Source organism: Cucumis sativus, chromosome 3 (assembly GCF_000004075.3).
Source record: "Cucumis sativus cultivar 9930 chromosome 3, Cucumber_9930_V3, whole genome shotgun sequence".
Lineage (NCBI taxonomy): Eukaryota > Viridiplantae > Streptophyta > Magnoliopsida > Cucurbitales > Cucurbitaceae > Cucumis > Cucumis sativus.
The window spans coordinates 12,690,990-12,801,703 of record NC_026657.2 but is presented as its reverse complement, the minus strand read 5'-3'; the positions used below and the strand labels follow the sequence as shown (position 1 = coordinate 12,801,703).

Genomic DNA, 110,714 nt, shown 5'->3' with positions numbered 1-110,714 from the left:
ATATGAATTATAATAATGACATTTTCTTTATTATTTCTATGTTTCGTGAATTTTTCAATTTTTTTAATGATATAATAGAAATATTGATCAACATGCACATGCAGTTTAAAGTGTACTAATTATCTTTTTTTTTTCAGTTTTTATAACATCAAAATAATATCTACCTTTACATTGTAATAAGCTTTGAATTGAACTATATATATTATCACGTGTACTCAGATTAGCCAACAAAAATTCAAAGTTGGGAAACAAAGTATCAAATGTATGATTTAAATTTATTTTTAAAATTTATTGAGTGCTAATATTTACACAAACAAATTGATGGCAAAAAGGCCAAAATATCAAAATGAAGTAAGAAAAAGTAATAATAACAATAATAAGAAAATTTTCTTCTTCATTATTGAACAATTGGACCATTATTTTTAAAGAAACTTCTCTCCCATTTTTCGACTTGTTTAATAGAATCTTCTTTGCTTCTAATCAAAAGCTGAAGAGATTGAGGATCGTATGGTGGCTGCAGGGCGCAAGGGCCGGATTCTGCAGGGCTGGTCACCACCGACTCCATCATCGACTTTCTGATAGACCCTTTTGCAGCCGATGCCAAGGACTCCGACAAGAGCTCCGTCGCATTGGGCGGTACAGTCGGTTTGAACGTTAAGAGCTTGGAATATTGGTTTAGAAGATGAAACATGTAATCGTAGATGTACTCCATTTTCAGCTCCTCTTCAATCAACTTGCTTGCTGCTTTCCCAATGGCCATTGCCTGACAAATATAACCGCCCATTGTTTTATTTGGGTAAGTTGAAACTCAAATCAATTCCAAGTGCTTTCCAACATTACAAAAACATCTCTAACTATTTCGATTTGTATTGAAATGATAAACATAAACGAATTTGGTTTGATTCGGTATTTTGCACATATTTTTTTCTAAAACTTCATTTAATAATCATCACCAAGTCGACCATTTTCACCACTAAAGATTGTATATATAGACACACATATGGTTTTGAAATTGAAACTAAACTAAACCGAAGAAATTCAGTTAAAAATTTCTTTTGAATCGAATTGAAAAACTACATTTTTTTTGTTTCATTTTCAGTTAAGTTCGATTCAATTTTTACCGTTTGATTAACCACTCCTAGTCGTCAATAGTTGATATCTCTTATATCAACAACTTATATATCATTTAATCTAAAACGACAGAAAAGGAAAATACCTCTTGACTATGAGTGTTGCCCCAATGAACAGCAAACTTAATAGAAGAACACTTGCGGTTAGAGCTAATGGGCCAATAATGTTTCATTGGAATCAAACTCCTTGTGAAGAAATCATAATAACGAGGCCTCACAATTAGACTTACTGAATCACATGCTAGAATGTATTTTTCACTTACTGACCATGCCTTTCCTTCAATATATATTTTATACCTACATTCATCATCACCAATAATATTCATATATATATTTCAACTAATTAAGAAAATATACAATGAAAATTGTTGTCAATTTTTTTAATTTACCTATAATCACATTGGTTGGCCAAGTTTGAGTCTTTAAACCCTGCTTTAGACTCTTTATCCCAATTCTACATAAAAAAAAAAGTAATTAATTATATATTAATTGATTGAGTTATATTATAGTTGAAAAACTAATTGATTATATTTGTGTATATATACCTGTCTATATAAACGAGCGCTCCAATCTTGTTTTTGGGTGACATTACATTTAAGAAGATCTCTTCTTGTGTAAGCCACAGCTGGATTTCCCTTCCAATAAGCATATGGTTGTCTCTTCATCCATCCCATTTTCTTGTTACCCTCTTTTATATCCTTTAACATGCTTTCCCATGCCTTTATGTTGATCTCTGGCCTACCCCCCAACATTTTCATCTTATTACTTCCACACATTCATTTAATATTTGATAATCAACACAGGAAAAGCAATCAAAGAAGTACACTAGTTAACAATATAATTAAATTTGTTAGGTTTAATATTTAACTTACCATCCCCAAAAGGACCAATCAGGAAACACGATGTCCCACGTGGCATCATCTCCGCTGTATCGAAACAGAGGAGGTGGGCTCGGCTTCTCGGCCCCGCTGTAATCCTTTTGATAGATCTCTGGCCGGTCATCACAACTAAACATCAGATCGAGATCGGGGAGTTTCCCTGGATACCTACGTAGCAACTGTACAACTCCCCACACCGTAAGGTTATCTCTGCTTTGATATGCCTTTCCATACGCCTCCACGTAAGCCTTTCCCTCCACCACCACCACCCTGAAATGGGCCTTCTTTTGGGCCTCTTCCAACATCGACTTCGTTATTCCTCTTCCGGCCCACGGTTTTAGGTCCTCGTGAATCCAACGGAAGTACTCTGGACACGTTGCCACCATTGGACCATCAGGATCTTGTTTCCTCTGTCCTTGTGGTTCTTGACTCATAACATTGGATTTTAATCCCTATAATGTTAATGAAAAAATAATAATAAAAATAAATTTCTTCTATGATGTCGATTATAATATTTAAATCTTTTTGCCACATTTTATTCAAAACACATTCATCTGATTCATGACATTATTATTGTTGACTTAAATTATTCAATTTAGTAGTTAAGTATTAATCGTCTAGCTATTAACACTATTAAATCAAATTAATAAAATATAAATTTCATGGAATGTTCTCTAAATGTTAAAGTATAACTCCAAAAATCAAAACAGTCAAATACATAACTTTAAATTTTGGGGCAAATGTGTAATTTCAACATGCTTTGGAAATTTTCCAAAGTGGATGGCCGGAAATCACTACATTTTTCAAAAATGATTACTCAACTATATGTAAATTATATTATTGACCAATTAATCCTTGCATCTTACATCATTTATTTATAACTTGAGAGTACTACACCTACTGAATTTTGAATTTTTTTGAAAATATGGAACAAGACTAGTAAAAAGAGGTTTTGGTTCGAATTCTTAGCACTTCTACTATTTCATATAACTTTTAAGAGGAATTGATAGATTTTCACCAAAACATAGTTGAATTGTAGAAAGGAAAGTAGAACAAAAGGGGGGGGGGGGGGGAATTGAATTGCGTGGCTTAATATGAACTTACAAGTAAGAGGCCGAGGAGTCGGCTGGAGAGAAACATGCTGAGGAGGATCACAGCGGCAAAAAAGATGATAACAGAAGATCGAGGCGAGGCATTGGAGAAGGATAGCAGTTTCTCAGCGGAGAAGTGCTGCTTAGGAAACTTGGGGCGGCGAGAATCATTCATTGCTATGTATGAAGTGTATGGTATGGATCAGTTGAAATATTAAATAAGAGAACTGCGGGTGAAGGTTGTAGCTAAGGCTGCAGAGTTGAATTGGAAACGAAGAGATTGAAATTTGTGAAGATATCCATTTGGTCAATCAACTTATTTTCTTCTTTCAATTATATATATTTTACTTAGTTAAGAAAAATCAAAATGGGTGTCTTGTCATTGTCGTTGATTAAAAATATAAAATTTTAGATGTAACCGATCTTGATAATGCTTTAGTAATCTAATTAATTTTATGGGCAAAATTCAAATTTTGGAGAGATAGTTGTAAATTTAACGATTAAACATATAATAACACTTTAAGCTTCAAACCTGTTAATAGACCAAACCAAATCGATAGCCTATTGGCTTGACTGGTTTGGTATAGTAATTTCAAATGGAAGAAACAATGTTTATTTAAATTAGTTTGAGCAATTTTTTCAATTTTCAATTTTAATATACAATGGAGAAATATTCAAGTACTCTCTCGAAGTTGCATATGTGCAATTTAGGTTGTCTATGCAGGTTTTTCTTTAATAATTATTTTTAATTTTTTTCGTAGGTGGAGCTTAAGTTAATCTAATCATTGTTGGCTTGAACATTATTATCATTTAAAGAGTAAACATTTTTTAATCCATTACTAGATCAGTTGTAATTTGATTTATATTATATTATCGTATATAAAATAAGCTCATAAAATACGAGCTTAATTATGTTCGAATAAAATATATTTTAAAGTATATATAGTGAAAATGTTATCATTCATTCCAGGTATATAATTAGTTTGTACATTATTATGGTCTATTATAAATAAATAACTATCAACGCCTTTTACAAATAAACAACAAAAAAATATTTGTAGGTGGGGGCATTCTCCATTCTTGTTGGTGTGGGAAATTTTCATCTTCGACTTTGTTTCATTTTCCATTTTCCATTTAGGAGAGTGGGGGTCAGAGAATTAGCATTCAAGAATTGGGGCTTGACAGAAAAAAAAAATCTTCGTTTTCTTTTTAAGTAAAATAATTAAAATTTGACATTTGAACTAATAATAAAAAAACATTTTAGCACTCGTTAATGGTAAACTTAATTAAACGTGGTTAGATTAATTTAATTATTAAATGAAATTACATAAATAAAAAAAGTTAAATAAATTAACAAAATCAATTGTTTTAAATCTACTAATACACACATACATATTAAAAAGTAACAAAAGCATATTCGTAGTGAGATTGGAGACGGGCCTCCAGTCTTCGTCTCCACCCTATCTCCAATTTGATCTCATCTTCGATCAAAATTATGATTCTCCGACATTCAGAAAAATATTTACTAACCTTTACAATTACTCATTATTTTTGTTTATTAAAAGACTACAACGAATCAAAATTCAAACTAAGAACTCCAATAATTATATACTTTCAAAGGTATAAAGGTACAAGTGAATGGAACTAAAATTTTGAAATAGAAATTGTCAATTCTTTTTTATTGTTATCCTGAAAATGACAAATGAAATACATTTTAAATCCCTAAAAATTAAAGTCTACTATTTTCAATATATTTTTGTGACATGAACATTAATTTGAAAGAAAAAAAAATATTTCAAAAGTAACAAAATGATTTTTGTTTAATTGTATCAAATTTTACAATAGTGTAGACAACAATTACTTGGAAACAGTAATAATAACTTGATTTGTACATTACATATAAGCCTCGTACACAATTATGTACTTTCCAAATAAACATATATTTTACCATTTCTTATAATATCTATACTATTTATTATTGTCAAATTTCAAAAGTAACTCCAACTCGAATATATAATAACAATAATACAATAAATAAACTAGCTAATTTCAAAAACTAATTCCATAGCTAATTTCAAAAACTAATTCCCTATAAAATTTACTTTAAATAAATATAAGTTTAAACTAAAAAACAAAGTTAAATTTCATATAAATATCACTAAGCCACACCCTGTCAATGATACAACAATTAACAAAATTTAATTAATTCAAGCTCGAACCAAACTATACAGTTGTATATGCATACCAAATACGTTGAATATAATCAATATTTTAGGTATAATTTTGTTGTATCTATATTTGTGCAGTCAACTATAACCACACAACAAAAAAAATCTAAAGTAATTTGAAAAGGTTTAACATATTAAAACTAAAATTAAATAACTAAGCGAGCTTCACAAATTAGATAGATGTAGTACTGTACATCTACGTATTTTTCGAGAATTTAACTTATGGTACATTTGATATTTGAGGTTGGAAAAGAGGGAATGTTAGTACATTAAATATGTAAATCTAAAATGTGTCATTTAACTTACCATCCTTGAAAATTTGTACAGGTGGCCTATAATAAGAATCCCAAATGAAAAAATGAATACTTTTTTCTAAAGAAAAATAAATGACAGATGACTTTTTGCTCATGTGATGGATGTGTAAGATAATCACTTTAATCTTAAATACAATGTGTTATAGAAGGCCAACCATAAAAATGATTGTAAGGATATTGCAATTGTCGAACATACATTAATCTCCAAGTCTAATTGAGTAGATTATTTAATTGTGAGGTTATTTTCCAAAACAGTACTGACTGCCCCCCTCCTTGTATAAATTTGAAAAAGATAAATTGAGTATTGAAAGAAATAGAGAGAAGAGTTTGGGTACAATTCTTGGGTTTTTATCATTTAAAATAAATGGGTAGCATCGTTCATAGAAACCCAATACCTAAACCCTATTTCCCCTATTTTTTCTTCTACGTTTTGCTCTTTGTTGTTGGCTATTTCATAATCTCTTCACAAATATCCGTAAGTTTTTTTTCTCTCTCTCTCTCTTTTTTACTTTTCAAAATCTGCATTTTATGGATTAGAAAATTTATAATCTCTTTTTAATATATATATATTTGTTTTAAAATTACGACGATTATTGAAACGATGTGTCGGATGATATAAATATTTTTGTTGTCACTTTTGGCGAAGCCGATGGGGGCGAGGAGAGAAAGGGAATTACAAAATTACCCTCAGAAGGAAGTCGAATTTTCTCCCATTAATTGTACGGCATATTCACGGAGCGAGAAATGGGATAGTGGGATCGGTCCCACCACAATAGAGGAAGAGGAAGAAGATGGAGACGGGAAAAATGAAAACACGTGTCCGGAATACTTCCGTTGGATCCACGAGGATCTAAAGCCGTGGGCTGAGACAGGGATCACGAGGGAGATGGTGGAGAGAGGGCGGGAGAATGCTACCTTCAGGCTGGTGATCGTCGGCGGTAGGGCTTACGTGGAGAAGTATTCAGAAGTGTTTCAAAGGAGGGATGTTTTTACGCTGTGGGGGATCCTACAATTGTTACGGTGGTACCCAGATCAAATTCCTGATTTGGACCTCATGTTTGCTTGTGAAGACCAGCCCACTGTTTTTATTGGTAATTATAGTGGGCCTGGGCCCAATTCAACGGCCCCACCTCCTTTGTTCCGGTACTGTGGAGACGATGACACCTTTGACATCGTTTTTCCTGATTGGTCCTTCTGGGGATGGTAAATATTTCTTCCCTTCTCCAACCCATTCAAATATTTGCTATTTCTTTTTAATTATTTTAAATGACAAAAATATACAAATAATAAACTATTATCTTTTTTATAGTAATAAATAATAATCTATTTTTATTTATTTTGAAAACAATATTTGAATAAATCTATACTTATGTTTAAATGTTTAAATGTTAAGAGGTCTATTACTATAGATTTTTAAGGTATAGAAGTTTATTGTTTTAACTGATGGATGGATTTTAGACAGGCACCACATCAATATATTTCTCTTCTTTTATTTTTATTTGTAAATATATGTGATGATTATTTATTGAATTATTGAATTATTGAATTATACAAGGCCAGAGATTAATTTAAAGCCATGGGAAACAGAGATGAAAGAACTAAAGGAAGCAAACCAAAGGAAAAAATGGATAGACAGAGAAAACTATGCTTTTTGGAAGGGAAATACTTTTATTTCTATGCCCAGATATCAACTTTTAAAATGCAGTCGCTCTACTCAATCCAAACTTCGTGTCTACATGCAGGTACATGTTATTATATTTCTTAATTATTTACTTATCATTCACCTCTAATACTATATTTTTCTTTTTTAGTCGAACCATTACTTCAATTTAATCCAACACCCTATAATAACACTACTACTACTCCCATTATTCTTAGGAGGGTTGTCAAATATAGTAAACTTTCAAATTCTATCAAAAATCTATCAAGGTTTATCAGTATCGATTAGAAATTTTGTTTTATTTATAAATATTTAGGCATTATTATTATTATACCTAGAATTTCATCGATAATAATGGTTATGCAGGATTGGCAAGAAGAAGGTAAACAAGGATTCAAAAACTCAAATCTTGCTGATCAATGTTTTTCTAGGTATTTCTTTTTTACACTTATTAACTTTTTTGTTATGTTTTTTCTTTGGGTTAAAGTTTGCCCGAGTTTTAATATATCTTTAAAATTTTTAAATATATATAGTTATTAATGTCACGTGCTATATAGGACTTTAAACTTTGGATTGTGTCTAATATGTCACACACATATTTAACATTTATTTAAAAACAATAAATTCTTTAATATAAAATTGAATAGTTTGTTTAATAGAAAATTATGAAGGTTTTTAAAATGATATAGAATAATTTAAGATACAAAATTGAAGATTATAAGAATGTATTAGACATTTGCTTGTAATGTTTAAAATCCTATTAAACATTTTAGTTTAATCACTTATTAGACGTTGATTTGATTCTCTTTTTTATAACTTTTGTGGAGCTATTTGATGCAAAATATATAATTGAAGTATTTCTTTTGTTGTTTGAGTGAATATATCAATGATATGAAAACTATTTTGTAGGTATAAAGTTTACATCGAGGGGATTGGTTGGTCAGTGAGTCTCAAATATATTCTTGCTTGTGATTCTATGACATTAATGGTAAAACCTCATTTCTATGATTTCTTCACAAGAAGTCTAGTGCCAATGCATCACTATTGGCCAATCAAAGATGATGATGATATGTGCAAATCTATCAAATTTGCTGTTGAGTGGGGGACTACCCACAAACAAAAGGTGCTTAATTTCATTATATCTAACAATTTAGTTTTAAATAATAATATCTATCGTCTCCTTGAAAAGATATATAGACACAACAATGTGATTGATTAATCACATTAACACTATTAGATTGTGTGAGAAAAACTATGAAAACCTTGATTGGCTAAAATTTATGTTTCTTAAATGTCCTTGTTAGGCACAAGCAATTGGGAAGGCAGCAAGTAAGTTCATGGAAGAGCAACTAAACATGGACAAGGTGTATGATTACATGTTTCATACTCTAAATGAATACTCCAAGCTCTTAACTTTCAAACCAACCATCCCACCAAATGCTACTGAAATTTCTTTGAACGATTTGGCTTGCCCTACCGAAGGCTTAGCTGCCAAGTCCATGATGGATACCCTCATAAAACGACCTTCCTTCTCGAGCCCTTGCTTCTTGCTTCCTCCTTTTAGCCCGTTTGCTCTCGACTACATTCGAACCAGAAAAGATATTCCAATCAAACAAATTGATATGTGGGAGAAAAATATGCCCTTTTAGAAGACCAATTCAAGGCTTGTCATTCGGTTTCTTTTTCAAATCTAAAATCATAGCTTAATAACCATTTTGCTTTCATAAATAATACTACTATCAAAAGATGCAGGTAGATTTTAATTTGTTTCTACCAAATTAGTCTTAGAAAAATGATAAGTATAGTTTGTAGAGAAGATAATCTTCTTTCAATTCAAATGTAACTTTAAAATCATTCGTTGAATAAAAAACTTAAACAAATGGGTGAAATAAATTTAATATTATATCGTAAAACATCTTCTGTTACTTGTCGGAACCTAACAGAATTTTACTCTTGCGCTCGAGTTAGTTTGAATACATAAAATTTTAAGTTGATGGATGATGTACATCAAAATTAATATATGATATCATGTAATAAACATATTTCTTGCCAATTTAATTTTGGGAAAGAGCAAAGGATTAATTTACCACAATTGATCACAAGTTGCAAAGCCATCAGAAATGTGTCCCTCAAAATCAAGGTCCCAATTGAGCATCTCAAAACCATAGCCCTCTCTACTTGTTCTTCTTCTTCCCTCACCATCAAAACTTCCTTCCATGGAGCTCCCGCCATTAACATCAGACACAGAAAGCCATTCTGCAAACAAGACCCTCGGTTGGCTTTCAATCCGCTCATTTCCCGAACTTCCCATCTCCTCCAACGGCGGATCTCGATTCGAAAAAACTCCACTTTTGAAATCTTGGAAATTCAAGACCACTTTCTTCTTCAGATGAGAATTCCAATAGTTCTTTATCTCGTTGTCTGTTCTTCCTGCTAAATGCTGTGCTATTTGAGACCACCTAATTGAAATCATCATCCTAATCCATCAATAATTTTAACATGGTACCCGAACTAGTTAAAGATATTAGATTTACCTGTTGCCTAACAAGCGATGAAGGGTCAAGATTTTCTCATCTTCTTGCTGGCTAAACATTCCTCTTTTCAACCCTGGCCTCAAGTAATTGAACCATCTCAATCTGCAGCTCTTTGAGTTTCTTAATAATCCTGCACTTGTAATTACCAAAAAGGGTTCAAAATTTTAATGTTTGTAATGATTGATTGGGGGAGCCAAAGGAAGAAAGCATGCTTCACCAGCTTTAATGGGGACAGAAGTCCAACAGCCATGCCCATTCTTGAGGATGAAGCTTCTTAACTTTTCATCTTCCTCAGGTGATCATAATCCTTTCTTCTTTACTTTTTCTTTCTCTGTTTCTCTACATCCCATCTCTGTTTCTCTTCCTTGATTTTCCACCAAGTTTTTATTGTTTAAGCTCTTTTCATTTTGTCTTCCCCTTTTATACTCCGTTTTTCCTATTTTTATGTCTTCTCATTATTTCTTCATTTCAACCATAGTAAAAAAGCCTTTAAAATATGACAATAGAACTCCACATATCACATTATATCATTAAGTTTAGATAGAATTCTCCCAATTTTGCTTTTCAAACTATTTTGGTTTTTTATATATGATTGACAAGAATGTTTATGATTGATGACTCGTCTCTTTTCAAAAGTTATGATTTATAATATTTTGCTTATGTCGTAACTTAATTTCTCTAACATGATACGTTGTTAAATGTATGTTGAATTTTTTTCTCCCACTTTATTAAATTATTTTTATAAAGATGGAGATAGCAATAGGGATGATTTCATTGTGTCTACGATATAACAAAATTAGACAATAGATTATGACATGAGCAAAATGTTATAAATGTAAGAGTGTAACATTAATCACAAATACCCATGTGAGAGGGATCAAAACCCCAAACTATTAAAAATACTTATCCCTTACTAATTATATACAGCAAGAAATGTTTTAGGTGAAATCGTGTATAAAAAAACACTATCCAAGAACAAAATTGTATATTAAGAAAATGATGAAAAGGTTGCTATTATAATAGTAAGGTAGAAAGTAAAATAAGTAATTGATGAAATATAAGATAGTAACTAAATAAATATGAACTAAAATCGTGTAATTGTGGTTGTTTTTAAAAATGGAAAATGGATGTAAAGCAGTGAAGATTGTTGATGATGAAATTGAAAAAAAGGAGTGTAACCGACAGTTTTGGAATGGAAGAGGAAGAAGTAGAAGAATGATCAAAATAATTCTCCAACATAATTCCTTCACTTTTTACGTTTTTATTTTTAAGAATCTGAATGGGACCATAAAATAATGAGAATAATTAATTAAGCTAAGCTTTCCGTTCTGTGGCCATATTTTGTTTCGTTAATTATAAGTTTAGTTCTCCACCTTTTATCATTTTCCTTTACGTCCTTTTCTGTATTCTAAAATCTCCCTTTTTCCTTTTTTTTTTTTTTCTTTTTTACTTTCACTTTTTAAGTTCAATAATGTTATAAATTTTAACGTAATTTTGTGGTTAATAGATATCTAAATCCTCCATTTGGTATTTTCTTTTTTTGTTTTTTTGCCAAAATCTATGAATTTAGATATAAATATTTAAAATTTAATAATTGTGATTTAAAAGCATTAAAAGTTTAAAAAGATCGACACCAACCTATAAATTTAATTTGTGATAAAAAATCTGGAAATTGGTTGTGTTTCAAGGGTTTTAATTGTGTTTTTTATTTGAAGTGATTCATTAAGAAAACATAATTGGGATTAGAAATTCCTTAACGTCATTGTTTACTTTCTTTGATCGAAAAATAATTTTATCAATAATATTCTACAAAATTTTGGAATGTATTAATAGCAGATATTTAAAGAAAATATTATTATATTTTGTAAATATTTTGATTTATTTTAAAAACAGTCTTTTTCATCCACATTTATATTTTAAAAATCAATATTTACATGTATAAAATTTATCTTCCAAATTTTTAGGTGATGAAGGTAGTGGATCGCATATATTATTTGGTTTACATTAAACTTAATGTCCAATTATTTCTATTTTCATAAAAAAAATTGTAGCATCTTAGAAAAATCATAAAAAAAAGTTGGAATATATATATATACACATATAGTAGTTTTGGTATAGTTACCATATCTAAAATATAACAATATTGTATATTTATTGAACACTATGAACGACTTATTAAAGTTTAAAATTGAAATTGAAATTTATCCAACACCAATTTCTTTAATATTGAGTTCACTATTTTGGAGTTGTTCCGCCACTGACCATAACTTAGCCACCGACAGAATTGAAAATCTAGAAATTAAAAAACTTAAATGCTCCCACTTTCACTTTCCCCATTTTCAATTTCTATTAAACAATTGACTCACAATTTCATATATATATATATAGATATATATCAATTACCTTGAAAGAATATTAAATATACCATAATTTCAATAGTTTTAAACATAAATAAAATTTATATCAATTTTCACTGTCTATTACTATTATCAATAATAATAATAATAATATATTAGGTTGTCTTTGCTTCCACAAAATAATAATAACAAATTGTTGTGTATGTTATGGGTTGTCAATTTATAATAATTAATTTTATAAGCATATATTTGGTCTTCACTTGTTTGTCTCTATTGTGAGCTTAAAGATTCCTTTTCTCCTCTCAATTTATAAGATAGTTTCTTTCAAACTTGAGTTTTAAGACAAAATGACTATGAATATGTAAATGAGCATTGGAAAATTACAAAAAGTAGGATAAAATGAAAGGGAATTGAAGAAATTTGGGTTGAGTTATAAATTTAAACTCATTTAGGATAAATGAATAGATAAAATATCAAAATTCCCCCTTACAACAAGAAGCCCTAATTCTATTGGGAAATTACAAAAAAATAAGCTTTTTTCCTTTTCTTTTCATATGTTTTCTCTCGTCTTTCTCTGACTTCTTTTCTCTCAAACTTTTTATTCACTCTTCAACAAACTCTTCTATTTGTTCAAACTTTAAATATATAATTTAAAATCAATTTTATAATTGTTTTATGGGATTTAGAGTTGTTTGATGCATATTTAGCAAAAAAAAATTTGTTATTTTTTTATATCACAAGCTTTCAACGTCTAAATGTCTAATTTCAAATCAATTATATACTTGTTTTTATGTGATTTAAAAATTTTCTACACGTGTTATAGAAAATTTTTAGCTACTGTTCTAATCTCGCAAATATGCAATTTTGTAATACCTAACCTCAAATTTATAGTGTTGTGACAATTAAGTTAGGCTCATTTTGATATTAATTATTTGAATTGGATTGTTTGAATGAAACATCCAAAATCTAAAAAAACTGAATTATGGGTTGATCAGTTTTCGATTGTTGCTCCCCACTTCTCTCTTCTCGTTTCTCGTAGCGTTTCACGTGCTGTCTTCCTCCTCTCAGCCCCACCTTTATTTTTCTTGGTACACAGCTTTGTACTGATCATCACTACTAGTGACTTACATTGTGTGTGCGAAGATGAGAAAGAAAAAAAAAAGGTGAAGAAGACAAAAAGTTCTCGAGAGCAATGGAGGTTCAAAAAGATTAAGGAAAGACGTCGAAGGAGCGGGAGCTCGAACTAGATGACATTGGAAGGAAAGTGGATGTGGAAGACTGCAATTTTGGAACGAAGAAGAGCGAGCAATGAAAGCAAGGAGCATGAACAAGCACCATCGATTTTAATTCATTGGTTGTTTTTGGAAATTTTACATGTAGATGATGTAATTGGAAGAAGAGAAAAACTTCTGTTTTCAAAAAACCATGTCAAATTTCATTTTGGACAACTGGAACAAAAATTTTGTTTGATTGGAAGTTTTGTATGATAAAAAGCATTGAACTGTTTTATTTTATAAAATCTTTATGAAAGACACTGAAAGTTTATTATGCGTTTTGGTTTTATCTAAAAACTATTAAAAAGTTAATGGAACTCTTTAGTTTTTAAAAGCTTGTATGATTGAAAATTTTTCATCTCTCAAGTACCATTTAAAATGAATTTCAAAGCTTGATATGTAGGACGAAGTTCAATCTGAATTATGAAATGTGTAATAAGTTGTTATAAATGATGATGAATTTGGAGCCCAAAATTTCAGAGCTATTACCGAGATGCAACTTTCCGCAGCTCAAACAAATCCACGCTCTTCTCTTAACCACTTCCATTCACCAAAACATCCATATTTCCTCCAGCTTTCTTCGACGAACCACCGAATTCAGGATCATGGATTACGCAAGTCTCGTCTTTTCTCATCTCAGTCCCAGTTTTAAAACCGAAATTCAATTCTGGAACGCAATGATCAGGGGTTACGCTTTCAATGGCCCTGCTCACCAATCTGTGTCCTTGTATGGCGATTTGCTTCAAAGAGGACTCAAACCCCATAGTTTCACCTACCCATTTGTTCTAAAGTCGTGTGCTGATTTGGGTTGGTTCTGGGATGGAAAGAAAGTGCATTGTCGAATTCTCAAAACTGGGTTTTCATTGAATTCTTCAGTTTCTGATGCTCTTTTTCATTTATATGTCAATTTTTCAAAATTTACTGGACCTAAGGATGCTGCTGATGGGATGGCTTCTGATGCTCGCAAGGTGTTCGATGAAATGTGTGTCAGATCTGTTGAAGTATGGAACAGAATGATCTTAAGGTATACGAGTACTGGGGATGTTAGTGGTGCACAGAAGTTGTTTAATACAATGGAAGATCGAGATACCGTCTCGTGGAATACAATGATTTCCGGTTATATAAAGGTAGGAGAGGTAATGAAAGCAAGAGAGTTATTTGAAAAAATGCCAGAGAAGAATGTTGTGTCTTGGACTTCTATGATTAGTGCTTATGCCAAAGCTGGAGATCTTGCTACAGCCAGAATGTTCTTTAATAAAATGCCTCAAAGAAATGTGGTGTCTTGGAATTCCATGATTTCTAGCTATGTTCAACATGGGGATTTTCAGGAAGCATTGGATCTCTTTAACCAAATGTTATCAGAAGGCATAACTCCTGATGGGTATACTTTTGTATCTGTTTTCTCAGCTTGTTCTCATTTGGGCAATTTAATGCTTGGCACAAAGATACATTACGCGATTGATGATTTCTCTCAACTTGGAGTTATTGCTGCAACTGCTCTGATTGAAATGTATGCCAAATGTGGAGACATCAACAGAGCTTTTAATCTTTTCATCAAAATAGGAAAGAAAGATGTGTTTTTTTGGAACGTTATGCTGAAATCACTTGCTCTTCATGGACAAGCTCAAGATGCTCTTAAACTATTCTCTTTGATGCAGAAACAAGGCCTGAAGCCAAATGACTTCACTTTTTTAGGAGCTTTGTTTGCCTGCAGCCATGGAGGGATGGTTGAAGAAGGTCAAACCATATTTGATATGATGGAGAAGGAATATAAAATTAGACCTAGAATCGAACATTTCGGTTGTATCGTTGATTTGCTGAGTCGAAACGGGAGGCTAGAGGAAGCATTGGATGTAGTAGACAAGATGCCATTTGAGGCTGATGTTGCAATATGGGGAGCTTTGTTGGGTGGTTGTAAGTTAAGAGGTGATTTCAAGAGAGCGGGGGAAATAGTTGAAAGGGCGAGGAAATTGAGATCAAAAGAAGGTGGAATCCATGTGAGCTTTTCGAATATGTATGCATCAGTCGAGCAGTGGGCAGAGGCTGTAAATGCAAGGGAAAAAATGGAAAATGAGAATATTTTGAAGAAGACTGGACAGAGTAGTGTTATTTATGCACCCAATGGAAGATCTTATCTTTTATAAGATATTTTGAATAGGAAGAACAACTATTAACATTTATTCCTATTTTTTATTAGAGGTCAAAAAGTTAGGATTTCTCACTCTCACTCTACTATTCTGCCTTTTGAGTGTGAGTTAAGAATTTAGTAAATATTTAAATTTCAAACATGAGGTTGATAATATGAACTCTCCAATTCTTTTTAACAATGTGTGGGAGAAGAATCAAGCTTTTAACACAAGTAATTAAACTATGTTTATTTTTTTGACAATCCTATTTGATTTAGAATTTAATTTTGTGGAAATTAAACACATAAAAATTTATGAGAAAATCAAATCATTCTTACAATATTTTGTTTTTACAAAATTGACTTACAATTAGAGCAAATGCGTAAACAGATTTAGAAAGAAATTCAAGAGTTTATATTGAATCATTTACGAAAATTTAAAAGCACAAACTTCTTCCGGACGCACGTAAGTATAAAAGTCTATAAAAACTCTATAGTGTTATTACTAATTGTGAATAGAATGAAAAAGCGCGCCAAAGCAATGGCCAATGTGTATGTGTAAATGGCAATGCCTTCCTGAATCGTGAGTAAAAGAAGAAGCAACAACGGATTTCTTTCTGAAAATTTCATGGGGAAACAGAAGCAACAAGTGATCTCTCGATTCTTTGCTCCAAAACCCAAGTCCCCTTCTCTTTCTTCTTCTTCTTCTTCTTCTTCTTCTTCCTCCTCTGCCACCGCCGCCGACATAACTCCGCCGACCCAACCGTTTTCACCTGCTAAGGTATCGGCTACAGTCACTTTCTCCCCTTCCAAACGCCTCATTTCTTCTGCCATCGCCTCTCAGTTAACACCGCCCAAATCCTCTAAACGCCCAAAACTCTCGCCTCACACCCACAACCCTCTACCTTCCATCCCCAATCCCTCACTTCACCAAAGATTTCTCGACAAGCTCCTTGAACCCACGGATGACTCTTTCCAACCTTCTAATCAAAACCCCAGAACCTCAAATGGTGCTGATCCCAAATACAAATACACACCTTTGGAACAACAGGTTGTGGACCTTAAGAAGAGGTACCCTGATGTTCTTCTCATGGTGGAGGTTGGTTATAGGTACAGATTTTTTGGCCAAGATGCTGTAATAGCGGCTCGTGTTTTGGGTATTTATGCTCATTTGGATCATAATTTTATGACTGCGAGTATACCCACCTTTAGATTGAATGTGCACGTGAGAAGGCTGGTTAGTGCAGGGTATAAGGTGGGTGTTGTCAAGCAAACTGAAACTGCTGCGATTAAGGCTCATGGGTCGAATAAGTTGGGCCCGTTTTGTAGGGGATTATCGGCTTTGTATACTAAAGCAACATTGGAGGCAGCACAGGATTTAGGGGGAGCTGAAGAGGGATGTGCTGGGGAGAGTAATTACTTGTTCTGTTTGGTTGAAAATAGTATGTCGGTGCAAAATGTGGACTGTAGAATCGAAAATGGGGTTGATGTGAAAATTGGGATGGTTGCCATGGAGATATCAACTGGGGATGTTATTTATGGGGAATATGACGATAACTTTATGAGAAATGGACTTGAGGCAATGCTCTTGAGCCTGTCTCCTGCTGAGTTACTTCTTGGAGATCCCATATCAAAGCCAACAGAGAAGGTGTAAATTATTTATTGTAGCTAAAATATAACGTTGTGTCAAGGAAGAAATGAGAAAACAGCTTTTTGCACATTCTTCCTTCCTTTTTGTCTGTTCTGTTTAACTTAATGGGCAATTGTACGTTTTGATTGTGCCTGCCTAGTTTTAGATTGAGTAGGAAGCCTTGCTTTTACTGCCTGCTTGGACTTTGTTGCTTGCTGTATTGATCATGTAGGTTGTATGCCTCTTGATTGTGTGATAGGGTAGTTGAAGTTTCTGTTAGGATGGATGTCAGATTATAAGATGAAAAAGATAATATAAATATCTGATGGCTACAGCTTGAACTATCCTTTGAACATAAAATTTCTTCAACTTTGACATGTACAACCCGCTTTTGTATCATCATCTTGACAACAACCCAATTATGCTCATCAATGCCAGCAGTGTTCTTCAACCATCGGGGTAGAAGAATGCCGATTGTGCAAATATGGTTCTTGGACATCTTCACTTGGATTTTTATTTGATTCGTTTATATTTGGCCCAACTTTTTCAGGTGTTTTGTTTAATTGTTATCTTGGCCTTGGAATAGCATTATGGGGTACATGTAGATGGAGGAAGGCAGTGGATATTTTCTAGGAAAATGTTGGGTGTGTGGTTTGATAGCCCTAATCAGAGATTGCTTCGATGCTATTTCGAGGAGGATTTTTCCAAGGAGAGGAGAGATCCAGGAGCCGGGGTAGGAATAGTTCTAGGCTTTCCTCCAACTTGGTCAGTGCACATGCACCTGTTTGGTTTTGGATGGTATGCCTTTCAAGAGATGGACTCAAACAGAATAGGCCTGGAAATCGTGCTCTCATGCTTGGTGCTATGTTTTAAATTGCACTTTCTTCTATCAACTGCAACTTTTAGTCATCCATACTACAACACCGTGTAGTTGCTAAAACCTTACTTGTTCCTATAGCTATTTAAAAAAATTTACATAATCAAATTGATGGTCTCATTATAAAGCATGCTTTCCTATGACTTGTGTATTTCCCCCTCTTTCTTGGTTGTTGGTTTCTGTTCCTTTATAGCTGTAACTTACCATTATTTTCTGATGGGGATTGTTTGTGACTAGTTATTGCTAGGTTATGCTGGACCTGCTTTGAATGTCCGTGTGGAGCGTGTATCGGGAGATTGCTTTAAAGATGGCAGTGCACTTGCTGAAGTGATGTCTTTGTATGAAAACATTGACCAAAATAACTTCACTGAAGATAACAACCCTGAAAAAGTGTTGGTTGGACAAAAAAGTAACCGCTCAGCAATTAAGGTACAGCTTGTTAGGGATTTTCTGCTTTTAACTTTTTGTAGGTCTGTTTCAGGACCTTGTTATAGACATATAGTTTCCTAGATATGGTCATGACCGCCCTTTTTTGTTATTTATTTATGCATTATTTCTTCTTTTATGTTTCTCATTTTACTAAAATGTATTTTCTTCTTCTGAGACTATTTTATGCTGAATTTGAAGGAAATAGTGAACATGCCAAATTTAGCTCTTCAAGCATTGGCCTTAACCATTCGTCACTTGAAGCAATTTGGTTTAGAAAGGATTGTGTCTTTGGCATCTTCTTTTAGGCCATTCTCATGCAAAATGGAGATGACCCTCTCAGGCAATACGCTTACACAACTCGAGGTAATTTCATATGTAAATATACTAAAAAAACAAACTCATGGACATTTGTTTAAGCCAATATTTTAATCTTTTGAACTGTTTTTTCCTTTATTTTTTCCTTTTTTGGAGATTTAGACTTCATTTCTAAGGTCCTTAGTTTTCAAAACATACACTTTTTATCTTTGAACTTTCGATTTGGTTCTGGAGGTTCAAATTTCACTTGGTTAATCCTAAAATGTAAATTTGGTTTCTTATTAGTTTTTTTCAGTTTGACAGTGATTGCTAATTGTTCCATGAGTATAAAAAAGTTATTAAGAACTCCAACTCATTTAAAGAATACATATGTGCCAAGTTTAATCTGTATAGTTTAACTGACACGTCATTATTGTTGTATCAACTAGCAGTCAACCCTGCTTGGGGACTATTTAGAAACTAATTTTAAACTTCAGGGATCAATTAAGACTCAAATTCAAACCTCAAGGATCAAACATTTAACTTTTGAAACCTTAAAATGAAATAGAAACTGAATTTAAATATCAAGGATTCAAAATGTCAGTTTTGAACAAGCTAGAGTCTAAATAGAAATTAAAACCTAGAGGCTCAATGGAAAATATTTGACCCTTTCTTCAAAAATATTTTAACCTTTCTTCTATCTTTAGTTAATTTCTTTGTATGCCATATCTTTACATGTTCAAGTGCTTCACTTGTTTTTCTTACTGTCTTTATGTCCTATGATTTAGGTTTTGAAGAATAATGATGACGGTTCTGAAACTGGATCTTTATTACATTGCATGAATCATACTCTTACAATATTTGGCTCAAGGCTTCTTCGCCAATGGGTATGTATCATATTATGTTGTCTTTCATGTTATTAGGTCGATCATTTTTCCACTTCTAAAATTTACAATTTATGGTACAGATAACACATCCTTTATGTGATAGAAACATGATAATTGCTCGTCAAGAGGCTGTTTCTGAGATTGCTGCATCTATGGTATCTTCAAAAGTATCTCCAAATAACAGAGCGTTGGATGAAGAATATTCTGATGTCATTGTCATTGAACCAGAATTGAATTACATACTTTCTTCTGTGTTGACAACCTTGGGAAGGGCACCAGATATTCAGCGTGGAATAACAAGAATCTTTCACCGAACAGCAGCCCCATCAGAGGTACTAAAAGTTACTTTTATCCTTGTAGCGACAGGAATAGGGGTGTATTTTCTTGAGCATCAGTGATAATTTTTATTTTTATTTTCACTTCATATACCTGCAATACGAGCTAATTTACATTCAAATGTAATGGCATTGTGAAACAGCTTATGAACATTGTGCATTGTGCATTGTGCTCAACTGATTATATGGTAGTTCAGTTAATGGCATTTCTACATACCGTGTAGGTATATCTATTGCCATCATTTTTCCCTCTTGCAGTGCAGGAGTGGGGGATTTGTCATCTGTGGGGTTGGTGGATTCGTAAAAAATTGGACCTTTTCGTATATTTTGGTTTCTTTAAAAAGTTGATGGTTCCGATACCTGCCATTACTGCACTGGTCCTTTTTTAGTTTATGATTTACTCTTATTACTTCTAATAGACTTCCTATTGATTTTGCGTTTTCTATATTGCACGGTGACATTTCCAAATAATGTATGATGCAGTTCATTGCAGTTATTCAAGCTATTTTATTTGCGGGAAAACAGCTTCAGCAGTTTCACATTGATGAAGAAGATGACAATTGTTCCAGTGAAAGTATTATTGGCTCCAAGCTCCTAAGAAAGCTGATTTTATCTGCTTCTTCCTCTGGTTTAATAAACATTGCTGCAAAGCTTTTGTCAACGATCAGCAAAGAAGCTGCAGATCAAGGGGACTTTCCAAACCTAATGATCATCTACAGTGACCAATTTCCAAAGGTGTATATGTTTTTTACTAGAAATGTCCTTGTCTACAGTCATTTTCTTAAGTATTTGCTGTACTGCTCCATACATTCTGCTTTCATTATCGTTTTTAACACTAGTTTTTTTTCAGGTTGCTAGAGCTCGGAAGGAGGCTCAATCTGCAAGAGAGAAATTGGATGCTCTGATCACCTTCTACCGCAAGCAGCTTGGAATGCGGAAGTTGGAGTTCACTAGTGTGTCTGGAACTACACATTTGATTGAGGTTGTTCATTTCAAACTACCATGTAAAATAATGTCATGGAAACCTTTCAGATACTAAAGTCTAAAATTAGGACTGGAAGGGATGCATAAAATGATTTTCTTTAATTTCATGCTTAATGTCTTGTGTACAGCTAGCCATAGATGTAAAGGTGCCTTCACAGTGGGTTAAGATCAATAGTACCAAGAAAACTGTAAGGTATCACCCACCTGAAGTATTGGCTGCATTAGATGAGCTATCACTGGCAAATGAAGAGCTCATGGTTGCGTCTCGTGATGCTTGGGATGACTTTCTGAGAGGATTCAGCAGATATTATGCAGAGTTTCAAGCTGCTGTTCAAGCATTGGCTTCCATAGACTGTCTGTATTCGTTAGCAATCCTCTCAAGAAATAAGGTCATATAGAAAAGCTGCTTCAATTTTCATTATATGATATCAAAATGTTATTCTTTCTAACTTGAATTTCATACAGAACTATGCTCGCCCAGAGTTTGTACCTGATGATGAACCTGCCCAGATACATTTATGTTCTGGACGCCATCCGGTACAATTACTTACCAATGTTCACTATTCATTCAACTAAATTACTTTCTAGTGTCTTTTTTCCCCATATTTTTGGGATGAGGCATTGGATAGTACCAAAAGCAATTGAAACAGTTTGGTTTTGCATTTCATCCCATAGTTGGGATCTACTTTTCATTGAAATCAACTGGGATAGCTCTTTACAATTGTCAGATATTTATCACTATAGATGTTGGAATTTCCATTTTTCTGTCACGAAGCTAAATATATAGAGAACATAGGCGACTTTCTTGTTGTGGCTTTTAGATATGTTTACCATGTACGATGAGGCAGGTTTTGGAAGGTACATTACAAGGCAATTTTGTCCCAAACGACACAAATTTGGACGCGAATGGAGAGCATTGTCAAATTGTAACAGGACCGAACATGGGTGGAAAAAGTTGCTACATTCGACAAGTTGCTCTCATTGCTCTAATGTCTCAGGTAAACCAAACCCTATTTGTAACTGTGTCACGCACACACATATTTATAATAAACAAAATTATTTAAACCAAAAAAGAAGGGGAAAACAAAAAACTGCTCACAATTCACAAATGTAACAATATGCTTGGTATGTGAATGATCTGTTGTGTTTTTTATTTTCACTTCCACCTTCCCGCCTTCATCATCTTCCAAGTCTCAATACATTAGATTATTCTATCATTAGACATGCTTTCTTTTCTTTTCTATTCCTCAATCACATTTCTTCAAGTTTACCACACAAATATTTTTTCTCATCCATGTAGGTGGGTTCCTTTGTACCAGCATTCTCTGCGAAACTTCATGTCCTGGACGGTATATACACTCGAATGGGTGCTTCTGACAGTATTCAACAAGGTAGAAGCACCTTCTTAGAAGAAATGACTGAGACTTCACATATACTCCGTCATTCCTCATCACGTTCCTTGGTCATAATTGATGAACTTGGGAGAGGTACAAGCACCCACGATGGTGTGGCCATTGCATACGCAGCTCTGCATAGTCTACTCCAGCAGAAGAAATGTTTGGTTCTCTTTGTCACCCACTATCCCAAAGTTGCTGAGATTGCAAAGGAATTCCCAGCATCTGCGGGGGTATACCATGTTTCATATCTTACATCACACAAAAGTCCAAGCTTGTCAGGCCCAAAATCAACTGAGGATGTGACTTACTTGTATAAGCTCATTTCTGGTGTTGCGGAGAGTAGTTTTGGTTTCAAAGTAGCACAACTTGCACAGGTAACTTCATTTATCCTGCTGTCCTGCCCTCTGTTTGAAATTTTATGAAGCATCCTCCCTTGAAAAACCTGTGTGAATGCTGTTTACCTGTTGTGACCCAAGTTCTTTTTGCCTTTGTTATGTTTTTAGATACCTTTATCGTGTATTGCACGGGCCACAGAAATGGGGGTCTGGTTGGAAGAAATAGTAACAAGAAGAGCACAGCGCAAATCCACAGAACAACATTTGGCAGAAGCATCAGTTAAGGGATTGGAATGGCAAAGCTTCCAGTCCTTCCTCGAGAGAATTGATGGTTATGAGGAATTCTTTCTATTCTTGAAAGCTACAGTACGTTCTGCTGATGTGGGAACATGGTGCCATCAAATTTACCAAGCTAGAAGCATGGCCATGGACTTGTTAGGAAGGTAAAACACAGTATTTTGACCTTAATTACTTTATCTATTGTACTGCTGTCATGCTTTAGTCATTTCTTTTATTTTAATGTATGAAATGACAGGTGATAGAACTCACTCATCTTGGAGTGGATAATCAATGAGTTTTTTTGGGCGAGCAGTGAGGAGACCCCTTGCAGAGTGTACAAAGGGCATTAGTTCAGTCTGATTTTCAAATATATATTATTAGTGGCTTTCTTTCTTTCTTTTCTTTTTTGAAATGGCCTTTGCGTACAGAAATCCATCTTGTTGAGGAATAGAGGAATTGGATTCATTCGTGTAAACAAAATTCCAAATTATATATCTTCTGTCAGCAATGGTCTCATTGCAACAGATATGCAACTTCTATTGCAATATACATTGGTACGTTACTGTCCTTAAGAAGAAGTCATTTACCCTTTAATGAAGCTAAGAAAGATCTCAACTCTCTTGCCTTTCTCTCATGTTCTGGTGACTGATCAATTTCTGTATCACTCAAATCAATTACATCAATCTTTTGACTAGTTTTCTGTTGAAATTTTGAAACATTACGGGTTTGAATTGCAGGTGAAGGGCTTAAGAGATCGATGACCTCAATCCTCTTTGTGCTACAGCTACGAGCATGATCAACAATGATTGGTTCAATGTTGAGAAAAACCTCTTGGTTCAGTTCATGAACACCAGTACCAGAAGTCTTTGAATCAATGGGAACGTGGGAGATATTATGAACTACCCTGCTTTCGGATTCAATTTCGAGCAACAGCGTTTTAAGTCTTTTATCAATTTCAGCCATAACAGCCGCCGACTTCTTTGTTTTAGTTTTGCCCTTGTTTTGCTTTTTTCCATCGGCTCTTTTCTCTTCAAATTCTATAATCATCTCGGGACAGGCCCTGTAAAACATATGAAAAGAAAAGGTTAGAAATAATAGTCTCACCTTAGAAGTACTTCAATGTTACGGAAGAAACTGAGATGCAAAAATAAACAGTATACTTGTAAATAACAGAATCATTTAAAGAAATTCAATACCTTTGCAAGAGATCTGCTGAGACAACAGATAAATTAAGTCCAATATTTTTCCAAGAAACCTCATAACACTCATTGCCCTGGACTTTTCGATGCTTGACAATTCCAGAAATAGGACAGCTAACTGGTATCTGTTAAAAAAAAAAGTAACCGAACAGATACAGTATAATGACTGTTCAACAGGTTTCCATGGCTATTACCTCTTGAAGTGGAATATTGAAACCAAGTTCTGATGTTCTAGACCGAATGTTTGCAAATCGCCGTAGATCTCTTTCTGCTATCTTTGGGAGAATGTTCTCATCTAAACCACAAGTGGATGATGGATGTATTCACAAACTAAACCAAATAATTTTATCTACTTAGCAAAGATGAGAGAAAAGAGAACCTGTTTTCTCAGGAGACCATTCAAAAAATTCGGCACATATCTGCTGAAGTTTGACATGTTGAAAAGGGTGCTGATCAAGAACCCTGTAGAGGAAGAAAATGGAAGCATTGAATTATCACCAGATATACCATAATAATGAGTCAATGACTGCATAAATGTGTAATATACTCTAAGAGTTACTTCACTTTCGAACAAAAATGTACTGGGAAAGGTTCTTCAAATAACCGGAAGAAACCAACAAACAACCAGCTTTGACGAGAGGGCTAGGCTCTTCACAAGAATTCCCATGCTACAAATATCAAGATATTACCTCTATCTAAAACAAAAGTATTAGGCCTAGTTCAAAATCATTTCATCTTCTGTTTTTTGTTTCTAAAAATTAAGCCTATTTCCTTTCATATTCTTACAAGAGTATGCATTACTTTTAAGTAAAAGAGTTGAAATCTTAGTTGAATTCCAGTTTTGAAATCTTAGTTGAATTCCAGTTTTGAAATCTTAGTTGAATTCCAGTTTTCAAAATTTGACTTGATTTTTGAGAGCACAAGTAAACAAATAAAGTACAAAACAAAACAAATTAGAGATAAAAGAACTGTTTATTGACATTATTTTTCAAAAATTAAAAACCAGAAACCAAACAACTACCAAACAAGGAGAGTATTAAGTGAAAAAATAGATTACAAAAAAAGAAATTTAGAAGAATTGTTTATAGACTTAATTTTTCAAAAACTAAAAATAAAAAACCAAATAGCTACCAAGGCCATAAACAACATTCCTGGCAACCGTGCACTTCCAACCCCACTGCCAGCTACTCTCCTGTCTTGGGTGAACTGCCTTTCTTACCCCTCTTATAAGCATTCTTAATTGGCGGTGTAACATATACATAAACATATCTTATAAGGAAATTTAGGTGCAGAGTTGAGGTAGAAGAAGTGGATATATTGCTGCACCACAGCCAAAAAAAAAAACTAAAACAAAATTTATATTGTAATTCCAAAGGTTCAACAAACTCACCTAGTCACAGCTTCAGAATCCGCTGAGTGGCATTTGGGTTTCAAATAGGCATCAATGACTTCTGAAAACTCATCACATTTAAGCATATAATGCCCATGCCCTATGCAACCAAAATCATCCAAATCAAAATTTAAACTTGATTGACCTATATCATATCAGATTATTCTCAAGTCTACAATGTTTAAGATCCTAAGTCTTCTCTTGATGGCTCAATTGGCAAAAACTGGTTGCCGTTCAGTTTCTAATTTCTATACAAGGTTTAAATTTCTCTATCCCACTTATTTTAGTGTTTCGAAAAGAGAAATGCATTTCATAGTAGTAGGGTAACCAGATTTAGGAAGTCCTTGCTTCTTGGAATTTTCCCCCTTCTTCGCGAGAGCCAGTCCCTCAGATGTAATTTTTTGAAGAACAGCACCATCACCTACTGCTTTAACAAGCTGACAAGCTGATTCCTACAAAGGGTATAATGACAGCATAGACACAGTTAAACACTGCAATGTTAAACACTGCGAAGGGGTTGTACTTATAAACAGCAATCCAACCGAGCAAAAAGGAAATTTAAACTTACACGTCCCATGCCATAAACGCCTTGCGAGTAGTCACTACCGAGAAGTAGAGCAAACGTAATCTGCAAACCATTTCGAAATGATTCGTGGATGTTGGTTAAATATTTGGTCATACGAAAGAAAACTTATCTTATAAGTGAAACTTCCCACCCTGCTAAAAACTACATTGCTCGAACTGTAGAGGCAGAGCAACAAAAAAAAAAAAGTTTACCATTGAGTTCCTTCCGAATCCTAACCGTGTTTCGATGTCATCCATTTCATAACAAACCACATGACCAGAATCTCCTAATTTAACAATTAATGGCATAATGAGTACATTATTTCAAAATCTAAATCAACTGGATAGAAAATGAGTATGCACTAGTATGGCACTCACCAAGGCAGATATCCCTATATACTGTCCTAGCACCAAAAAGGAAAGCATCTGAATCTGAAGTAAAGCATCCATCCTGATCATGAAATGAGACTTAATAATAGTAATGATGTTCAAGACTACAGAAGCAATAATCATCCAGCACACTGAAATATACCTACTAAGATCTCGTTTGGTAATCATTTTGTTTTTTGTTTTTGATTTTTTTAAATTAAGCCTATTTTCTCTTATTTCATACAATAGTTTTCATTTTTCTTAAGTATAAGAGTTGAATTCAAAAATGAAATTCCAAAAACAACAATAAATTTTCTAAAAGCTACAAAGTAGATAAAAAAACAAGAAATTTAAGTGGAATAGATGTTTATAAGCTTAGTTTTCAAGAACTATCATCCAAAAACCAAATGATTACTAGACAAGGTCTAAGCCTATACTTACGCATAATAATTCTGAATTCAGCAATGCACATTGTGCCTCAGCTTCCTCTACCCTATATTTAGAAGAATATGTTACAAGGTTGAAGAGCTCAGTTAGAAAACAGAGTGAAAACCACAAGATATCCAAACCTTGATTAAATTACACCCGTTACCAAGCCTTGATTCTCATCAAACTTAACTTTTAAATATAGTTCTGATTAAAATCTAATGACCCTTCTAAATTGTAGTATTTAGCTAAATACTAAATAAAAACTTAAAATTTGCTTTGCTGACAGCAAATGCAGTGATAAACTTTCTTTTACTGTTTAACAACTTAGAGACATCACGAGATTTTTTAAAGAAGAAAGGAACTTACGCATCTAGACAAGGGATACCAAGCGCCAGTCCTAAGGCTTGTGCCTCTTTTATCATTAAAGAGAACTCAGAACCCTTGTTTCTTTTCAGTGAGCAAATCTGCTGAGGATTTGCATCAGTTTGAGCAACCTGTTTTTGTTGCAGTTTTGGTAAGTAAGACTCAAGTGGAAAGGGGTAAAGAAAAAACGAATGTGGGTTATGAGAATCCTCACCTCATTTCCATTGTTCAAGCGGCGTCTATAAGTTGACAGTTTAATCCCAGGAATCGAACCATCTATAGGCCATAAGTGCTCATTAAACACAAAAATAAGTACCCATTACCAAATTATACGAGAAGATAAAAAGAAAGAAAGAAAGAAGATGATGAAAAGGAGCATGCCTGTCACGAAAATGAGGCTGCAATTCAAGGCAATGAGAGTTCGAAGGCGGTAAAAGAGCCCCTTTAGGTAAAACTTACTGTTCGAATGACAATGGGATTTGCTTACACTGGAAAGCTCAACTATCCAACATGAGAGATCGATGCATAACCTCTTATTCCTGAACCCCAAATTTAAAATGGCAAAAACTCAAACAGGGCAACTGAAAGATGAATAAAAATGAAACCCCCTGTTTAGTTTTCAAGAAAATGATAGAAAGAAAAGAACTTACTGAAGACGGTGAAGTGGGAGAGTTTTCTTGCACGATTCTAAGATATCCCACAAGTTCTTCACTCCCATTTCTTCAGTGAAGAGGTTTTGGCTTGGCTTTCCCTTGGGCGGGTCTTTGCTTTTACAAAAACAAAAGCGTAAAAAGAGGAGCTTTTATGTGTTTATTATTTATTATTTTGTTTGCAAATCCCTATATTTCTCTCTATGTGTGTGTGTATATATATATAAAGATGGATGTTGAGAAACTTTTCACATTCAAGGTAGAGTTGCATAACTTTTCAATCTCCATGTTAAAACAAACGTTTTAATTCTATACGTTTTAATACTATCAATGTCCTATGTTATTAGGGTCATAATGTAACATTTTCATATTACATAACGTCATCTTTATAGTTGATATTATATAATTCTATATTTTATTACACAACCAATAACATTTCCATCTTTCACTTTACTTGGATGTTCATAGATGGTTAAGGTTGCAATGTGTAAGGTCAAGATTTTGAATATGTCAAGCCAGCAAAGCTTAATTTTATAACATTGAACCTTAGCCTTTTTTGCATAAATAATTCATGAGATATAACATAAAACATAGAATCTTTAAAATCTTTGTTTTCGTAAATTCTTTCTACCTTTAAATAACTATTTATATCTTTAAATAGATCTTTTGATTTCTACAAATATATGCTTGCTCATTTATGTTAATTCTATATCCTGAAAACTCGGTCACAATAGTAACTAACTTAACCTACTGTGCCTGATAACTCAGTCATGACTATATCATGCATGACATCGATGAAGATAGCATAGCTTTGTACATGACTATAACATGTACAAGTACTTACAACCTACAACTAAATGTAGTAATAAATACTATTTCATAAGTTTATTTGCTAAAGTATTTATTATCATTAGCTCATCCTCTAGTTTCTTCTTTGCTACACTGTTTATCATTTTGTTTCAACAAGTTTCAATCGAACTTTGTTTTTTCATCATTTTCACATTTTACGACTTCATTTTTGTTTCACTCTCAATTTGACATGCATTCCAAAGATCCTAGGACTTCCACTAATGTTGATTACATTCTAGATTTCCAAAGACTTCTAAGTATTATAACCCACTGAACAGTTTTTGTAGTTTTTTAAGAAAACGAGCCATTGTCATTAACCATAAAATATTAAAAAAGAAAAGGAAAAAAAAGAGAGAGCAGAGAGCAGAGAGCAGAGAGCAGAAGTAATTCAAACTCAAAAAAGATGTATAATTAGTTTGAAGTTGAAAGCCCAAAAACAAATTATGCATTCTCTTTGACTTTTTGAAAGAAAGAAAAGAAAAGAAAAGAAAAAGTATTTACTTTTATAGTTACTTAGCACATAGCACTTAGCAGACATCCAAACAACCCGCTCTTTTTTCAAATCTCAGATTCTCAACTTAGAATTCGCACCTCAACTGTTAAGATTAATTTAAGCTTCGATATTCCCCATAAAAAAGGTAATAACATTTGGTACATTGAAACAGCATCTCTTTACTCCCCCGTTACAGTAGACGTTACCGGAACCTCTAGCGCTTTCAATCCTCTGCTTTACTTCCAATTACTTAACATACTCCTCCACCTTAACCGTTGGTAACATTTGAATTCACCTCCTTTTTCGGGTCCAAAGAACCAATCCAAGATCCTCAAAGATGGGTTGTACAGAATTTTTAAGGGAAGACTTGTAGAGGATAATCCATGGGGTTCCGACACGTTTATATGACTCGCAGGGTATTTCTCAGAACACGTGGTTTTGAAAGAATATTTTGTCGGAATCCTCCATTTCTAACGTCCTCTTCAAGAGATTTGACTCTAAAATCAGAAACTTGGGTGCCTGAAAGAGCGAAAAATAGAGAGGGTTATTGAGATTGACCGGTGGGTGAACGGAAAGTCTGAGTTTTCCGGGTGAATGATGAACCAAAATTCAAAAGACTTGCTACCACCTGGCTGGACTGTGAAAGTCAAAGTGAGGAAGAGTGGCAAAAAGGATAAGGTACTGATTTTTCTTGTCAATGGGTTTTCTTTCCCTTTGATTTCTTTTTACTTGCATTTCGTAGATCTTTAGCTGTTTTGTAAGTTTTATGTTCTACGTTGCTGTTACAACTAGCTCTTGATTTGATTTCACTCTCCTGCTCAACTTGTGTGCTGTTGGTGTATACGGAAAATGTGTTCTTTTTGCCTTGTTAGTTAGTGGTGGGAATGCAACCGAAGTCCCATAGATAAGGCCTAAGGGACGATAATGAGTATATCTTCGTTATTATGAGGAGGCCTTTTGATTTCATTAGTACGAGGCCTTTGGAGTGTTGCTCACCTAGGTGTTAGAAACTATGACTTCTGATGGGAAATTTTGGCTGTGTAGACAGTTAAAAGAAAGGAGATAGGTGACTAATATTTGGGGAGAAAGTGTGTTGTCTTGTGTATGCTTCTGATATTGGACCTATTTGCTAAAACTTTCCTATGACTTTCTGATCTGAGTAAATGACTTGCCTTCTTCAGCTCCTATGGCTATGATTCCCTCATATAATTTTTGGCCAAGTTTTCCCATCAGTTTAAAGTTTCTATTTGCGTTGTGAATGAACTATCTCTTGTTAGGCCCTTTCTGTTTAGGCTTGTGTGAAACAGCAAACTGTAATGTCATTTTTCATTCAAAAGATGCAAGATGCAACTAAAGCTTGCGTTAGTGTAACTTCCATTAACATCTTAACAAAAGAACATGTTTCTTCCTCCTAATGTCTTCTGGTTATTTGCTTTTGGTATTCAAATATGTATTTTTTTTTTTTTTTTTGATAAGAGAAAAAGAAAAAGGTATTCAAATATGTATTTGATAACCATGAATCCTATTATCATGTGGAATGTTAATACGAAAAGGAAGTCTGTATAAAGATCAGATAACTGATGGTGGCCAATAATGTTCTGTTCATTTTAAGATAAATAATTAGTTGGATCTTTGTGACTGATTCTAATGTTGCAGTATTATTTTGAACCCTCAAGTCAAATGAGATTTAATTCTAGGGCAGAGGTGTTTAGATACCTCAAAACTGCAGCTATCTGTCATCCTGAATCTGAAGAGAGCAGAACCGTCAAGGAACCAGGGAACAATGTCTGTCAAAAAAATCTACCCTCTACTCTATTTTTTGTGTTCCAATTCGCTGGTCTTTTGGATTATGAACTTTATTGATTTTTCTTTAAAAACTTCTATTATTCAAGCAATCTAGGTGGAAGTTAAGAAGACTATAGCAAAAGATTTACCTACTGGATGGATCGGAGAAATCAGAGAAACGAAGACTGCTAACAGAATAAGAAGAGATTCAGTAATTTATCATCTATTTCTATTTGTTGTGTCCTTTGGAATTTGGATATACTATCTAACCATGCACTCTGTTTCATTTATATATTTAGTGCCTTAAAGCTAGTGACATGCTAAACAACATGAATGTTAACAAATGAACTTCTGTTTGCAGTCTTACATTGATCCAGTAAATGGAAATGCACTTCGTTCAATAAGGGATGTACATCGGTATCTAACAAGTGGCAAGGTGAGCCGATTAACACATAAATCAAGGAACCAGAGAGACAACAACATTGAGTTTCAACATGATGAAATCTCTGTAAGTGTTCTCGAGGTACTCAAAGTTAAAAATGATTAGGGTCTCAAGAGTTTTCATCAGTTGGTTCAACTATCACTTAATGAAATAAGTGTAGTATTTTGGAGTGATGCCCCTCGTCGGTTCTCTCTCTCCAATGTGGGTCCTTGCTATTCACATAATTCAATATTTATGCCCTCATCGATTCTCTCTATGTATCAACGGCTGAAATTTGGGTGAATTCATCTCATCTAAAATATGTACATAAATTTTGGACTTCAATCAGGGATCTCAAATTGATGGAACCCATAAATAATATTCTAGTAACTACTTGGCAATCAAGGACAATTTGAGAGACTGAAATGTCATCAAGATTACACTGAAATGTTAAAACCAATATTGAATTAGGATCGTAAAACATGATAACAGTGGAGAATAGGGTTGGGGGGTTGGTTTGAAAAGGGTGGGAAGGAAATGTAATAGGGATTACACACCGGGCCCAAAGCCCTCATTCCAAATGCAGGTTTGAAATTACAAACCATTACAAACTCATTATATTTCAGCCTCCCAAACAGACCCTAAGTATGGTTGTATTACAATAGCGCAAGGTTTCTTTCTCTCTCGAGAATTAGACTGTAGAGTTGAGATTGGAAACAACTTGGTTACTTGCTTGTCCCTAAACATGGATAGATAAGTAAATAACATCATTTCCTTCTTAATTATTCTGTTTCTTTGACTAGTTGCACTAAACATTCCTGCTTCTGAAGTATTTTAAACCGGAAGTGCAAAAAGAAAACTGTTTCAAACTTAAGTTGATTATTCTTACCTTAGCACTAAATTTCTTATTTCCTTCTCTATTAGTCACCTGTTGTCTCCAAGAAAGAGGTGCTAACTATTGGCAAAGCAAGGAGACAGATTATATGGAGTGAGAACACATCAGAACCCAGTGAAATGGTGGATGGTGAAGCTATGTTTCCAAATGCTAGTGTTGGAGAAACCGTGCTGTTTCCAATACCTGACCCAAGCCTTGGTATTGTTCTGAACATGCAGCTTTAGTGTGACATACTTAATTTGACAAACACCCCATTCTTTCCTATCTTCATCACTTATCTCTGTGTAAAGTAGAGGTTTGTTTAGAGTGGAAGGTTCATGCTTTTTAAACAATCTAGCTAAAGATTTCAGTTTCTGTTCTAGAAAAGGGTTTTTTCTTCCTTTCCTTAATTTTTCTGAAAAAATTGAAATGAAAATGTTGAGTGCTTCTGCCAATTGAAGATTATATCTAATGTGAATTTTTAAATTACCGCAGGAGGGATAAGTGCTAAGCCACATTGCTCAACTCCAACAGATGCAAAAGGTCTCAAGCAATCAGATGGAAAGAACGATATTTCTGAAATTGTGTTGACACCTAAAGAATTTATCCAACACAAGTGCCCAATCGAAAATGGAGCAACAAAGGGTGAGAGTAGAAAGAGACAAAGGAAAACTAACGACATAAACTTGCCACGCCGTGCTTCAAAACGACTTGCAGGTCTCCAAGCTGAGCCAGTGCTTCAAGTTAAGACAGGTCGCCGAGCACGTTCAGTTGCATGTGAGGAGTCTGATAAGCAAGTAGCCAGCACAACGAAGTTGGTGGCATTTCAATGTCCTGAGAATCCCGATGTAAAGCATAAAACAAACAGCACAGCTGACCCTTCTAAAATTAACACAAGTCCAGATTCAGGTGGAAAAGCACATATTTGTGTCGACTTGTCCATCGTTATGAAGATGAAATCTGCGGATGCATATGAACAGCAACCAAAACCTGAATCCTCTCTGCCTCCAGAGGACGTTCTGGAAAAGCATGTAGGCATGGTGGAAATTGAAGATAAGGCCAATGTTAAAAAACAAGGCCCTCTTCTTAAACTGCCGATGGAGGACTTATTGACTGATCCTTGCATTGCATTCGCAGTTAAAACACTTACTGGGGACGTTTTGGATGCATCCATAAGCTCAGATGCATCACTCACGCCAAACCATGTTGATCCTTTCACTCCCTTTACTCCAAATGAGAGGTGTAACTCAGGACCAGAAAACAAGCTTAATGAGAAAGTGGCATGTCCAGAACTTCCTGTTGCTCGAGTTGGGAAAGTCGAAAATAATGTTGAGAAGCTAAAATCAACTCTGGAGTTGCCAGTTGGTGAAATATTTTCAGACCCTTGTATAGAATTTGCCATTAAAACTCTAACCGGTGAAATCCCACTCGACAACAATCGGGATATTGAGGATTACTTTTACCAATTTAGCACGTCAAAAACAGAAAAAACTAATGAAAATGCCTCAGATCAGCCTGGTTTGGATTATTTCTGCAAGACTAATGTTAGCCAGAAGCAGCAGGCTATCCAAGCACTGGGTGCATCTCCTAAGATTAACTTCCAAACCTGTGGAACAGGTTTGCACCACCAAGAAAGGAACAGAAACGAGTTCCAAAGGCACTAATACCAACTTCATAAAATGTACAGTTTTGGTTGGCAGCATAGAAAAGAAAAAAAAAAAAGTTTTTCTTCTTGTGTACCTTTCCCTTTTTCATGTTATATTTACTAGTTTTTCATGTTATATTTACTAGTTTTGTTAGTTGTGGTCAGGCAACCCTCTTTTGCCCAAGTTTTGTACCTTACCACATGGGCAACTTAATGTGCTGTATGCTACAAACAGGACTTGATTTTGACTTAGTTCTAAGTTACCTTCTGTTAGCTGACCTAGTATGGGTAATTTAATTTGCAGTTCAATCTAGATTAGTGTATCTTTAAGTTGATCCAATCATGATAATAAACACTGTAATACATTGAAATTCAACGTTACTACTGTAACACTAGAAATTAACAACTTACTAGAAATTAACAACTTTATAAAATGGATGACAAAATTCAGATGACTCGTATGAAATAGGGTCAGCCAAGAATGGCTATGAAAAACATTCCCAGGTTCAAACACGTAATTCTGTACTTCAGTGGTGGGAATTCTAAAGCTACCAATTAGCCTTTGAATCAATATTATCTTTACATTTTGTAGTAAAGCTAGATAACAGGAAGCCAGATCGAGTGGATGCTCTCGGACAGGAAGATGTAATTCGAATTAGGGGCCTCTAACACCTGTAAACGAGAAGAACATTCACAATAAGTACCAAAAGTCAAGTGGCAAATATGAAGCGTTTCAGCTTGAACGGTTTAAAAAGAATGTAGAGAGCAAACAGATTTCCTGGGAGAACCTAGATTTCTAAAGCATGTAGGATTTAATATGGAACCTGGTTTGTCCACAAGTTTATGGAAGAAATATAGACCAACTATAATTGTTTCGTATTTGATCTAAGCAGAACGGAGACCAGCCCCACCTGCTCGAGCTCTCAATATTTCGGTTCTTTTACTTCTTTCCATTATATCTACCAACCATTCGACACTATCCTTTATCCCCATCCTGTAACGAAGAGAATGAAGAGTTTCAGTTTTCTAACATGTTATCTGTAGGTGAAAGCTAATTTAATGGATGATAACGGGCATAAAGCAAAGATTAAGATGTCTACCATCGCTGGATCTCCATCCCATAACCCATTAGTTTGCATATAATAAAAACCCAAATGTCAAGTTCTTGAATTTACAAACTGGCTACACACACGTACCCATCATAGCCAGAAACAGCTTCAAACATGTAGACTCTTTCGTCCAACTTTTTAAGATCGAGATAGCGAGAAAGTTCTTCTGCTGATACTGCTTCCGGAAGATCCTACACATTCATGCATTCAAATGATGCCACGACCAAATAAATGTAAGAAAAAAGCAAGATGTGACAACAAATTTGATTTTGTGGAGAAAATATTAGGTATTCATGATTGTCAACAATATAGCTTAATTTCATCAATCCTTCAAATGACCGAATAAATAAATTTCAAATTTATGAACAAATTATTCATCATATTGCAGCAGGGTTCATAGTTTCATGTTATATGAACTTGTCCTTAACCAGGAAAAAGGTTATCAGAAAAGAAAATGTGAAAGAGTTCAGCATATCCCTGGTTCTGACCTGCTTGTTTGCTAGAACCAAAAGTGGAGCTCCTTGCAAATCCTCGTGTCGAAGAACTTTCTCTGGGAAAGAAATCCAAAATAATATCAATGCATCATATTCAAGTTCAGATCATGTAGCCGTAGAACCCTTCTGTTACCAATGCAATTAAGATATGACCATCCTATATTATCACATACCCAGTGCAGATTTGGAATCTTCAAATTTTGAAGGACAAGCAGCATCAATCACATAGATCACAGCATGTGCCTCTTCATAATATTTTTCCCAAATAGAACGAAGGCCAGGCTGCAATAATTTCAAAAGAGAAAAAAGAACTAAGATAAATAAGATATTGAAATCCCCTTTTCTAACCCCCACCCTCAACCCCTCACAAAGATGAAAGAGACAAATTCTGCAGAACTCAAGCAAAAACTTTCAGACTTTACATAATGTATTTTGCATAATGAAAGAAAGGTAGCACCATAAGAATCTGCCGACTTAAATACCACTACAATATATGACCAGCACGGTTAACGTGATGGATTTCAGCTCAAACAAAAACATGCATGTGTTGCATTCAATGATTTCATATAACAAGACATTGGCTCATTGTATATCCATACCTGACCTCCCAGATCCCAGAAGACAAGCTTTGCATTCAACACCTCAAGACGCCCAATATTGAGTCCAACAGTTGGAACAATCCGATCAGGGGAGAGCCCTTCCAAGTTTGAGTATAAGGACTTCAACTTCTCAAGCAAAGTCTATAGGAAAGAGATACAAGTAAATGGAAAGAAGTTAGTAAGTCCAGAAAGGTGCTAAAAACATAAATGGAAAATCTGATGAAATAACTATGCTCAGTTAGTCAAGTAAAGAGGTTTACTGTTTTCCCCGCCTTGTCAATTCCTAGTATGAGAACATGAAACTCTGTCTTACTAAATAGGTACTTCCACAGGCCATAAAATAAAGAAAACATTGTGTCTTTTCAGTTTACTCGGGTATTAGTTTCTCTTAACCCTTGAGGTCAAACGTCATCACTTCAAACCCTTCTTTGGCCTATTTATTCTGCAACTCCAAAAACAAGATAGAAATAACTTCCTTGAATATCGAAGAAATCAAATAAAAATATAGATCATAGCTCCACTAGAAACTACATTCAGACTGTAAATTAGCCCCACACCCCTAACCTTATTGTTCTAGAACCAAAACAGGGGATGCAGAGCAGACAAACGATACAATAGTAGTGACAAATTGTATAAAGAATCTAAGACTGGGTATGAATTTCTCTTCCTTAAAGCATCAAACCATGCAATATTCGCCCTCTTAACCAGAATAGTTACAACTTAACCATTGGGACAATCACAATAAGCGAATTGATTTCAACCTCGTAATTGCTTTTCATTCATTTCTAGGAAGGCGATTTGAGTTTTTAGTCCAGATTAAAATAATAAAATACAATTAAGCTTCAACAAACTCAATGAAAGATTTTGTTTCAGCGCAAGTGTCAACTCTCTAAAACCATCAACCTGCTCCATAACTAACATCCCCCCCCCCCCCCCCCCCCGGTCCATTGGATATCTTCAACTCATCAGTATACCAGACTGTTTTCTCAAACTGTATGTTTGGTTCCATAAGAATTCCAAAATAAAGCTCAAATTTGGAAATTCAAGCAATCTGCGAAAGATTTTGCAAAGTCAATGAAAGCTCAGACATAAAACTGCATTCCAAGCCTGCTTAAAACATTACTGAAATTTAAAAGCAACTACCATTGAAATGTATTGTTGTGGAAAAGGGAAAATACAATACCAAACTCCCTGGCACCATCAAATTTTAATTAATAACACTCTCACAATCTCACTCAAAAATCCATACTTGCATAACAAATCAAATATGGATTCTTAACACTAATTCCAAACATCCCATCTACAAGACGGAGAAGTATTTTTCAGGGGCAACAATCAGCATATAGATTACGGAAATTCAGATCCACGAGCTGAAACTAAAATTACGGAACAAGGTATTCCAAATGACGAACCGTGTGATATGTATCGAAATCAATTTCATATAAGAATTTTTGTTACTCGATACATTAAAATAAAAAAAGATCAATTGAACGCCCGAAACAATTCCAATGGGAGACGGGAGAATTCCATCATGAAAAAGAGTGGAAATGAAAATGGAAAAGTGCCGAGTTGAGATTCGGGGACCGAAAGCTCAAATATGGAAGAAAATGAATCAGATCAGGCAATTTGAATAGATTTTGATTGAAACCCATTAAAAATTCGGATCGATAAATAAGAAAATCGGATTCATACTCTTGGAAAGGAAGGATTACTGAAAGAACTGCTACAAGTGTAGGGCTTTGGCTTCCAGTGCAGCAAATACGAGCTCCCACCGTCTGAAAGTAACCGAAATTCTGTCTCTTCGTCAAATAATTATAGAACCAAATCAAGCTTCTTGTGTTTCGATTTCTCCCGATTGCCGCAATTGCAACACAATGTTCTCTTCTTCTATCAATACCGGTATTACCCCCACCCCTACCAAATTACTAATTGTTTTCCTTTTTTCTTTTTCTTATTTGGGGATGGAGGAGAAGTGGTTAAAATTAAAGAAGTGCATATTAGTTATTAATCATTAATTATCATTCAACCAAGAGTGGTTTAGTGTATCGAGTGATGTTCATAAATTTGGAGTTAATATGTTGATGTTAGTAAATTTATGTTTTGGGTTTAGAGTTGTGATAACATGTAATTTATTGGTAGATGTGGAAAATTAAAGAAAAAAATGAAATTTCTTAATTGGGTTTATCATTGAATTAATTGAGTTATTTTCACCAATTTCTAAGTTTTTGGGTCAAAATGTCCTTAAATTTTGTTGGACAACTTTTCCTCATCTCTTTTAAAACATTAGTCATATTACTAGTTGGAATGATGTACGCAATAATAACTTTATTTTACAACTATTATGGTTGCATTGCATACGTATTTATATCATCATAAAGTATCAAATATTGTGTTTGCTTCATTATTTGGTGAGACTAAAAAAAAATGTTACGGGGATAGACTATTTTACAATGTAAAATGTTTCAAATAAATTCACTTCTTTCTTTTGATGAAAAGCTTTTGGTAGCAAACTATGCTTTGTAACGAGCAATATTTCTATTTGAAATTTGTTTAAAATCAATGCACCTATTTACACTCAATGGCTTTCTTGCTATCTGAATCAGAAGCTATATAAAACTCAAGTTCTTTCATCTTTCATATATAATTGTCATTCAAGGAGGATTTGAAGCTGGGGTAAAAGAGTTAGCACATTAGCAGTGTAATCTATTGTGCCACAGAGCAGCAAAATCGTTGATACCTATCTTACAAGAGCTTGAAGTTCTATTAGTGCTATTGTAGATGAAGTAGTAGATCACAGAGAGCTATCATCTATGACAGATTCTTGCCATAGAACTTTGATGAACAAAAATTGTCCTGAGTGGTGAAGGAATAGGAATTAAAAATACAAATACAAATTATTGTCTAAGCAATAATTGATAAATATAAAGAAAACATTCAAGGTAGTATTGTTTGTAATTGACTCCTCCCCATTGTAAGTCTTTTTTTCAAATTAATATTACCAAGAGTATTTGTGAGATGCACCTTGCATTAAGTCAAACTTGAGATATGTAGTAAAATTGGTTGAGTCAATCCTTACAACTAATTTAGCCGTTCAATAGGGTTGATATTTGTTATTGTTGTTTATACTATGATTTTTCTTGAGACTTAAAAGACTCACTCCTTTAATTTGTACAACTTTGATTGGACAAATATATGTGAATTATCAACAAAACGATAAAACTTATGTATTTCATTATAGATTTGGATACGGAAGTTATGTATAGAGTATAGTTAGATGAGAAGAAAGCATAAACAACCACATGCCAATTTGAAGAAAAACAATAACAATGGACTCTAATTATACGTGGCATGATACCAGAGGACTATTCGAAAAGATTCCACCACAAGGGCATTACATGTAACAAAAACTCCTTGATTTCGCTAGTTTAAACAATATCCGTTGAAACTAACAGAGTCTCGATCAAGCTCTCGAAAATCCCATTTCAATGGCTTCCCAATCACCGGCTTCTCTTGCTTCCCGAATATGCTCCGAAATTGCTTCCATCTTCTCCAAACCCACGCAACCCTACGCGCCGCCGCTCGAAATCTTGGTCTCCGAGCTCTCCTCCGTCGCGGAACGTAAGGCTAGGGTGTTTCTTTATGGCGTCGGCCGTGAGGGCCTAATGCTCAAAGCCCTCTGTATGCGCCTCGCTCATCTCGGCCTCTCCTCGCATCAAGTTTTTGACATGAACGCGCCTCCAATCGCCGGTTCTGACCTACTAATTGCGTCGGCCGGCCCGGGGGGATTCTCGACCGTGGATGCAATTTGCTCCGTGGCCAGATCGAAGGGCGGGAGAGTTTTGGTTCTGACGGCCCAGCCAGAGAATGGGTCGTCTGTGAAGTACGCGGATGTGATTTGCTACGTTCCGGCGCAGACCATGGCGGACGATGAGGAATCGGGGGAGGCGGCGGAATGGCGGCCTCTGCTTCCGATGGGGAGTTTGTATGAAGGAGCTTTGTTTGTTTTGTTTGAGATGGTGGTGTATCGGATAGGTGAGGTGTTGGGAGAGAGCCCTGAGGCCGTCCGATCACGCCACACCAATCTTGAATGAATGGATGAGATTCAGTGTGATCGTGGTTGGATTTTTGTTTTAATTTTAAATAAAGATTTTGTTTTCTTATATACGTATTATTGAATATATTTTTGGGAAGACAAATCTATCCTTCCATTCAAAACAGTTTCAATTATGTATACATCCATTAGCCTCTTCAAAAAAATCTATAATTACTCAATCAACTCCATTTACTCAATCCAAATTGTAAGGATGGATTGAATTAGAAATAGAAAAAAAAAAAAAAAAGAACAAACTCATCAACCCAATTCAAATTTGTTTCGGTTGAGTCTTGCATATTCAACCAATATGATCATTTTTTTTTGTGTCAACTCGAATATTTTAGGTTGTACCATGATTTTCCTTCAACATAATCTATCTATCCTTCTGGTTAACCATGGTTTAATACTATTCAATGTTTGAAATTAAAATCAAATAAATTGATTAATTTGGTTTTAAAAAATTTCCAAATTGGACTAAACGGTTTCATTAAGTTTTCAAATTGATTTGGTTGATTTTTAAAATTGGTTCGAATGTTCACTCCTACTTGAGACGAGCAGTATCCATGAAGATGTGAGTTTTCAACACAATTGATGATATGTATTGAGGTGTTGTCTTTGCTTGAGGATCTCTGTGTGCCTAATAAGTTCGATTATTCTAATTTTTAGGTTGAATCATATTCCTAAGTTTTATTTAATATAATTCATGTCGATGTGTTGATTAACTTTTTACTAGAAATTCTTTTAGAAGAAATTAGATGATGAATGATCAAGACTCGTATAGATGTCATCAAAATGGTAATGGCTCTTGAGGGGTGTGGGTGCGTACAAGACCCACCCATTTGGTCGAGACCCTCGCCTTTGGGTTTATTGTTTCATACTCCTATGATTATTATTTGTCGTTATTTATATTTCAAAAATCATCAAAATTGTTTATACATATTTGCATTTGAACACCTAAATTTAATTTGATATCCAATTCCATTGAATCCAACTCACAAAATTGACATGTGTCTTTTCTTCTAAATTTTTAATATTATAGTCAATCTAAAATTTTTAATCGCCATTAATTAAAACAAAGAAAATATTTATAATCAATTAAAAAATTCATTCAAAATAAAACGTTAATTATTGTATTATTCAAGATATTCATCTAGTGGATAACAAAAGGATTGATAAATGTTTCGAAATTTAGATCGATTTTTAAATGTTCACATACTATTTTGATTCGAAATGATCTTGTATTAATTATAAAAGTGGAAAAGTAAATGGTTTGACTAAAATAAGATTTGGACGTTGGACAGTGGGTTTATTTTTGTGTTTGGATATTGATAACTTAAAAAGAAAAAAAAAAGTTGTCAACAAAGTTTGCTTTATTCAACAATTATGTTTCCGATGAATGCAAGATTCAATTTAACTAAATTGATGCCTAAACTAAAAATAGAATAGTTCTTTACGTCTATCTTTTAATCTCTTAAACCCTATATTTACATATCATCTAATAATCTCTAAAAGATATTTTATTTTTAGTTCAATTTTTCTTTTACATATATTTAAAAACTTGTTTTAAAGTTAATTATAATTACTATTAGGATAGGTTTGGATAACAAATAACTTTGCTTTTGTGTTTACATGTTAAAATATTTGGAATTTAAATGTTGGACTTTTCAAATATTTTAGAAAATTAATTTATGTATTTTGGTATTTAAGATAATTAATATAGGAAAGTTTGTAAATAAAAAAAGTGGAAAAGGGTAAAAATGGTAAAATTGATCAAATATTTAGATTAAATGGTAAAATGTGCGGTGAAGTATTGGGATGAAGGGTAAATATTTCTTTTATTTTTTTTAATTCTTAAAAATAATAAATAAAAAGAATCAAAGGTAAGTTGGCAAGTAATTAATGTAATCATAAATTTAATTTAGAATTATTTATTAAAAAATTTATCGTAAATAACGATAACAAGATTATTGACGATATTTATAAAATATAACAAAATTTCAGATATTTTATGGATGAATAACAAGCTTTTATCAATACCACTAATTGGGTGGATTCACTTATGAAATATAAAGTTTTGTTATATTTTATAAATATTTTAGTACATTTTGTTAAATTTATAATGCACTTATTTATGATATATTTTCTATTAATTAATTATTGAATCACATAAAATAAAAACAAATGAATATTTTTATATTAAACATTGATTTTATTATTTTGTATTGATATTGAATAATTAAGCAATCAAAGTATACTTCTTTTGTTCATGTGAAGGATATAGAAATTACGTCCTAAGATTGGATAGGAATGAAAGGAAAGCAGGTAAGTATATAGGTGAGTGAAAAGATATTTATTGTAATAATTAAGTTATTTTTTGGTTCAGAATTTAGCATGAAATGGAAAAATAGGTCTAAAATGAAGGATAATAAATGATAATATTATGTAAGAAATAAATGGGTGTATTGATGAGGTATAATCACACAAACTCACAGCCCTTCCGTGAGTTGTCCGCTTAAGAAATAATATGTGATTTTAAATTTCTATGTATTTGATGCTTTCAAAAGAAGAAAAGGAGGAAATCGGTAAATATTTATAATAATCATAATATTATAAATCGAGGAAGAAATAACTTATAAAAATGGTGGGACAAAACTTAAAATTTATGAAAATATTATTGATGGGCTGGCTGGGGGTTAATTAATGAATAAGAAAAGAGTAAATAAAAAGGGATAGTTGATGATATGTACCCAAAGTTGGTTTGATTGTAATAAGATATTTTGTTAAACATAATTTAATGAGACGATAAACAATTAAATTAAAGATGATGGAGGGAATAGTAAATAAATATAGTAAAAAAGAGAAAGAAAGAAAGAAAGAAAGAGGAAAATGGTCAGAATCGGCCAACTGGAATAAAAGTGAGTGTGTGTGTGGGACACAAAAACCAGCCTTCAGATCTTTTTCCTTCTCTCTCTGTTCACCTTCTAAAATATCTCTCTTTTCACTATTTAAATCCCCTCTAGATATTTTCACCACCTCCCCCACTACTCTTTTTCTCTCTACTCGCTCTCTCCATCCCCCACCTCTCCCCCTCTCCCCTTACTATTATTATCATTATGCACTTTCCTAATTTTATTCATATATAAAAATACTTCTTTTCTAACTCTAATATACCTCTAACTCAACATCTTAATTCAATTTGCTACTTATTTCTAATTAATCAATCCACTGTACGCATTATTAAATGATCAATAATGCCTATTTGCATTCATGTCATATATGTAGCTTCATCAAACTTATTTTAAATGTATATCACTAATTCTACACGACTTATTTCATATAATATACCTATCATTTTTTTAAACAGGCAATTATAATAGTTAAGATACACAATAGTAATAGTTGTGTGTAGGGTTTCCATGTAATTTAAGTTTCTTCTCACCGTAATTACAATTTACAATTTACAAGTTGTCTCATTCTCAATAACACAAAATGTATGTATATATATAAAGTCAAAGTTCATATTGTTTAAAAATGGTTAGAATTTAGTTTTTAAAATTTTTAAAAATTAAAATTTAATCTATATGATTTAATAATCTTATATATGTCGTAAAAATAAAGAATACGCATATCCAAAAAAATATAATACTATGGTTATAAATAAAATAGAATATATAAATAATATGGATAAATAAATTAAGAAAGTTAAAAGAAAACAAATTCTCTCCACTCACTAACTCCAATTTATTTGAATTTTTAGTCGATATATATCTCACTTATAGGCAAAATGGCAAGTAGGTGGTGACTTAAATGAACACTAATGGTGTGTCATATTGAGATATATGTGAATGGAGTAGTTATGAATTATCACTTGGCATAGACACTTAAAATGAACATCTACTGATATCATAAAATACTTTAATGGTCCACTTGGTGGGCTAATAGATCTACATATATCTTTAAAACTAAGTGGATTTCTCCTTGATTAACTTGAGAAAAATGCATTGTCAATTGTGAATTTTGATTTTCTTAAGGAGTTCCAAAAAAACCTACCACATCCAAGTTTGTTAGACTTGATGGATCAAATATATCATTATCTTGATAGACACAATCAACCTCTACATTTTCCCCATTTTTTCTTCTCTAAGGAGACTTGGTATGGAAATATTATAAGTGTTTCGATTTATAAGACAAACATGCGATCAATGTCTAGTCGTATATATCAATAGTTCTTCATCCATTTTTGTATTCTTATATTTTGTGGAGCCTTCACTTTAATACTCATCATTTCGTGTGGTTTTTTTTAAATTTAATTATTATAGTGACCAACACCGAAAATAATAATTATTTTTTCCTCTACCACAATCTTTATTACTTCGACCACAATCCCTTCTGCGATGAAAATTCACAAGATCACTCGCCTCAAGGAATGGTTTTGTTCCAATTGTTCAGGATTTGTGGTTTTTCATCTACAACCTGTTATTTTGTTCGGTAACAATAAGACGAGATGATTTCAAAATGTTTTGTAAAACTTTTCTCTCGATATTGCTGCTGCCAGATCATATTTAATATATATGAAAATAAAGTAGCAAATATTTTTTTTCAACATGTCTAATTCTAAATAATATATTCAAAATTATAATAACTTATTGATTTAAAATTTTGTACTCTCAAATTTATCCCATCATAACGAGCTTGCGCAAGATGAACTAATTTTAAATGATTAATTATTTTTTTTTCAATTTACTCCACAATGTACGAGGATCTTTTATTGTTAAATATTCTAATTTTAAATCCTTGATGACAAAGGAAAATAATGACTTTTACTGTTTCTTGATTGGTTGTTGTATTTCTTTATTTAATTGTATCTGCGAGATTCATATTCATGGCGCCGAGATACATCTCACATCAAGAACCTATGGTAACTAATTGCTATCGTTGATGTAAAGGTTGTAAATTCTAGTTTTACAAGATCGGACATGGTAACATTATTTTAAAATATTATAATTATATCAGAAATTTAATATACATAAAATATGAAAAATAACATTTTTATAATAAAGTGAGAAAATCCTACCTACTTTCAGTGGAGGAGTAGGCTAGAGTTAGCACTCATAACGTGTAAAAATGAGGCACAACCAAGAAACGCATATAATATATATATATATATATATTATAACAACATATATAAATAGTATAAATGAATTAATTAAGAAAATAAAATCTCTTCACTGACTCCAATTTATTTAGAATTTTAACCTATATGTATCCCTTACATATCCAATATCAAGCCACATAAACAATAAATGAAGTAATTATAAATTGTCACTCAAAACGAATATCTATTATTAATAATAAATAATTTTATAGGTTGATAAAAAAGAATTTAGTCTCTAGAATTTAAAAGATAGAATTGTTTTATAATTATGGGAACCCTTTTGTAATGGTTAAAAAGATATTTTAAATATAAGGAAGGTTGTTTTAACTTTTTTTAATATGGGGGAGGTTATAAAAAGTAGGTGAGGGAGAGAGGGAGAGAGGGTGAAAGGCGAGTAGGGGAAACACATGATTTTAATGTGTAGTCGCGTTTCAGAATTGGGAAAAAGGAAACGCCAAAGTCGCCAACCCTATAGCTTCTCTTCTTTCTTTGTAAAAGCGCTTCTATAAAAACCAACGTAATTAAAACCCCACCAATCCAGTACATTATATTCATATCTCCCAAACCCATCGGAAAAGTGTTTTTTCTTCTCTTTCTTTCTTTCTTTCTTTCTTTCTTTCTTATTTCTTCTTCTTTCAATTCCTCTCCCTTCAATTTTATGTTCTCATACACACCTAATTATTAAACCCATGGAATCGCATGTGCAATTCACCCAAACCGGGCCGCTTTGGACTAATGAGAAGCACATGCACTTCTTGAATTCCGTGGAAGCTTCTTTCGTCCGATCAATGTTCCAAAATCGCGCACATCGCCGCGGTCTACGGCTGGACCGCCTCTTGCCGGACACCGCTGACTCAACCCTAGATTCCCCTCATAACCACACCAAAAACCATCCCACCTCCGGTCAGTTTAATCTTACATTTTTTAAAAAAACTTTGTAATTAAAAAAAATGCTTTATTTATTTATTTATTTATTTATTTTTGTTATTGTTATTATTTTGACTAAAAAGGACCGACCAAACAACGTCTATCAAATAAGATAAAGAAAAAAAAAAGTGAGAATAGTGAATATTCCTTAGGAAGATATTTATGTATGATTTAGATATCACAAAATTATTTCTTAAATAAATAAATAAATAAATAAATCACTTTCCTCTAACTCCAAAAAGATCATTAATATTCTTTGCTTGCATTTTCCTTTTTCTTTTTTTGTTATTTATTATTTTAATTTATTTTGGGTTTGATCCAGGAAGTGCAAGAATCAACGGTAGATCTACGAGGAGATCTAGGAGGATATCATCTCCACCGTACACTTCAACTCAAGATCAGGCTAGTGCAGAAACTATATACTATAAATTTAAACATTACATTTCTTTCTTTCTTTTATCTCTACTAATAATAGAAATGACCTATTTGTTTTTGTCTTTATCTCCTTCTTTTTCCATCGAAATAATTATGCTGCCTTTTTTTTTTTGCGGCTGGTGTGGGTATTTTGGAAATGCCACGTGGATATAGATTATAAAATTAAGAAAAAAGTGATCATATCCGTAATTAAAGCATATAGCTTTGTGCTCCCACATCTAATTGGCTAAACTCTAATTATTAATTTTTTAGTAGTAAAATTGATAATAGAAAAGAGAAGAGAAGAAACTAAAAATATCTGGTTCAATTATTAAACAAAGCTCAGGAATGATGGTTATCTTGTAAAATACACAAAAAGAAGTTATAAAAAATGGTATTAATGAATGAATGAATTATAGAATTGAAATAAAAATGTGGAATGGTTTTGTGTGAAATGACAGGTGGTCCCACAGATGGAAAAGAGAGCAGTTGAGGATGAAGATGAGAGAGACCATCCCATGTCACCTCTCAACTAGCAAATATATTCTTCTTCTTCTTCTTCTTTTAATCTTTATATCTTTTCATTTTAGTTTTTAGATCTTTAATTAATTATTGTCTGAACAAACAAACAAACACAAAGATGGGTCTAATTCAGAAATTAAGTGAATTTCAATTGGCTTACTTCATGTTCAATTTACAAGTCATATTTTACGTATGACATCATGAGGTTGAATTAATTACCATTCACCTTCAGTACTGCTTTACACATATTTTATTTTACTTGTGTTAATTACATGATTTATATTTTCTAAGGTTAGTTTTTAGGTATGTTGTTGTGGTTCATCATCTAAAGTCTAAACAATCATTTATATATGTATTGAATCTTCATCTTTAAGCTCAAACAACAAAGGTCATATCAATACTTGGTATTGTGTTAAACTCATTTTGGTCATGTATTTATTAGGATGAGTAGAGTGTATTGTAATTGTGATCATAGAAGTGAAGCATCACCATTTAATATAATAAAGATGTGTTAGTACAAATGCAACGAACGTTCAAAAAGAACCCCCATGTGTAGGCAGAGGTTTAGATCGATCAATCTTCTCCTTGGGCCCAAAAGCCGAAGTTAGATGGAAGCGTAGCCCAAGGGTTGAGTTATGTGAGTCGATTCAATTATTTCGTAAATTAGATTGGATATACGAACTTATTCTTTAAATATGGGAAACACCGTCTAAACCTTTCCTAAAAATAAATTGGATATACATATATTCTAATTTTCTTTCAATTGGGCCAACACGTTTTACCCATATCTGAATCACCATGTCGGGACGGGTTAAAAGGCCAATTCAATCTCATCTATATGCACACTAATTTATATATATAATATTTTTAAAAATAACGAAAAGATTAAAACTATTTACATAATATAATAAAATTAACTCTCCATACCCTTTTAAAAAAGTTCTTTTTCTTTTTTATTTGATAAGTAGTTTCTTTTATTTTTATATTCTTAACAAATTCTCACTTCATTAAAATTTATTGACACCGGGTTCCAGTTGTAACTTAGAGAAAAAAAAAACTATATAAATAAAATTTGAACTTTGGTTAGAATAGGAGTTGAAAAACATAGTTGCCACTAAACCATCTACAAATATTAAATATTAATTGGTTTTGTTTATACATATTATATAAAGACAATAAAATTGAGGAGGGCTCGACCCCTGAACCTATACTAAATCCACGGGTGTATATAAATCAATAGTAATAATTTAATTTCTTAAAAATTCAATTCAACAACGTAAACAATATATCTTCATCTACACATGCATGAAAATTAAATAAATAAAAAAAGAGATGGTTAAATGTGTAGTAGTAGTATCCATAGGGCCGAGTTGAAAAGTAAAAATTTATCAAAAGATTCACTCTATTCACTTTGAAAATTTTTAACCGATGAGAAAGTTTCATACTCTAATGTAAACAAGTCTTCAACAGCTTACTGCTTTTAAATAAAAACAATTAATCATTTCAAATTCGATCACAATCCAAATAACTAGTCTAAATCTAATTCAGTTTTGATCCCTCCAACAAGAGGTTCGTAGATTGAGCCATTGAGCCATGAACCTATATTTAAAAGGTTGGACCGACTCAAACCTAATCCCAAAATGTTGATGTCAATAGTCGGATTTGAGGTTGGGACAAGCTTGAGATTTTGAGTTGGAATGACTTGTGGAAAGGGAATGAAACTAAGTTTCAGGGTTGACATGAATTTTTAAGATTTAATTATTTAGCTAACTTTTTAATATATTTTCCCTTTCAAACTTGAAGTACATTAAATTGGTTGAAATTGTTGTAGAACACAATCGTTGGGTCAAGATGTTCGATTGAAAGAAGCAATATTTCTGTTTGTATGATCATTAAGTCCATACATATATAAAACATCATAAATCTAATAATTAAGATGTGTTTTTGTGTGTGGGCAAATATATATATATATTTATTTTTTATAGAATACCACCTCTAACAAATTGGGCATTTAAAATTTAAAAGCATATAAATTCACATATATATCTCAATGGTCACAATTGTACAATTTCTTTTTACGGCTTAAACCATTCTTAACCTCTTTTTTCTTATCAACATTCTTTGCTCATATCAATCAATTAATTTTGATAGGATACAATTGCTTGAATGAAAATGTGATTGAGAAGTTGTGTGTGTCAGTTTGACGCATATGGGTATATATATGAAGAAGAATGTAAATCTGAAACATCAGGATTTAACCGTTGAAATGTATTGGTAGAAATACATCCTTTAAAAGAAAGTTGCATCCAATATTTGAAAGTCTCAATTATCACATTATTCACATTTTTTTCAATATTTATATTTTTGTTCTAACTTTTTGAATCACACAATTATTACAAATGGTACACAACTATTCAATTAGAAACTCATTTTCACAAGTGGTGTACTATTTCATAACATATTTTATAGAAAGCAACTCTAAAATTTTAAGTTCACATAATAACGTCTATTTTTTATTAAAAAAATACAATTAATATAATATGGTAAGATATATAATTTAAAGATGATACAAAATGGATACAAAAACTTAGAGAAGACATAGGGTAAGACAATAAAGAAGTCTGGTATTTATAAAATAATGTTCATTTAATCTTAAATTAAGTTCCATTCTAAACTAAAGTTAGGTTGATTGGTATCCCATTAATAACAAATAAAGCAGCTATTCAAATTAAATCTAAGTTTATTTTATCATATGCTTTTATCCCCACTTTTCTTTCTTAGAGAAGATCATAAGAGAGACCATTACCGATTTTGATTGTTATTATATGTATGTATAAGCGAAAAAGCATATATATATATATATATATATATAAAATGTGTAAGTATAGTCAAAGAGAAGATATTTTTTATTTGATTTGGGAATGTGGGTTTGATTTTTATTGTGTGGGGTTGTTCTTTTCCTAAATTTATTTATTGGATGCAATGGAAAGTCATTAAAGTGGATGAGAGTTATGTGGGGATAAGGGAAAGGGATTCATCAATATAAAGTGTGTGTTGCCAAAATCTTATCTTACTCACATTCTTTCGTTAAAATTTAAACAATTTTTTGTATCGGAAATCATTTTCATCAATCCTTTTTATGAGGAAGCATATGCTTAATGTATATCATCAAGAAAGGGTTTAAAAGGAAAATAATAATATGATCTTGTGAAGAGTCCGTTTTCTAGGGTTCCATAAGGTCAATGGTTTTGATTTTTTTTTTTTTTAATGAACCTATCACATCATTAATCTTTCAAGAACATATTCTATCAATAAATAAAATATCTATAGAAGAGAGTATACGAGAAAAAAAGATCTTTATATTATTCTTGTTTTCTTCTCATAACTTTTCATTGTTTTTGTTTAGTTACTTATGACAACTATTTGTCTTTTCATCTTGTTTGAATGTGATGGTGACCATATATATGAAAATTCACTATTTATGAGTAAACAATAGTCACCTCATTTGCCACACAACACAATATTCATATAAATATTTTATATGTGTAGTTCAATCTTCTTCTTTGTGCAATTATTTGAACTCAAAAAATTACAATTAGTTGATTTCTTAAATAATTGAGTTATGTTAATATGATAAATCACTTTCAATTAGTTCAACAGTTATGAGATAGGGTTGAACTTTCAACCTCTAATCAAATGATTTTTATGTTATGGAATTAATTTTGGATAATTATCTATTAAAAGTATCAAATTCTTTACAGATTTGTAAGAATAAAATATTTCAAAAGTAAGTCATGCATATAGACCTCTTTTAAGTCATTGAATCCTGTTGATGATGAAATTTTTCTGAAGATGTTATTATTACAAAATATTAATTCAAACGAGAGTTTGGAAATGAAAGAAGGTAAACAAATAAGGTGTGTGAAGTCATCCTAGATAATAGTTAGGCAATTAGATTTACTAATCTCCACGCACAAACGGTCATCTAGGCGAGATGGCTAAGAGTTTTTTTCTTTTTTTTTTTGCTTTAATCTTGAGGTGGATTGGCTAGACAATATGAGATGTAATAATGATATTAAATCCGTTTCTTTACTACAAATCATTATGATCATTTCGCATCCTAAAAGAATTAAACGTTTTAATTATGTTTTTTTAATTAATTTATAACATTTCCAAAATTAAATTTTTTTATTTAATTACTAAATGTTTTGATTCTCATAATTAAGTTCCAATGTCCTCATTCTCCTCCACTTATAAAGATCTTTCGTTCTTCATTTTTTTAAAAATGAGAAAAACTAGAAAAGCTCTCTTTAAAAACTTTCTTTGAAAGATTTTGAACAAATAGTGTCTATTTGAGTGTTGATCCTCCAATTAGTTTTTAGTGCAAAAGTGAATTGAAGAACACAACTGTTTTATCCTGGAGACGACGAGGCTTTTAAAATCTGATTGTACAAAGAAGTAGAGTCGCAAAACATCTTCAAAAGAGCAAGATCCACGACTCAACCTCCTTTCTATTTTGCAGTAGACATATTGACAAGAGCCGTTTTGATTAGGTAAACTAATCATTTAGACGAACTGATTAGTACGTAATAAATTTCCGTGAGCTGATCCTTAGGCATTCTAATCTCTACACAAGGCGAGACATCGAGTGTCAAAACAATGCGAAATACAAATATTCACCAAATGACATACAAGGTGAAATACTCCTTCTACGTAAATTGCAACAACAAATACTCTAAAGCCTCAAGTTGTGTTTCTAATTATTTTCATAATGAATTTAGTGAATAATGCATTTAACTTCATCTCACAACATCACTCCAATTATATTTAAAGTCAAAACATAGTTGCCTTACCAGAATTATATTTGAGATATTTTTTAACCTAACCGAATTAATTAAATTATTTATGAATATAATAAAATTTTAAAATCTATTAATGGTTGTCTATCATAATCTATCATCAACAAACAATGACATTTTGCTATATCAAATGTGTATGATGATTAATATTTGTGTTTGGATGTGTATGATAGTTAATGTGTAAAGTTAAATATTGTTGTTAAGTTTATTGATCATTACCACGTACAAAATAACATGATAAACCATAACAGAAATGTATATAACAAAGTTTCAAAATTTTACATACATTTGATAGAAATCAATAGAAATTTATTAGTTTGGTATGTATTAGGTTAAATATTGTAAATTTGAAATGAGGGAGATTTATTTGAAGCGCGTATTTTCATCAACCATCGGTATTCCAACCTAACCGTAACTATTACCTAAGAATCTGCACCTTGGGCCGACCCGATTCAAGACCTTCCGTTTTGACACCGCTCAGCACCGCCGTATACAGCGACCGAAACCAAGCCCAATGGTCGAATAGTGTTGAATCCAAACCCAAACCCAAACCCAATACTTTTTCTTCTTTACCAAACCAAGTTGACGACGGACTCGGGGAATCTCCATTCTCAGAGATCTCAAGCTTCAAAGACAGTCTACAAATCCCCCACAAACAACCAAGCAACCACCTCTTCACGCTATGTTGCTACAAATTCTTTCAATATACAGGAATTTGCTTCTTCATGTTGCTCTGTCTCTCTCGCTTTCTGTTTTTATCATCTTCTTCAATATCCCATCCATTTTCCTTCATGGCATATTCACTTACATCCACCCCGATAATACCAACAGCGGCGTCCGAGCCGCAATTAGACGACCTGACAGTTCTAGCTCCGGCACTGGACTAAAGGGGTACCGGAACTTGTCCTCAACTGCTGCCGCTGAGATCAAGAAAAGAACAAAGTCGAAGGACAAGGCTGAGTTTGATGAAAGCAAGGCGCAGATCTTCAGGTTAAAGCTGGATGAGAATCATCTGCAAACGCGGATCTATTTCAAAGAATACAGAGATGCTTTCACCTTTTCATTTGTGGGTATTTCTTGTTTACTGCTGCAAATTTTCGTGGGTGCATCAAAAAATTCTGGGGTTTGGGGAAATGGGATTTTTGTTCCTCTTCTGTTTGTGATCTTTGCTGGGTGTAAGCTATTTGTATCTCTCACAAAGGTTGCTTTTGAGAAATCTGCTTCCAGAACGTTGGATAGGCAATTAAGTTTACTCTTTGGAGTTTTTGGGTTTCTTTTTGGACTTCTAACTTGTTCTGCTTTTAGTCCTCTTATATTAGATTTTGATCTCCGTGAAATTGGTGGTATGGGGGCATGCTTTGTTGCTATCTTAATGGGGTTGTGTGCTGGGTTTTTGTTTATACCTGCAACCAAAATCACTCGATCATTTTGGCTTGGAACTGATCAAATTAGATGCAATTTGGATATGGTTTATTGTGGATGGTTTTCTAGGATAGTTTTGTATTCGAGTCAGGCAGCCATGGCTTTCACCACCTTGCTGTGGGTTAACCCATTAGCTGAAATTTTCATTAAGAAGAACATTGGCGAAGGTACAATTGGACATATGTCTAGTGAAATTCGAAATGCTGACAGATTGGTCGGAAGCATAGGATTCTCGAAGGAAGATTTTGCCAAACTTAGGCTTTGGTGTTTGACACTATCTGGTTTCTTGCAAATCATTGCAGTAAGGCAGAACTTGCAAATGTATCTGAACGAAGCTCTGTTATCTTGGTACCAAAGATTGCATGCTGGGAAAGTTCCTGACTTGGATTTCAGTAGAGCAAAGGTTTTTCTACATAATCACTACTTATGTGTGTCTGCTTTGCAGTTTTTTGCTCCACCAGCCTTAGTTTTGCTTTTTGTTGGGTTATCTCAAATTGATATCAACTCTTTCAAAAATACCAATTTGGTAAGTTTTCTTCTTCCCTGTTCTTCTTTTGTCAACCAAGTGGCTCTGTTAATGGCTTGGTGGATTGTCTCCGTACTGACTCTTTATACATCTGCCACCATTGTGCTATATCGTCGTGGTATCTTGTATGTTTCTTGACAATGTGAAATATGTGTTCTTTTTTTTTTTCTTTCGCTCTCTCGCTATTAAATTTTCCCGGAATTTTGTCCATTGAGTTTAGACTGCTGTAAGCTTTTGAGCGAAATGAGAACAATTTGGTTCAAGCCATGAAAATATCCATATATTGTGCTCTTGAACTTCATGAATCTTATTGTACAAACTAATGCCGATCGACGAATCAAATATGAGATGGTTTTTGTTGTTACGGTTTTGAATTTGCATTATGACTTCTCAGTGATGTCTTCTTCAATCTTCGCCAGTTCAGGTGTGTATTTCGTTTGAATGAAGCAACATATCATATGAATTGAATTGAGTTGTCTAAATACTTCATTCTTAGTTTTCTGTTCATTCTTAGTTTTCTGTTAATGAGATTGCTTATGAAATGTAATGTACAATGGGGGGATTCTCTTTAAGGCGTTGGATTAAAAAAAATGTCTTAGAGATGAATAGCTCAGGCTAGAGGATTATCCTTTCCTTCCTTTTTGTGGTGGGCGATGTCTGAAATTGATTTTGGATGAATTTTGAATGTAATTTTCTGATGGTACAATTCTTTTGTCTGAGGATGAACATAATATGTTTGATAACCTCAGTAGAGTGGTTTTGGGATGGCCTCAAGATTGAAAGTGAATCTGGAGAAAGATTCATCTGCAAGATTGAGCCGTGGAAAGAATATTTGTAAACTTGCAAGATTGGGGGTTGGGAGTGTTTTGAGAAAACTGGAGAAATGGAAAATTTTCAGCATTTCGAAGTGTTGATTGTCAACATTAGGTAATGAAATTCTTTTTCCAATTCATAATATGTTTCACCCTTCCTATTCCAATAAAGAAATTGAGAGTTCCATTTGGAATTGGCAATGGAGAAAAATCTCAGTGATGCAGTTGACTAGGAAATTGTGACTTTACCTTTAGAAAAAGTTGGCACTAGTGTTGGGAATTTGAAGAAAAAGAATGTGACTTTGCATACAATATGGCTTTAGCGGTTTCCTCTGCAGAAAGGAAAGTTTGAAATGTCTTAATTATCAAAAGTCTCGTCTCTAAACACTTTTTTATTAACCCTCTCCCGAGAGATAATGTCTTGTGTTAGAAAGATCAACTATGGGTACTGGGTACCCTCATCGTCCGTGTGTTTAGGGTTTAGGATTGATGTAAGTTATGTGGTTCACTAATAATATGCTTATGGGACAAAGGAAGAACAATTTTATTAGAAAAACTAATATAGATTGTATAACTAAGGCACCGCGAGATCGGATCCTTGCATGTGGTCGTTGGAAAGATATCTTAACAACAAAGGATTGAAAAGAGGTGTCTTGATATGTGTGTTTGGGTGGGTGGCTGAGATGGTCAGCATCGTTGAGTAGAACCAGGGAAGAGGAACTATATGTATCTTCATTGATGTTTTGATTGGAATTTTGGTTTTGGACATCAATTTCAAGTGTCTTGGTCAATGATGGTGTTGCCAAAGATTGCAGAAAATGAGCATATTTTGTGGGTGAATGTGATGGAAGCTTTTGACTTTGGTGAATATGGAGGAAGAGAAATTGAGGAACTTAATTGAGAAGTCTTCAATATGGACAAATATGTTTCATTGTTCCTCTTTTGCAGTCCTTTTCTTTGTTTCATATTCCTTTTTCTAATCATTTCTTTCTCGTGGATTCTTTCTTGATTTTATTTTTTGTTAGATTTTGGTCATCTTTGGAAATGGGACTGGACTTCATCATGTTTATACTTTCACTTCAGGTTTTGTTTATATTTTATTTCAAATTTCTAAAAAAAAAAAAAAAAAACACTTTGAATTCTTCATTTTTATAAATTAAAAGAAAATGGATGAAATTCTGTAAAATTGATTTTTATACAATTAAAAAAACACTTCGAATAACATTTTAGTTCCGGGAAATTATTGAAAAGAGTATTCTCTATTTGAAATTTTATTTAACTTCCTTTTTTATGAACTTATTTTTCATTTGTCTTATTGCAAAAAAAATAAAAGTAAAAAAACTCATTATAGTTGATTTTTTCTTTGACATCCACGTCATTTGTATTTGTACATTTTTCCATTTTTGACAATTGAATTTCTTTTTATATGAATGATGATTTAAATAAAGAAAAATTGTTTGACAAAGACGAACCAACATTATTTTTAATGAAGTCGATATATAACCATTTTTGGGATTGGATTTTCAAGCAAATTACTCTTGAAAATAGAAAAAAGAAATAATCTATGTGGCTGCCTACGTGGAAAGATTTGGATTTTGGGGTAAGCTCATAGAAGGGACTGGTGGGTGACAGCTTAAAATAAGAAATAAAAGAAATAAAAGAATTAAAAGAATTAAAAGAATTAAAAGAAATAAAAGAATTAAAAGAATTAAAAGAAAAAGTTAGGCTTTCGAGGAAGTTTCTGAAATCAGCAACTTTATCAACAAAAAAATCTTCTCTTCATCCTCTTCTTCCACGAACCTTCTAGAATTGAAATTCCCAACTCCCCTTCCCGGAAAATTCTCACAACTTTCCTTCCTTCCATAACTCACACTTCGAACCTTCCTTCACGCTTTCTGGCTTTCCGACTTCCCTCCCATCATTACCCCATCTCATTTCCTTCATTCTTCTGGCTCCTCTCATGGAGGAGCCGACCGCCAATCCCACCCCTACTCCTATCGATTCCTACAGATCTGTTCCCACTCCTTTCTTGACCAAGACTTATCAGCTTGTCGACGACCGCTCAATCGACCATGTCATTTCATGGAACGACGACGGATCTACCTTCATCGTCTGGAACACCATGGCTTTCGCTAAAGATTTGCTTCCCAAGTATTTCAAGCATAATAACTTCACCAGCTTTCTCCGTCAGCTCAATACTTATGTAATCAATCCTCTACTGGATTTCAATTTCATTCATGTTTCCTTCTCAGCGGTCGTGGATTTTTCTTTCATTTTGGATTTCTTTTTTTGTTCTGTTTTAGGGATTTAGAAAGGTTGTATCGGATCGTTGGGAGTTCGCGAACGAGTGCTTTCGCAAAGGGAAGAAACAGCTTCTTTGTGAGATTCAGCGTCGGAAATTGGTCGGTCCGGTTCCGTCCACTGCTTCTAACGCGGCTGTGGTGACAACCGTTGGTGCTTCAGCGATTCCGTCTGTCCAAGTATTGACATTGACGGGAAATTCTTCAGGTGAAGAACAAGTGATTTCGTCTGATGAGACTCCAACCAGAGCTCTTGCAGAGCTGATTGACGAGAACGATCGGCTGAGAAGAGAGAAAGTTCAGCTCACGGAACAATTGGACGAGGTGAAATCTTTGTGCAATAACATCTTCTCGTTGATGTCGAGCTTCGTTGAAAGTCAATTTAAGAACAGTTTCAAAGTGAGGGAGAGCGTTTTGGAATCGGCAAAATCGCTCGATCTTTTCCCGGTGAAGCGGCCAGCCGGTGAAGAGGGAACGGCGGAGGTGAAGGAGGAGGAGGAGGAGAGGAATCAGATCGGGGCGAAGCGAGCGAGGGAATATAGGGAGGGGGCGACGGAGAGGGCGGAGGATGATACTACTTTGCGGCTTCAACCACCGGATAGATGGGTAGTCAAATCAGAGAGGATAAATTGTCAAAAATAAAGTTGATGATGAGGAGAAGACGTGGCAGGATCAGGTCCACTGAGAGAATTATGAAACGGATCTGTATTTAACGGTTAGGATAGAGTATGGGCTTTTTCTTCAGATTCTTAGTTCAAGTGATGAGCGATGCAGAGAATCATCTCCCCAAAAGGTGGGAATATGGCACGTGTGACGTGTGCCACCATTTTAGGGGGCAAATTTAGGAACTTTCAATGAATATTCCTCTTTTTACTTCTTTTTCTTTTTCTTTTCTTTTCTTTTCTTTTCTTTTTCTTTTTATAAACAAAACAAATTTGTAGATGAAACTGCAAAAATATCAAATCACCAAACCAAAGCATTTAACAAATTTATTCGCATTTTATCTTTACTTTACACACCTACTTCCTTCATCATATATTCAGTTCAGTTATGTTTTAAGTATATCAACTCATACAAGGTCAGAAAAGGAATCTGCGGATAGTTGTGTATGCTTTTTCCACAATTTATATGGATTCAAATTTCTCTTTTCTACTCAAAAGTCGAAAACCAATCAATCAAACCTAAGTTTTCAATTCATTCATACTATATATAAGTTCAACAAAATCAGTGTACCTAACTAAACGTTCAATCTTATTAGAAAAATGACAATTTTATTGGTGGCTTTGAATAAATTAAATGGTCATAGTGTATTGTGAATGACTCAGAAATAATAATTTTATTATTTTCCTTGATTTTTGGATTTTCATTAAAATTTTAATTCTTATCATGCAAAAACTCCACAAGTAGCAAATTTGTGTATAATTCAACTCTTATCATCTGTTGAAGGATATGCTGAAGAATATTCCCTCACTTTGTTTATTGATCAAAGTAGTGTATTTATACAAGAGTATTAGGAAAATTATGCATAAATTGCATTTATAGAATTTACATTAATACCCTCCCTCAAACTCAAGGTGGTAGAGTAGCGATCAACTTGAGTTTGGTAAGTAAGTGACAGAATTGATTAGATGGCAAGGCTTTGGTGAAGATATCCGCAGGTTGTTCAATAGTAGAAACAGAATGTAAGAGGAGGGTGTTGCTTAGGAGGTGGTGACGAGCAAAGTGACAGTCATTTTCAATGTGTTTTGTACGTTCATGAAACACATCATTGTGAGCAATCTGAATGGCACTACGATTGTCACAATGGAGGAGGGTAGGACCCTGTTGAGGGACACCCATATCGGCAAGGAGCCACCGAAGCCATATAAGTTCAGCTGTAGCATCAGCCAGAGCACGATATTCAGATTCCGTACTGGAACGAGATATAACACTTTGTTTCTTACTACGCCATGAGATGAGAGAATCACCTAAGTAAAAACAGTATCCTGTAGTGGATCGTCGATCAGTAGGATCCCCCGCCCAATCAGCATCAGAATATCCCGACAACACAAGGGAAGACTGAGATGAGAATTGAAGACCATGTCCCAAGGTGCCTTTGACATAGCGAAGTATGCGTAGAACAGCAGTGAAATGAATTGTTCGAGGAGCAGCCATAAATTGACTGACAATATGAACAGCATATGCAATATCTGGGCGAGTTACTGTTAGGTATATAAGACTGCCAACAAGTTGCCGATACAAGCTTGCATCGTCAAGAGGAACACCATCAAACGGAGTTAGATGGACATGAGGATCTAACGGTGTTGAAGATGTGGTGGAGTCTGTAATTCCTGAGCGTGCTATTAGATCAGATGCATATTTCGCTTGAGATAACAGATAACCATCTGAACGGTGAGAGACTTCAAGACCGAGAAAGTAATTGAGAGATCCAAGGTCTTTCATCTCAAAATGTTGACCAAGATATTGTTGTAGGTCGGATATGGCCTGTTGATCATTACCAGTAATAATCATATCATCAACATAAAGAAGGAGAAGAACAATACCATGAGTTGTCTGTCGTGTAAAAAGGGCATTGTCGTGAGAGCTGGAGGTAAATCCAAGTTGAGTAATGGTGGAGCTAAACGTGGCAAACCAAGCTCGTGGAGCCTGTTTTAGACCGTATAGAGCGCGACGAAGGAGACACACCTTGTTGGGAGGAGGAGAAGTTCCCTGAGGTGGCTTCATATACACTTCTTCAGATAGGTTGCCGTTAAGAAATGCATTTTTGACATCCATCTGAAGAAGAGGCCACTGTTTGGCAGCAGCAACAGCTAACAAGCTGCGAACAGATGTCATCCGGGCAACAGGGGCAAATGTTTCTTCATAGTCAATCCCATATTCTTGTGAGTATCCTTTTGCAACAAGCCGAGCTTTATAACGTTCAATGTTCCATCAGAGTGAGTTTTGATTTTGTAAATCCATTTGCAACCAATGGGTCTTTTACCGGGAGGTAAATCAACATAGTCCCAAGTGTGCGTCTTTTCAAGAGCCTGTAATTCTTCATCCATTGCTTTCTGCCATACTGGGTTAGTACTGGCCTCTTGATAAGAGGTGGGTTCAACAAGGGAAACAATGGTAGAAAAACAATGGTAATCAGTGAGATGAGGGGAGGTTCTCTTACCCGGGTAGAGCGACGAAGAGGAGTAGCAGGTGGCGATTCAGGAACATCATCGGAGACAGACGGTGGATCCAGATTTGCAGTAGCAGGTGAAGATTGTGCAAGCTCAGTATCCAAGGTGGGTTCAGAGAGAGGAAAAAGGTCAACAGATGTTTGTAAAGAAAGATTGAGGACTAGAGAAGAGGTGTGGAAGGAGGACAAACGAGAGAACATAGTGTGTTCCCAAAAAGTGACATGCCGAGATATCCGGAGTCGGTTGGAAAGAGGGTCCCAACAACGAAATCCTTTGTGTTCGGTGCCATAGCCAAGGAAGCAACAGAGACGGGCACGTGGTTCAAGTTTATTGTGTTCATGAGGATGTAACAGAACGAAGCAGGCACTACCAAAAACTTTGAGTTTAGAATAGTCGGGAGAAATACCATATAGTTTTTCGAACGGAGAGGTTTTTGAAGGACAGAGGAAGGGAGACGATTGATTGTATATACTGATGTAAGGGCAGCTTCACCCCAGAATTTTTCTGGACAAGAGGCAGAAAGAAGGAGGGCACGTACTGAGTCAAGAATGTGACGATGTTTGCGCTCAGCACGTCCATTTTGTTGAGAGGTATGAGGGCAAGAGCGCTGAACAATAGTGCCCTGTTGGGAAAGAAAAGAAAGAAGGATGGAATCTTTATATTCCAAAGCATTATCAGTGCGAAGAATTTTGATGGGAGAGGAAAATTGAGTGCGAATCATGTTAGCAAACTCAATATATGTGCGAGATAATTCAGAACGATGTTTTAGAAAGTAAATCCATGTAAATCGAGAGTAGTCATCAATGAATAAAACATAGTAGCGATAACCATGAACAGTAGTAATTGGGGCAGGACCCCAAATATCAGAATGCACTAAATCAAAAGGTTTATCACAATTAGAGATGGATTGAGAAAAAGATAAGGCAGGTTGTTTAGCAAGTTTGCAATTCAAACAATTAAAAGGAACAAATTTAGTAAGATTAGTCAAATTGTTAACAGAAATTAAATGACGAAGTTTTTCAGAGGAAGCATGACCAAGACGAAGATGCCACTGATATGTGTCAGAATCAGTGACCGAAGCAGAGATGGAAGAAGGAGATGAAACCGAAGTGATGTGAGCTCAAACAATCTTCCCACTTTGCGACCCGTTCCAATCGTCGTCCCGTCTGCGGATCCTGAACCTGACAACCATTGGGAGAAAATGAAACATTTAAGCCAGATCACATAATTGACCAACAGACACTAGATTAAAGGTCAGGTTAGGAACACAGTAAGTATGGGGAAGATGTAACTGGGAGTATCAATGGTACCAGTATGAGAGATGTTCATACAATTACCATCAGCAGCATAAATAGGAGGTAAAGATTTTGTAGGGCTAGAAGTAGACATAAGAGAAGAGTCAGAGGTCATATGATTACAACAGGCAGAATCAAGAAGCCATCGATTACCTGATGAAACAGCAGAGCGGAGGATGATGAAATTAGTTGATTCAATAAGCTCTGAAGATCACTTATCTGAATGAGGGATGAATCATCCGAGGTCGCAGCAACAACAGATGAGGAACCATGTTTGGTAAAAATTTTCTCTTTTGTGGAAGTGCTAGGAGGTCGGGGTGGTCTGGTAGGGCAGTTATCCAGAATGTGGCCATGTTTATGGCAGTACCTGCACTCTATTTTAGGACAGTTACTAAATTTGTGACCAGAGAGCTTACAATTCTTACAAAACATATTTGCGGCTCTGTTGGGAGTGTATGTGCTAGCAAGGACAACATCAGATTGTTTAGTAGAGTTGATGCCAAGACGCTTTTCTTCAAACAGAATTTCTTGAATAGCTGCATCTAATGAGGGTAAGGGATTCCGGTGTAGTAAAGCAGCTCTAACAGATTCATATTCTGGACGTAATCCCATAAGGACTTTAATAAGGCGAAGATGATCTTTGCTGATGTTCGCTTGGTCAAGTTGAGTCCAAATGGGTTGAAGAACTGCCAAATATTCATTAACAGACTGACCAAATCTTGATTTAGATTTACAAGTGTACTGTGCAGTTGGTAATAATGGGCTAAACCAATAGACTTGAAGCGTGTAGACAAAAAATCCCATAATATTTTAGCATCATCAAAGGCATCAAACTGTGCATGTATAGCGGGAATAGAGGTGTTACCAAGCCAGGTGATAATTTGATGATTTTTACTGTCCCAATCTTCGAGACGTTCAATGAATGTGTTATCCCCTTCCTTTGCAGTTGGTTTGGTGATGTCGCCAGTTACAATGCGCCATAGTTTTCTTCCAATAAGAAAACTTTTCATTTGATTTGCCCATGTGATATAATTTGTACCATCAAGTATTGTAGAAATGGGTCTAAAGATATGGTCTCTCTCCATTTTGATTTGGGTTAACAATGCGGATTTTCGCCGAGTTTTGACTGATTCGTGACTGGATTCGTCAGATCTGGGTTTCACTGTATTTGGCGGCTGAGATTTGCTTTGCAAGACTGGGATTCGTGACAGGTGAGCGTCTTCACAGCTGGGTCGCGGCGACTGATTCAGGGTTTCACGGCTGGGTTGCGGCGACTGGATTCAGGGGTGCACGGCTGGGTTGCGGCGACTGGATTCAGGGGTGCACGGCTGGGAACGGAGACAAAAAAAACTTGAAGACAAACGGCTGAAAGATTCGTCAGATCTGAAGACAAACGGCTGAAGGATTCGTCAGATCTGGTGGGCGGCGTCGGACGGTAGACGTCGTCTTGCACTCACGGCTGGAAGAGAAGTCGCGTGCGGCTTGGAACGACAGAGGAAGACTGGTGCTTCGCGGATGGAGACGGATCGGAGCGGCGTAGATTGGAGACAGATCGGAGCGGCGTAGTCGCGTGCGGCTTGGAACGACAGAGGAAGACTGGTGCTTCGCGGATGGAGACGGATCGGAGCGGAAATGGACACCTTCGATGCCGAGGCTGCGACTAATCGGCGCGACGCCGATGCTGTGGTGGAATGGCTAGAGACAGATCGGAGCTGTCTGCGAGGCGCGCCACGTCGATGCTGTGGTGGAATGGCTAGAGACAGATCGGAGCTGTCTGCGAGGCGCGAGGCGCGATGAGGATGACGATGACGGAACGGCTGCGAGGCGCGATGAGGATGACGGAAACGGTTCGAGACGTCTACGAGGCGCGATGAGGATGCGGGATGGAGACTTTCACGGGTGGTTGGCGGCGGCGATTGAGATGGAGTCTGAAAACCCTAGCTCTGATACCATGTTGAAGGATATGCTGAAGAATATTCCCTCACTTTGTTTATTGATCAAAGTAGTGTATTTATACAATAATATTAGGAAAATTATGCATAAATTGCATTTACAGAATTTACATTAATATCATCTATCATGATCAGATTCCAAAAATTGATTTAAGTTTCTTCCTCTTTCGTTGTACTCAAAAAAATAATAATAGACACGTCAGTCAAAAATTTGTATTTCTCGCCTGATGAAGAAGTAGTGACAAAGTTGATTAGATTAGTTTAGATTAGATTAGTTGATAAAATGGATTACAACCGAAGGATTTTGATCATATAGTGCTAAATACTTCTTTACAGTGTTATTCTCAACTCAAAGTACAATTTTTTCGTTATCCTTCCAAGTTCCAATTCTATGGAACATTAAAATTTACTCATCTTTGATCCCTTTAAGAAACTTCAATACCTGAAGCATGGAAGGTCTATTAGCAGGATTTTCTGACAAGCAAACACAGGCAATCTGAAGGGTTTGAAGCATCATATGCTTTGAGTCAGCATTCAGAACTGTGGCATCAAGAACATCTGCAGCTTGGCCCTTGTTGATCTTCTGAAACACCCAACCAACTAGATTTCCACCCTCAATCTCTTTAAAGTCAGGTCCAGTTGGTTCCTTCCCAGTTACCAATTCCAGTAGAATCACACCAAAGCTATACACATCACCTTTTGTTGTCGACCTCCCACTCTGCCCGTACTCCGGTGGGATGTAACCAAACGTTCCAGCAATCTCAGTTGTGACATGAGTTTCACAAGCACTGATCAATCTTGCTAATCCAAAGTCAGCAACTTTTGGTTCAAAGTCTTGGTTGAGGAGTATATTGCTTGCTTTAACATCTCTATGAATGATGTGGGGAATGAATCCATGGTGAAGAAATGCCAGTCCACGGGCTGCACCTGAAGCAACTTTGAAGCGAGTCTCCCAATTGAGGATTTCGAGAGTACCGGTTCGGTTTCTCAGCCAAAGATCTAAGCTACCATTCACCATATACTCATACACAAGGAGCTTCTCCTCCCCAAGAGAACAGTAGCCAAGCAGTGGAACAAGATTATGATGCTTCACTTTTCCTATAGTTTCCATTTCAGCAATAAATTCTCTATGCCCTTGTGTTTTTGCTTCGCTTAGCTTCTTCACAGCAACAACTTTTCCATCAGGCAAAGTTGCCTTGTAGACGGTCCCGAATCCTCCATCTCCAATAATGTTAGTTTTACAGAAGTTATTGGTCGCTTCCAGGATATCAACCAAAGTTAACTTCAGAAGGGGCTGCTCGAACATAGCCACATTGATGCTTAAAGGCTCTTTTGATCTGCTGCTACTTAAGAAATAGAGATTGGGGTCTATGAAACTGTTTAATTTGCTTTCCTCCATTTCCTCTGGATCACTATCTCTCTGGATTCCAATGATCCGTCTTCGCATTGCGAATGCCACAGTTAGAACGATAAGAACGCTAACAATGATAATCCCAGCAACACTCCAAGAATTTAAGACTGCAGATCTCTCTAAGCTTTTGATCCGGCAATTGAAACCCAGGATTCTCCCACAAAGATCCTTGTTACCGACAAGTGAACTTTTGGATAGATTCTGGCAAATCCCACTTCTCGGAATTGGACCTTCAAGACTATTTTCAGCCAAATTCAGGTAAAACATATTGACGAGGCTGCATATTTTCTCTGGAATCTCCCCTGAAAGGCTGTTGTTCGAGACATCTAAGTATTCAAGTTGCATAAGATCCCCAAGATCTGAAGGGATTGTCCCTGCGAACTTATTTCCATGAAGATCCAAAGTCGTCAAGTATGATAGGTTGCCCAATGTTCGTGGAAGTACACCCTCTAAATAATTATCACTCAAATTCAAAGTTTCAATCTTCCATGACATGGAACTTGGGAAAAGTTCAACAACCTGACCAGAAAGCCTGTTCTCCTGTACATAAAGCCCGACAAGATTCAACATGCTGGACAGAGAAGAAGGAAGATCACCATCCAACTCATTACAACTTAAATCCAAATGAGTTAGAGCTTTCAGACCACCAAACGTTTTTGGAACCGAACCAGACAACCTATTACCAGTTAAGTTCAACTTTACCAAGCTATTCAAATGACTGAAGCTTTCTGGGATCATTCCCATAAGGCGATTATTCCCAAGATACAAGCCTTGAAGCTTGAGTGCCTTGCCAATCTCTGCAGGAATAGGACCAGTAAGCGTATTGCTAGATAAGTCCAAGGTTGTGAGGTTTGTTAACTGAGAGAGAGAACTAGGTATTGCTCCAGAAAGTAGATTATTGTTGAGTAAAAGATCCACCACCACAACACAGTTCCCCAGTTCATCAGGTATGGTACCAGACAATCTATTATGAGACAGATCGAAAACTCCATGATGCTGAACAAAGCTCAAATCAGGAATGGTCAACTGTCGAAAATAAGCTGATGGCTTGGATGGTATTGCTCCAGATAAATTGTTGTGCGAAAGAACTAAGCACTGTAATTCAGAAAGGTCTGCAAGTTTTTCTGGAATCGATCCGTTTAAACTGTTGTTTCCAAGGTCTAATGTGGTAAGTGCACTGCAATCTCCAAGCATGGCAGGAATAGTTCCTTCGAGCAGATTTGAATTCAAATTTAGAACAGAAAGGGCTGTGAGATTTCCAATTTCATCTGGTATTATGCCTGTCAACCTGTTGTTGCTGAGGACAAGCCTCTCAAGGGAAGCTGCATAACCAATTTCTGGAGGGAGATGACCCTCTAACTGGTTATTTGCAGCGGAAAATTCCATCAAATCCACTGAGTTCCATATACTTGTTGGTAAATAACCTGTAAAATTGTTGGCGTCAAGGTTGATAACCAGTAGGGGAAGGTCTGAGAAGTACTCCGGTATTGCACCAACGATCTGATTGTCTACCAAAACCAACTGTGTAAGGTTTTTACACGTCACAAATGTGTCATCAATAGTACCCGAAAGGAAATTACTGTCAAGATCAATCTCCATCAAGGATGCAGCATTACATATTTCTTTAGGTATTGGACCTGTCAACAAGTTATTGCTCAAACTAAGGTGATTAAGCTTCGAACAATTTCCAATCTCAGGTGGGATTCCGCCAGTAAATCGATTACTCGAAAGTAAAATAGAATCGACATGATCCCATTTGCCAAACCAAGAAGGTAATGGCCCAGAAAGCTGATTCCTCTCAGCGGAAAATGTCAACATGGAAAGCTCGGAAAGCTCTGGTGGCAACACCCCAGATAGATAGTTGAACGAAAGCATCAATGTTTTCAAATTTCTACACCTCCCAAGCTCAGCAGGTATAGAACCATTAAGCTCAGTGTAAACCAAATTCAATATAGTCAAGTTCTGCAATTCACCAATCGTTTTCGGGATTGAACACCCAAGTGGGTTGTATGAAAGATCCAGTTTGCTCAATGATTTCAGCTTGGATAGTTCATCAGGCAATGGACCAGTTAGAGAACAAGACGGCGAAAAAAAGTTCTCCAGCAATACAAGGTTACCAACTTCAGGAGGCAACTCACCGGAAAAATGGTTAATGCCGATATAAAGGCCAGCCAAATGCTTTAGATTACCAATTTCAGGTGGGATTGAACCCGAAAAGGAGTTGTTTGAAATGTCTAGAGAAGTTAAAGATGTAAGCTCAGTAAAGATGGTCAATGGGAGTGAACCTGATAAAAGATTGTTGCCGAGGTCCAAGGATAAAATCTTCGTCAAGTTTCCGATGTGGGGCGGAACATTTCCGACGAAGGCATTGCTGGAGAGGTCAAGGGTCCGTAACTGCTTCAAATTTCCAAGCTCCGGCGGGATTTTACCTGAGAATAAATTAGCCCCCAACTTGAGATTCTCCAGTTGAGTCAACTCAGTGAGCTCGATAGGGAAGTCGCCGGAAAACTGATTTTCACCGAGAGCGAGAACCTTCAGGCTCCGAAGATTATATATCTGAGGTGGTATTGAGCCATAGAGTAAGTTGTTTGAAAGGTCAAGAACAGAGAGGCTCAAAAGATCGAAAAGGGACCGAGATAGTTGGCCTTTGAGTGAAAGAGACGAAAGAGAGAGCTCTGTAACTCGACCGAGTCGACAAGAAACTCCGACCCAAAAGCAGTGAGGAACCGATGAGTTCCATGGCAGAATTTCAGAGGTCTCCAACGAAGCTTTGAAAGAAACCAAGCTTTCTCTCTCGATAATAATCTCATTCTGGAGTGTAGCGCCATTGGAACTCAAAATGCAGAGGTCGAAGCAGATGATGAAAATAAAAAAGAAGCGTTTCAACTCCATACCCATAAGAAAAACCATAATATATATCTCAATATTCTAAAACCCAACTGCAAAAGAATGAAGATGGGAAAGCTTAACCTCCATGGGTGTTGCAGAGAGAGAAACTAAACAAAGAGAAGAAGAAGAAGAAAAGAAGAAGAAGAAGAAGAAGAAGAGGAGGAGGAGGAGGTTAGGCGCCATTCGGCATAGCTATAATGCAATGGAAGGACTATGGCAAAAGAAGGTTTGTCAGAAAGGAGGCGCAGCTCACGTGACTTGAAGGATGGTATGATAACGGCAATTCTGTTTTTCTTCACCTTGAGACCCTTCAAATTTCTTCATATTACTTTTGGGTATTTATTATAAAGTCCTCCGAGTCCTAAATATATTTAAAAAAAAAAAAAAAAAAAAGAGTGTAATTAAGTGTTAAAATTTGAAGCTTTTGAAGAAAGAAAAACAAAGTCTTCTTTTTGTCACTTCCTAGTTTCCTTTTTTCTTTATTCTTTACTCATAGTTATGAATAAAATTGAAGTGTTAGTGTGTTTTTTGTATTGTGGAATAGGGAATAAAAATGAAAACTTTTTTTGTTTTTGTGTTTTCTTTTTGGGTTTGTGGGTTTTGGAAATCTTCCCACCATTGTTGGTTGTGATTTCAAAGCTTAATACCTTATTCCTATATGGGTCTATACTTTTTCCCTATGTTGCATTTATTCTAATCTTTTTTGGCAAATTATTGTGAAAAGGAATCCATATTGGTCAAAAGAGAACTGAGAGTGACAATTATTTTTTCACCTATAAAACTTGTGTTTGTGGGTTTTAGGTTTCTTAGTCCTCTCCTCCCCTTTTATTACCCTTTCTTTTTTTCATTGCGTCACTTATTCTTTCTTGATTTTTTTTTTATTTTTTAATTTATAAATCCAAATATGTAAGCAATTTTATGAATAATAATCAACTTTATAACAAATATTTCAAACAAAATTGTAAATATTGTAATTTATTTTAGAAGAATTACGTGTTAATATTTTTATTAATTATTAATAGTAAACATATATCCTTAATTAATTAAATGCCTTTTCCTTTAGTTAAAAGAAAAAGGTTAGATTAAAATTAATTGGTTTGTGTTCCCTTTTTGATGGAGTGGGGTATACCAAAAAGAGGGCTCAATTGTATGCACATTAACATCTATGATGCATGGATTGGGGTTTCATCAAAGAAAATATGCAATAATAGGCTTACATTTACTGTTTTCATTGTCCTTTTTTCTTTTCTTTTGGCACTAAACAACAAAACAAAATCTCAAATATGAAAATAAAGACAATTGGTGTTTCTTTTTTTTTTTCAATTAATTTTTTTCTTCTTCACTCAAATAAGATAATATATGCTTGACTTTTTCACAACCCTTTTCCTTCCATATTTTTCTAAACCAAACTTGTTAGGACATTTATGCATGGGCTACCAAGTTTAGCTTTTGTCATTTCAATACTTGAATCTACCTTTTCATTATTCACCCATTCTTCCCTTTTGTACTTAGGTGGAAAACCTATTTTGAATCAACTTCAATAATTAGTGGCCTAGAGGGTGACACTTCCAAAAGCAATTTGGGGCCCCTTTTGAATTGTCTCATACATTTACTCAACTCAACTTAAACAAGCAAACATGTATGTTTGATTTGGAATATGCAATCTTTTTTCCTGACCTTATTCTCTCGTTTACCATCTTCACATTTCTTATAAATGAACTATGCCTTCTTCTAATTGTATATTAACGTCTAAATCATACCATTTTCTTCTTGAAGATTTATTTTTCTTTTGGTTAAATTATGAACGTTCTCTCTTAATTTTGTCGTTTGTTTTAAAAACACTCTTCTTCTTTTAAAAAAGTTGTAATATTGCCCTTGGAGCACAATGTTAGAATATTAAATCTTAATCCAACCCATACGTTGATCTAAACTTCTTTATAAAAAAATTGTATTCGAAATGTAGTTTTGAGTATTTTCATAATACTTGTAAATATATTGCGATGAGAGACTACTTTTCTACTAAAAATAGATACATTGAAATGAAACCAGTAGGCTAATAAAAATATAGTAGGGAAAAGAGAGTTATAAATGATGGTTGGTACAAAGATAAAAAGAAATAAAAATGTTTTAATTAATTAAGAAATTGGGAGAAAGAAGGAAAAAAAGACATTTAATTGTCATAAAATGGGTACAAATAATTTTGAAGTTTTTAGGTGATTGAGAGAGATGTTTGTATGGTTAGGCATTGAGAGTCTATGTAGCTTTTGTCCTTATTTATTAGCCTACTTCATTTATTTTCTATTTTATTTAGAAATGAGCGATGAATTCTCATTTAATTAACTCCCAACTCCACCTACCAAATGGAGGTTGGTTCAAAATTATATTTCATTTAATTTTCATTTCACTACTTCTCTACCAATATTATAACAATTCCAACTCAAAAATTTGAGGAGTTAAACCCCAATCAATTCTAACAAGACCCTTGCTTTAATGAATTAACTTTCTTTCTGATGCATTTTGTTTGTGAGAGTATATTTTCATTAAAATCTAATTAAGGAGATCAAAGCATTTGTTGAATTTGAAACTGTTGTTGTGAAGTAATATAATTAAATGAGATAATTGTGTATATTGGTTAGAAAATATTTGGAAAAATGGGTCCCCCTCTCTAGTTCTCAAAAAAGGGTATGTTTGTTTGGTTTTTGGGTCATGATTCGGGGCCCCGAAACTGACACTTAAACGTTAAACCCCTCTCTCTTCTTCTGACTTCACGGGCCCGCCCCCTCTCCCCTCTCCCCTCTCTTTCTCATTCCATTCTTTTCTATCTCCTCTCCCTTCAATGGATACTAACAAATTTCTGTTTTCTCAACAGGATTGGTATAGATCCTTTATTACTAAGATATTTTAATTAAATAACTTTTCTTTAATAGAAATTTCACCTGATTGCTCTTTCCATCTTTCATGGTTGGTGGACTGATATAGAATAACCTATTTCAAACAATGAGAGTTTGTGTGTAACAAACTTTTGAAAATTATTTGTATATAAATAGTCCATCCTACTTTACTATGTTTATTACTTGATAACAAATCAAATATGGTGTGGTATTTATTTACTTCTCTATGTGCTCTTTCTTATTACTTCCAACAACTTTTCATGTCATTTCCCTAAAAATACAACCAAAATTCCATATTTCTTAAAGAGTATAAAATTGAGAAGTTTAGTGTTTAGAATTGTATCAAAATTAAAAGTCCCAACACCCACTGTTAGGAATTAAATACAAAATTTAGAACATAACAAAAGATAAATGAACATCAAGACTTATTGGATGAAAAAGCAACAAATGTGTACATTGCAAAAATGGAAAATCTCTGTACAAAATTTCTTAACGTGATATCCTGGAGAAGACTTTGAACATCTATCTATGTATTTTTGAAAAGTAGAAGGTCTAGAAGAGGAAACAAAGAGAGGAAGAAAGGATGAGATTCGTTTCACTTTTTTTCCTTCACCGACTAAACAATATAATTAAGAACAGTGGTACGATAGCTGTATTTTCCCGAGAAAAACAAAGAGAGAAAATGACGTAAAAATCTTTGGATGATTTTGAGAAAACCCATACATCTCATTAATACTTGAGGCCTTCTCATTTCTGCTCATGACACAGTACACAGATGAGGATCATTTTCCATGGAAAAAAGTTAAACGTTTTCTGAAAAGGAAAAAAAAAGTGATTTTAATATGTTTGATGCGAGGGCTCTGAGAAAGCAATTATATAATTATAGATGAACAGAGGAATCCATTGTAGAAAAAGTGGAGTGTTGTGTTGGGTTGTGAGAGAGGGAAGAGATTTTGTTAACAGATCATTGATTTGGAAAGCCAAAAAATGAAGTGGAAGGTAATAACAAAAGGGGTAATTAATTCATGGGTTGCTTTGCGAAAGGAAAAGTGGTGTTAATGGGGGAAATGTCATCGCAAATGGCATCACCTTCTTAGCAGAGAAGACAGATCTGTGTATTGCCAAGTATGGTTGTGATTTTGACATGTGAAAAGTTTGATGGATGACACAAAAAGTGGTAGTAGTTGGGATTGGAGAACTTTATTATCTTTTTTAAATGTGATATTTTAGGCCTCATAATTTTTTTTGGAAATTTCAAATCCAATTATATTATTTCGTTTTGTTGAAATATTTTTTTAAAGGTATTAGGGCACACATTGCTAAGTAATTCATAACTATCCGAACTAATAGGATGGGATAATATGCTTGACGAGTATGAACCATTGCAAAAAAAAAAAAAAGGAAAAATCAACACAGACATAATGAAAGCAATTCTTGAAACGTGAGGATCTCAAGAAGATGAGAAATTCTTGAGTACAAAGAGATCGAAAATGTCGAGTATGAAGAGCCAAACAAAAAGCGCGCTAATCCACAATAGTTTAAAAGTAGCCAAACCAACCATGGACCGAGTAAACTAAGCTTGACCTCCAAAGACCAATATATTCAGGAATTAAATGGTACACACACCCAACTCGGCTCACAAATGCTCAAAAGAAGAAACATCAAGGGGTTTGGTAAAGATATCAACCAATTGAAGACCCGATCACGAATAATAGCAATAGTTTTATCTTCAACAAGAGCACAAATAAAGTGATGAAGAATATCAATATGCTTTGTCCTGTTGTGTATAACTGGATATTTAGAGATCTCTATAGCACTCATATTATCACAGTAAAAGAGCATAATATCATGTGAGAACTCATATTCACCCATCATCTGTTTCATCCAAACAAGTTGGGAGCACGCACTACCAGTAGCAATATATTATACCTCGGTTGTTGACAAAGAAACAGAATGTTGTTTCTTGTTGAACCATGAGACTAAGTTGTTTCCTAAGAAGAAACAACCACCTGACGTAGACTTTCTATCATCTGTACATCCAGTCCAATCCACATCACAATATCCCACAAGAGAGGAAGTAGTATCAAACAAATAATGGATACCAAAGTTGGACGTCCCACTAACATATTTCAGAATTCGCTTGGCTGCCATAAGATGAGACGCACGAGGATCAAACTGATAGCAAGCACAAACTCTAATAGCATAAACTGTATTAGGTTGACTCGCTGTTAAATAAAGGAGACTTCCAATCATACTCTGATAAACACTGTGATTGACCGAGATGGCCTCACAGTTTTTAGTTAACTTACTATGTGTAGATGCTAGAGTTCTTTTGGATTGAGAGATCTCAAGACCAAACTTCTTCACAATATTCTTAGTATATGTTTCCTATGAGATAAAAATTCTAGCATGACCTTGCTTGATTTGAAGTTCAAGAAAAAAAGATAATTCCCCTACCATGCTCATTTTGAATTCGGATTGCATAATATGAACAAAACTACTCAAGTTATCATCAGGAAATCCACCAAAAAATATATCATCAACATAAATCTAAGCCACAATAATGTCTTTATCTCTTCGATAAATAAACAACGTTTCATCAGTTCCTCCTCGCACATATCCCTGTTGACATAAGAAAACAGACAGACGTTAATACCAGGCTCTAGGTGCCTGTTTAAGACCATAAAGAGCCTTATCAAGTTTGTACACATGTTGAGAAAACACTGGATCAATAATTTAGGTTGTCAAACATAAACTTCCTCAGACAAGTACCCATTTAAAAATGCACTTTTAACATCCATCTGGAACAACTTAATTTTCTGAAGACATGCGATGCTGAGCAATAAGCGTGTAGATACCGTATTTTGTCCTGCCTTTTTATTTTTTTCATTAATTATTTATTATTTTTTAAAAAGAATTTGAATGTGAATTTAAATTTAAATTCTAAAATTTAAATCTTAATTTTTAAATTTATATTTTAAAACAAAAACAAAAATAAAAACATATTTAAAATTAAAATTAAAAGTAAAGATTGTTTTTCCTTCTCCCTATTTTTCTCAACCATCCCCTGTTTTCGTGAGTCACAACCCTCACACTTTCTCTCAATCTCTCACGTTCTCCCACTCTTCCACCTTCTTCCCCAATCTCTCACGTTCTCCCACTCTTCCACATTTTCCCCATTTCTCTGCTGTACTCCATTTCACTATCTAAATCTACTCCACTTCTATCTAAAAAATGAGACATTTTCCTATAAAAAGAGAATGAGAAGATTCAATAGAGGGAATTTCTTTTGCGAGGAGGATTATTTGATAGAGAAGAGGGACACGTAAAAGAATTTTTTTGGAAAAAGGTGAAGAGGATCAACTCAGAACATTTTGCATTTAACGTAGACCTTGTAAGTTCTTTTTTTGTTATTCATATTTGATGACACTGGCTTAATTATTTGGCACCCATTTGAATCATTTGGCACCCATTTGACTCTTTGATTGATGCCCTAATTAATTAGTGTTTTGCATCTTATTTCTGCTCTATTTGGCTATTTGATTATTTTGATTACTGAATTCTCATGCTAATTAATTTGACACTCATTTGACTATTTTGATTGTTGCGCTCATTAATTAGTTGTTTTGCATCTATTTGGCTACTGCCTTAATTAATCAGTGTGTTCTGGATTAATTATTTGGCATCAATTTGGGTGCTATGTTAATTATTTCATTTGGTTAATTAATTAAATGATGCGTTAATTATTTGATTGATGTCTTAATTATTTAACACTTATTTGACACCTATTTGGCATACTGATTTAATTATTTGCTATCTTTTTAATTATCTAGGCACCCATTTTACATTATGCGTTAATTGTTGTGTGTATCCATTTGGTATCTTGCTTTAATAATTATCCATTTGGCATATGTGTTAATTATGCATTTGAAAATAACTATTCATTTGACAAGCTCTCTTAATTATGCATTGTTAATTAATTAGCACAATGTATTTGACACTTTTAATTTTTGGCATCCTCCATTGTGAGCTAATTATTTGCATATCGTTAATTATTTTGGCACTCATTTGGCCTCTTATGTCAATTACTCATTCGAATTATTTGTATTATGTATTAATTAATTAATCAGCATGCATATTGCTAAAATTATTTGACATTCATTGGCTAATGTGATTATTTATTGGCATCTTGCATAAATCCTACTTTGGCATTCTACAGTTAATTATTATTTCACCCATTTGACACCCATTTGACATCCTCGTTTAATTATTTTGCATATTTCTGAATTAATTAATTATTTTTCATATTTTTGAATTAATCAATTATTTTGCATATTTCTGAATTAATTATTTATTTTGCTTATTTCTGTTTCTGCATTAATTAATTATTTTTCACCTTTATGCATGAATTAATTATTTTGTATCCTTTTGAATAATTAATTATTTTGTATCATTCTGAATTAATTAATTATCTTGCTTGTGCTGTATTAATTAATCATCTTTTACATTTTGCATATTGCTTACATTATCATGTATTTGTTTTATGCATTTATTTTATCTCAACATATTACCCTTTAAGTATTTTTCAAATTTCATAATGTTTTGCTCATTGTTATTATTTATTTTTCAATTTAAATATAAAAATGTAAATTGGAGAAAAGTACTGTTTTTTTATGGATTTTATAATTTAAATTCCATGAATACATGAAATTTAATTAATAGATTGTTTTTAAATAAACATATTTCATATTTTAAATGAGACTGAGTAGTGTTTTCATTATAGGTACATGAAATTTCTCATTAAACACCTATGATAGAGATTAAAATATCAAGTTTTGGTATCTTAATATTCTTAAGGTGAATAAAAATCTTTTAAAACAAAAATAAACTTAATTTTTCTAATGGCTCCTATGCCACTCATAATCATCAATTCATGCTTAGGTTTTACTTTCTTCGATATGAATTAATAAACATGAGACATTTAAACAAAACCTAAATAAAAACTTTATTTTGTAAACCTCTATAATTTAATTTAAAAGATAAAATTGGGTAACCATTTTTTTGGGTGTTGTAGGGTGCTAACACCTTCCCTACACACAACTGACTCCCGAACTTAAATCTCTGAATGTACACGCAAACCATTTTTTTTTCTTTTTTTTGGGTGACCAATCGCACCCTAATATGGTTGGTGGCGACTCCAAAACTATTTATTAAAATTAAATAAACGGGGAGGTCGGCCGCTCCGCGTAGCGATCACGTCGCGACAAGCGAATAGCTTCCAATCTGGCTACTGGTGCAAACGTCTCATCAAAATCCACCCTTTCAACTTCAACATAACCTTGAGCGACCAATCGAACCTTGTTTCGAGTGACACATCCTTGTTCGTCTGTCTTATTTTTAAAAATCCATTTAGTGCCAAATAACATTCACATTATCAGGTTTAGGCACCAAAGACCAGACATTATTTCTTTGAAACTGAAGAAGTTCTTCTTACATGACCGGAATCCAGAACTCATCTTTAAGAGCCTCTGAAACTGAAACAAGTTCTATGGGTGATGTATAACAAAGATCTGCAATTAGCTTGACATAATCTATGCGATCTTTCTTTTTGGTGGTGATGCCGCTATGAAGATACCGGTCGTATGATGATTCTTTACCACATGAGTGGAAGGTACAAAGTGTTTAGCAGGTGTAGTATTTTCAGGCTTGACATTAGTAGTACTTAGGTCAGACTCAAAGCTATTACCCTCAGTACTGTCAAGATTAACCGATGTCGTAACAACATCCTTTCAACAACTTTCTCTACACTTGATGTGATCACATCATCATCATCATCTTGAATTATGTGAGACACTTTTTCATCATTGTTGACCACAATATTTACAGACCCTATGACAGACTGAGTTCTAGTTAAACACTATGAATGCACGACTATTTGGAGAATAGCCTAAGAAGAGTCTCTTATCGAACTTGACATCCAATTTTCTATGATATTCCCGATCTGCAAGAATATAACACACACTCCAAAAAATATGGAAGTATTTAACATAAGAGTTCTTACCTTTCCATATTTCATACAATGTTGCAGACGTGTCAATCCTGATTGTCACTCGGTTGTGAATATGACAGGCTATGTGCATAACCTCAGCTCAGAATTGTAATGAGAGATTCTTGGCATGAAGTATAACTCTGGCCATTTCTTGAAGTGTGCAATTCTTTCTTTCTACCACCCCATTCTGTTGCGGGGTGAGAGGAGCCGAGTATTCATGTCGAATGCCTTCAATTTCACATAAAGAGTTAAACTATTTATTCTCAAACTTTTTTTCGTGATCACTTCGAATTCTCCAAATATTCATCCCTTGCTCACATTGTAGATTTTTGCATAAAACAATACATATCTTAAGAGTCTCTGATTTGTTTATGAGGAACCTTACACAGGTGAAGCGTGAGTAACCATCGACACACACAAAGATATACTTCTTTCTACCTAGACTTTCGGTTTACATGGGGCCCATAAGATCCGTGTGAAGAAGTTCAAGAACTCTTGATGTATAACATTCACCGACAAGTTTATGAGATTTTCTAATTTGCTTTCCTCATTGACAATCTTTACAGAACATTTGCATATTTACATTAAGACTTGGCAATCCCAATATAGCATCATGTTTCAGGGCTTTGCTAATTTTTCCTAGACTCACATGTCCAAGTTTCTTATACCACTGTAATGTCTGTTCTTTCTTTGTTAGATGGTAGGTCTCAGTTCGGTTTGAACAAATGGTAGCAGTTATCAAGTTGTCGTACACCTCTCATGATCTCAACATTATCTCTATCAGTTATACTACAATTTTCCTTACAAAAATTTACCACATACCCTTAATCACATAATTGACTTATAGTAATAAGATTAGCAGTAAGTCCTTCAACAAATCTTATATCATCAAGACGAGGAAGATGTCTTCCCAATAATGTTTCCTTTTGCTAAAATTCGACCTTTTGCTCCATCACCAAAAGTTACATATCCTCAAGAACATTCACTTAGGTTGGAAAAATAAGCCCGATTACCTGTCATATGTCTTGAACAACCACTGTCAAAGAACCAGTTTTCACTTGATACTTGAATCGAAGTAAATGCTATATTACTCTGCTCAGATGTATGTTTTACTCTCCATACTTTCTTCATGCTTTTTTTTTTATCATTTGACTTGGATAACTCAATCTTGATTTACCATCATTTTCGGATTATAGACATTATGACTTATCATTTTGTAGCAAAAAGGTCTAATATGTCATCGTTTTCCACAAAAATGGCATATCCACCCCTTCGACGTATTTGAGACTTTCTGCCATGCAGGAGTACATGACTTACCTCCTTCAACTTTCTCTTGTGTAGGAACAAATCTTGTAACCAAGTCCTTGCTTAGTGATATCATTTTTTCCTAAGGACAAGATTTGATCTAAACAGTCTGTTTCAGAATTTAACATTTTTACAGATTTCGACAACTATTCATGTTCTGCTTAAGCTTCCTTCAACTTTTGCTTTAAGGTCGATATGATAGTCAACAATCTTTCATTCTCTCCCAACAATTCATGAATCTTTTCTTTTCGAATGGTGCGAACGTATGAATCTTCTTTCCACTTCTGTTGTAATTTTTTATAAGATATATTCTCATTCAGTTGGTCATCGAGCTCTTCGTTCTCAGATACAAACTCATCTTTGGAGATCGAATTGATAAATGCATTTGTATATTCTTCTTCGTGTTCATCAGATAAAGTGGTACCAAAACTTTTCTTTTTTCTTCTTAGATACGTTTGACACTCAACCTGATAGTGTCCATGACCTCTACACTCTCTACATTTAAAGAATTTTGTGTCTATGTTATTTCATCAATCAGAATCTCTTCTTCTAAACTGATTATGTTCACGGCTAGCCTGCCCATAGCTATTAAGTTTTTAAAATTTTCTAATGACATTCGAGAACTGTTTTGTCAACATAGCAATTGACTCATTTACGTGATCATTTGATGATTTTTCTTCTTCAACAGAATCATCATCATGCATAAATTGGAAAGCTATACCTTTCCTATACCTTCTTCTCTACTAAGTATAGTGATTTCATATGTAAAGAAGAGACCCGATTAATTCATCAAGAGACAATGTAGTAATGTCTTAAGCTTCTTCAATAGCTGTTACTTTCATGTCAAATCTTGTGGGTAAAGATCGCAAAACTTTTCTAACAAGTCTAGACTCTGGAATTCATTCACCAAGATTGAACAAATCATTAGCAATTTCCAGAACCCTTGCATTGTATTCAGATATAGTTTCTTCTTCCAACACTCATAACGATTCAAACTTAGAAGTTAACAATAGAAGACGAGAGATTTCACTTTAGAAGTACCCTTGAATGCCACCTCAAGGGCCTTACAGGCGTCTTTTACTGTAACACATGTGTTTATTAATTTGAACACATTCAGATCTACCCCATTATGTATGCTATTGAGTGCCCGAGAGTTTCCCATTGACTCTTGCCTTCTTCATCCATCCAGGTTTCTTCAAATTTTGGAACAAACTTTCCATTTACAAACCATTAGTGGTGTCCATTCAGCTTTAACAGCTCTTCTGCCTTATGGAGACTTGAGGAATGATGTCATACGTGTTCTCCAATATGAATAATTTTTATCGTCCAATATTGAAGGTCTAGTAGTTGAACTTCCTTCTTTGGCTATCTCCATTAAAACATTACCCGCTCTAGTACCCAGGTTTGAAAGGGATGTTTGTAAATGTAAGTTGTTAGTTGTATTTAAGTAGCTTTGTATTTATTTACATGCTTGAGTGAATGTTATTTTAGGAAAACAATGAATGAAGGAATTTTATTTTATGGGTTGGATTTGTAGTTTGTTAAGTATTAGCAGTAGGGTATTTGTTTGGAAATGTAATTCGGTTAACCACATATTGTTTGGAAGTTATTTTAAAATAACATCACTTTTGCCTTTATTAAAATCACTTTTATACATACAATTTTAATATGTATTTTTGGAAGCTTTAATTGGAGTCGTTGGTTTCACAACAAATTTCTTCAAAGTGATTTTAAAATAACCCAATTGCTAAAAAGGGAGTTTATTTATTTTTAATCATGTTGGGACTGAAATTTCTTTAAAAATTCGTCTTAGCATGTGTTTCAAAATTTCCATAACACACATGATTATACGTGAACTAAAATTGATTTTTAAAAAGTACGAAAATATTTCAAATTGATTTTGGAGAAATCATGTGATAAATGATTTTTGTTTAGTTATCTACCAAAAATTACTCACAAAATGGTTGAAACAAAAGATGAGAGTGTCAACAAATTTTTAATAAAACAAACAATTATACGTGCTTTGAGTTTTTTTTAAATCTCTATACATATATCAAACCATTTAATAATAAAATAAATAGAAACGGATATTTACCATCCTTATTTAGTTAAATAATTATTTCTTAAATAGAAATTGTAATTATTAATCAGATAACTTTAAATTAACTTTTGGAACCAAAAATGATAATAGAAAATTAATTTTAAGAGTAAAGGTTTGAGAGTGATTTAGTTGAAATCAATTGGGTCATATTTATTATCACACTAAAATATATCTTTAATTATTGATTTAATATACAATTTTATATTTTTAAAGGCAATTTTTATATTATCAAATTTTGCTTCGAAAGATTGAGCACTTTTGAAAGTGATCTTAAATGAAAAAATTACTTTTAAGCATACTTTTTGGATAATATAAAAATTGCATGTAAAAGTATAAAAATTATATATTAAAATAATTTTCAACGAAAAAAAAACATATGTTAAGAGTGATTATAAATATGGGTGAGAGTGAAATCAATTATAAAACTTATATTATGATATTTATATCAATCTCGACTTCATCCATGGGCATATGGGCATATGGGCCTATGGGCCTTGCATTTTGGACTTCAGCGATCCATGAAATGGGGGCCTAGTGCATTAATATGAGTAAATAAAATGATGGGCCTTGATTGGATCTTAATATCGACAGGTCTCATATCATTATGCGGGCCCAACAAATGTGCAGAATTTTGTCAGCCATTAACTCTAGATTTCATCAAATGACACTTTAAACTTAAAAATGGTACTTGTATCACTCTTCTATTATTATTATTATTATTATTCACATGTATTGTTGGAAGTTTGGTGATTTGAAATGAAATTCCAAACGATTCATCAAATATGTTTGCTTTTAACTCAAAAAATTCACTTTTAGAAAATATCATGAGCATGCATGCATTTGCCATTTGTCTGTTTGTAAAAAGTGCAATGGGATACGTACGATTTTGATATGTGCTTACAAATCTAGATACTTTCCAATAAAGTTATCTAAATAATTTGATGCTAGGCAAAAAATAATGTATATTATTGTTGAAACTATGTTATATTGCTATAAATGATTTAGGTTCATTTAATAACCATTTAATTTTTACAATTAGGAAAAGAAATCTCAACTTTTTATAGTTTTAAAATTTGGCATAATTTGATGTTTATAAGCTTAATTTTTTTTTAAAAAAATGTCAAATTATTACTATGACTAGCTATAACAATAAAAAAATGAAATATTGCAATATTGTAGTTCAAATAAAAAACTATATCCTTAGTTATAGTTTAAAATGAAAGTAGATGGAAGTTGGATCCCTTTTATCAACAATTTTTGAATTTTAAGAAAGAAGTTAAACACATCTCTTTCTTTGTTCCACGTATTAAGTAGAAATTCTGTGCTAAAGTAGTTGCATAAAAGAAAAAAAGAAAAATTGGACAATAGTTTTAGAATTTAACCCAACCGCACATTACACAACTATTTGTTCTTGTATATATATAATAAAATTATAAATGGTGGGTAACAGAGTTTCATGTATTGAATCATTCCAATCAAACACAATTATGATTTTGGCAATAGCAAATGTGTAATGGGTTCAAATTCTTTTTATTAAGATTTTAAGTCAAACATGATCATTTATGTTACTTTAAAAAGAATGTATTGTAAAGAAAAAGAAAAAGAAAAAGTAATAAAAGATAAAATAATAATAAAAAAAAAGGCATCTTGAGATGATGATATATATATATATATATGTAAAATAAATAGGCAAGTTGTGAAAAATGTAAAGGAGGATCGGCTTTTTGTTCCTCGTATATTTCAAAAAAATTCATTCTTCAATCTTCACCGTTATTTGTATTTCAAAATGATAAAAAAAAAAGTGATCAACTCCATTCTTCACACAGTTGGTTAGTTTTCTAGAGTGCTTAATTATTCCTTCTCTTCTCTTTCCATCTAACAAAACTACATATACAAATTTATTCTCCCTTTTACTTTTACTACTACAATCCTACTCAATCACTTTTCATTTTAATTCTACTACTGCAACACTCGAGTCATCATCAAAAACATGACTAACTTCAAACTTTAATTCTCACACTTTGGACCCTCCCTCCCCTTCTTCTACTGCCCCTCTACCAATTCCTCTATTGTATTAAAATAGTTTTATTTATTTATTATTTTGATTAGTACAAGGAAAAACAAAGAATTTGAACAAAAGTTAATTTTATTTCTATGCATAGAAACAATCAGATTTGAACTAATTCTTTTTTTTTTGAAAGATCCGGATGAAGGTGCATCAATATCTCATCTATGTAATAGCATCTGTTCTGATATGTCGAGACTTGTTTTAATTAAAATAGGCTACAATTGAAGACTTTGTACTTTTAAAAACAACTACAATTGGACATCACAATAAAGAAATTTGAAGAAACCACTTTATGGATACCTTTAATCAAAGACAAGTGTCGAGGCATGAGGGTAATAATGAGGGAAAGAGCCATAGAAGAAGTGGCACGTGTGAGGAGGATCAGAATAGGAGCGTATTGTGGCTGACTTGGTGGCCATCCCTTTCCTATTTTTCTGCTCTCTCAATCCATCCATTTCCTTCTTTCCCTTTTCCTTTCGATAAGGTCAAAATTAGTTAACATCATATTTTAAATAGTACATAACCAACCATTATTGTAATATCCACTATTCTTATACCACAAAAGAAGATTCTTAAATTTATTTTTCTCTTCAAACTATACATATATATAAATAAAACATTTAATTTTCACGGCTTCACTTCAAACTTTTAATTCATATCTACTTTCGTATATAACTTTTAATGATTTGCCAATACCTAGTATTCTAATTCTTTAAAGTCTCACATATTATTAATTTACATTTACTTGGAGTAACTGATTCCTTTATTATTATTATTATTATTACTTTTTATATTCAATAATTAAGCTTATTTATTTTTCAATATATATTAGTTGAATTCTAATCAATTTTTTTTTTTAATTTTCAAATTTTAATTTGATTTTTAAAAATGATCGATAAACGTTAGCTAAATAAATCAAGGCAGATAGTGGTAAAAAAATGCTCGATTTTTAAGGCTAAAAACAAAAAACTGAATGCTTGTTTTCAATTTGTAATTTTTTAATATTAATCCTATTCAATATTATCTCTATTTTTCTCTTTTACTTTTTTATTCATTTCATAGTAATGCTATATGTAGATACCGTATTTTGTCCTGCCTTTTTATTTTTTTCATTAATTAATTTATTATTTTTTTAAAAGAATTTGAATTTGAATTTAAATTTAAATCTTAATTTTTAAATTTATGTTTTAAAACAAAAACAAAAATAAAAACATATTTAAAATTAAATTTAAAAGTAAAGATTTTGTTTTTCTTCTCCCTTTTTCTCAACCATCCCCTGTTTTACTGAGTCACAACCCTCCACTTTCTCCAATCTCTCACTTCTCCCACTCTTCACTTTTCCCCAATCTCTCACTTCTCCCATCTCCACCTTCTTCCCATCTCTCACGTTCTCCACTTCCACATTTCTCTATTTCCATTTCACTATCTAAACCTACTTCACTTCTATCTAAAAGGAGACATTTCCATATAAAAGAGAAGGAGACGATTCAGAAAGGAGGAGGATGTTTTTTTATTATTGGAGGATTTAGAAAGAGGTGAGAGTGAAAGAAGATCAAAAGGAATAACCTTTGGCATTGAAGGGCAGACCTGCTGGTAAGTTTTTTTTTCTTTTCCTCTTTTTTATTCTTATTCTTGTTTTTAATGATTTTTTTTGTTTGATATACTGCTTTTAATTATGAACTATGTGTTCATCATTTTACCATCATTTAACATGTTAATTTTATTATTTGTATCTTTCTTAATACTGAGCATTCTACCTTCCATTCTATATTAATTTCTTTTTAAATATTGGGTATCAATTCTGTGTTAATTTCTTTTTAATTGTTGGGTATCCATTCTGTGTTAATTTTTTTTTTATTGGGTATCCATTCTGTGTTAATTTTCTTTTATTACTAGGCATCCATTCTGTGTTTTTCTTTTTAATTAATTAGCATCATATATTGTATTTGGATACTCATTCTTCATTGACACCCATTTTACAGTTAATTACTTATATCCATATGACATGCCTTAATAATTATGCATAATTAATCAATTAGCCTTCTGTATTTGGTAATACTCATTCTTATTGGCACCCATTTTACAGTTAATTACTTATGTCCATATAACATGTTTTAATAATTATGCATAATTAATCAATTAACATCTGTATTTGGTAATACTCATTCTTCATTGGCATCAATTTTACAGTCTTTGTTAATTACTTTATACATGTATCCATATGGCATACTCCGTTAATAATTACTGCTATCCATATATTATCCATGTTAATAATTATGCATGATATAATTAATATTTGGCAACAACCATTTTTCATTTGGCCTATTAATTAATTAGCAACTTGTATGTGACATTTTCACTCCCTCATTCTAATTATTTGCATGATGTATTAATTAATCAGTATGCATATGTGGCTATAATTATTTGATATTCATTTTGGTGTGATTATTTATTTGCAATATTATTTATTTGCATATTGGGCCAAAACCTACTTTGGTATTCAACTGTTAGTTATTATTTGATATCAATTTGGCCCTCGTTTAATTATGCATTAATCATCAATTATTTTGCATCCTGCATTAATCAATTATTTTGCATCCTGCATTAATCAATTATTTTGCATCATTTTGATTTAATTAATTATGTTGCATGTGTTGTATTAATTAATTATCTTGCATCCTACATTAATATCTTTTACATTTTGCATATATTATCAATGTATTTATTTTATCTCAGCATATTACTTCTAAGTATTTTTCAAATTTCATAATGTTTTGCCATTGTTATTATTATTTTTTTATTTAAATATAATAATGTAAATTGGAGAAAAAGTATTGTTTTTTTATGTGGATTTTATAATTTAAAATCCATAAATACATGAAATTTTTCCGTTTGAAATTTAATTAATAGATTGTTTTTTTAAATTAACACATTTCATATTTTAAATGAGACTGAGTAGTATTTTCTATGAATTTATTAATTCAGATATATGAAATTTTTCATTAAACACCTATGATAGAGATTAAAATATCAAGTTTTGGTATCTTAATATTTTAAGGTGAATAAAAATCTTTTAAAACAAAAATAAACTTAATTTTTCTAATGGCTCCTATGCCACCATAATCATCAATTCATGCTTAGGTTTTACTTTCTTCGATATGAATTGATAAACATGGGACATTTAAACAAAACCTAAATAAAAACTTTGTTTTGTGAACCTCTATAATTTAATTTAAAAGATAAAATTGGGTAACCATTTTTTGGGTGTTGTAGGGTGCTAACACCTTCCCTACACACAACTGACTCCCGAACTTAAATCTCTGAATGTACGCAGACCATTTTTTTTTTCTTTTTTTTGGGTGACCAATCACACCTTAATATGGTTGGTGGCGACTTCAAAACTATTTATTAAAATTAAATAAACGGGGAGGTCGGCCGCTCCGCGTAGCGATCACGTCGCGACAGCTTGGCGACTCCACTGGGGACATTGCAATGTGTAAGAGAGTCAAGCCAGTACATTTTTATCTTTTATTCTTATTATATTATAATATGTTGGTTCACTTAATTATTTTTTTTTTTTGATTCATATGTAATATTTTGTACTATGTTATTGGTACATTTTTTTTCCAACATGCATTTACACACACTCACAAGCCCTCTACCCGGGCTACAACCTTATAGGACTAGAATTGAGGATGGAGTAGTGTTGACCTTCGAGGGGTTTCGACTCCCGTGTAGGCACATGAAAAATCCTCGCTCAGATTAATTCTTTTGTTATTTCTTAAATAACATTAGAATAAGTTTGAAGACCTTTAATTTCTAAGAGTTTAGATGATACCAACACCATGTCAGTTTCTTTTTGACATATTTTATCCAAAAGTCAAATATTCAAATTATTTTTATTTATTTATTTTAACAAAGTTTCACATTTTCCTAAAATTTTAAATAATACATATTTCATTTAAAAAAAAGAATTTCAATAATAGTATTTTCTATATTATTATTATTTTGAGTTTGATATTTAAATTTTATTTATCTTAGTTCCCTAGAATTTGGTCATTTGGCTTCATGCATACTTTAAAGAAAGTAATGTTTACATTGTAGAGGTACATGAAAACTTTATATTTTCTAAAATTAACTAAATATTAAAAAACAATTAAGCTAAAGTACATAAAATTCTTATTTCTTTTCTTTTCATGTTTTTTCTTTCTTTTTTGATTTTTGATTTTTGATTTTTGATTTTTGATTTTTGATTTTTAATTTTTAAATTTTAAATTTTAAATTTTAAATTTTTCTTTCTCTTTCTTCCCTTGCTCTTTAGTCTTCAAAGTTTTCAAAATAATCAAAGTAAAACATAGCTCACCCTACTCCAATTCATCATCCTTACAATACGATGCATAAAAGTCGAATCAAGAAGAACAAGATAAAGACATGGATAAAATGAGACAAGATATTAATAGTCTTGGGGAACAAGTTTCAAAAATACTGGAATTGCTTTCAATAGGAAAAGGAAAAGTCGTCATAGAAACAACATCAAGCAATCCAGTTCAAGACACCAATGATCCCATTTATCCCCCAAGATTTATGTCACGCCACATGAACGTTACACAGTCTCAAACTGCTCGACACTATGTTGCTATGAATCCACTTTTTGATGTTCCACCTCCTGTCCCAGATATAGAACAATTGGAAGCTCAGGCTAAAATTCAAGACATAAGGCAAAATGAGAACTTCGGCTAAGCAAAAACTAGATGTTTTGGAAGAAAGATTGCGAGCAATTGAAGGGACTGATGTTTATGGAAATATAGAAGCAACACAGTTGTGCTTAGTGCCAGACTTGATCATTCCAGCAAAGTTTAAAGTTCTCGAATTTGACAAATATGATGGATCATCGTGTCCAAGGAGTCATCTTATAAGGTATTGTAGAAAGATGACAATGCATATTGGTAATGATAAATTGTTGATCCATTGCTTTCAGGACAGTTTGACTGGTCCAGCTACTCGATGGTATATTCAATTAGATAATACACACATTCATGTTTGGAAGGATTTAGCTGATGCATTTCTAAAGCAATATAAACATAATATTGATATGGCTCCAGATCGTTTAGACTTGCAACGTATGAAGAAGAAGAATTCAGAAAACTTTAAAGAATATGCTCAACGATGGAGAGATATGGTCGCGGAGGTTCAACCACCATTAACAGACAAAGAAATGACGTCTATGTATATGAATACTTTGCGGGCTCCATTCTATGATCGAATGATTGGTAATGCTACAACCAATTTTTGTGACATTATTGTTATTGGTGAAAGAATTGAATATGCGATAAAGCACGGAGATTAGCAGAGGCTTCAGCTGAGTATGAGGGATTAAAGAAAGGAACAACATCTAAGAAGAAAGAAGATGAGGTTCATGCATTTGGTTTTCCTAATTTAGGGAACCACAAATCGTTTTTTTAGCCAAAGAAACATGACCAAAATTTTTCTTCATATATAAGCAATGTTTCTCATGTCCCTCATAACAACTATGTACCAACTCACTCTTTCTCTAGAGCCCAAAAGCCTATTAATTCAAACTCTTCTCAACCATTTGTACAAGGTCAAAGTAGCGAGACCAACTCAGATACATGACAATTTGATCCAATTTCCATGACATATACAGAACTTTTACCTCATCTAATTCAAAATCGACAGTTAGCTCCTATCCCAATGAATCCTATACAATCTCCTTATCCAAAATGATATGATTCAAATGCTCGATGTGATTATTATGCCGAAGGAGCAGGACACTCAATTGAAAATTGTTTGGCTTTAAAAAGGAATGTGCAATCTTTTGATTAATGATGGATGGTTAAGCTTCAAAAAAGTTGGTGAGAAGCCGGAAACAACAATCCACTGCCTAATCATGAAAATCCAAAAGTGAACATTGTAGATTGCTTTGTTTCAAAAGTGCAAAAATGAAGGAGAAACAGTTTATGCATGTCCACCTGATTTCGAGCTTAATACTTGGGATGTTGTAGATATACCTACATTTTCAAAAGAATTTCAAGAGTAATGATTAAGCTTTTATTTGTCAAATTCCTTTTATTTATAGTGGCTCTACACAAGGCCACAATGTTTTATTTGCTTTACAATATGAATGTACTGTTTTATTTGTTATTTAATGAAATCTTCGCATCCTTTCGTTCTTTCCAACTTCTTCTCTCTGCTTTCTTTCTTGCATCTTGCAAATTAAACACAAAAGTCCAAACTTTTTCATAGACAACATTCATAAGAACGAAGATGTTAGTAATTCCAGTTCTACCCTTGATACCTTAATATACACTATGGAATCTGACAAAGAGAGTGACGATGAAAATGCTGGGAGAATATCCTCAGAACTGTTAAGATTAGTAGAAGAAGAAGATAAGGTCTTAGGTCCTCACCAAGAGCTAGTTGAAGTAATCAATTTGGGTTCTCAGGAGGAATTAAAAGAGGTAAAAATTGGCACATCAATGACCAGTGAAACTCGAAAAAAAATAATCAATTTGTTACGTGAGTACTCAGATATTTTGCTTGGAGTTATCAGGATATGCCGGGGTTAAATACGGATATTGTAGTACATCGTGTTCCTTTGAAGCCAGAATGCAACCTAGTAAGACAAAAGCTACGTAAAATGAAGCTTGATATATTGTTTAAAATAAAATGGGAAGTACTTAAACAATTCGAAACAGTGTTCCTCACAGTCTCCAAATATCCTGAACGAGTGGAAAACATTGTTCCAGTATCCAAAAAGCAAACAAAAAGACAGAAAAGTGAGAATGTGTATGGATAGAGATTTAAATCGAGCTTGTCCAAAGACAACTTCCATTTACCTCATATCGACATGTTGGTGGATAACACTGCAGGATACTCAACTTTCTCCTTCATGGATGGTTTTTCAGAATATAATCAAATTAAAATGACTGAAGAAGATAAAAAAAAAAAAAACAACATTCATTACCTGTTGGAGAACATTCTGCTACAAAGTAATGCCTTTTGGTTCAAAAAAATGCTGGGGCAAATATCAGTGAGCAATGGTTACACTTTTTCATGATATGATGCATAAGGAAATAGAGGTGTATGTTGATGATATGATTGCAAAATCCAAAGCAAATGAAGATCATACAACTATACTCCAAAAATTATTTAATTGGTTGAGAAAGTATCAATTGAAATTAAATCCATCCAAATGTACATTTGGGGCAACCTCGGGAAAACTGTTCGGATTCATTGTCGGTGAAGAAGGGATCAAAGTAGACCCAGATAAAGTGAAGTCTATCATGGACATGCCATCCCCTGAAACAGAAAAAGAAGTTCGAGATTTTCTTGAAAGACTAAATTACATATCCAGATTTATCTCGCATTTAACTTCAACCTGCGAACCAATCTTCAAGCTTTTACGTAAAAACAATCCAAGAAAATAGAATGAGGATTGTCAAGAAGCTTTCAACAAAATTAAGCAGTATTTGCAGAGCCCACCTGTATTATAATAAGCCATGGTATTTTGATATCAAGCAATACATAATTGTAGAGAAATATGGAGCTTCAGAGAATGACAAGCGCACAATAAGAAGGTTGGCCATGAACTTTTTCTTAAGTGGTAAAGTTCTTTATAAAAGAAACCATGATATGGTACTCCTTCGATGTGTTGATGTGGAAGAAGCAAAACAAATTATGACAGAAATTCATGAAGGAATATGTAGAACACATGCGAACGGACATATTATGTCTAGACAAATCCTTAGATCTGGTTATTATTGGACAACGATGGAATCAGATTGTATAAAATATGCAAGAGAATGTAAAAAGTGTCAAATTTATATGGATAAGATTCATGCAGCAGCATCTCCGTTGCATGTCTTGTCAGCACCATGGTCGTTTTCTTTATGGGGAATGGATGTTATTGGACCCATTGATCCTAAAGCCTCAAATGATCAACATTTTATTCTTGTGGCGATTGATTACTTCACTAAATGATTAGAGGCAGCATCTTACTGCAATGTTACAAGAGGAGTGGTGCTCAAGTTTATCAAGAAAGAGTTGATCTGTCGTTATGGTCTACCAGAGGGTATTATTACAGATAATACCAAGAACCTTAATAACAAATGATGGACGAACTTTGTGAGAAATTCAAGATCAATCACAGAAATTCGACTCCATATCACCCCAAGATGAATGTGGCAGTTGAGGCAGTCAACAAAAATATTAAAAGAGTTATTGAGAAGATGACAACAACATACAAAGATTGACATGAAATTTTACCATTTACACTGCATGGATATCATACATCAGTTCGTACTTCAACAGGGGCAACACCATTTTATTTGGTTTATGGTATAAAAGTTGTCCTACCTTTAGAACTTAAGATACCTTCATTGAGAGTTATCATGGAAGCTAAGTTATATGAAGTTGAATGTCGTTATGAGCAGTTGAATTTCATTGAAAAAAAAATGTTTGGCAGCATTAAGTCACAGACAACTTTACCAAAGAAGACTAATACGAGCATACAATAAAAAATTGCACCCTTGAAGTTTTTGAGAAGGAGATTTGGCATTAAAAAGGATATTTTCATTTGAAAAGGATCATCGAGAAAAATGGACTCCTAATTATGAAGGTTCGTTTGTGGTGAAAAGAGTTTTCCAGGAGGAGCTTTGCTTTTAACCAATATGGATGGTGTTAAGCTAAAAAAATCATGTGAATTCAGATTATGTTCGAAGATATTATGCGTGAGGCCTTTTCATAGAAAATTTCGTAGTGTTGAAAGAAGTCAAGGGTATTTATAGGAAACTTACATTTAGTTCTTAGAATGTTATTTCATATGTATAAATTATCCCTTACCTCCTCTCTTTGTACTCCTATTCCAAGAATCGTTGTTATCTTTTCATTTCTTATCATATTTATCAAACACTTCTTTATTTGTCAATCCATTCTTTCAATCCTTTCTTTCATCTTTTTTTAAAATATCATCAACTTATAGTAAACATCAATTTATTCATTAGTCTATTGTTCTATTATTTGTTAATTAACAATGATTCAGTACAACTTATTGTATTTGCAAACCAAGTAAAAGCTATGATTTTCTCTTGTTAAGACTTAAGGAATTGTAAGTGTTTACAAGTCCAGACAAATTTCTCTATGATTGTGAGTTGCTGCAATTGGAAGTCTGAATCCTAAAGGATTCATGTTTTGTGAAGTCCAAGACGAAAACAACATTATGTCATTACAACATAGTACAATCTTTCGCAGTTTGGATTCATTTGTTTGATACGAAGAGAGGCGAGTTCTACAGCTTAAAAAGTTCTCGTGATACATGTCTTATTCTATCCTACGACGATTATGCAGATAGATTGTTAATGGTATTGGTAAAATGGAGTAGTGAGCTATTTATTCCTTTGAAAAGCATAATATTTTTAAATTAAACTTCAAATATGTTTTAAAAGAAGGATGAGTCCACTTTATCAAATCTAGCCCTAGAGCTAAGATTGGTTTTTTTTTTTACAAATTTGATCAAATCGAGCTCAGATATGAAGCTGAGGCCAAAGCCTGTTTATCAGGTCCTTTCTCATTTATCAAACTTAGTCCTAGAGCTAAGGTTGATGTTTTTCTTAAAAAAAAATTGATTAAATCGAGCCCAGATATGAAGCTGAGGCCAAAGCCTGTCTATCAGGTTCTTTCTCATTTATCAAACCTAGTCCTAGAGCTAAGGTTGATGTTTTTTTTTAAAAAAAAAATATTGGTTAAATCGAGCCCAGATATGAAGCTGAGGTCGAAGCCTGTCTATCAGGTCATTTCTCATTTATCAAACCTAGTCCTAGAGCTGAGGTTGATGTTCTTTTTCAAATTTAGTTAAACCGAGCCCAGATCTGAAGTTGAGGCCGAAGCCTGTCTATCAGGTCCTTTCCTTTATCAAACCTAGTCCTAGAGCTAAGGTTGATGTTCTTTTTCAAATTTGGTTAAATCGAGCCCAGATATGAAGCTGAGGCCAAAGCCTGTCTATCAGGTTCTTTCTCATTTATCAAACCTAGTCCTAGAGCTAAGGTTGATGTTTTTTTTTAAAAAAAAATATTGGTTAAATCGAGCCCAGATATGAAGCTGAGGTCGAAGCCTGTCTATCAGGTCATTTCTCATTTATCAAACCTAGTCCTAGAGCTGAGGTTGATGTTCTTTTTCAAATTTAGTTAAACCGAGCCCAGATCTGAAGCTGAGGCCGAAGCCTGTCTATCAGGTCCTTTCCTTTATCAAACCTAGTCCTAGAGCTAAGGTTGATGTTCTTTTTCAAATTTGGTTAAATCGAGCCCAGATCTGAAGCTGAGGCCGAAGCCTGTCTATCAGGTCCTTTCCTTTATTTATCAAACCTAGTCTTAGAGCTAATGTTGATGTTCTTTTTCAAATTTGGTTAAATCGAGCCTAGATCTGAAGCTGAGGCCGAAGCCTGTCTATCAGGTCCTTTCCTTTATTTATCAAACCTAGTCTTAGAGCTAAGGTTGATGTTCTTTTTCAAATTTGGTTAAATCGAGCCCAGATCTGAAGCTGAGGCCGAAGCCTGTCTATCAGGTCCTTTCCTTTATCAAACCTAGTCCTAGAGCTAAGGTTGATGTTCTTTTTCAAATTTAGTTAAATCGAGCCCAGATCTGAAGCTAAGGCCGAAGCCTGTCTATCAGGTCCTTTCCTTTATTTATCAAACCTAGTCTTAGAGCTAAGGTTGATGTTCTTTTTCAAATTTGGTTAAATCGAGCCTAGATCTGAAGCTGAGGCCGAAGCCTGTCTATCAGGTCCTTTCCTTTATCAAACCTAGTCCTAAAGCTAAGATTGATGTTCTTTTTCAAATTTAGTTAAATCGAGCCCAGATCTGAAGCTGAGGCCGAAGCCTGTCTATCAGGTCCCTTCCTTTATCAAACCTAGTCCTAGAGCTAAGGTTGATGTTCTTTTTCAAATTTGGTTAAATCGAGCCCAGATCTGAAGCTGAGGCCGAAGCCTGTCTATCAGGTCCCTTCCTTTATCAAACCTAGTCCTAGAGCTAAGGTTGATGTTTTTTTCAATTTAGTTAAATCGAGCCCAGATCTAAAGTTTAGGTCGAAGCCTGTCTATCTGGTCCATTCCTTTATTTATCAAACTTAGTCCTAGAGCTAAGGTTGATGTTCCTTTTCAAATTTGGTTAAATCGAGCACAGATCTAAAGCTGAGGTCGAAGCCTGTTTATCAAACTTAGTCTTAGAGCTAAGATTGATTTTTTTTTTTGTCTCTCTCAAAAAATAAAAAATTGGCCCAAATACCTTATCTATTACCTTTGTCCACCTTTAAATATTTTCAGGATGGACAAAGGGGGCAAACTGTAGATACCGTATTTTGTCCTGCCTTTTTATTTTTTTCATTAATTAATTTATTATTTTTTTAAAAGAATTTGAATTTGAATTTAAATTTAAATCTTAATTTTTAAATTTATGTTTTAAAACAAAAACAAAAATAAAAACATATTTAAAATTAAATTTAAAAGTAAAGATTTTGTTTTTCTTCTCCCTATTTTTCTCAACCATCCCCTGTTTTACTGAGTCACAACCCTCCCACTTTCTCCCAATCTCTCACGTTCTCCCACTCTTCCACCTTCTTCCCCAATCTCTCACGTTCTCCCACTCTTCCACCTTCTTCCCCAATCTCTCACGTTCTCCCACTCCACCTCTTCCAATCTCTCACGTTCATCTCTCATTTCACTATCTAAACCTACTTCACTTCTATCTAAAAAGGAGACATTTCCATATAAAAAGAGAAGAGACGATTCAGAAAGGACAGAGGATGTTTTTTTTTATTATTGGAGGATTTAGAAAGAGGTGAAGAGTGAAAGAAGATCAAAAGGAATAACCTTTGGCATTGAAGGGCAGACCTGCTGGTAAGTTTTTTTTTCTTTTTCCTCTTTTTTATTCTTATTCTTGTTTAATGATTTTTTTTTGTTTGATATACTGCTTTTAATTATGAACTATCGTGTTCATTCATTTTACCATCATTTAACATGTTAATTTTATTATTTGTATCTTTCTTAATACTGAGCATTCTACCTTCCATTCTATATTAAATTTTTTATAATTTCTTTTTAAATATTGGGTATCCATTCTGTGTTAATTTCTTTTTAAATATTGGGTATCAATTCTGTGTTAATTTCTTTTTAATTGTTGGGTATCCATTCTGTGTTAATTTTCTTTTATTATTGGGCATCCATTCTGTGTTAATTTTCTTTTATTACTAGGCATCCATTCTGTGTTAATTTCTTTTTAATTAATTAGCATCATATATTTGTATTTGGATACTCATTCTTCATTGACACCCATTTTACAGTTAATTACTTATATCCATATGACATGCCTTAATAATTATGCATAATTAATCAATTAGCCTTCTGTATTTGGTAATACTCATTCTTTATTGGCACCCATTTTACAGTTAATTACTTATGTCCATATAACATGCTTTAATAATTATGCATAATTAATCAATTAACATCTTGTATTTGGTAATACTCATTCTTCATTGGCATCAATTTTACAGTCTTTGTTAATTACTTTATACATGTATCCATATGGCATACTCCGTTAATAATTACTGCTATCCATATATTATCCATGTTAATAATTATGCATGATATAATTAATATTTGGCAACAACCATTTTTCATTTGGCCTATTAATTAATTAGCAACTTGTATGTGACATTTTCACTCCCTCATTCTAATTATTTGCATGATGTATTAATTAATCAGTATGCATATGTGGCTATAATTATTTGATATTCATTATTTATTTGCAATATTATTTATTTGCATATTGGGCCAAACCTACTTTGGTATTCAACTGTTAGTTATTATTTGATATCAATTTGGCCCTCGTTTAATTATGCATTAATCAATTATTTTGCATCCTGCATTAATCAATTATTTTGCATCCTGCATTAATCAATTATTTTGCATCATTTTGATTTAATTAATTATGTTGCATGTGTTGTATTAATTAATTATCTTGCATCCTACATTAATATCTTTTACATTTTGCATATATTATCAATGTATTTATTTTATCTCAGCATATTACTTCTAAGTATTTTTCAAATTTCATAATGTTTTGCCATTGTTATTATTATTTTTATTTAAATATAATAATGTAAATTGGAGAAAAAGTATTGTTTTTTTATGGATTTTATAATTTAAAATCCATAAATACATGAAATTTTTCCGTTTGAAATTTAATTAATAGATTGTTTTTTTTAAATTAACACATTTCATATTTTAAATGAGACTGAGTAGTATTTTCTATGAATTTATTAATTCTAGATATATGAAATTTTTCATTAAACACCTATGATAGAGATTAAAATATCAAGTTTTGGTATCTTAATATTCTTAAGGTGAATAAAAATCTTTTAAAACAAAAATAAACTTAATTTTTCTAATGGCTCCTATGCCACCCATAATCATCAATTCATGCTTAGGTTTTACTTTCTTCGATATGAATTGATAAACATGGGACATTTAAACAAAACCTAAATAAAAACTTTGTTTTGTGAACCTCTATAATTTAATTTAAAAGATAAAATTGGGTAACCATTTTTTGGGTGTTGTAGGGTGCTAACACCTTCCCTACACACAACTGACTCCCGAACTTAAATCTCTGAATGTACGCAGACCATTTTTTTTTCTTTTTTTTGGGTGACCAATCACACCTTAATATGGTTGGTGGCGACTTCAAAACTATTTATTAAAATTAAATAAACGGGGAGGTCGGCCGCTCCGCGTAGCGATCACGTCGCGACAGCTTGGCGACTCCACTGGGGACATTGCAATGTGTAAGAGAGTCAAGCCAGTACATTTTTATCTTTTATTCTTATTATATTATAATATGTTGGTTCACTTAATTATTTTTTTTTTATTGATTCATATGTAATATTTTGTACTATGTTATTGGTACATTTTTTTTCCAACATGCATTTACACACACTCACAAGCCCTCTACCCGGGCTACAACCTTATAGGACTAGAATTGAGGATGGAGTAGTGTTGACCTTCGAGGGTTTCGACTCCCGTGTAGGCACATGAAAAATCCTCGCTCAGATTAATTCTTTTGTTATTTCTTAAATAACATTAGAATAAGTTTGAAGACCTTTAATTTCTAAGAGTTTAGATGATACCAACACCATGTCAGTTTCTTTTTGACATATTTTATCCAAAAGTCAAATATTCAAATTATTTTTATTTATTTATTTTAACAAAGTTTCACATTTTCCTAAAATTTTAAATAATACATATTTCATTTAAAAAAAAGAATTTCAATAATAGTATTTTCTATATTATTATTATTTTGAGTTTGATATTTAAATTTTATTTATCTTAGTTCCCTAAATTTGGTTCATTTGGCTTCATGCATACTTTAAAGAAAGTAATGTTTACATTGTAGAGGTACATGAAAATCTTTATATTTTCTAAAATTAACTAAATATTAAAAAACAATTAAGCTAAAGTACATAAAATTCTTATTTCTTTTCTTTTCATTTTTTCTTTCTTTTTGATTTTTGATTTTTGATTTTTGATTTTGATTTTTGATTTTTAATTTTTAAATTTTAAATTTTAAATTTTAAATTTTTCTTTCTCTTTCTTCCCTTGCTCTTTAGTCTTCAAAGTTTTCAAAATAATCAAAGTAAAACATAGCTCACCCTACTCCAATTCATCATCCTTACAATACGATGCATAAAAGTCGAATCATGGAAGAACAAGATAAAGACATGGATAAAATGAGACAAGATATTAATAGTCTTGGGGAACAAGTTTCAAAAATACTGGAATTGCTTTCAATAGGAAAAGGAAAAGTCGTCATAGAAACAACACAATCAAGCAATCCAGTTCAAGACACCAATGATCCCATTTATCCCCCAAGATTTATGTCACGCCACATGAACGTTACACAGTCTCAAACTGCTCGACACTATGTTGCTATGAATCCACTTTTTGATGTTCCACCTCCTGTCCCAGATATAGAACAATTGGAAGCTCAGGCTAAAATTCAAGACATAAGGCAAAATGAGAACACTTCGGCTAAGCAAAAACTAGATGTTTTGGAAGAAAGATTGCGAGCAATTGAAGGGACTGATGTTTATGGAAATATAGAAGCAACACAGTTGTGCTTAGTGCCAGACTTGATCATTCCAGCAAAGTTTAAAGTTCTCGAATTTGACAAATATGATGGATCATCGTGTCCAAGGAGTCATCTTATAGGTATGTAGAAAGATGACAATGCATATTGGTAATGATAAATTGTTGATCCATTGCTTTCAGGACAGTTTGACTGGTCCAGCTACTCGATGGTATATTCAATTAGATAATACACACATTCATGTTTGGAAGGATTTAGCTGATGCATTTCTAAAGCAATATAAACATAATATTGATATGGCTCCAGATCGTTTAGACTTGCAACGTATGAAGAAGAAGAATTCAGAAAACTTTAAAGAATATGCTCAACGATGGAGAGATATGGTCGCGGAGGTTCAACCACCATTAACAGACAAAGAAATGACGTCTATGTATATGAATACTTTGCGGGCTCCATTCTATGATCGAATGATTGGTAATGCTACAACCAATTTTTGTGACATTATTGTTATTGGTGAAAGAATTGAATATGCGATAAAGCACGGGAGATTAGCAGAGGCTTCAGCTGAGTATGAGGGATTAAAGAAAGGAACAACATCTAAGAAGAAAGAAGATGAGGTTCATGCATTTGGTTTTCCTAATTTAGGGAACCACAAATCGTTTTTTTAGCCAAAGGAAACATGACCAAAATTTTTCTTCATATATAAGCAATGTTTCTCATGTCCCTCATAACAACTATGTACCAACTCACTCTTTCTCTAGAGCCCAAAAGCCTATTAATTCAAACTCTTCTCAACCATTTGTACAAGGTCAAAGTAGCGAGACCAACTCAGATACATGACAATTTGATCCAATTTCCATGACATATACAGAACTTTTACCTCATCTAATTCAAAATCGACAGTTAGCTCCTATCCCAATGAATCCTATACAATCTCCTTATCCAAAATGATATGATTCAAATGCTCGATGTGATTATTATGCCGAAGGAGCAGGACACTCAATTGAAAATTGTTTGGCTTTAAAAAGGAATGTGCAATCTTTGATTAATGATGGATGGTTAAGCTTCAAAAAAGTTGGTGAGAAGCCGGATGTCAACAACAATCCACTGCCTAATCATGAAAATCCAAAAGTGAACATTGTAGATTGCTTTGTTTCAAAAGTGCAAAAATGAAGGAGAAACAGTTTATGCATGTCCACCTGATTTCGAGCTTAATACTTGGGATGTTGTAGATATACCTACATTTTCAAAAGAATTTCAAGAGTAATGATTAAGCTTTTATTTGTCAAATTCCTTTTATTTTATAGTGGCTCTACACAAGGCCACAATGTTTTATTTGCTTTACAATATGAATGTACTGTTTTATTTGTTATTTAATGAAATCTTCGCATTTTCCTTTCGTTCTTTCCAACTTCTTCTCTCTGCTTTCTTTCTTGCATCTTGCAAATTAAACACAAAAGTCCAAACTTTTTCATAGACAACATTCATAAGAACGAAGATGTTAGTAATTCCAGTTCTACCCTTGATACCTTAATATACACTATGGAATCTGACAAAGAGAGTGACGATGAAAATGCTGGGAGAATATCCTCAGAACTGTTAAGATTAGTAGAAGAAGAAGATAAGGTCTTAGGTCCTCACCAAGAGCTAGTTGAAGTAATCAATTTGGGTTCTCAGGAGGAATTAAAAGAGGTAAAAATTGGCACATCAATGACCAGTGAAACTCGAAAAAAAATAATCAATTTGTTACGTGAGTACTCAGATATTTTGCTTGGAGTTATCAGGATATGCCGGGGTTAAATACGGATATTGTAGTACATCGTGTTCCTTTGAAGCCAGAATGCAACCTAGTAAGACAAAAGCTACGTAAAATGAAGCTTGATATATTGTTTAAAATAAAATGGGAAGTACTTAAACAATTCGAAACAGTGTTCCTCACAGTCTCCAAATATCCTGAACGAGTGGAAAACATTGTTCCAGTATCCAAAAAGCAAACAAAAAGACAGAAAAGTGAGAATGTGTATGGATAGAGATTTAAATCGAGCTTGTCCAAAGACAACTTCCATTTACCTCATATCGACATGTTGGTGGATAACACTGCAGGATACTCAACTTTCTCCTTCATGGATGGTTTTTCAGAATATAATCAAATTAAAATGACTGAAGAAGATAAAAAAAAAAAAACAACATTCATTACCTGTTGGAGAACATTCTGCTACAAAGTAATGCCTTTTGGTTCAAAAAATGCTGGGGCAAATATCAGTGAGCAATGGTTACACTTTTTCATGATATGATGCATAAGGAAATAGAGGTGTATGTTGATGATATGATTGCAAAATCCAAAGCAAATGAAGATCATACAACTATACTCCAAAAATTATTTAATTGGTTGAGAAAGTATCAATTGAAATTAAATCCATCCAAATGTACATTTGGGGCAACCTCGGGAAAACTGTTCGGATTCATTGTCGGTGAAGAAGGGATCAAAGTAGACCCAGATAAAGTGAAGTCTATCATGGACATGCCATCCCCTGAAACAGAAAAAGAAGTTCGAGATTTTCTTGAAAGACTAAATTACATATCCAGATTTATCTCGCATTTAACTTCAACCTGCGAACCAATCTTCAAGCTTTTACGTAAAAACAATCCAAGAAAATAGAATGAGGATTGTCAAGAAGCTTTCAACAAAATTAAGCAGTATTTGCAGAGCCCACCTGTATTATAATAAGCCATGGTATTTTGATATCAAGCAATACATAATTGTAGAGAAATATGGAGCTTCAGAGAATGACAAGCGCACAATAAGAAGGTTGGCCATGAACTTTTTCTTAAGTGGTAAAGTTCTTTATAAAAGAAACCATGATATGGTACTCCTTCGATTGTGTTGATGTGGAAGAAGCAAAACAAATTATGACAGAAATTCATGAAGGAATATGTAGAACACATGCGAACGGACATATTATGTCTAGACAAATCCTTAGATCTGGTTATTATTGGACAACGATGGAATCAGATTGTATAAAATATGCAAGAGAATGTAAAAAGTGTCAAATTTATATGGATAAGATTCATGCAGCAGCATCTCCGTTGCATGTCTTGTCAGCACCATGGTCGTTTTCTTTATGGGGAATGGATGTTATTGGACCCATTGATCCTAAAGCCTCAAATGATCAACATTTTATTCTTGTGGCGATTGATTACTTCACTAAATGATTAGAGGCAGCATCTTACTGCAATGTTACAAGAGGAGTGGTGCTCAAGTTTATCAAGAAAGAGTTGATCTGTCGTTATGGTCTACCAGAGGGTATTATTACAGATAATACCAAGAACCTTAATAACAAATGATGGACGAACTTTGTGAGAAATTCAAGATCAATCACAGAAATTCGACTCCATATCACCCCAAGATGAATGTGGCAGTTGAGGCAGTCAACAAAAATATTAAAAGAGTTATTGAGAAGATGACAACAAACATACAAAGATTGACATGAAATTTTACCATTTACACTGCATGGATATCATACATCAGTTCGTACTTCAACAGGGGCAACACCATTTTATTTGGTTTATGGTATAAAAGTTGTCCTACCTTTAGAACTTAAGATACCTTCATTGAGAGTTATCATGGAAGCTAAGTTATATGAAGTTGAATGTCGTTATGAGCAGTTGAATTTCATTGAAAAAAAAAATGTTTGGCAGCATTAAGTCACAGACAACTTTACCAAAGAAGACTAATACGAGCATACAATAAAAAATTGCACCCTTGAAGTTTTTGAGAAGGAGATTTGGCATTAAAAAGGATATTTTCATTTGAAAAGGATCATCGAGAAAAATGGACTCCTAATTATGAAGGTTCGTTTGTGGTGAAAAGAGTTTTCCAGGAGGAGCTTTGCTTTTAACCAATATGGATGGTGTTAAGCTAAAAAAATCATGTGAATTCAGATTATGTTCGAAGATATTATGCGTGAGGCCTTTTCATAGAAAATTTCGTAGTGTTGAAAGAAGTCAAGGGTATTTATAGGAAACTTACATTTAGTTCTTAGAATGTTATTTCATATGTATAAATTATCCCTTACCTCCTCTCTTTGTACTCCTATTCAAGAATCGTTGTTATCTTTTCATTTCTTATCATATTTATCAAACACTTCTTTATTTGTCAATCCATTCTTTCAATCCTTTCTTTCATCTTTTTTTTAAAATATCATCAACTTATAGTAAACATCAATTTATTCATTAGTCTATTGTTCTATTTATTTGTTAATTAACAATGATTCAGTACAACTTATTGTATTTGCAAACCAAGTAAAAGCTATGATTTTCTCTTGTTAAGACTTAAGGAATTGTAAGTGTTTACAAGTCCAGACAAATTTCTCTATGATTGTGAGTTGCTGCAATTGGAAGTCTGAATCCTAAAGGATTCATGTTTTGTGAAGTCCAAGACGAAAACAACATTATGTCATTACAACATAGTACAATCTTTCGCAGTTTGGATTCATTTGTTTGATACGAAGAGAGGCGAGTTCTACAGCTTAAAAAGTTCTCGTGATACATGTCTTATTCTATCCTACGACGATTATGCAGATAGATTGTTAATGGTATTGGTAAAATGGAGTAGTGAGCTATTTATTCCTTTGAAAAGCATAATATTTTTAAATTAAACTTCAAATATGTTTTAAAAGAAGGATGAGTCCACTTTATCAAATCTAGCCCTAGAGCTAAGATTGGTTTTTTTTTTTACAAATTTGATCAAATCGAGCTCAGATATGAAGCTGAGGCCAAAGCCTGTTTATCAGGTCCTTTCTCATTTATCAAACTTAGTCCTAGAGCTAAGGTTGATGTTTTTCTTAAAAAAAAATTGATTAAATCGAGCCCAGATATGAAGCTGAGGCCAAAGCCTGTCTATCAGGTTCTTTCTCATTTATCAAACCTAGTCCTAGAGCTAAGGTTGATGTTTTTTTTTAAAAAAAAATATTGGTTAAATCGAGCCCAGATATGAAGCTGAGGTCGAAGCCTGTCTATCAGGTCATTTCTCATTTATCAAACCTAGTCCTAGAGCTGAGGTTGATGTTCTTTTTCAAATTTAGTTAAACCGAGCCCAGATCTGAAGTTGAGGCCGAAGCCTGTCTATCAGGTCCTTTCCTTTATCAAACCTAGTCCTAGAGCTAAGGTTGATGTTCTTTTTCAAATTTGGTTAAATCGAGCCCAGATATGAAGCTGAGGCCAAAGCCTGTCTATCAGGTTCTTTCTCATTTATCAAACCTAGTCCTAGAGCTAAGGTTGATGTTTTTTTTAAAAAAAAATATTGGTTAAATCGAGCCCAGATATGAAGCTGAGGTCGAAGCCTGTCTATCAGGTCATTTCTCATTTATCAAACCTAGTCCTAGAGCTGAGGTTGATGTTCTTTTTCAAATTTAGTTAAACCGAGCCCAGATCTGAAGCTGAGGCCGAAGCCTGTCTATCAGGTCCTTTCCTTTATCAAACCTAGTCCTAGAGCTAAGGTTGATGTTCTTTTTCAAATTTGGTTAAATCGAGCCCAGATCTGAAGCTGAGGCCGAAGCCTGTCTATCAGGTCCTTTCCTTTATTTATCAAACCTAGTCTTAGAGCTAATGTTGATGTTCTTTTTCAAATTTGGTTAAATCGAGCCTAGATCTGAAGCTGAGGCGAAGCCTGTCTATCAGGTCCTTTCCTTTATTTATCAAACCTAGTCTTAGAGCTAAGGTTGATGTTCTTTTTCAAATTTGGTTAAATCGAGCCCAGATCTGAAGCTGAGGCCGAAGCCTGTCTATCAGGTCCTTTCCTTTATCAAACCTAGTCCTAGAGCTAAGGTTGATGTTCTTTTTCAAATTTAGTTAAATCGAGCCCAGATCTGAAGCTAAGGCCGAAGCCTGTCTATCAGGTCCTTTCCTTTATTTATCAAACCTAGTCTTAGAGCTAAGGTTGATGTTCTTTTTCAAATTTGGTTAAATCGAGCCTAGATCTGAAGCTGAGGCCGAAGCCTGTCTATCAGGTCCTTTCCTTTATCAAACCTAGTCCTAAAGCTAAGATTGATGTTCTTTTTCAAATTTAGTTAAATCGAGCCCAGATCTGAAGCTGAGGCCGAAGCCTGTCTATCAGGTCCCTTCCTTTATCAAACCTAGTCCTAGAGCTAAGGTTGATGTTCTTTTTCAAATTTGGTTAAATCGAGCCCAGATCTGAAGCTGAGGCCGAAGCCTGTCTATCAGGTCCCTTCCTTTATCAAACCTAGTCCTAGAGCTAAGGTTGATGTTCTTTTTCAATTTAGTTAAATCGAGCCCAGATCTAAAGTTTAGGTCGAAGCCTGTCTATCTGGTCCATTCCTTTATTTATCAAACTTAGTCCTAGAGCTAAGGTTGATGTTCCTTTTCAAATTTGGTTAAATCGAGCACAGATCTAAAGCTGAGGTCGAAGCCTGTTTATCAAACTTAGTCTTAGAGCTAAGATTGATTTTTTTTTTTGTCTCTCTCAAAAAATAAAAAATTGGCCCAAATACCTTATCTATTACCTTTGTCCACCTTTAAATATTTTCAGGATGGACAAAGGGGGCAAACTGTAGATACCGTATTTTGTCCTGCCTTTTTATTTTTTTCATTAATTAATTTATTATTTTTTTAAAAGAATTTGAATTTGAATTTAAATTTAAATCTTAATTTTTAAATTTATGTTTTAAAACAAAAACAAAAATAAAAACATATTTAAAATTAAATTTAAAAGTAAAGATTTTGTTTTTCTTCTCCCTATTTTTCTCAACCATCCCCTGTTTTACTGAGTCACAACCCTCCCACTTTCTCCCAATCTCTCACGTTCTCCCACTCTTCCACCTTCTTCCCCAATCTCTCACGTTCTCCCACTCTTCCACCTTCTTCCCCAATCTCTCACGTTCTCCCACTCTTCCACATTTCTCTATATTCCATTTCACTATCTAAACCTACTTCACTTCTATCTAAAAAGGAGACATTTCCATATAAAAAGAGAAGGAGACGATTCAGAAAGGAGGAGGATGTTTTTTTTATTATTGGAGGATTTAGAAAGAGGTGAAGAGTGAAAGAAGATCAAAAGGAATAACCTTTGGCATTGAAGGGCAGACCTGGTAAGTTTTTTTTTCTTTTTCCTCTTTTTTATTCTTATTCTTGTTTAATGATTTTTTTTTGTTTGATATACTGCTTTTAATTATGAACTATCGTGTTCATCATTTTACCATCATTTAACATGTTAATTTTATTATTTGTATCTTTCTTAATACTGAGCATTCTACCTTCCATTCTATATTAAATTTTTTATAATTTCTTTTTAAATATTGGGTATCCATTCTGTGTTAATTTCTTTTTAAATATTGGGTATCAATTCTGTGTTAATTTCTTTTTAATTGTTGGGTATCCATTCTGTGTTAATTTTCTTTTATTATTGGGCATCCATTCTGTGTTAATTTTCTTTTATTACTAGGCATCCATTCTGTGTTAATTTCTTTTTAATTAATTAGCATCATATATTTGTATTTGGATACTCATTCTTCATTGACACCCATTTTACAGTTAATTACTTATATCCATATGACATGCCTTAATAATTATGCATAATTAATCAATTAGCCTTCTGTATTTGGTAATACTCATTCTTTATTGGCACCCATTTTACAGTTAATTACTTATGTCCATATAACATGCTTTAATAATTATGCATAATTAATCAATTAACATCTTGTATTTGGTAATACTCATTCTTCATTGCATCAATTTTACAGTCTTTGTTAATTACTTTATACATGTATCCATATGGCATACTCCGTTAATAATTACTGCTATCCATATATTATCCATGTTAATAATTATGCATGATATAATTAATATTTGGCAACAACCATTTTTCATTTGGCCTATTAATTAATTAGCAACTTGTATGTGACATTTTCACTCCCTCATTCTAATTATTTGCATGATGTATTAATTAATCAGTATGCATATGTGGCTATAATTATTTGATATTCATTTTGGTGTGATTATTTATTTGCAATATTATTTATTTGCATATTGGGCCAAACCTACTTTGGTATTCAACTGTTAGTTATTATTTGATATCAATTTGGCCCTCGTTTAATTATGCATTAATCAATTATTTTGCATCCTGCATTAATCAATTATTTTGCATCCTGCATTAATCAATTATTTTGCATCATTTTGATTTAATTAATTATGTTGCATGTGTTGTATTAATTAATTATCTTGCATCCTACATTAATATCTTTTACATTTTGCATATATTATCAATGTATTTATTTTATCTCAGCATATTACTTCTAAGTATTTTTCAAATTTCATAATGTTTTGCCATTGTTATTATTATTTTTTATTTAAATATAATAATGTAAATTGGAGAAAAAGTATTGTTTTTTTATGGATTTTATAATTTAAAATCCATAAATACATGAAATTTTTCCGTTTGAAATTTAATTAATAGATTGTTTTTTTTAAATTAACACATTTCATATTTTAAATGAGACTGAGTAGTATTTTCTATGAATTTATTAATTCTAGATATATGAAATTTTTCATTAAACACCTATGATAGAGATTAAAATATCAAGTTTTGGTATCTTAATATTCTTAAGGTGAATAAAAATCTTTTAAAACAAAAATAAACTTAATTTTTCTAATGGCTCCTATGCCACCCATAATCATCAATTCATGCTTAGGTTTTACTTTCTTCGATATGAATTGATAAACATGGGACATTTAAACAAAACCTAAATAAAAACTTTGTTTTGTGAACCTCTATAATTTAATTTAAAAGATAAAATTGGGTAACCATTTTTTGGGTGTTGTAGGGTGCTAACACCTTCCCTACACACAACTGACTCCCGAACTTAAATTTCTGAATGTACGCAGACCATTTTTTTTTTTTCTTTTTTTTGGGTGACCAATCACACCTTAATATGGTTGGTGGCGACTTCAAAACTATTTATTAAAATTAAATAAACGGGAAGGTCGGCCGCTCCGCGTAGCGATCACGTCGCGACACTATAAAACGTTAACTTCATACCAATGAATATTCAACTCTTGTAACTTGACAGGAAATAACTTAATTAAAAAAAAAAAAAAAAAAACAAATGAAACAAACATTATTTTTCAAATTTTTTTTTTAAAAATTAAACTGGTAATTACTAGTACTATGTATGTATGTGAAGGATGAAGGGTAGGTTGAAGATTATGGGGAAATTGGGATGGGTAAAGTAAAAAATTTAAACAAAGAGGAGGAAAAGTGATGAATGTATGGTTTTAAAAAGGTTGAAATTGAATATTCGAATAATTAAAATTTGTGAGTGAGAAAAAGAAAAAGGAGTTGAAAATAAGAAAAGAATTGACGTAGACCTTAATTGGGTGAATATAAATAAATAAAGTGGCGGCGGTCCAAAGTGACAATTTGGACACAATAATTTTTGGCCCACATTTGCTCCTTTTTAACTTCAACGTGTCGAGTTTAGAGTGACTCGATTGATTGGATTTCTTCCTTCTTATTATTTATTTATTGGTAAAAAAAATAGGTAAGAATATCGGTTACTAATAGTAATAGATGTGAAGATTTGAGGAAAATGTTGTTTGGAGAGTTGAAATTAGAATTATTGGAAATAAATTCATATAACCATGGAGTTCTATAATATGTGTATGATCATAGTATAACATTATAGAAGGAATAAATAAGGTTGTGTATCCCTTCTATGATGTTATATTATGATTGTATAAATACTTTTTAAAAAATATATATATATTTGTCTGATTATAATATTAAAATATTTTAAGAATTTAAAATCAAATTGAATCAATTTAAACTAATAAATTAAATATCAACAAAAATATAGCTAATTAAGTTTCATCAACTACATAATAGAAAAGAAAAAAAAGATGATGCAAGCAACTTTTAGCTAAAGGTTGTTAAGTTTGAAAGTTTTATGTATGGGAATGAACACAAATATTTAATACTTGTGTCTGTTTGACAGTTTTTAAATTTGGGAATAACGAATTTAAAAACTAGTAATAATCTATTAAAATATTTACCCAACTTATTTTATAATAAAAAATTGTTAAATGAATAAAATTATTTTTCTACCCAAATTATTAATAAAGTAGCTAACAATATATTAAATATGTTTAATTGTTAAATTAAGGTTAATTAAATTTAAATGGTACAAAATTTTATTTTTCAGTAATAATAATTGATTACTTTATTGTTTTTAATATTGAAGCATTCATTTCTTGAGATTAGTTTTAATTTATTATTACTTCATTAATTAAAAGAATATAAAGCTTATAAAACCTTTTTTAGTATTTGTTATTGATATATCATACTCCTATACCATGTTTTTTCCAATTTTTTTTATTTTTATATATTATGTTGTATTCAAATATACTTTCTTATATTATTTAACTAAAATTGAAATTACTAACAATAAGCTTAGTTAATTATAAACATGATTAAATATTAGATTGTAATCAATATTAATTAGTTTATCAAGATGGGTTACTTTTAATTTTCAGTTTCTTTGAGAAAAATTAATTATCAATTACTTTTATGGCTAAAACTATTATTGATTCCAAATTAATTTCTTTTATCAATATATTGATTAATTAATTAGTTTATTAAATTTATACGAGATTTTTCTCCCTAATTTCACAAATTAATTTCAATCGTAATTTTTGTCCATAAAATTCTAATAGCATTTTCGAATGTACCAACCAAACAATGTCATCTTTGATTGTGAGATATCACTTCATAAAGTGATTCAAAATCTTTACTTCATTTTCTAAGATTTTTTTTGGCAGTGTATTGAAGGAATTTTAGGTTAGAACCAAACAAATTTACCACTCTTTTTATGGATTGACGAGTTAAAACCATAACATATCCTTTTGCATAGTTTTAGGACCAAACCTGATCTTTTTAAAATGGATTCATTTCAAACCAATATAACTTTGATAGAATGATAGCAACGGTTTACAATCTGCAATTAATAATGGTAAATGTTACTTTAAAAGCCTATTTGTTATAGTATTTACTTCAAAAGACTAGAGAAAAGTCTCCTAATAATTAAGATCGATAGAATTAGTGTCATATTTACAAAAAGAGATGATTTTGAGCAATACTATGTGAGTGAATATCAACAATATTCAGGTTAGACATTCTCTTATCAATTTTAAATGGTTCATTTTTATTATTTTAAATTAAATTTCAAATAAGTTATATAAATGAAAGGAAAAATCATATACTTAATATAAGTATTAAAAAGATAACCGTCATTCGATGATAAATTTTGAAAAAAAAACATGATTTTATGGAAAGATATTATCGTGAACTAAAAAAGAGACTTCCAAATTGGTTTTGATAAAACGAACATAACTAGCTATCCATGTTTTAGAAGTACATTATAGAATTTACTTGCTTCATTTTAGTTTTATTATGCATTATTTTCTAGATGGATGATTAATTTTTAAAACATCAAATGCATTTTCTTCAGTAAATTTTGAAGACTTTCAGGTAGAAGAAATAAAATTAAAGAAAAGCTAAAATGAAAAAAGAAAAAAAGAAAAAATTCCACATGAATCGTTGTCATAGGGATTGTACCTTGCATTAAGAGAGGGAGAATATAACTGCTCCAACGACGGCTTTAATAAACTTCATTCCATGTCTCAAGCTTTAAAAAACATCTTTTGCATTGAAAAGAAGAAAAGAATAAAAAAAGAGTTGAAAATCTAATCATAAATCAATGTATCTATTCCATGGTTGATCTTTAAACACAATAAATAAAAAGAATGAAAAAGATAGTTCTTTAATTCTTCGCTAACAACAACTCGCTAAACTACACACTTCATCTCATCTTAACCGGTTGAACAATTAGTTATATATTAATTAGATTAACAACTAGTATGAGAGATTTGCAATGAAATAAGGGAAGAGAAAGCTTTGTAGAAAGGTGAGTCACGGGATTGCATGAGCTTTCATCAGGTTGATATCAAGTTGCATGCAGACCTGAAATTTTATTTTATTCTTTTAACAGAAAATTTTATTTATATTATTCAATATGAAACCTAAGTTGTTTAAATTTCAATAAACCAATAATATTGAATAATATAAGTAAAAATTCCAATAACGATCTAATCCTAATATTCATAAGTATCAATCACAATATATTTAATTTATTGTTTACAATCTAACCTATGGGATCATTTAAATAAAACATCCAAGATTCTATTTCTCTTATCACTTATTTCTTTATTTATATTATGTACGATAGGTATATAAAATGAAAATCTAACCACGAAGCTTAATAATATATGCACAACCATAATATAACATTATAGAAGAGGTGGATAAGGTTGTCTATCTCTTCTATAATGTTATTCTGAGATCGTACATATACATTTTCTATAAAAAAAAAATGGCCTGATCATAATACTACAACTTTTTCAAGAATTTAAAATCAAATTTAATCGATTTAAACTAATGAATTAAATAGAAACAAAAAAAAAAAAAACTAATTAAGTTTCATGAATTATAGAATAGAAAGGAACAAAAAAAAAAAAAAAAAAAGATGGGCGTACAGGCAACTTTTAGAAGTCGTTAGGTTTGAGGGTTTTCTTAATACTCAGGTTTGTTTCACAGTCTTCAAATTTGAAAAACAATATCTTATTATCAAGTATCCTTGTTTCCTACGTACAAAGTTTTTTATTCTATTCCAAAACATTGAGTTTTCTCTTTTCTTCGATATATCCGTTTATTTTATTATATATATATATATATATATATATATAATTTCATTTGAAATACAATTAATTAATTAAAACTAACCTAAAAGTTAATATAAAATATTTATTTTAATAAATTAGAATATTTGCCTAACTTAATTTACAAAAAAAAAAAAAAATGTTAAATGAATATCATTATTTTATTACACAAATTATTAACTAATTAGCTAATAATATATTCAATATAAATCGATAAACTAAGATTAATTAAATTTAGTTAGTACACAAATAATTGATTACTTTATTGTTTTTTAATATTCAAGTAATTGTTTGTTGAGATTTGTTTTCATTTATATTATTCATTCATTAAAAACTTTTAATATT

At 33.1% G+C, this 110,714-nt stretch overlaps 14 protein-coding genes and 1 pseudogene across 20 annotated transcripts; 9 read left to right on the top strand and 6 right to left on the bottom strand.

The window, feature by feature from the left end:
* Positions 1-241: 241 nt before the first annotated feature.
* Positions 242-3,391, bottom strand: LOC101213751 (protein O-glucosyltransferase 1). Its single transcript, XM_031881957.1, has 6 exons — positions 3,113-3,391; positions 2,003-2,460; positions 1,676-1,868; positions 1,520-1,584; positions 1,217-1,427; positions 242-763 (listed from the first exon to the last, which is right to left on the bottom strand). Exons 1-6 carry the CDS (start codon positions 3,272-3,274, stop codon positions 398-400), a joined length of 1,455 nt encoding a protein of 484 aa, XP_031737817.1. The 5' UTR covers positions 3,275-3,391; the 3' UTR covers positions 242-397.
* A 2,570-nt stretch (positions 3,392-5,961) lies between these two features.
* LOC101213997 (O-glucosyltransferase rumi homolog) lies at positions 5,962-9,214 on the top strand. The gene is made up of 6 exons (XM_031881849.1): positions 5,962-6,116; positions 6,288-6,844; positions 7,197-7,383; positions 7,668-7,732; positions 8,211-8,424; positions 8,606-9,214. The coding sequence occupies exons 1-6, from the start codon at positions 6,006-6,008 to the stop codon at positions 8,948-8,950; spliced, it is 1,479 nt and encodes a 492-aa protein (XP_031737709.1). The 5' UTR covers positions 5,962-6,005; the 3' UTR covers positions 8,951-9,214.
* Positions 8,540-10,200, bottom strand: LOC101214240 (transcription factor LAF1). Its single transcript, XM_011654470.2, is given in 4 exon segments — positions 8,540-8,880; positions 9,389-9,760; positions 9,836-9,965; positions 10,053-10,200. Coding segments are annotated over 4 exon segments (654 nt in total). The 5' UTR covers positions 10,186-10,200; the 3' UTR covers positions 8,540-8,861.
* Positions 10,201-13,091: 2,891 nt separating this feature from the next.
* Positions 13,092-15,805, top strand: LOC101214477 (pentatricopeptide repeat-containing protein At3g29230). Its single transcript, XM_004140798.3, has 2 exons — positions 13,092-15,656; positions 15,713-15,805. The coding sequence occupies exon 1, from the start codon at positions 13,916-13,918 to the stop codon at positions 15,608-15,610; it is 1,695 nt and encodes a 564-aa protein (XP_004140846.2). The 5' UTR covers positions 13,092-13,915; the 3' UTR covers positions 15,611-15,656; positions 15,713-15,805.
* Positions 15,806-15,972: 167 nt separating this feature from the next.
* LOC101214720 (DNA mismatch repair protein MSH3) lies at positions 15,973-23,909 on the top strand. Of its 3 annotated transcripts, none has more exons than XM_031881836.1 (13): positions 15,973-17,239; positions 18,336-18,527; positions 18,726-18,890; positions 19,610-19,708; positions 19,789-20,040; positions 20,527-20,778; positions 20,894-21,025; positions 21,156-21,416; positions 21,493-21,564; positions 21,876-22,025; positions 22,328-22,798; positions 22,928-23,202; positions 23,776-23,909. In XM_031881836.1, the coding sequence occupies exons 1-13, from the start codon at positions 16,220-16,222 to the stop codon at positions 23,777-23,779; spliced, it is 3,345 nt and encodes a 1,114-aa protein (XP_031737696.1). In that variant the 5' UTR covers positions 15,973-16,219; the 3' UTR covers positions 23,780-23,909. The 3 variants fall into 3 exon arrangements, with proteins under 3 accessions (XP_031737696.1, XP_004140847.3, XP_031737697.1); XM_004140799.3 differs by lacking the exon at positions 23,776-23,909 and adding an exon at positions 23,295-23,638; XM_031881837.1 differs by lacking the exons at positions 22,928-23,202; positions 23,776-23,909 and having other exon boundaries at positions 22,347-22,587.
* LOC101214962 (flap endonuclease GEN-like 2) lies at positions 23,510-28,163 on the bottom strand. The gene is made up of 14 exons (XM_004140800.3): positions 28,003-28,163; positions 27,734-27,891; positions 27,567-27,628; positions 27,356-27,483; positions 27,002-27,053; positions 26,570-26,642; positions 26,405-26,478; positions 26,196-26,255; positions 25,956-26,079; positions 25,628-25,727; positions 24,617-24,699; positions 24,432-24,532; positions 24,235-24,362; positions 23,510-24,098 (listed from the first exon to the last, which is right to left on the bottom strand). Exons 1-14 carry the CDS (start codon positions 28,068-28,070, stop codon positions 23,618-23,620), a joined length of 1,692 nt encoding a protein of 563 aa, XP_004140848.1. The 5' UTR covers positions 28,071-28,163; the 3' UTR covers positions 23,510-23,617.
* Positions 28,164-29,554: 1,391 nt separating this feature from the next.
* LOC101215200 (methyl-CpG-binding domain-containing protein 13) lies at positions 29,555-34,342 on the top strand. 4 transcript variants are annotated; one of them, XM_011652841.2, is made up of 6 exons: positions 29,555-30,022; positions 31,001-31,129; positions 31,245-31,340; positions 31,491-31,637; positions 32,475-32,643; positions 32,920-34,342. In XM_011652841.2, exons 1-6 carry the CDS (start codon positions 29,939-29,941, stop codon positions 34,086-34,088), a joined length of 1,794 nt encoding a protein of 597 aa, XP_011651143.1. In that variant the 5' UTR covers positions 29,555-29,938; the 3' UTR covers positions 34,089-34,342. The 4 variants fall into 4 exon arrangements, with proteins under 4 accessions (XP_011651143.1, XP_004140849.1, XP_011651144.1 ...); XM_011652842.2 differs by having other exon boundaries at positions 29,560-30,022; positions 31,021-31,129; XM_011652843.2 differs by lacking the exon at positions 31,001-31,129 and having other exon boundaries at positions 29,560-30,022.
* Positions 34,343-34,412: 70 nt separating this feature from the next.
* Positions 34,413-38,300, bottom strand: LOC101216877 (ADP-ribosylation factor-related protein 1). Of its 2 annotated transcripts, none has more exons than XM_004140731.3 (8): positions 37,964-38,300; positions 36,532-36,713; positions 36,272-36,412; positions 35,846-35,954; positions 35,667-35,728; positions 35,266-35,369; positions 34,981-35,063; positions 34,413-34,741 (listed from the first exon to the last, which is right to left on the bottom strand). In XM_004140731.3, exons 2-8 carry the CDS (start codon positions 36,622-36,624, stop codon positions 34,725-34,727), a joined length of 609 nt encoding a protein of 202 aa, XP_004140779.1. In that variant the 5' UTR covers positions 36,625-36,713; positions 37,964-38,300; the 3' UTR covers positions 34,413-34,724. The 2 variants fall into 2 exon arrangements, 1 of the variants encoding a protein (XP_004140779.1); XR_004215216.1 differs by having other exon boundaries at positions 34,469-34,741; positions 34,894-35,063.
* A 1,219-nt stretch (positions 38,301-39,519) lies between these two features.
* LOC101217276 (3-hexulose-6-phosphate isomerase) lies at positions 39,520-40,488 on the top strand. Its single transcript, XM_004140732.3, has one exon. It carries the CDS (start codon positions 39,757-39,759, stop codon positions 40,360-40,362), a length of 606 nt encoding a protein of 201 aa, XP_004140780.1. The 5' UTR covers positions 39,520-39,756; the 3' UTR covers positions 40,363-40,488.
* Positions 40,489-45,915: 5,427 nt separating this feature from the next.
* Positions 45,916-47,613, top strand: LOC101217506. The gene is made up of 3 exons (XM_004140733.3): positions 45,916-46,422; positions 46,769-46,848; positions 47,322-47,613. Exons 1-3 carry the CDS (start codon positions 46,209-46,211, stop codon positions 47,394-47,396), a joined length of 369 nt encoding a protein of 122 aa, XP_004140781.1. The 5' UTR covers positions 45,916-46,208; the 3' UTR covers positions 47,397-47,613.
* A 5,041-nt stretch (positions 47,614-52,654) lies between these two features.
* LOC101217739 lies at positions 52,655-54,563 on the top strand. The gene has a single exon (XM_004140734.3). The coding sequence runs from the start codon at positions 52,924-52,926 to the stop codon at positions 54,325-54,327; it is 1,404 nt and encodes a 467-aa protein (XP_004140782.1). The 5' UTR covers positions 52,655-52,923; the 3' UTR covers positions 54,328-54,563.
* Positions 54,564-56,466: 1,903 nt separating this feature from the next.
* LOC101217977 (heat stress transcription factor B-2b) lies at positions 56,467-58,182 on the top strand. Its single transcript, XM_004140735.3, has 2 exons — positions 56,467-57,204; positions 57,305-58,182. The coding sequence occupies exons 1-2, from the start codon at positions 56,962-56,964 to the stop codon at positions 57,941-57,943; spliced, it is 882 nt and encodes a 293-aa protein (XP_004140783.1). The 5' UTR covers positions 56,467-56,961; the 3' UTR covers positions 57,944-58,182.
* Positions 58,183-58,850: 668 nt separating this feature from the next.
* LOC116402584 (uncharacterized mitochondrial protein AtMg00810-like) lies at positions 58,851-60,220 on the bottom strand. Its single transcript, XM_031882093.1, has one exon. It carries the CDS (start codon positions 60,134-60,136, stop codon positions 58,871-58,873), a length of 1,266 nt encoding a protein of 421 aa, XP_031737953.1. The 5' UTR covers positions 60,137-60,220; the 3' UTR covers positions 58,851-58,870.
* A 3,734-nt stretch (positions 60,221-63,954) lies between these two features.
* Positions 63,955-68,301, bottom strand: LOC101215443 (leucine-rich repeat receptor protein kinase EMS1). Its single transcript, XM_004140802.3, has one exon. It carries the CDS (start codon positions 68,037-68,039, stop codon positions 64,125-64,127), a length of 3,915 nt encoding a protein of 1,304 aa, XP_004140850.2. The 5' UTR covers positions 68,040-68,301; the 3' UTR covers positions 63,955-64,124.
* A 28,762-nt stretch (positions 68,302-97,063) lies between these two features.
* LOC116402656 lies at positions 97,064-98,982 on the top strand (annotated as a pseudogene).
* The last annotated feature ends 11,732 nt before the right edge of the window (positions 98,983-110,714 follow it).

Excerpts from the sequence above, each read along its gene's own strand:
- LOC101217739 (XM_004140734.3), top strand. The coding sequence starts at position 52,924 with ATGTTGCTACAAATTCTTTCAATATACAGGAATTTGCTTCTTCATGTT.
- LOC101217506 (XM_004140733.3), top strand. The coding sequence starts at position 46,209 with ATGGAATCGCATGTGCAATTCACCCAAACCGGGCCGCTTTGGACTAAT. Across the intron at positions 46,423-46,768 it reads CAAAAACCATCCCACCTCCG|GAAGTGCAAGAATCAACGGT; the intron begins GTCAGTTTAATC and ends GGTTTGATCCAG. Across the intron at positions 46,849-47,321 it reads ACACTTCAACTCAAGATCAG|GTGGTCCCACAGATGGAAAA; the intron begins GCTAGTGCAGAA and ends GTGAAATGACAG.
- LOC101213997 (XM_031881849.1), top strand. The coding sequence starts at position 6,006 with ATGGGTAGCATCGTTCATAGAAACCCAATACCTAAACCCTATTTCCCC. Across the intron at positions 6,845-7,196 it reads GATTGGTCCTTCTGGGGATG|GCCAGAGATTAATTTAAAGC; the intron begins GTAAATATTTCT and ends GAATTATACAAG. Across the intron at positions 7,384-7,667 it reads AACTTCGTGTCTACATGCAG|GATTGGCAAGAAGAAGGTAA; the intron begins GTACATGTTATT and ends ATGGTTATGCAG.
- LOC101216877 (XM_004140731.3), bottom strand. The coding sequence starts at position 36,624 with ATGTTTTCTTTATTTTATGGCCTGTGGAAGTACCTATTTAGTAAGACA. Across the intron at positions 36,413-36,531 it reads TTGACAAGGCGGGGAAAACA|ACTTTGCTTGAGAAGTTGAA; the intron begins GTAAACCTCTTT and ends TCTTTCCTATAG. Across the intron at positions 35,955-36,271 it reads TCTGGGATCTGGGAGGTCAG|CCTGGCCTTCGTTCTATTTG; the intron begins GTATGGATATAC and ends AAATTATTGCAG.
- LOC101214720 (XM_031881836.1), top strand. The coding sequence starts at position 16,220 with ATGGGGAAACAGAAGCAACAAGTGATCTCTCGATTCTTTGCTCCAAAA. Across the intron at positions 19,709-19,788 it reads CAAGGCTTCTTCGCCAATGG|ATAACACATCCTTTATGTGA; the intron begins GTATGTATCATA and ends TTTATGGTACAG. Across the intron at positions 20,041-20,526 it reads GAACAGCAGCCCCATCAGAG|TTCATTGCAGTTATTCAAGC; the intron begins GTACTAAAAGTT and ends TGTATGATGCAG.
- LOC116402584 (XM_031882093.1), bottom strand. The coding sequence starts at position 60,136 with ATGACATCTGTTCGCAGCTTGTTAGCTGTTGCTGCTGCCAAACAGTGG.
- LOC101214477 (XM_004140798.3), top strand. The coding sequence starts at position 13,916 with ATGATGATGAATTTGGAGCCCAAAATTTCAGAGCTATTACCGAGATGC.
- LOC101215443 (XM_004140802.3), bottom strand. The coding sequence starts at position 68,039 with ATGGTTTTTCTTATGGGTATGGAGTTGAAACGCTTCTTTTTTATTTTC.
- LOC101217276 (XM_004140732.3), top strand. The coding sequence starts at position 39,757 with ATGGCTTCCCAATCACCGGCTTCTCTTGCTTCCCGAATATGCTCCGAA.
- LOC101217977 (XM_004140735.3), top strand. The coding sequence starts at position 56,962 with ATGGAGGAGCCGACCGCCAATCCCACCCCTACTCCTATCGATTCCTAC. Across the intron at positions 57,205-57,304 it reads TCCGTCAGCTCAATACTTAT|GGATTTAGAAAGGTTGTATC; the intron begins GTAATCAATCCT and ends GTTCTGTTTTAG.
- LOC101215200 (XM_011652841.2), top strand. The coding sequence starts at position 29,939 with ATGATGAACCAAAATTCAAAAGACTTGCTACCACCTGGCTGGACTGTG. Across the intron at positions 31,638-32,474 it reads TTCAACATGATGAAATCTCT|TCACCTGTTGTCTCCAAGAA; the intron begins GTAAGTGTTCTC and ends CTTCTCTATTAG. Across the intron at positions 32,644-32,919 it reads AATACCTGACCCAAGCCTTG|GAGGGATAAGTGCTAAGCCA; the intron begins GTATTGTTCTGA and ends AAATTACCGCAG.
- LOC101213751 (XM_031881957.1), bottom strand. The coding sequence starts at position 3,274 with ATGAATGATTCTCGCCGCCCCAAGTTTCCTAAGCAGCACTTCTCCGCT. Across the intron at positions 2,461-3,112 it reads GACTCCTCGGCCTCTTACTT|GGATTAAAATCCAATGTTAT; the intron begins GTAAGTTCATAT and ends TTAACATTATAG. Across the intron at positions 764-1,216 it reads GCAACACTCATAGTCAAGAG|GCAATGGCCATTGGGAAAGC; the intron begins GTATTTTCCTTT and ends TATATTTGTCAG.
- LOC101214962 (XM_004140800.3), bottom strand. The coding sequence starts at position 28,070 with ATGGGAGTGAAGAACTTGTGGGATATCTTAGAATCGTGCAAGAAAACT. Across the intron at positions 27,054-27,355 it reads GGTATCCCTTGTCTAGATGC|GGTAGAGGAAGCTGAGGCAC; the intron begins GTAAGTTCCTTT and ends TTCTAAATATAG. Across the intron at positions 24,363-24,431 it reads TCAATATTCCACTTCAAGAG|ATACCAGTTAGCTGTCCTAT; the intron begins GTAATAGCCATG and ends TTTTTTTAACAG.